Below are 144,179 nucleotides of genomic sequence, written 5' to 3' on the forward strand. Positions count from 1 at the left end.
CAAAATAATTTATTTTGTTATAAAACATATCCAATAAAAAAAAAAAAAATCTAATTTCCTTATAAATTTAGACCAAAATGCATTCTGCTAAATGTCTTTGGTAAAAAAAAAAAAAAATCCCAATGAATGTACATTAATTGGTTTGCGTGAAAGTTATATGGTATATATACTGGACCTTTTATTTATTTATTTTTTATAAATAGTCGCGATCAGCAACTAGTGACAGTGATAGTTTCACAGTCACCGTCTCTCTGCTTAGAGCTGAGGGGGGAGAACTGAGCGATCAGTGTTGCTTGATCGCTCAGTTCTCAGTGCAGCAGGAGGACAGATGCAGCATCAGATCAATGCTGCGCCCACCTAGTTGAGTAATATATATATATTTTTTTTTTTTATGTGGAATCCCCATACTTCTAAGAAATTTTGCACATATCACATGTGTACAGTATTATATTTATATTAGTGTTGCCCTGAAATTTCAGCCGCCAAAAATTATCGGACAAAAATAGGGTTTTTTGCATTGTGCCAAAAGAAAAAAAAAAAAAGTGCTGATAATGTCTGCCGAAAACGGCTGCGATTTTGTCACGATTTTCCCTGGCTTATAGTGCGTTTTTCATGGGTCTTGTGACTCAAAAAACACAACAGAGGTGCATTTTTTGATGCTCCGAAAAAAGCCGAGAACACTCGGGTATGTGTATCTCGGCTCCGACGAGAGCCGAGATACACATACCCGAGTGTTCTCGGCTTTTTTCGGCGCCGCTCACAGTCACGCCCAGTCCAGCCCTGTGATGGAGATAACACAGGTCCAAGGGCGGGACTGGGCGTGACGGCGGCGACAACGAAAAAAGCCGAGAACACTCGGGTATGTGTATCTCGGCTCCGACGAATCCCTGCAGTCTCGGCGCCATATTTGAATCTACCCACGGCTGTGTATGTCGGCGGCGACCGTGGCAATTGCCGCGATCGCTCCGATGACACAAAATCGGCGGGGATCGGCCTATAACACGCACCCACGATTTTCCCCTGGGGAAAAAAGTGCGTGTTATATGCCGATAAATACGGTATGTTTTTTTTTTTTTGTTCTGTTTTTTATAACTACTTGGAGTTCAGCAAACTAATCAGAAAGTCCAACTAAGACTAAGTCAGAAAACAAGTCTCATTTTCTTTAGGTGACCCATAATGCAGCCGGAGACGGCTCCCTGAGAGAGAGAGTGGATAAACTTTTAAATAAGAAAACAGCAAAAAAAAAAAAACCTAAAAAAAAAACTAAATAAATAATAGATCAGTGCATCATATAAATGAAAAATGAAGAGCGCTCAGCCGTAGCTCTGCCTACGCAGCAGAAATTTCTGAAAGTAAGTCTCATAATTCTCCTCGCAGGCACGGACACAGTCTAGGAAGTAGTCCTTCTCGGCGATGGCTCGGAGGAGATCCGTCTGCACCAAGCAGATGTCGTACAGCTCTGACGTGGGGGCATTCCTGGACGCCTTCCTCCCTTTACCGTTGTCCAGAAGTACCTGAGACAGATGGAGAAATGTTACAAAAGTGGAACTAAACTCTTAACCACTCCCAATACCGCGCAAATTCCAGCACTGCAGATGTAAAAAATCATAATTTTTTTGCTAGAAAATTACTAAGAACCCCCAAACATTATATATATATATATATATATATATATATATATATATATATATATATATATATATTTAGCAGAGACCCTAAGGAATAAACAGGTGGTCATTGCAACTTTTTATGTCACAAGGTATTTGCGCAGCAATTTTTCAAATGCATTTTTTGGGGAAAAAAAAAAACTTTCCTGAAAAAAAAAAAAAAAAAAGAACAGTAAAGTTAGCCCAATTTATTTGTATAACGTGACAGAGGATGTTACGCCGAGTAAATAGATACCTAACATGTCACACATTAAAATTGCGCTCACTTGTGGAATAGCGCCAAACTTCGGGACTTAAAAATCTCCATAGGCGACACTTTACATTTTTTTACAGGTTACATATTTAGAGTTATAAATTAAAATTTGTGCGCTAGCAAAATATATCTCCTGCTTCTGATGTGATACACCAAAGTGAACGTCCTTTTCTTCTTTTTTTTTTTTTTTTTTTTTTTCACTCAATTTTAGCTAATCTGTTTTCACGGACTGAATGTGGTGTCTTCTAAAATGATTGAGTGATCAATCGTACCTTCAGGATTTTCACTGTTTTGAAATATTTTTTCACATTCTTTCATTTTTCATTTTTTATTTGAGATATAATTTAATGCACTATTTGTATCTACTGTTTTGGTATTTTCTTGTGTTGGGATTCAAACACATTGTGGCTCCGGTTATTATCCCAAGGAGCGTTCTAATTATACTACTTCAATATATTTTGCTAGCGCACAAATTTTATTTTATATGTTTTTTACTTTATGGATATTTGGAGTATTTTGTTGCAGCTGCATTTCGTGAATTTAAGCAATTTTGACTCACTGTGTTTTGCTCATTAGCGCAAGTTTTTTCCACCATTCCTTACATATTTAGAGTTAGAGGAAATCTTGGGCTAGAATTATTGCTGTCCCTCTAATGTTCGCGGTGATACCTCACGTGTGGTTTAAACGTAATTTACATATGCGGGTGCAACCTACGTATGCATTCGCTTCTGCGTGTGGAGGCGCTTTTTTTTTTTTACTTGGAAAAAAACAACTTTATTAATATAAAACACATTTTACAAGTCAATCGGGTATATTTAGCCACGGATGGTCAGATAAATATTGTAACATCACAATTAAATATGCAGGAATACTACTGGGCATACATTCACATATATTCACATGTGCCGTAAGTTATGCGGTAGATTAATCCAACTTATAAATATACCGTGTTTTTGGTGTAGGGGAACGCTGCACTGGATTTGGACCCATTATATACAGGTCTCCCCATCCCCCAACCATCTGTCCCAGATCTTTGAATATTTTTGTGCGGATCCCCTGTGTGCGTAGATCAGTTTCTTAAATGGCAGGGTGTCATTGACTGCTTTTTTCCACAACTGTAGTGTGGGGGGCATATTCTGCATCCATCTCTGCGCTATTACTTTGCGTGCTAAGAATAATGTTTCAAAAATGAAAATGGAGTGATATTTATCCATCTCTACATCTGGTAATAGTCCCAAAATACATAACTTAGGGTCCAGCACCACAGGGGATCCTATATTATCATGGAGGAAACGGACAACCTGCATCCAATATGTCTGAACATGTGTGCAGCTCCATATAAGATGGTAAAACGAGCCCGAGTCAGCTCTGCACAGGCGACATGTCGGGTCCGGCGTGTGATGGAACTTTGCCAATCTCACCGGGGTCAGATAGGCTTTGTGTACAATATACAGTTGTGTCAGTCGGTCGGACAGCTTAGGGGACACCGTCTTGGTTGCCTCCAAAATCTCGGCCCAGTCAGCGTCATCTATAAGTCCTACGTCCTGTTCCCATACCGTTTTGTGTGAAACAGCAGTGCCGCCTCATTGTCTAATTGTGTAATATAAGTGTGATATAAGCTTAGAGGGGTCATTTCCCATAACTATATTCAGCACAGGGGGAGGTTCCATCTCCACATCCAAGTCCGGCAATTGGGTTCTAAGTGCGTGGCGGAGCTGCAGGTATTTAAACGCTAGTTGGTGTGGAAGGGAAAACTCCTCCCTGAGAACCTGAAACTGCTTGAGCCCAGAGGTGGACAGAACCTGATGGAGATACAATATTCCAAGTCTAGCCCAAACTATAGAGTCTGGAACTGTTTCCAGTTCCGGCATATGACTGTTAAGCCACAGTGGAGTGTGGGAGTGAAACCTGCCCAGATTCTGCTTCTTTAGAGATATTTCCCATACCCTTTGGTGATGTAGCAACGTGCCCGTGTTGTACCGCGCAGAGGGACCTTGTGTTTTTTTCCCACGAAGTATAGCCTGAATGGGTGTATACGCCGGGTGTCCTGGTTTGTTACAAACTAACGATCTATAGCGCTGCATTTCAGACGTGTGGAAATGGTACATGTGGGAAAGCTGCGAGGCTAAATAATAGTCCTGGAGGTCCGGGAGAGATACACCCCCCATGTCTGTGGGATTTTTAAGGGTTTGCCAAGCTAGCTTGTGTCTACTATTACCCCAGACAAACAAATTTAGGATAGCTTCCATCAGCTTAAAGATTTTTAGGGGAATATATAGGGGGGCGTGCCATATCAGATAAAGAATTTTGGGCAGTAAGATCATTTTAGTTAAATTTACGCGCCCCATCACCCCTAATGGTAATCTGGACCATGTCTGCGTTTTATTTTTCAATAAGTTAAACAAAGGGGTTACATTCAGGGGTGTATAGTCTACCAGGTCCCTGGTTACCTCCACCCCCAAGTATTTAATCTTGGATACTCTAGCAAGTGGTAACAGGGGAGTTGTGAAAGGGGGAGGGAATACATCTTTTGGAAGAATCTGAGACTTGTCCCAATTTATACGCAATCCCAAGTATCCCCCCATTTGTTCAAAAAGTCTTAACGCTGCTTGAAGTGATGGTTCCTGGTCTGCTAAGTATAGTATGGTGTCATCAGCATACATTCCTATTTTATCGACCGTAGGGCCCCGGCGCAGACCTTGAATATCGGGGTGTGCTCTGATGGCAATGGCCAGTGGCTCCGCTGCCAGCGCATCCAGTAAGGGAGAGAGGGGACACCCTTGTCAAGTACCCCTCTCAAGTGGGAACTGCTCAGAGAGCCATCCATTCACAAAGATTTTCGCCCTGGGTGTCTGATATAGAATCTGTACCCATTTTATAAAGCGTGCCCCAAAACCATAATTATGCAAACATTCCCACAGAAATGGCCATTCCACGGAGTCAAAGGCTTTGGCTGTATCTAACGCCACCACCACCCTCGTCCCCGAGTTGTCGTGTCGGGCTTGGATATTCATATAAAGTCGATAAATATTCATGGCTGTATTTTTCCCCGGCAGAAAGCCCGTTTGGTCCGTATGAATTAAAGTCAGGATAACAGTGTTTAATCTAGAAGCCAGAATTTTAGCTAAAATTTTTATATCTACCTGCAGGAGTGAGATAGGCCTGTAGGATTCAGGGAGATGCGGGTCTTTTCCTGGCTTGGGGAGAACTATGATTTGGGCTTCCTGCATAGACTCGGGGAGTAAGTTTTGATCAAATATAGACTGGTATAAGACTCTCAGCTTGGGGACCAATATATCCGAGTAAGTGACATAAAATTCCAGAGGCAATCCATCCATCCCTGGAGCTTTAGATTTAGCTAGCTGTGCAACCGCTTCCGTGATGTCGTGGTCGGAAATAGGTGCATCAAGAAGCTCAACTTGTTCTCGATTCAGGCGGGGGAACTGTATGGAAGATAAATATGATTGAATTTCGTTTTGCGTGTACGTGTGTTGGGATTTATATAGATTGCCATAGAATTGTCTAAATTGATCTGCTACCTGTTCTGGGTTTGTTATATTACACCCGTCTGGGCCAACAAGCGACACCACGACTGGGGGCTTATTGTCCATGTGAGCCAAATAGGCCAGCAGCCTCTCCCCGCCCTTTCACCCTGCTCATACACCCTCTGCCTGAAAAAAAAAAAACACGCTGTTTAGCCTTCTCAGTGTGCAATTGCACGACTAGTTGGGTCTGCAGTTTCACTCTATCCAGGTTTTCAAGGGTCGGGTTAGAACTATATGCCTCTTCTAGTTCTTGTAGTTTGTCAGATGTGAGTTGAAGTTCAGTGTTGGACTTTCGTTTTAACCTATTTATTCTGGAGGATAATATTCTGAGGGCATGGATTTTAAAGTCGTCCCAGTGTGTAGTGAGGGCGGGGGGGTCCCTGCATACCCTCCAAAAAGAAGAGCAGCTCCCTGGCAATAGAGTCATGGTCTGTAAGAAGGGATAACCAATGAGGGTTTAGCCGCCAGCTTCTAGTAGAAGAAGCTACTCGCAAGGATGCCGTTAGCCAACACGGAGAGTGGTCTGACAGGGTCCTAGGGGCAAATCCTGACCCCGTGACTTTTGGCAAAAGGGCCCTGGATATGAGTATGTAGTCTATTCTGGACATGGTATTGTGACTTATTGAGTGGCAAGTATATGCTCTAGTCGTGGGATTAGGATGTCTCCACACGTCAACAAGGGCAAACTCGGTCAATGTACGGTACAACCTAGTATGCAGTGGTTCATCAGGTCTGATTTCAGCCCGTGCCGGGCGGTCAAGGGATGGAGTCATCGTGTGATTGAAATCCCCCATCCACACTACTGGTATAGACGAGTACAATGCTATAAATGCAAGACCCTCTGTGATCACGTCTGCCCTATATGGAGGGGGGATATAGCTAGCCAGTATCAACAAGGGGTCTCCCCCCACAATTGCATGTAGAAAGAGGTACCTGCCCTGCCAATCCGACACCATGGAGACCAATTCAACAGGTGTAGATTTTGCAATCAACACTGATACCCCTCTAGACATATTGGTGTGGGTGCTATGGTAAGCCCACCCCACCCAAGGACGCTTCAGGGCCGCCTGTAAATGACCCGTGACATGTGTCTCCACCAATGCAACAATATCCACCCTTTGACTTTTCAAATATTGTAAGACTGCTGTCCTTTTAATCTTATCCCGCATGCCCCGCACATTCCACATCATAAATGTAATGTCTGCCATGGTGTTCACGTGCACATATATCGCATGTGGATCCGCAGGGCGACCTCTCCTCCTCAAACCAAGGCAGCACACCCACCCTGCAAGTAAACCAACACATTGCATATGTAATAAGTGCTTGTTTAAAAACATTCCAAGTAAAGAACGTGTGCACAACGGTGCTAACATTCCCAATGCTGTGATCAAAAGATCCAGCATTTTCCTTCTCTCCCAGCTTCTCGCCGCCCCAACTTGGCGGAAGCATACATTCCCATGCAACCTTTGTATAGATCATCTTCCAGCCAGCAACATTAGCTGGAGGTACAATACTTAGAATATAATAAGCAAAAAGGTACAAAATATAAAGAAAAAGCAAAAGGGGGTTGCAAACATGATGGGGGCGATTATTCACTGAGTGAAGCAAGGTTAGAGCATGAATCATGTCCTTTGTCTCTGTCTCCATCCAAGTGATGCTCTCGCTGCAAGGATATACAGTCATCCTGATGTATCAGAGTTCAGGGGCCTCCACTCCACGGTATCCCCATGTATAAGCTGTGAGGGCAATGAGATGCACAGGGTGATAAGCTCTATGGTCCAAAGAGCTCCAGGCCCGAAGCCGAGTTTCTAGGGTTAACAAGAAGTCAAATTCCTCCCCCCCCAAGGGGAGTACAAGGATCGGGCCCCCTAACTTCAAAAGGGGGGAGGGGGGAATCTCCGTTCTTACATTCAGTAATGCGTGTGCTATAAAGATGGGGGGGAAGGTAGAAAGAGGCAAATGGAGAATCGGGGGTACCCCCCACAACGGAGGGGACATTCAGAAGAAAAAGGGGGCCCGTCAACAAAAAACAATAGTGACATTACTCGCAGTAACATGCCGCAAACCCGTTCATCCGTCCGGACGTCCGCGTCGGTCCAGCCAGTGTACTGCTGCCTTCGGGTCCTCAAAAAATATGGCTCTGCCATCTTCCTCCACTCTCAGTCTGGCCGGGAACAACATGGCATATTTAAGGTGCGCCGCCCTGAGCCGCCTCTTGACATCTTGAAACTATGCTCACTTTCTTTGGACTTCGTTAGAGAAGTCGGGAAACACTGCCCGTTGCCTAGGGTGATGTCCGTTGCCCAGGGTGATGTTACCCTTCTCTCTGGTTAGTCGAAGGATTTTATCTCTATTTCTAAAGTTAAGAAACTTGGCAATAAAAGTTCTGGGAGGGGCTCCCACAGGAGGAGGTTTTGCTGGGACGCGGTGTGCCCGTTCCACTGTGAACATAGTAGGAAAGGCCTCTCTTCCAAAGTGTTGAATCAGGAGGGATTCCAAGTATTCAGTGGGGTTGGTGCCCTCAGCCTTCTTAGGTAAACCAATAAAACGGAGGTTGCAGCGTCTCAGACGATTCTCCATATTATCTTGGTGAGCGTGTAGCTGCTGAATCTGGCGCTGCAGGTCCTCTGTGGTGTGTCTCAGGGGGTGCAGAATGTCCTCCGCCGCTCCGATGCGTGTCTCAGGTCGGTAACCCTGTCCTTTACCTTAGATAGGTCTTGGCGCAGCAGGGAGATGTCAATCTTGACCTCATCTATTTTGGCGGTGAGCGTCCCCTGCATCGTCGCAATGGCATCCAGGACCTTAGCTGTGTCTGCGCCCTGATGGTCTGCCGCTGAGCACGTGCCCTCGCCATTTTTTGCCTGCGGGTCTTGGTCTTGATGGCGATATTTCGCCAACTTATCCACGGCCTTGGAAGTCCTTTTTGGCGGGGACATGTTCCCTCTCTCACTCTCGGAGTGTGGGCAGCCAGGCCGTCCCCAGGTAACGCCAAATCATCGCTGCTCCGGGAATTAGGCCTAATTCTCGTCCCCAAAGCCAAAGCTAGATGTATTTATAACTGGACAGCAGTCACAGGCAGCCCAGAGATCGTTTTAGGAGGGGCGGGGCACAGGACACTTAGTAAAGTCAGGATGTCTCCCCCAGGCCGCCGCTGGGTGTAGCAAGATGGCCGCCGCTCCTGAGCACAGGTCTAAGCCGCGGCCCACTCTAGGGCAATTATTGCATATAAAAAGTACCCCTATAGCGGCCTGAGGTAATCCAGAGGGTCTTACAAGAGATGGGTGAGTTTCCAGCCCTCCGGGAGGTCCGTGGGGTGTAGTTCGGCCTTCGCTGGGTGCAGCAAGATGGCCGCCGCTCCAGGAACTAGGCCGAAGCCGCGGCCTTTCCTAGGGCCAATGCCGATCCGGAGGTCCGTGACACAGCGGCCTGGTGCGGTGCTCCAGCGGGTTGACAGGCTCCCAGATCAACACAGGAGGCAGAGGGATCCCCGGGTGCAAGATAAGGTGTAGGATGAGCAGGATTCGGACAGGATGGTAGCTAGGAGTTTGGGACAGCGAAGCTCACACTATTTGCGACCTACACCATTGCTGTCCAGGCCACGCCCCGTGTGGAGGCACTTTCATTTTTTATTTTATTTTACTTTTTTTATTTTTACACTTTCCTTGTAAAAAAAAAAAAAAAAAAGATTTTTGATCACTTGTATTCCTATTACAAGGGGTGTAACACATCCCTTGTAATAGGAATAGTCTGTGACTGGTCCTCTTTATGGAGAGATGTGGGGTCTAGAAGATAGCGCGTGAACAAGCTCTAAGATTTGCTCAGCTCATTATAATGAAGGCTGACCCTCCCATTCAGAAATCGCTTTGGAAAGGACATGGCGTGGGTTCGTGGCCCTGATGTCAAATTGGGAGCAGCGACTCTCTATGCAGCTGCTGAGACTCAGTTGCCAGCAATTGGAATGCATGCATGGGGATGCATGGGACACCTGTACATCCCCGTGTGGGAAAACACGGCCCTCCACTTAGAGGGGATTGTTTTTCCTCCACAAAAATGGAGATACAATTTTAAAGCTGATCTCCAGGTTAAGTTTCAGTTTAACTTGTTTGTTAGGGCCAAGCTGGCCCAAATGAACGATCACCCTTACTAACACTTGCAGCCGCTGGGTGTGCTGTATAATCTGTATGTACCTGAGGCTACATAAGTATACAGCACTGTGTTCCGGGTAGGAGAGGCAACCTTCCTGTCTCGACCATTCGTAGGCATCTTTGTATTCCATCAATGCGCACAAAGCTTTCTCTGATTCCAAGAGGTGGGCTGATGTCACAATCTCCAACTCAGAATCAGAGGAAACTTTGTGTTCAGTAATAGAATACAAAGCTGCCTGTGAATGGCTGAGTGTAGCTCAGACCGATGACATTTTGTTCCAGGTGGGGGGCAGGAAAGTCTCCTCTCGCACCCTGGAAAACAGCGCTGTATACTTCTGTTGCTTCAGCTAATACAACACACCCAACGGCCAAACATGTTAATGATGGAAATAGTTAGTTTAGGCCAGCTTGGTCCGATCAAACTATACTTTTTTTTTTAAACTGAAGCTAATCCTGAAGATTTAAACAGTTTTCTCAATGCTAGCAAAGTGTTAGCATTGGTAACATTTACTATAATGACTTCCATAGAACTCACCCGGCTATTCACAATCGTATCGGTTTCAGTCAGACGGATATTGTCATCTATGATGATATGCAGATTATCGCAGTCATTGGGATCAATCCATAATGGCTTCCCTCCGGAACTTGTAAAGCTGTTTCTTGCCCACCTATTAAAAGAGAATAGAGTGTAGTATGTTAAAGCGGACCTGTCCTGATATACAGAGGATCACATAGAAAATGCTAGTTTACTGACCGTCGTTCTTACACTCTGACTCAAAGTCACTGACCTGGAGCAATCTAAGGATGCTCATAGACATTAGAGCCAACTATACAGGAATAGGAAGGCCACACCAATGCTTAAAGAGTCCAGAGAAATATTTTATTAAATAATCAAGTGAAAGAAAAAAGGTTTTAGGGGTTCAGACACTCCAACTCAACCTTAAACCCTTAAACTGAGGCAGTGGCAAGTTTTAGCCACAAAATTCATCTTCTAAATGTTTCGTCAAATATGATGACTCCAACCCATCCAGACACACCACCATCCTACTACACATCCTAAATGGGCTCTGACATTTGGATCACCAACAGGTTTTTTTTGGCCTTTTCCAAAACAACAAGCATATCACCACCCCCTGAGGGCCCCTCCGAGGACCGAGGACTGGGATGCCCCAAACATCGAGAGCGACCAACTCTTTCTATCCTGTATGAAGACGGGTATTATCCACTTGTACCCATGAAAGGTTGAGTGCCTTACCCAACAGGGTTACCACAAACTCACTGAATAGAAGTTACTTTGTTCTTTTTTTTTTTTTCCCACATAAACCACTACTTTTTGGCAATGATAATTATATGAACATACTACACTCTACCATCTCTTTTTTTCCCAGTGGACACCCTGGGTCATCATTTGGGTCTTTATCCTACCCTTCCAGCTTTATCCCCCCCCCCAGACTTCTGAGGATCACCAACACATGAATCTACTGCCACTTACAAAAATTCATGCACTATATTAAATAACTATTGTTTCATATCAGTTAAGTCCAGCCACATTTGAGATTATGCATTACATAAGCCCTGAAGAAGGGGGGGGGGGGGGGGGGAGTGTCTGAACCTCTGAAACGTGTTGGCTTTGTATCAGTTATTTGGTAAAACATTGCTTTGGACTCTCTAACTATTGTTGTGGTTCTTCTACTGTTTCCTGTATAGCTGGATTTTAAGACCGCCCTCCTTTTTGGGAGTGCTTTCTGTTAGCAGCCTAAAGCACACAATCAGATTTTCGGAGGAACGTTTGCCTGTTTTTTGTTACATGCTAGTCTTATATCGAAAGTGAAGAGGTTACTCAACATACGAAAATTCTCATATGACAGAATTCAACTTCAGAAGGGATGTAAAGTGTTGAATTGTTTTGTATGTATTCTTTCATTTCCGAGCATGCGTAGTCTTGCTCTTACGATTTTTTTTTTGGATGAAAAACTGTACTAATTAACCACTTCAGCCCCGGAAGGATTTACCACCTTAATGACCAGGCCACTTTTTGCGATTCGGCGCTGCTTCGCTTTAACTGCCAATTGCGCGGTCGTGCTTTTTTTCCCACAAATAGAGATTTCTTTTGGTGGTATTTGATCACCTCTGCAGTTTTTATTTTTTGTGCTTTTAACAATTTTGAAAAAAAAAAAAAAAACAATATTTTTAACTTTTTTGCTATAATAAATATTTAAATGTTTGTTTGGTTTTTTTTAAGAAATTTTATTATCAGTTTAGGCCAATATGTATTCTTCTACATATTTTTTTTTTTTTACTAGTAATGGCAGTGATCAGCGATTTTTAGCGGGACTGCGACATTGCGGCGGACAGATCGGACACTTTTGACACCTTTTTTTTGGGACCAGTGACATTATTACAGTGATCAGTGCTAAAAATAGCCAGTGATTACTGTATAAATGACACTGGCAGGGAAGGGGTTAACACTAGGGGGAGATCAAGGGGTTAAGGGTTCCCTAGGGAGGTGTTTCTAACTAAGGGGGAGGGGACTGACTGGGAGTAGAGATAGATCGCGGTTTCTGATCACTAGGAACAGACGAGCTCTCTCTACTCCCCTGTCAGAACAGGGATCTGTTTGTTTACATTGAGAGATCCTGTTCTGGCTCTCTGTGGAGCCATCGTGCGCAGCCGGCGGACATCGTGGCCGCCGACCACGTGCAATGGCCCCGGCGGCGCGCACGCGCGCCTTCTATAGCTGTTAAAAGGGACCGACGTACAGCTACGGCGATTTGCGCAGCCGAGCCAACCTGCTGCAGTAGAACTGCGGTGGCTGGTCTGCAAGTGGTTAAACGAAAACCGGACGTTGTGTTAACGTACGATTAAAATTTTATAGCATGCACATTCAGTTTTTGTGGTACGAAAATTCGAAGGCACCATGCTAACGATCCGAAAATCGGCAGATTGTTCATCAGAGAAAATTTAACTTCCGATTTTCCTATCGTGTGTCTGGACCTTAAGGAAGCCCATAGATAACTCAATTTTATTTCCTTCCACCATGGGGGGGGGGGGGGGGTAAGAGGGCTTAGTGGGGCTGGGAGCCTTCCTGGCCGTCAGAACACAATGATTGTCCATCAAGCCAATTTGTTTCAGTTAAGCCGGACCCAAACATGGTTTGAAATTTGGCGGTTCAGCAGGGGCCAGCCAACATTCAAACCATCTATGGGCAGGCTGATGGCACCACTGATCAACTTGGGTACAACCAACCTGTTGGATTTTTTTAGCCGCCGCCAGTAATTGCATGTAAAAGATCCAACAGGTTGGTTGTACCCAAGTTGATCAGTGGTGCCATCGGCCTTGCCCATAGATGGATCGAATGTTGGCTGGCCCCTGCTGAACCGCCAAATTTCGAACCATGTATGGGCCGGCTTAACTGAAGCAAATTGGTTTGATGGAGAAGATGGCCTGTGATAACAATGGATACCAGGGATGGAAGATCGACCGCCTCCGTTTGTACTTTAGATGACAGTCTTGGCCCTTGGCCCATAGACCATCCTATGTCTATGGGGCACTGGTGTCAGTGGAGGCTCATCCGGGGGAATAGGAGTCGAATAGATCAGAAAACCTTGTGTATGTCATCACAAACTTTGCCCAAGATAAGCCAGAAAAGTCTGAGTGGGGCCCTCAACCGACCCCGTTCATATCGGCTCCCCCTCCTCCTTACCAGTCAAAATGGTCCTGAAACCCTCCTATTCCAGACATAGCAGTGAAGTAGTCATAAATATTTCTCTCTTTTCCTTTCGTGGACACACGAGTAGTGCCCCGGGTCAGCACCGTCTCCCTTTTATTGCATCGGATTTTCCCTGGAGTGAGCTCCACACTGAGCTAGGGAATGGACCAGACAATGAAAAGTGATAGACATCATCAGATTTAATTCAATGACTTATAGTAAATAATAGGTCCTCTCCCAAATCTTTATGTACTTACCGGCAGTTCTTGCAGCTGAGGGAACTGTGGGTGTTTTCCAGCTAAAGCAGCATGAACAGATTGGAGCACATTTGGAAGGTCAGTGCCGAATGTCCTCAGTATGATGGAGAATGGCCTCCCCTGCTGATGGAGGGTGCTGAGCAGGTGGAAGAAGGACGGCAGGATCCAGTGGTACAACTGTCCATCCTCTCTTTGTGTAAACAGGTCGTCTGCCTTTCCCTGCCACTGTAGCAGGCCCATGTGGCGGGTGAAGACCTCCTTAAAGACCCGTCCTATCTTGGAGTCACTGAAGGAGCCATCACGCCCAAACTGAGTGCAATAGTTGATAGCGTCTTGGGATGGAGGCTTGACGGAGGTTTGATCACTTATCAATTCCCATTCACCTAGAACAAAATCAATTTATTAAAAAAAAAACAATGCCGCTAATCAGGAGTCATACCTGAACTGGCTACGAAGCAAACACCCAATTTCCAATTTACTATGGTGCACCTAAATGAAAAATAAGATCTGACTGGCTATACTATTTTCTTCTACGCTTCAATGTATGGATGATCTTCTACACTAGACCTCAATTATCAATATGTCTAATTTGCACACAAAACCATGGTCTCTCTCGTTTCGTTTTTAAACCGGAACTAAAGGAACAAACAAGGAAAGGTGTCTGATTGAATGATACCAAAGAGTTTATCTAATATTACTTAGAGTGATACTACGCATACAATGTTTAATTTACATTGTCCCTTCTATTTCTGTATGTGGATGATGGCACTGTAATTATTTTAATTTAAAAAAAAAAAATGTACTAAGTACCTTTTTCCTAATTGATATACAGCTGTCATATGACCCAGCTCTCTCCAAGCCTGTCTGCAGGGAAACATAATAAGCAGGAGGAGCTTCTAGTCCTCTGCTGCTGGTCACGTGTTCAAAATAAAATAAAAAACTGCCTTTAGACTACAGAGTAAAAATAAATAATTAATATCAATAAACTGTTTTAAACTGGCCTACAAATATAATTTATTATTTTGTGGTGTGGGCGGATTTCTGCCAGTCACAGGCTGCGTCTCGCCCCCCCCCCCCCCCCAGCCTGTGTCTTAGAACAAGAGGGAGGTGAAGCCTCCATCAATCAAGATGTAAAATCCTACCCTGATTGTGTTTAGATAGTTAGTGGGCATGGAGGGGGGAGGGAGGGAGTGGGCTGTCATTTACCACTGTGTATACGCCCACATGTGTGACTCTATAGTCACATGGGCTGCTCAGATGTGATAGGGCGGAAATGCTCAGCATAGAAACCCACTGAAAACTGAGCATGTGTAGAGTTGCCACCACAGCTGCAAAATCCCTAGCTGAATTGGGGACATGGACAGAAGGTGGAGAAAGAGAGCAGCAAGATCAACCAGGTTTTTTTTGCAGAATACAGTAAACTTATCTCAGTGACTGAGTGAGTATGAACAGCATGGAATACACCATTTATTGATAGTTTTTTATGTGGATTTAATGACACTTTAAAGTGAACGTGGCATGGCCTAAAACATGGCAACAGAAGTGGTGACGTGAAGGAATCTTATGGTGCCTACAAGTACCTGGGTTTGTTTCCATGCTAATACCCGTGGAGCTTTCTGGATCCCAGACCTAGGCTGTATATGATGGCTTGACTTCTGTCCAAGTCAAAATGTAGCCCCACCCCCTTCCCGACATCAAGCTTAACATCTGCCATTTAGGTGTCAAATGCCAGAGTCTCTATTGCCCACTGAAGTTGTGGCATTAAAGTTAATTGACAAGGGACACAGCTAAGTGCTGGAAGAAAGGGGAATTCTTGAAGCCCGACTCTGGGCATCATTTTTAGAAATTAAACAAGACCCCCAGCAGGTGTTAAAAATAAAGTCAGCTCAGGCTCACCTGCAATCCGGAGTTGTCCCTCGCAGTACTTCTGTTTCACCACAAGAGGTCCTAAGTCTTCCAGGCTGAATGACTGGCAGTGTCATTCAACCTGTATGACTGATGAGCTACTGTAAGTCTAGGGCATCATGGGACCGTCCCCTGAAGAGGCATTGCTTCTTTATTCACAGGATACTGGTTCATAGAGTGGTGCCGATGACAGCTATTTGTATCATGCAGGCTGCTGCCAGGAAAAAGTTCAGAAAAAGAGGACCCTGCATTTTGTGACCAACTTGAAGACTTCTGTAAAGAAAGAACATGCTTGCCAACTGTCCTGAATTTGGCAGGATAGTCCCGACTTTTTAATCATCTGTCATGCGACTGCTTTGTCCCCGGCTGTGTTCAGAGACAGCTGCACTTTTCCTGTACTTGCAGCTATATAAATGTGTTGTAAGTGTAAGAAATCAAGGCCCCATGTACAGTGGGGCAAAAAAGTATTTAGTCAGCCACCAATTGTGCAAGTTCTCCCACTTAAAAAGATGAGAGAGGCCTGTAATTGTCATCAAAGGTATACCTCAACTATGAGAGACAAAATGTGGAAACAAATCCAGACAAATCACATTGTCTGATTTTTGAAAGAATTTATTTGCAAATTATGGTGGAAAATAAGTATTTTGTCAATATCAAAAGTTCATCTCAATACTTTGTTATATATCCTTTGTTGGCAATGACAGAGGTCAAACGTTTTCTGTGAGTCTTCACAAGGTTGTCACACACTGTTGCTGGTATGTTGGCCCATTCCTCCATGCAGATCTCCTCTAGAGCAGTGATCTTTTAGGGCTGTCACTGGGCAACACGAACTTTCAACTCCCTCCAAAGTTTTTCTATGGTGTTGAGATCAGGAGACTGGCTAGGCCACTCCAGGACCTTGAAATGCTTCTTACGAAGCCACTCCTTCATTGCCCGGGCGGTGTGTTTGGGATCATTGTCATGTTGAAAGACCCAGCCATGTTTCATCTTCAATGCCCTTGCTGATGGGAGGAGGTTTGCACTCAAAATCACACGATACATGGCTCCATTCATTCTTTCATGTACATGGATCAGTCGTCCTGTTCCCTTTGCAGAGAAACAGCCCCAAAGCATGATGTTGCCACCCCCATGCTTCACAGTAGGTATGGTGTTCTTTGGTTGCAACTCAGCATTCTCTCTCCTCCAAACACGACGAGTTGTGTTTCTACCAAACAGTTCTACTTTGGTTTCATCTGACCATATGACATTCTCCCAATCCTCTTCTGGATCATCCAAATGCTCTCTAGCAAACCTCAGACGGGCCCGGACATGTACTGGCTTAAGCAGTGAGACATGTCTGGCACTGCAGTATCTGAGTCCCTGGCGGCGTAGTGTGTTACTGATGGTAGCCTTTGTTACGTTGGTCCCAGCTCTCTGCAGGTCATTCACTAGGTCCCCCCGTGTGGTTCTGGGATTTTTGCTCACCGTTCTTGTGATCATTTTGACCCCACGGGGTGAGATCTTGCATGGAGCCCCAGATCGAGGGAGATTATCAGTGGTCTTGTATGTCTTCCATTTTCTAATTATTGCTCCCACAGTTGATTTCTTCACACCAAGCTGCTTGCCAATTGCAGATTCAGTCTTCCCAGCCTGGTGCAGGTCTACAATTTTGTTTCTGGTGTCCTTCAACAGCTCTTTGGTCTTCACCATAGTGGAGTTTGGAGTGTGACTGTTTAAGGTTGTAGACAGGTGTCTTTTATACTGATAACAAGTTCAAACAGGTGCCATTAATACAGGTAATGAGTGGAGGACAGAGGAGCCTCTTAAAGAAGAAGATACAGGTCTGTGAGAGCCAGAAATCTTGCTTGTTTGTAGGTAACCAAATACTTATTTTCCACCATAATTTGAAAATAAATTCTTTCAAAATTCAGACAATGTGATTGTCTGGATTTGTTTCCACATTTTGTCTCTCATAGTTGAGGTATACCTATGATGACAATTACAGGCCTCTCTCATCTTTTTAAGTGGGAGAACTTGCACAACTGGTGGCTGACTAAATACTTTTTTGCCCCACTGTACATCCTGGGTCTAGCATCCAATGGGCTCCAGAGGGATTGACCTGAGAACTAACACGGGCACTTGAGAGCACCACAAAAAGGTCTGCATATGCCACCACTGCTACTTTTAAATGTTTAAGGCTAGGTCAACGTCGCTTTAAAGAGAATGACCCTTGGACAGGCACGTTGAAAGCAAAAAATTTTTTTTTAAGACAAATTATAATGAGAGAAATATGGAGGATGCAATGTCTGACTGGCTTTTAAAATGCTAGCTTCCTGGCTTATTTGGTTTAACCCAAACTGGCCCTTGACTATCTAGAGCAACCTTTCTACCCCAGAGGAACCCTTGAATATTCAGGTCTCGGGGAACCCCTGCTAAAAATATTCAGGCAGGGCAAGTGGGAAAAATGGCGCCTACGTTGGTGGTCAGTGGGAAAAAAGCCCCTTATATTGGATGCCAGTAGGAAGCATGGTACTCTTAAGAATGGTGATCAGAATGCCGCCTTAACAGACAGCCAAGAAGATCACTGGTGTCATGCCGCTAGCTCTGACAGGTGGCATTGGAACCAGAACTATGCAGGCACCATAAGATGAGAGGTCAGCCAGAGCTCAAAGGAACCCCTGAGCAACCTCTGGAGTAACCCTAGGGTTCCACAGAATCTGGTTGAGAATAGCTGTACTAGATTATAAGCTTCATCAAAGGCAAGGCTGAAAAACATGGTTCTATGTACAGTAAAACCTTAGGATTGTGAGCATAATTCGTTCCATAAACACGCCTGTAATCCAAAGCATTTGTATATCAAAGCAAATTTCCCCATAAGAAATAATGGAAACTCAAATGATTCGTTCTACAACCATTTATTCATAGGTCCTTCAGTTTATAGTCCATATAAAAAGATTATAGTAATGTGACCAGGTTGTGTAACCATAAAATGTCCATCCACAAATGGAAGCCGCCACAAGGGGATTAGAAGCAAAATCCAGCAGGAGCCACAGAGTATAAAAGAGAAGAGAGGTGCCTCTAAGTGTAGCAATATGCTGTTAAATGTTGTATCTCCATTAAATGCACCCATATTGCTACACTTAGAGGCGCCTCTCTTCTCTTTTATACTCAGTTGTGACATGACGCTACTTGTATATGAAGACATCGCTTGTATATCAGGTCAAAAATTTTTGAAAAATGTTGCTTGTCTTGCAAAACGCTCTCAAACCAAGTTACTCTCAAACCAAGGTTTTACTGTATTCTGTAAAGCACTGCAAATTTTGTTGGCACAATAAAAAATAAAATACACCTACCTGTGTTGCCTATCTGCCCCCAGACAACAGTGCTCAGGTAGGAATTAAGCGCTTCCCTAAGCCCTTGCCCAGTGGCTGTATCAGATACCAGGATGGTGTTATTCAGATCTAGATGAAGAATTAACTTCCTCCTCTTCTGCTGAAGAGCCGGGATTAGCGGCTGTACGGTGTCACCCGCGTCTTTGTCTTCCTCTTCTCTATTGCTAATCTCATAGCCGTTGGCGCCATCCATGACTGAATCTTACCAAAATTTTCTTAAGTCTTTTATTAATTCTCTAATTCAAATATAAACAAAAAACTTCTGCAAAGGAAAAATATTTGTAACCACTTACTTCTTTTTTTTTAAACTTCTCAGCTTAAAAAAAAAAAAAAAAAAAAAAAAAAAAACCTGGAAGGTTTTCCAATAGTAAAAAAAATCCTAAATTTAAAAAAAAATAAAAAAATAAAAAAGGATTCTAAATATTACACCCAAAAGAGCGTTCTGTGTTTTTTTTCCCCGTACACTAGGTATATAAAACGTGCGTGACCTGTTATCTGTCACACCGGGATCTGACACATTCAGAGCTGGACTTTGTAACGCAAAGCCGCGGAGGCTCTTGGACGCTTGTTTTCTGGGTATGGAGACGCCGAGGATTTAACCTGCGTGTTTTTGCGAGTTTTAATCCCGTTCTGGAGAAAAATCGTAGTATTGAAAAGCTAATCTGACACGGAGTGCATTATTACCGCTGGAAGCTGGCAGCGAGCCACCGATGCTATGACTACACGGTGTTTGCTCTGCGCCGAGTGGAATGTAAGCACTGCCTAGGTGATTTTCCTCCTGAACCTCAGAGTCTTTGGATTTCCAAGCTTGGCTTGAACAAACACGTGGCTACAAATTGCTCCGGGTGAAGGAAGGGATGTTTTAATTTTTAATTCTATTGAACACTTGGATGTCGCACTTTAAAGCCGTTTCCGAATCTAATACCCGACCTGAAAAAAAGAGAAGAGGGGGAAAAACAGGATTCAGTTTAAGGTCAGCCTAACAGATGCTCAAGATGGTAGACATTTGCATACATGACAATAGCTTTAACTACGTACATGTTGCTTTCCAGCTAGGGTTGCCACCTTTCCGTCAAGCCAAACCCCGAGCACTTTAGAGGCGCAAAGCAAATGGGAGCGCACAGGAGCCCGGGGGAAGCAGAAGGAAGAAGCTGGACAGGAAGGGCAGCGGAGGCTGCATTTACTAGAACTGATCTCCTGTATTTTACTTCTGCAGCAGCTGAATGCAGGCAGGAGGGAGAGGTGGAGAAGCTGACATTCAGCTGCTGCAGAAGTAAAATACAGGAGATCAGTTCTAGTAAATGTGTGACAGGGATGCGTGACAGGCCCCCTGAAGCTATACCCAGTCCTGACTGAATAATGTGTCCGGGTTTTAGGCCAATACCACCAACATCCTCTGCCAGAGATATGTGAGGATGAAAAGCCAGAAAATAGTGGGGGAGGGGGACCAGGAGAGGAGGGTAACCCAACGATTTTCCTTCCCATCATCCACTAAATCGTACCGAGTACCCCAACACTACAGATCCCTCAACCACAGTCTGGTCTAAATAATGTGTCCGGGTTTCAGGCTAATACCACCAACATCCTCTGCCAGAGATACGTAAGGGTGAAAAGCCAGAAAATGGAGGTGAGGGGAGGGGGACCAGGAGAAGAGGGTAACCCAACGATCTTCCTTCCCATCATCCACTAAATGGTACAGAGTATCCCAACACTACAGATCCCTCAACCACAGTCTGGTCTGAATAATGTGTCTGGGTTTCAGGCCAATACCACCAACATCCTCTGCCAGAGATACGTAAGGGTGAAAAGACAGAAAATGGAGGTGAGGGGAGGGGGACCAGGAGAAGAGGGTAACCCAACGATCTTCCTTCCCATCATCCACTATATGGTACAGAGTATCCCAACACTACAGATCCCTCAACCACAGTCTGGTCTGAATAATGTGTCTGGGTTTCAGGCCAATACCACCAACATCCTCTGCAAGGGATACGCAAGGGTGAAAAGCCAGAAAATGGAGGTGAGGGGATGAGGACCAGGAGAGGAGGGTAACCCAACGATCTTCCTTCCCATCATCAACTAAATGGTACTGAGTACCCCAACACTACCCATCCCTCAACCACAGTCTGGTCTGAATAATGTGTCCGGGTTTCAGGCCAATACCACCAACATCCTCTGCCAGAGATACGCGAGGATGAAAAGCCAGAAAATGGAGGTGAGGGGAGGGGGAGCAGGAGAGGAGGGTAACCCAACGATCTTCCTTCCCATCATCCACTGAATGGTACTGAGTACCCCAACACTACAGATCCCTCAACCACAGTCTGGTCTAAATAATGTGTCCATGTTTCAGGGGGGAATGAAACCCAGACACGTGATTCAAAACCCGGACTGTTCGGATGAATCCTGGACAGGTGGCAACCCTATTTCCAGCTCTTACCTTTTATGTATTGTAAAATATTTTTTTTGAAAATGTTTATGGTTTGGAGGTTTTTTCCCCAGTTGTTAAAGTGGAACTTTACCTATAACAGTTCGGTAACAAATCATGTTCTTTAACAAAAGAAAATAGATTCAACATTAATAATTATTGCTACTAAAATTAGTGTTTGCTGTAAATTGCCTTCAGCAGTGCTCCCGTTTCCTCTTGCTGGAGGCTGCCATTTTGTTGAAGCCCGGAGCAGTCAATCCCCTCTCCTTGGTCTCAAAAACTATAAGTAATTTTGTTTATATAAAATATGTACATTTCCAGCTTTGATTGGCTCAGCTTGAAAGGAAGGCTGAGAGAAGCTTAAGGCTAAGTTCACACTAGCATTAAGAGCAGGCGTTTGAGAGGCATTTGACAGGCGTTAAAAACACCCCTCAAACACCTATGCACAAGATATAATAGACAGCACATTGTGCTGTTCACACTAAGCGTTAGCGTCGCGTTGCTTCGAAAATGAAGCCTGTCAAGTTAGGAGGCATTTGAAGCCTTTCAACGCCTCCCATTCAAGTCTATGGCAACACTCCGCAAATGCTCTGGCAGGCATTTTCGGCCCTGTTTTGGTGTGGTTGCGGCGCGTTAAAATTAGTTTATTTTTGTCACTTTCAATTGTGGAAAAGTTTTAACACCCCCTGACGCTCATCAAACTACTAAATCCAGACATTCCAACCTACAAAAACTCATTTCAGGCAGGTGGCGCCCTGCTCCTGCATCCACCCCCGGCAACAACATTTTTAAATCACTTTTTCAATATTTTTTCACAGTGCTTCTGAGGAAGGGGGGGGGGGGGTATGTGGCAGTGGACGGTGTCAGTCATTTTTTATTTTTACGAACTGATTTGTTTTACAATTTAATTTGTATTTAATCTTTTTCACAATGGTTTTTGGGGGGAGGGGGTTGGGAGAGTGGACAGTGTTGGTAGGGCAGGTGAGAGTGGTGTCAGTAGTTTTTTTTTTTTTACACTTTAATTTTTTTAGAATTCTTTTACAATAAATGTTTTTCTATTTTTTGGGGGCTTCGGTGAGATATCATGGATGTAAACAGGCCCCAGACATCTCCCCTTTGAGACAGAGGACACAGATTCCCCAGTCCCTTTCTCAGCACTGAAGATGAATGAACAGGAGACAGAGGCTCCTATTCATTCATAAACTGAGCAGAGTAACACAGTTTACTCTGCTCAGTTATCACAGGACGCAGGAGAAATCTCGCTCACTGTGTCCAATTCCTGACAGATCTCCCTGCAGCCGGCTAAGGAGAACACAGAGGCCGGAGGAGAACGGGGGTGGGGGGCGGTGAAGGACACGGAGGGGGCTGGTGGAGAACACACAGAACAGCTGTGATCTCCCTGTATAGCTTTTTAGCTGAATTTGGACCTGAAACAGGGCCAAAGACACACAGGACCCTTGTGCAATCTGCTCCGCAGTCGCCCCAGAGAGGTGTGAACCGGTTTTCTGTCAAGAAGTGCCCGGGACGAACTGCGCATGCGCCGTACTGAACAGCACAACAGCTATTTTTAAGATCAGCTGTTGTGACGGCGAGACGGGGCATTCTTCCCACTGACCTCCAATCTAAGGAGGATTCTTCCCACTGACCACCAATGTCGCACTGACCTCCAATCTAAGGAGGATTCTTCCCACTGACCTCCAATGTAAGGGGTATTCTTCCCACTGATCACCAATGTAAGGGGCATTCTGCCCACTGGACCACCAATGTAAGGAGCATTTTTCCCACTGACCAGCAATGTAAGGGGTATTCTTCCTACTGACCTCCAATCTAAGGAGGATTCTTCCCACTGACCTCCAATCTAAGGAGGATTCTTCCCACTGACCTCCAATCTAAGGAGGATTCTTCCCACTGACCTCCAATCTAAGGAGGATTCTTCCCACTGACCTCCAATCTAAGGAGGATTCTTCCCACTGACCTCCAATCTAAGGAGGATTCTTCCCACTGACCTCCAATCTAAGGAGGATTCTTCCCACTGACCTCCAATCTAAGGAGGATTCCTCCCACTGACCACCAATGTAAGGATCATTCTTCCCACTGACCCCCAATGTAAGGGGTATTCTTCCCATTGACCCCCAATATAAGGGGCATTCTGTCCACTGATCACCAATGTAAGGGGCATTCTGTCCACTGACCACCAATGTAAGGGGAATTCTGCCCACTGACCACCAATGTAAGGGGAATTCTGCCCACTGACCACCAATGTAAGGAGCATTATTCCCTCTGACCACCAATGTAAGGAGCATTCTTCCCACTGACCTCAAATATAAGGGGTATTCTTCCCACTGACCTCCAATCTAAGGAGGATTCTTCCCACTGACCTCCAATCTAAGGAGGATTCTTCCCACTCACCTCCAATCTAAGGAGGATTCTTCCCACTCACCTCCAATCTAAGGAGGATTCTTCCCACTCACCTCCAATCTAAGGAGGATTCTTCCCACTCACCTCCAATCTAAGGAGGATTCTTCCCACTCACCTCCAATCTAAGGAGGATTCTTCCCACTCACCTCCAATCTAAGGAGGATTCTTCCCACTCACCTCCAATCTAAGGAGGATTCTTCCCACTCACCTCCAATCTAAGGAGGATTCTTCCCACTCACCTCCAATCTAAGGAGGATTCTTCCCACTCACCTCCAATCTAAGGAGGATTCTTCCCACTCACCTCCAATCTAAGGAGGATTCTTCCCACTCACCTCCAATCTAAGGAGGATTCTTCCCACTCACCTCCAATCTAAGGAGGATTCTTCCCACTCACCTCCAATCTAAGGAGGATTCTTCCCACTCACCTCCAATCTAAGGAGGATTCTTCCCACTCACCTCCAATCTAAGGAGGATTCTTCCCACTCACCTCCAATCTAAGGAGGATTCTTCCCACTCACCTCCAATCTAAGGAGGATTCTTCCCACTCACCTCCAATCTAAGGAGGATTCTTCCCACTCACCTCCAATCTAAGGAGGATTCTTCCCACTCACCTCCAATCTAAGGAGGATTCTTCCCACTCACCTCCAATCTAAGGAGGATTCTTCCCACTCACCTCCAATCTAAGGAGGATTCTTCCCACTCACCTCCAATCTAAGGAGGATTCTTCCCACTCACCTCCAATCTAAGGAGGATTCTTCCCACTCACCTCCAATCTAAGGAGGATTCTTCCCACTCACCTCCAATCTAAGGAGGATTCTTCCCACTCACCTCCAATCTAAGGAGGATTCTTCCCACTCACCTCCAATCTAAGGAGGATTCTTCCCACTCACCTCCAATCTAAGGAGGATTCTTCCCACTCACCTCCAATCTAAGGAGGATTCTTCCCACTCACCTCCAATCTAAGGAGGATTCTTCCCACTCACCTCCAATCTGAGGAGGATTCTTCCCACTCACCTCCAATCTGAGGAGGATTCTTCCCACTCACCTCCAATCTGAGGAGGATTCTTCCCACTCACCTCCAATCTAAGGAGGATTCTTCCCGCTGACCTCCAATCTAAGGAGGATTCTTCCCGCTGACCTCCAATCTAAGGAGGATTCTTCCCGCTGACCTCCAATCTAAGGAGGATTCTTCCCGCTGACCTCCAATCTAAGAAGGATTCTTCCCACTGACCACCAATCTAAGGAGGATTCTTCCCACTATCCACCAATGTAAGGGGTATTCTTCCCACTGACCACAAATGTAAGGGGTATTCTTTCCATTGACCTCCAATCTAAAGGGCATTCTTCCCGCTGACCTCCAATCTAAGGAGGATTCTTCCCACTGACCACCAATGTAAGGAGGATTCTGTCCACTGACCTCCAATCTGTCCACTGACCTCCAATCTGTCCACTGACCTCCAATCTAAGGAGGATTCTTCCCACTGACCTCCAATCTAAGGAGGATTCTTCCCACTGACCTCCAATCTAAGGAGGATTCTGTCCACTGACCTCCAATCTAAGGAGGATTCTTCCCACTGACCTCCAATCTAAGGAGGATTCTTCTCACTGACCATCAATACATTGGTGTTAGCGGTGGTTGCCCAAGACCTGAACTGTTTTAGGGGTTCCTCTGGGGTTAAAAGGTTGATGAGAAAGTCTGGTCTACGGTATCGGCCATCCTTGGGACTTGTAGTTCCAGTGTATCCAGCGTTTGGAACAAACACAGATGTATACTCAGGTATAAACGGTTAACAATACAAAAACAAAGCAAGCAACAAATAAACAAGAGCAGACCACTCAGTCGTTTTCTGCGGTCTCTCCTCTGTTTTCTACGCATTCATGGGATAGGCAGTAAATACGTCACCTGGAGCTCGGAGGGACAAGTCGGAGGGATGGGCTCAGAGGGCATTCATGTGCAAATTACAATCCAAGACACATATTTACTGCCTATAGGATAATGCATACATGCAGCATTAGGCATGCTGACCCTTGTAAGTTCCTCAGGGAAGACACAGACCTGTGTCAGTGGCAGTGGAGGGGTTAATAATCCAGACAATGAGAAGGACTCCTGATCCCTGCACAGACAATCCCTCCCCGCTGCCCCTCACCCACACACCCTGGAGATGACATGTGCAGCCTCCATTTCCGGGATCTCTGCAGGAAGTGCTCACTTCCCTCTCCCTCCTCCCTCCTTCTCACAACCAGCTTTATTGACACATAGAGTAACAGTGTGCTGAGTGTTAGCAGGGGAGGATTTGTGAAAAAAAGACATAATCGCACAGCACAGCGTATTCAAAATCTGCAGGATTGGTTTACATGAGCGTTAGCGACAGGCGTTTATTAAGAGCGCTTGCAAAATTCCTGTACTTAATTGTGCAAATTTAACGAAATGTGGTCAAGAGGAACTTATACTCTCCTTAGCCCCCCTTCACATCGGCGCAATTTGACATGCGATTTGACAGGTCAAGTCGCATGTCACATTGGAGCCTATTGCCGGCAATGGGAGCGTCCCAATCGGTGCGACGCCGGCTTTGCGGCGCCACGCCGATTTCCAGAAACAAACCCGCACCCATTATGCATGCAGCCCTTCTTCAAAAAGAAGATACTAACCAACACAAGCTGAGTGAAAGAAACATTAAAAGAAAAGAGCTCCTCACCCAGAGATGAGCAGTTCACCAAAGGCAGGTCTGATATTCCTCCACGCCCTTTTCCAGACCGCCTGAGGCTCCCTGCCCTTCTCAAGACCCCGAATTTTCCCAACCTCACCCAGAATAATCGTGCACCACCACCTCAACAGAGAGGACTTTCTTCCGCAGGGTAATCTGGCACCGTGCATTCCATGTGAAGTAACGGACAACTATACTAACTAAAAACAGTGTATCCAAATCAAAATCCCAGCGAGTCGGGAATGCCCCGTACACCCACTCCGCATAACTCATGCGATAGAAAAAGGGGATGCCTAGAGCCCTCCCCACCATTTTATACACCTCTATGTTAAAGGGACACTGCAGCAAAAAGTGGTCCATAGACTCTACTTTACCAACACACTCCACTCTAGGACAATCCCAATCATCCACAGGGCGATGCTTCAAGTTCCCTCTGACATAGAGCCTTCCATGGAAAGCAAGCCAGGCTTGATCCCTAAACTTCAAGGGGATTCTTTCTAAATTGATTAAACGCAACCCCTCCCTCATTACAGAGCCTGGGCAATCCCTTAAGGCCAGTGACACACTGAAAGCAGAGCTCAAAATCGTCCTTTCCAGAAGCTTCCTAGGGAGGGACTTGATATCCACCACTGTCACCCGCCACTGCCGAAGTATTTTCAGACATGGGGCAACATAAGCCGGGAGCTTGCCATGTCGGACTCTCAGACTTTTCACTGGCCCGCCATCTTCCCAGCATTGCAGAAAAGGCCTAAAACAAGATTGAAAAATGCCCACCCATCCCGGCGGGTTCTCTGCTAGCATGTTACCAAGATTGTACTTTAAAAAGAGCAGAGAAAAGAAAACTATTGGGTTGACCATTCCTAGGCCACCCTCCCTAGACAGGTAAGTTACATTGCGTTTGATCAGGTTCATCCTATTTCCCCATAACAGTTGGAAAAAACAGCTGTACACCCTTGCATAGAGAGATGCTGGCAAGATACAGACGAAGCTGACATATAAAAAAAATTGGGACCAGGTACGTTTTGATCAAGTCAACCCTCTCCCTCAAGGAAAGCTTCCATTTCTTCCAGCTTGCTACTTTGGCATTGGCACACACCAATCTGCTTTCCCAATTTCGATGACCATAGTCACCAGGACCAAATTTGATGCCCAACACTTTCATTTCCTGCTGGGGCTCTGGGAAGGCATCTGGAAGTTCGAAGCTTTCACCCTCCTCACCCATCCAGAAAACTTCACTCTTTTCATGGTTGACTTTAGAACCAGAAGCCTCCGTGTACTGCTCTATCATAGAGACCACCTCCTGCGCCTCCTCCGTCCCAGAGACAATAACAGACACATCATCGGCATAGGCCACGACCTTCAAAGGCGGCACACCAGCAATGCCCAAAGGCACCCCGCACAAAGATCCACTCTCTAGCCTTCTTATGAAGGGGTTGATTGCGAATACATATAACAGGGGGCTCAGAGGACATCCCTGGCACACACCAGAGCCAACTTCAAAAGGCCGTCCAACCCAACCATTAACCAGTGGGAAGCTCTCAGCCCCTCTATATAATGTCTTCAGCCAATCTATAAACCTCCCCTGCAGGCCGTATCTACCAAGTAGCAAATACAGGTACTCGTGATTGACTCTATCAAAAGCCTTCGCCTGATCCAATGCCAGCAATTACTTTCTCCATCCAGCAGCCCTGCATCGTTCCAAAGCCTCCCGGACAGCTAAAACCGCTGAAAAAGTACTTCTACCTTGGACCGAGCAGTGCTGATGACTGGACAACAAATCGCCTGCTACTGACGACAAGCGCCAAAAAGAATCTTCGCCAGGATCTTTCTATCAACATTGAGAAGACTGATGGGGCGCCAGTTCTTAATCATTGAGGGGTCTTTACCTTTTGACAGAAGAATCACAACGGATTGCTTCATGGAGGGAGGGAGCGAACCCTCTTAGAGACAGCCGTTATAAACCTCTGCTAAAAAGGGAGCCAGAATGGACTTAAAACACTTGTAGAATTCAGCTGTCAACCCATCTGGCCCAGGCAATTTTTTGGTAGCCAGCTTCTCTAAAGCATGAACTACCTCATCCACTGAAATTGGTTCTGTCAAATCCATCAAAAGCAACGCACCGTTTCCCAATCCTGGAGTAGAATCCAGAAAGCTTTCCATCCTGTCCCGACAAAGGTCCTTTCTTCCCAGAAGGTCTGCATAATATGATCTGAAGATCTCCAGGATCCCTGATCTGGACTTCACCAGGGAACCCGTACTATCCCTCAGGCCTATGACCCTCTTAACTGCTATGCCTCGCTTACAGTTCTGGTAAGGATCAGGCGAGTGATATTTTCCATAATCCCTCTCCAGAACCAAGGAGGCATGCCGGTCGTATTGACACTTCCTAAGAAGAAGCTTCACCTCAGAAATCTCTCCTGGATCTCCTCTATACGAGACAAGACGATCAAGCTTCCTCCGCAAATGCTGGTAGGCAATGTACATACCAAGCTGCTTTTTCTTACTTATGGCCTTGAAAAGTCCAATTGCCCTTTGTTTCACAAGCTCCCACCACTCTGACTTACTGCTGCAAAAGTTCAGAATAGAAACCTGTGCCTGAAAAAAATCCTCAAAGGATTGTCTTACCTCTACATCTTCCAGGAGAGCCGAATTCAGTTTCCAGGTACCCCTTCCCCTGGGGGGAGTGTCCGAGGCATTCAGAGTCACAGACAGCATACAGAGGTCAGAGAACTCCACCGCCCTCAACTCAGGAGCCGAGAAAGCAGAGTTCTCCTTAAAAAAAAAACCTATCTATTCTACTCTGACTATTCCCTCTCTGAAATGTGAATCCCGTGCTGCCAGGGCAGTGCTTAATATTCACATCTACCAGGCCTGCTTGTCTCACCATATCTCTAAGAAAAACGCTATCGTAACCCAGCCTGTCTATGGAGCCTCTCCTGTCTTCAGGCCTAATTATGGTGTTAAAATTACCTACAAAGACAGCCTGCTGGGACGTAAAAAAGGAAGGGCTTGATCTCTGTGAGGAGGCATTTCCTGCCCCATTTTGACTGCGGTCCATAGATATTGATCAGGCGCAGGTCCTGCCCCCTAACAGAGACGTCTAAGACCATGCATCTCCCCATTTCTACCTCAATTACCCGCCGGCATGTTACCATATCGGTTTTAAAAAGGACCGCAACTCCGCTGCAGGGCTCAGCCGCAAGAGACCAAAAGGAGGGACCGCATCTCCACTCTCTTTTTGCTAGATGGACATCGGCCAAAGTATTGAGCCAGGTCTCCTGCAAAAATAAAATCTCACCATCAAACTCGCTGAGCAAAAATAAGGCAATATCACGAGCTCTTGCAGATTTAATGCTGGCGACATTAATGGTCGCCACCTTTATCGGAGTGGGAACTGCCATCAGGATGATTGGGATAGTCGTTTCTTAACCTTTACCACACTCTCATCACCAGAAACAGCTCTCTTCAGACTACGCGACTCCCCCTCATCCATGGATGATAAAGAGAAAGATAGATCTGACATCTCATCACCCGACAAAACTGAAAAAGTATTACCAAGAGGAACCCCTCCTGGGTCCGACTCTGAGGAAGAAATTACCACTTTACTTGTCTTCCTCTTCTTCTTCTTCTTCTTCTTCCTCCTAAACTTCTCCCACCCCTCATCATCCGAATCCCCCTCAACAGAGGGTGAGACATGGGATATGGACACCTTTCCCTCAACTCCTCCCCCATCGAACACCCCCACACTCCCCTGACCACGTTTGCGCTGCTGAGGGACAGGGACTGGAGGTAGAGAGGGAAGATCCGCTAAACCTGCCCCCCCAGCAGCTTCTGCTAGTCTGGAGGATCTACGTACAGTAGGATTAGGGACCACCACATGGGGGACAGACTCAAGGACCACATTACTAGGGGAAACAGAATCTGGAACAGATGTAACAGACACAGGAGGGACAGACTCAGGGACCACATCACTAGGGGAAACAGAATCTGAAACAACAGAGGTAACAAACACAAGAGGGACAGACTTGGGGACCACATCATTAGGGGAAACAGAATCTGGAACAGATGTAACAGACACAGGAGGGGCAATAACTGTTTCCGCCCTAACTTTAGCAGCCTCATCCTCTTTATCGAGCCTCTGCAGCTCAGCCATCAATCCTGGCAAGTTATGTAATGCCTCCGGGCACTGACTATAAGCATGACCGAGCTTCTGGCACAAATTGCATCGAGACTCGGTACAATCTTTGGCCAAATGGCCCAAATCCTGGCATAGTGAACACTTCTTGCGAGTACAGGTAGATGCAAAAAGGCCTTTGTCTCCACATTTTTTACAGACCTTAGGCTGACCCTGGTAGAAAATGGTCAGCCTATCCCTCCCCAGAAAAGCTAAACAGGGCAGGTCTTGAACTACATTGCCCAGCAACCCCAATTTTAGTGACACTGTCCAGGCCCCTGTCCATATCCCATGCTGATCAAGGACCTTCCGCAGTGGAGCGAGGACCTCACCATATCGGCGTAGCCATACTATCAAATCAGCCTCTGATATGGATTCGTTGCGCACCAGGATCGTCACCGATTTTATCAGAGGCTGCCTGGAAATCACCTTTGGAACCAAACCACTCCACTGCGGAAGGCCCTTGTACCTACTATACCTCTCCCAAAATAAATCCAAACCCTCAGGCTTTACAAAGGACAAATCATACTCATAACTCCCAACTGGGCAAATCAAAGCAAATATATCCAAGGCTTGAAAACCCATTTCCAAAACCAGCTCAGCCACCCTTCCCCTTACTGGTGGGGTCCCCTCCTCCTCCCACTTCAACTGAACCACATTCCTCCTCCTGTTCCTGCTAACAATCCCACTTACCATCCAACCACCAAGCCTCCCCAAATTATGAGTAACATTTAAAAAATTCCCTCCACCCTCCTTGGTGCGACTCCCCAGAACAGACGCATAACTCCCCATATTCCTCCTTGCAGAAGATCCGTCTGTGTGATTGGAAACATTTAAAACAACTTTGGCAGATAACGATTGCACAGATTCGAGATTGGATTGCACACCTGAAGAATCTTTCCTCTGCTGAGCAGGAGAAATGTCATTTTTACCTATAGCAGCCACATTAACCCCTTCACCACCATCAACACATCCTTTGCTTTACCAGTATCATTGCTGTCATTATTTTTTTGTCACATTCATAGTTCCTGCTGTGTCCTCACTCACTGCTGTCCCCATACACACATCACCTCCAGGCAGACTCTTCTCCTCCATCAGGACAGATTTTTCAGCTGAGCAGAGTGAAGGTTGTTCTAATACAGCAACAGGTGAATCATTGCAGGAGACTTCCATGGCTGTCTCCACTTCACATGCTGCACTGTGCTGATCCCCTCCACCACCTGCATCAATCAGCCCAGGTGAAGGTGAAACAGTCTCTTTGGAGCTGGCAGCCATCTTGCTTGTAGAACTACAGGTCTCAGCAGTAGCAGCAAAATCCATGTCTGGGGTGTATGATGCAGATCCATCCACATTGCTCTGGTGAGCTAATGACACCTCTGCCAGGGGTTTTCCCTCCATGTCTGCAGAGGGTTTCTCCACAGCAGAGACTCCAACAGGCAGCTGCTTGCAGAGCTCCTTCCCTTTCTGTTCCTCAGCCGGGACACCATCCACTACAGCCGGTGTGGCAGACATGTTGGAAGGAGGCAGCATGGTGCACTGGGATTTCTCCACCAGTGCTGGCTCTGCCGGTCTGTAACCCCTCTGCTCATCCTCAGGGACTTCTGCCGGTTCATAAACAGACCTGTCTGCCCTTAGGGGTGACTCCATCTGCTTGATGAACTTTAGGGTGCCATGTTCACTCTCAACCCCCTGGTTGGTTGCCGCTGGCGATTCCCCAGCCTGACATGGGGGGGGAGAGGTGCAGAGACAGATGAAGCCGGGTTGTCTGTTACCTGCGGCTGCTGATCCACAGAACTCACCGATGTCTGGCTGGTAAATCTCCTCTCATTGTTAAACTTTTCTGCAAAAGCTCCACTTCTTTCTTTCAATTTCTCCAATAATAAAGATTGTTTCTTTACCTTCTCCTCCAGCTGCTGTAACTCTGGCTTCAAAGGCTAAATGATTCTTACTCCAGGCCTGGAAATACTTGGCCCTGAAGTTTTTATGTTCAGCTTTTAAACATTTAAGTTTCTCCTCAGCCCTTCCAATTGCCTGAAAACGGTCAATGATCTTCTGTCTGTAGATATCCACATTCTCACCAGGGCCTGGACCCACAGTCAGATCCTCCACCTCCTCCTCCTCCTCCTCCTCACTAGGCCCCGTATCATCAGGGGAATCCCTTCCAGGGCCTCCCCCAGGATCAGGCATTATTCCTGGGCCAAGCTAGCAGGCAAGGCCCGGGCTTGAAAAAAGCTGGTTCTCACAGAGAGCTCTTTGGGTGTGTCCTCCTCCTCCTTTCCAATGATGACCAATGTAAGAAGCATTCTTCCCACTATCCACCAATGTAAGAAGCATTCTTCCCACTATCCACCAATGTAAGGAACATTCTTCCCACTGATCACAATGTAAGGGACATTCTTCTCACTGATCACCAATGTAAGTAACATTCTTCTCACTGATCACCAATGTAAGTAACATTCTTCTCACTGATCACCAATGTAAGGAACATTCTTCTCACTGATCACCAATGTAAGGATCATTCTTCCCACTGACCACCAATGTAAGGAACATTCTTCCCACTGATCACCAATGTAAGGAACATTCTTCCCACTGACCACCAATGTAAGGATCATTCTTCTCACTGATCACCAATGTAAGGAACATTCTTCTCACTGATCACCAATGTAAGGAACATTCTTCTCACTGATCACCAATGTAAGGATCATTCTTCTCACTGATCACCAATGTAAGGAACATTCTTCTCACTGATCACCAATGTAAGGGACATTCTTCCCACTGATCACCAATGTAAGGGGCATTCTTCCCACTGATCACCAATGTAAGGGGCATTCTTCCCATTGATCACCAATGTAAGGGGCATTCGTATTTATATGTGCGTCTAAATCTACCTCTCCTCTGAATCGCAATCCGCGTTCAGATTGTTTTTTAGAGGCGATTGACAGGCGGAGAGGAGGTGATGTGACTCCACCTTGCCGTACCACAACTGCATTCGTTTGCCACGCTTCCCCATTCCCCTGATACTCCTGGAAATGCTTAGTATCGGCACCGGTATCGGTGCAACCTTATTTTTGACCTTTACCTACTGTGCATTTTGTAATATTCTACGCATTCGCTGAATAAAAATAGTATTCAACCATAATATTTCAAAGCACATCTAAATGAGCCTCCAGAGCTTGGGTGCTGGGTGTAATCCTCGGTATCTGTTCTTAGGCTGGCCATACACAAGTCATATACGAGAACACGATGGTTGAATGAAAGAAAATGATTTCCCCATCTGCACACTTGAAGTGGATGGGGGAATTACTCCCACTGATTTATTGTATTATGACAGTGAGGAGACTTCCCCACAGTCAGAACACACTGATCATCATCACCGGCTATAGATGGCGCCACTGATCGAGAGAAAAATTTCCAACAGGCTGGTTGTACACAAGTCGATCGATAAATAAACTTGCGTACAATCAGTCTTCCCATACATGGTTTGAAATTTGGCCTGTCCCTGCTGAACCAGCCAAATTTCGATCAATTTATAGCCAGATTTAGGCCTATTTCACACAGGCTTCAGCTTGTAGAAGAGCAGTGTGAACTGCGAGCTTTGACAAAGCATTTGCAGAGCTTTCAGAGCACTGTGTTGAAGCTTTTAAAGTCCCATTCAGCTTCAGTTTGTAAATGTTGAGCACAGATCCTAATGGGAGTGCTGATTGCCACTTTAACCAATCTGCTAGCAGGCTTCAGCAGGCTTTCAGCAAGTTTCTAGAAATGTTGAAGCCTGGCAATTAGCACTCTTATGCCGCGTACACACGGTCGGACTTGCCAACGGGCTAAACTCCGTCGGCATTTCCGACGGAAAGATTTAGAACATGTTCTATATTTGAGTCCGTCGGAACTGCTGACAGAAAAAGTCCGATGGGGCATACACACGGTCGGAATGTCCGACCGAAAGCACCCATTGGACTTTTTCTGTCGGGAAGTCCGGCCGTGTGTACGCGGCATTAGAATCTGTGTTCAGCATTTACAAACTGGAGCTGAATGGTACTTTAAAAGCTTCAACGAAAGCTCGCTGAAAGCTCTGCAAATGTTTTGTCAAAGCTTGCCATTCACACTGCTCATATACAAGCTGAAGCCCATGTAAAACAGGCATCGGCAAGCCATAGGTGGAGTGATTTTTTTTGTCCTGCAACCACAGGTTGCAGGAAAGAAAAGTGCTCGATTTCCCCATCAACACAGACAGTGTTGATGAGGGAATCGCTCCCACCTTTGTGTTCTGCTGATGGGGAACCTTCCCTGCCTGTGGAACACAATGATTACTGCTGGTGGCTATAGCTGCCGACAGAGATAGCATGCAAAAAATCCAACAGGCTGTTTCTGTCGAAGACGATTAATGGGTCGACTTCAGTACAACCAGCCTGCCCATAGATGGATCGAATCTTGGCCAGTCCCTGCTGGACTGACCAAGATTCGATCCATCCATGATCCAGCATTACCCACATCTTCAATCTTTCCATCTACGCCGGAACCTTTCCCTCTCCTCTCAAACATGCACTGGTTACCCTCATACTTAGAAAACCCTTACTGACCCCCATCTGTTTGATCAACTTAAGACCCTCTGTTACTATTTACCTCCAAATTTCTTGATCGCCTTGTCCACAACCATGAGTTGCTATCTCACTGATACCACCAACCTTCTTGACCCCCTACAGTCTGGCTTCTGCCCCACAACATTCCACTGAAACGGAATCCACACGTCCTACTAAAACTCCCTAACAACCTACTAACTGCTACACCCAACGGCCATTACTGCATACTTATACTCTTGAAAAACAATGATTGATTGCAAACTGCGCTCCCTGTAAAGTGCAAGTGCAGATGACACACTCTAATGTAAACAAAGTAAATGTAGTATAAATATATGGTGTCAATAGTGATACTCATGAGTAAATATCACCTCAGTGAAAGCAACGAATAATCAAACATCAAAGCTTCAAAAATAAAATAAAAAAAAACAAAACAAGTGAAAGCAACAGTCCAAATTCAAAATGAGTTCAAAAATTAATTTCAAAAATTATATTCAAAAAATTAAATTCAAGAAAGTGTTCAAATAATGTTGAAATCAGACTTCTGGATGAATCCTCCTGGGGTTCAGCAAGGCATCAGACAACAGTGATCCACCACCAACACCAGCCACACAGCCTACTCACCAGATTGTGGTGACTCCCATGACAGAAGTCAAAGAACGCTTCAAGAACAGCCAAGGAAGCTCCACACGATCACGGCTTGGTTCAGGTGCTGGAACTCAGGTACCTCAGGTAACACTGTAACTGCTTAGATGCAAACGAACTCCCGGATAGAGATGGGTCATTGAAGACCATTAGTGCCATGTATGGGAAAAAGACGAATGAACTCCCATCGTGAAGTATGCCAAAATTTATTGGTCAGGCTAAAAACAGGCTAAAAAAGCTAAGATGTTTTTAGCCTGTTTTTAGCTTGCTTTTTTAGCCTGACCAATAAATTTTGGCATATTTCACGATGGGAGTTCATTCATCTTTTTCCCATACATGGCACTAATGGTCTTCAATGACCCATCTCTATCCGGGAGTTCGTTGCATCTAAGCATTTAAACAGTGTTACCTGAGTTCCAGCACCTGAACCAAGCCGTGATCGTGTGGAGCTTCCTTGGCTGTTCTTGAAGCGTTCTTTGACTTCTGTCATGGAAGTCACCACAATCTGGTGGTAGGCTGTGTGGCTGGTGTTGGTGGTGGATCACTGTTGTCTGATGCCTTGCTGGACCCCAGCAGGATTCATCTAGAAGTCCGATTTCAACATTATTTGAACACTTTCTTGAATTTAATTTTTTGAATATAATTTTTGAAATTAATTTTTGAACTCATTTTGAATTTGGACTGTTGCTTTCACTTGTTTTGTTTTATTTTTATTTTATTTTTCAATCTTTGATTATTCGTTGCTTTCACTGAGGTGATATTTACTCATGATATCACTATTGACACCATATATTTATACTACATTTACTTTGTTTACATTAGAGTGCGTCATCTGCACTTGCACTTTACAGGGAGCGCGGTTTGCAATCAATTATTGTTTTTCATTTTTCATCAACATTATATTGTGTTGCTCCTTAATCTATATTAGTTTAACCAGCTTCCATTAGCGCAGGTTGGTAGTTTTCACTATCTATTATACTTATACTCTTATGCCCTGTACACACGGTCAGACATTGATCGGACATTCCGACAACAAAATCCATGGATGTTGGCTCGAACTTGTCTTGCATACACACGGTCACACAAAGTTGTCGGAAAATCCGATCGTTCTGAACGTGGTGACGTAAAACACGTACATCGGGACTATAAACGGGGCAGTAGCCAATAGCTTTCGTTTCTTAATTTATTCTGAGCATGCGTGGCACTGTGTGCGTCGGATTTGTGTACACACGATCGGAATTTCCGACAACGGATTTTGTTGTCGGAAAATTTTATAGCAAGCTCCCAAACTTTGTGTGTCGGAAATTCCTATGGAAAATGTGTGATGGAGCCTACACACGATCGGAATTTCCGACAACAAGGTCCTATCACACATTTTCCATCAGAAAATCCTATCGTGTGTACAGGGCATTACTCTGAAAGTGCGATAGGTCGGTGGAGACCCAGGAAAGAGCAGAATCATGGATGCCAAGGGAGTGGAGGTTATTGAGGAAGAGTAGGTAGCCAACTGTATCAAAGGCAGTGGAAAGGTCTAATGCCCCGTACACACGATCGGGACTTTCCAACAACAAAACCGTGGAATTTTGTTCGAAGGTTGTTCGCTCCAACTTGTCTTGCATACACACGGTCACACAAATGTTGGCCAACAATTACGAACGTAGTGACGTACAAGACGTACAGCGAGCCGAGAAAAAGGAAGTTCAATAGTCATGTGATATCTCCGTTACGAACGCTAGTTTTACAAGACCGATCGCTTCCGGCTCATACTTGATTCCGAGCATGCGTGAACTTCTGTGCGACGGACTTGTGTACACACGATCGGAAATTCCGACAACAAAGTTTTGCTGGCGGAGTTTTTAAGAATCTGCTAGCCAACATTTGTTGGCGGAAAGTCCGACAACAAATGTTCGATGGAGCGTACACATGGTCGGACTTTCAGCCAACAAGCTCACATCCAACGTTTCCCGTCGGAAAGTCCGATCGTGGCACACGGATGCCACTCTCTTGGCATCCGTGACTCTGCTCTTTCCTGGGTCTCCTCCTACCTATCGCACTTTCAGAGTCACCTAAAACTATCTCCTCAGCTCCTCTTCCTCTTTCTGTTGGGGTACCCCAAGGCTCCGTCCTTGGGCATCTTCCATTCTCTCTCTACACCTTTTCCCTGGGAAAGTTGATAACCTCCCATGGCTTCCAATACCACCTCTATGCTGACGACACCCAGATCTATCTCTCCACTCCCCAGCTCACCCCTTTGATCTCCTCATGTACCACAAATTTACTGAACTATCAGGATGGATGTCACACCACTTCCTCAAAATCAGCATGTCTAAAATTGAGCTTGTAATATTTCCTCCTCCCCAATCCCCTCCCCATGACTTATAGCACATTTATTGGTCCCTCAACGAATGCCAGGGTGTTTGGTGTAATCCTAGACTCTAACCTCTCTTTCTAGCCTCACAACCAAATCCCTGGCTAAATCTTACCACCTTTATCTCTGTAACATGTCCAGAATTTGCCCCTGTAACCACTTGATCTCCAGAAGGTTTTACCCCCTTCATGACCAGAGCATTTTGTACTACTCGGCACTGCACTATTTTACTCTGACCCCAAAAAAGACAAAATTTAGGTGCCGCTCAGGTAGAGAGGTAAATTCCAACTAGACCGCTGTGAATGAAGGCAGGGACAGGGAGACTTGTTCTAGCTCCAAGCTGCAGCAATGTCAATGATCCCCATAATTAAGCCTCAAGGGTCGAAGCGAAACGCGTTAGTGCGTGGCCTGGCTGGAGTCCGGGCTGAGGCTGCCATTCATCTCACTTCATGCACATGGGTCTACTTCATGATGTTTGGCCTTTGGATCTTTTCCTTTGACATTACTGCGCTACTTTAACTGGCAATTGTGCGGTCATGCAAAAGTGTACGCAAGAGAAATTTATATAATTTTTTTTCACACAAATAGAGCTTTATTTTGGTGGTATTTGATCACCTCTGTGTTTTTTATTTATTATATAAATGAAAAAAGACCCAAAATGTAAAAAAAAAAACAACAATATTTTCTACTTTCTGTTATAAAACATATCTAATAAAATCGAATTTCGTCATAAATTTAGGCCAAAATATATTCTGCTACAAGAGTTTGGTAAAAACGAAACTGCAATTTTGGGGACACTATACTACTAGTAGTTCTGATTGTGATGAAGTTACTGATCCTTTCAGACACTATACTAGTAATTATGTTAATAAGCGACTTATAGTGGGACTGTGATAGGGCGGCGGACAATCTGGCGCTAACAGACACTGGCTGGGAGGGACACTAACTGACAATGACTTTGCTAGTGACACTAATACAGTGATCAGTGATTATACTGTACACTGACCCTGTACTAATGGCACTGGCTGCGTGACAGGAGTGATCAAGAGGGCACTCAAGGGGTTAACTGTGTGCCTAAAGAAGGCCATAGACAGTTCAAAATGGATTCAATTCATTATTTTACTCAAAATTCTACAAACAATACCCCATAATGAAAGAAATTTGTTTGAAATCTTTGCAATTTTATTAAAAATGAAAAAATGAAAAAATCCCATGTACATAAGTATTCACAGCCTTTGCCATGACACTCAAAATTGAGCTCAGGTTCCTCCTCTTTCCACTGATCATCCTTGAGATGTTTCTACAACTTGACTGGAGTCCACCTGCAGTAAATTTGGTTGATTGGACATTTGATTTGGAAAGGCACACACCTGTCTATATAAAGTCCCACAGTTAACAGTGCATGTCAGAGCACAAACCAAGCCATGAAGTCCAAGGAATTGTCTGTGGACCTCCGAGATGGGATTGTATCGAGGCACAGATCTGGGGAAGGGTACAGAAAAATTTCTCAATGAGCACAAGGGCCTCCATCATCTGTAAATGGAAGAAGTTTGGAACCACCAGGACTCTTTCTAGAGCAGACCGCCCGGCCAAAGTGAGTGATCGCGGGAGAGGGGCTTTAGTCAGGGAGGTGACCAAGAACCCGATGGTCACTCTGACAGAGCTCCAGCATTTCTCTCTGGAGAGAGGAGAACCTTCCAGATGAACCACCATCTCTGCAGCACTCCACAAAATAGGCCTGTATGGTAGAGTGGCCAGATGGAAGCCACTTCTCAGTAAAAGGCACATGACAGCCCACCCGGAGTTTGCCAAAGGGCACCTGAAGGACTCTCAAACCATGAGAAACAAAATTCTCTGGTCCAATGAAACAAAGATTTGAACTCTTTGGCCTGAATGGCAAGCGTCATGTCTGGAGGAAACCAGGCACCGCTCATCACCTGGTCAATACCATCCCTACAGTAAAGCATGGTGGTGACAGCATCATGCTCTGGGGATGTTTTTCAGTGGCAGGAACTGGGAGACTAGTCAGGATGAAAGGAAAGATGAATGCAGCAATGTACAGTGACATCCTTGATAAAAACTTCTTCCAGAGCTCTCTCGACCTCAGACCAGGTTGAAGGTTCATCTTCCAACAGGACAACGACCCTAAGCACACAGCCAAGATAACAAAGAAGGGACTACGGGACAACTCTGTGAAAGTCCTTGGATGGCCCAGACTTGAACCCGATCGAATATCTCTGGAGAGATCTGAAAATGGCTGTGCACCGACACTCCCCATCCAACCTGATGGAGCTTGAGAGGTCCTGCAAAGAAGAATGGGAGAAACTGCCCAAATATAGGTGTGCCAAGCTTGTAGCATCATACTCAGAAAGACTTGAGGCTGTAATTGGTGCCAAAGGAGCTTCACCAAAGTATTGAGCAAAGGCTGTGAATACTTATGAACATGGGATTTTTTTGTTTTTTATTTTTAATAAATTTGCAAAGATTTCTAACAAACTTCTTTCACATTGTCATTATGGGGTATTGTTTGTAGAATTTTAAGGAATGTAATGAATTTAATCCATTTTGGAATGAGGCTCTAACTTTACAAAATGTGGAAAAAGTGAAGCGCTGTGAATACTTTCTGGATGCACTGTATTGTAAAGCACTCTGCGAACTGTTGGCGCTATAGAAATCCTGTATACTTATTAAACAGGATTTTTAAAGTGCCAACAGTTTGTCCAGTGCTTTACAAAATGAAGGAAACATTACAGTTACAATACATTTTGGTACAATTTGGTAATAATAATAATAATATTAATATGTATGCACAGTAGTTCTCCATACCTCCCAATTTTTTGAGATGGGAACGAGGGACACCTATTAGCAGAAGTATGTAGGAATAGGACACGCCCCCTGTCATGACCCCCTTAACCACTTAAGGACCAGGCCTATTTTTCAAACTTGTTGTTTACAAGTTAAAATAATTTATTTTTGTTAGAAAATTACTTAGAACCCCCAAACATGATATATTTTTTTCAGACACCATAGAGAATAAAATGGCGGTCGTTGCAATACTTTATGTCACATTATATTTGCGCAGCGGTCTTACAAGCGCAATTTTTGAATAAAAAAATAAGACAACAGTAAAGTTAGCCCAATTTTTTTTTATATTGTGAAAGATAATGTTACGCCAAGTAAATTGATACCCAACATTTCATGCTATAAAATTGCGGCGGTGGCATGGCGACAAACTTTGACCCTTAAAAATCTCCATAGGCGACTATTAAAAATGTCTACAGGTTACTAGTTTAGAGTTACAGAGGAGGTCTAGGGCTAGAATTATTGCTCTCGCTCTAACAATCACGACGATACCTCACATGTGTGGTTTGAACATCGTTTTCACATGCGGGTGCGACTTACATATGCATTGGCTTCTGCGTGAGCTTGACCGGACAGGTCCATTTTAATTTTTGTTTTACTTTTTATTTTTACACTGTCCTACAAAAAAATGTTTAGGTCCCTTTTACTCCTTTTACAAGGAATGTAAACATCCCTTGTAATAGAAAAAAGCATGACAGGGCCACTTTAATGTAAGATCCGGGGTCAATAAGACCTCAGATCTCAAATTTCCACTTAAAGTGGATGTAAACCCAATGTCATCCTTTCTAAACTACTTCCATAGGGGTTATCTATAAGGATAGACATGTCTCCTGCATGTATCTTTACCTGTCAAATGTCTCCCCTCTGTCTGTTATGAGACCCGAAAAACTGCAGATTCTGTGGGCGGGTCTGTTGTCTGGAGCTCGGTGGGTGGAGTCGTGATGTCAGTAGACTCCCCGCCCACCTCTACACTCGCCTTGTCAATATGCATTTTCTCCTGTGTATTTTCTCCATTTTCTCCTGTATATTGAACTTCTGCTATGATCTATAACATCCAGTGAAAAGTCAGGAAAGTAACCAGCAGTTTAAGAAAATGCCGGGGTTATGGCAGCTATCTGCTGCCATAACCCCGGTATTTAATGTCAAAGTACCGACGTATAACAACAGCGGGCGGTCCGGAAGTGGTTAAAGGAGATATTTACGAAAAAAAAAAGATTAGTTAAACCCGCAAGTGCTTTTTTTTTTTTTTACCACTATTATGCCTTCATACCGGCTTTTACATTTATATATGCAGCTATTTAGAAATTGGATGAAAGATTTAGCACTAAAATATCCAACTTTGAGATCATATAGAATCCCTGGGTGACTCACTTTTTGCCTTCCTATCGGTAATCTTGATTTATACTCACATTCTCTGCATTCATGGTATATTTTTATTACCATGTACTACCCTGGGGACCCCGACTACCTCTCATCTCTTTCTTCCCTATCTATTCATTCTCCTGTCTAAGATTGTCTAAGATTACTTTTTCTTTTATCCTCTTTCTCTCTTCTACTTTTCCCCCTATTCTCTCTCTCCTCTTTCAATTTACTCTTTATATAGTTCTGCTCAGGGCTTTTTCTCTCAGAGAATAGGTGCAGGAACTCCTCCCTTCCGAGTCACTCCTTGTCTCCGCCCCCTACCCACCTTCAAGCAACCATTCCTTTGTCCACCCCTTACCCCTTTAACCACTTCCATACCGGGCATTTTCACCCCCTTCCTGCCCAGGCCAATTTTCAGCTTTCAGCGCTGTCGCAATTTGAATAACAATTGCGCGGTCATGCAACACTATACCCAGATGACATTTTTTAGCATTTTTTCCCCACTAATAGAGCTTTCTTTTGGTGGTATTTGATAACCTCTGCGATTTTTATTTCTTGCGCTATAAACAAAACAAGAGTGACAAGTTTGAAAAAAAACACAATATTTTTTACTTTTTGCTATAATAAACATCCCAATTTTTTTTTTTAAACTAATTTTTTCCTTAGTTTAGGCCGATACAAATTCTTCTACATATTTTTGGTAAAAAATATCGCAATAATAAATATATTTATTGGTTTGCGCAAAAGTTATAGCGTCTACAAAATAAGGGGATAGATTTATAGCATTTTTATTATTTTTTTTTTTTTTTACTAGTAATGGCGGCGATCTGCTGACAGCATGAGGAGGAAAAAAAAGCCGATCACCGGCTTATGTTAAAGGGACATCGGTCCGAAGAGGAAGGAGGCACATATGCCTCATCTGTGCCTGCCAGTGCCACCTGCCAGTGCCAGCAGTGCCACCTATTAATGCCCAAAAGTGCCACCTATCAATGCCCACAAGTGCCACCTATCAATGCCCACAAGTGCCACCTATCAATGCCTACAAGTACCACCTATCAATACCCACAAGTGCCACCTATCAATGCCCACAAGTGCCACCTATCAATGCCTACAAGTGCCACCTATCAATACCCACAAGTGCCACCTATCAATGCCCACAAGTGTCACCTATCAATACCCACAAGTGCCAGCTATCAATGCCCACCAGTGGTGCCAATCAGTGCCACCTAGCAGTGCTGCCATCAGTGTAACCGATCAGTGCCCATTACTGCCACCCATCAGTGCCCATCACTGCCACCTATCGCTGCCCATCAGTGCCACCTCATCAGCGTACATCAATGAAAGAGAAAAATTGCCTGTTTGCAAAATTTTATAACAAAATATAAAAAATATATAATTTAAAAAAAAAAAAAAATTCGGTCTTTTTCCATTTTTTTAAATAAAAACTAAAAACCGCAGAGGTGATCAAATCCCACCAAAAGAAATCTCTATTTGTGGGGAAAAAATGATAAAATTTCATTTGGGTACAGTTTCGTATGACCGCGCAATTGTCATTCAAAGTGTGACAGCGCTGAAAGCTGAAAATTGGTCTGGACAGGAGGGGGGTTTAAGTGTCCAGTAAGCAAGTGGTTAAACTACTTTTAGTTTATGTTGGAACTAAAACTCAATATTATTGCAGTATATATATATATATATATATATATATATATATATATATATATATATATACATACCATATCTTTTCTTTTGCTGCCACCATATGTACTTATGTATACTAAATTGTTCAAATCCAATAAACAAATTTGACAAGAAAGATTTAGCACAGGGAAAAGTGCTGAAACTTCGAAGCTTTTTGAAAGCTAAAAAGTACATTTTATATACAGATATATGGATCAAACCAAAATGAGGGACAAATGAGGAGGAAAGAGGGACAGGGGGACTTTGTCCCAAATCAGGGACAGTTGGGAGCTATGCTTCTCTTGTCCTGTATTGCTGGATGTAATTCTCAGTGTAATTATGTCCCAAAGCCCACACTCCCTATTAGAGTGCCCTTGTAGTCAGGCCCACAGTTGGGATCTATAGTATAACCGTATCCTGGTAATAAGACATAAAGGACTGTGATGACGTAGATTGCGGTAACTGAGGTGAGCTGATAAATAGGAGATAAGAGAAAATGAGGTCTGTGATCCCTGGAGGATTATAGGTTTTATCAGTTTACAGTACAGATATGGAAACTGAGTGTATACTGAATGAGAACAGACAGTCCCGCCAGATTAACTCTTTCAGTACAGAAGCAGGCGAGAATTTGTAGCTTTTGTTTTCTGAAGGTAGGAACACGATTTGATGAATAGTTTGGCAAGTGAAAGAGGAAGTGTTGAAATAAAGGAGACTGGAGAATAGAAACAATGTCAAGGAAAAAGAGTAACAAAAGAAACATTGTTAGAATGTTGGGAGATATTTGTTTAAGAACTCTAGGTAAAGTAAATTAACCGCTTTAGCCCCGGACGATTCGGCTGCTGAATGACCGAGTCATTTTTTGCAATTCGGCACTGCGTCGCTTTAATTGACAATTGCGCGGTCGTGCGGCGCTGCACCCAAACAAAATTGACGTCCTTTTTTCCCCACGAATAAAGCTTTCTTTTGGTGGTATTTGATCGCCTCTGGGGTTTTTATTTTTTGCGCTATAAACAAAAAAGTGCCAATATTGAAAAAAAAATCACAATATTTTGTACTTTTTGCTATTATTATTATTCAGGATTTATATAGCGCCAACAGTTTACGCAGCCCTTTACAATATAAAAGGGAGACAGTTATAATACAATACAATACAATAGGATTAAGAGGGCCCTGCTCAGAAGAGCTTACAATCTAATAGGGTGGGGCAGGTGGTACAAAAGGTTGTAACTGTGGGGAATGAGCTGGTGGAAGTGGTAGGAGATTAGTTGGAGACGTGATAGGCTTTCCTGAAGAGATGAGTTTTCAGGGATTGCCTGAAGGTAGCAAGAGTAGGGGATAGCCGGACAGGTGGAGGTAGAGAGCTCCAGAGGATGGGAGAGGCTCTGGAGAAATCCTGGAGACGAGCATGGGAGGAGGAGATGAGAGAGCTTGAAAGCAGGAGGTCTTGAGAAGAGCGGAGAGGAGGATTTGGGTGATATTTGGAGACAAGATTAGTGATGTAGCTCGGGGCAGAGTTGTGAATGGCTTTGTATGTTGTGGTTAGAATTTTGAATTTAATTTGCTGGGTGATTGGGAGCCAGTGTAGGGATTGGAGGAGAGGGTTGGCAGACACTGAGCGCTTGGTAAGGTGGATAAGTCTGGCAGCAGCATTCATGATAGTCTGAAGAGGGGAGGAGCCTATGGAGAGGCAGGCCAATGAGAAGGGAGTTGCAATAGTCAAGGTGAGAGATAACAAGGGAGTGAATGAGGAGCTTGGTGGTTTCATTTGTTAAAAAGGGGCAAATTTTAGAGAAGTTACGGAGGTGAATTCTACAAACTTTTGACAACGATTGGACTTGGGGCTGAAATGACAAGTCAGAGTCTAGGATTACACCGAGTACCCTGGCGTGAGGGGAGGGACTGATGGTTGCATTGTTGATTTTGATGGAAAAGTCATGGAGGGGGGCACGGGCGGGGGGGAATATTAATAGCTATAATAAATACCATTTTTTTTAAATAAAATATTTTTTTTTTCAGTTTAGGCCGATCTGTATTCTTCTACATAAAAATCGCAATAAGCGTATATTGATTGGTTTGCGCAAAAGTTATCGCGTCTACAAAATAGGGGATAGATTTATAGCATTTTTATTTATTTATTATTTTTTTACTAGTAATGGCGTCGATCTGCGATTTTTATCGGGACTGCGGCATTATGGCGGACACATCGGATACTTTTGACACATTTTTGGGACCATTGGCATTTATACAGCGATCAGTGCTATAAAAATGCATTGATTACTGTAAAAATGTCACTGGCAGGGAAGGGGTTACCACTAGGGGGCGATCAAGGGGTTAACTGTGTTCCCTCACTGTGTTCTAACTGAAGGGGGGAGGGGACTGTGTAGGGGAGATGAAAGATCGCTGTTCATACATTGTATGAACACTCGATCAGTCTCTTCTCACCTCAGAGAACCGGGATCTGTGTGTTTACACACTCAGATCCCGGTTCTCGCCCTGTCATGAGCGTTTGCGGGAGCCCGGCGGTCATCACGCCCGCCAGGCACTGGCATCGGCTCGCGGGGCGGAGCGATGTAACATAACGTCATTTCGCCCAGCCGTGCCATTCTGCCACAGTAAAACCGCGGTGGCTGCTCAGCAAGTGGTTAAAGGAGAAGTACAGCCAAAGCTTCCAGCAAAATCCAGTAAAGGAAGCCAGCACTCGAAATCCTTTGAAAACGATTTATTCGTACAACTTAAGACCACAAGGGGGTAACGTGTTTCGGCAAACCGCCTTGGTACAGCAGCTGCTCCTGAGCTGTCAGGGTTTTTTATTTTTTCCTCCAATCCCCCTGGGTTGAATAATAAAAAAAAAACTACTAGTGTGTACGAGACTTTAGTCTGTTGTTTTTCAAAAGAACAAACTCTCCAGCAGAATGCATCAGTTTGCAGAGTTGAGACAAACCGTTTAACTCTGGCAGGGGTGCCTACAATGATCAGCTTTTATTGAATTATGTAAAACCTTTATTCCAAAAGCAACAAAACTGTTTGCTGTGACTGATTATAAAGTGTGAGCTGGAGTTTGGCTTTAATATGTTAGTGTATTTAAATCTGCTAGTACATCTAACACTCCTCCTCCCCCTAGACTGAAAATGCTGCTGTCCAGAGGTGCCCCCCTGTGCTCCTTCATCCAGAGTGTGGGGGGGGGGGGTCCTCTAATACAGGAGGTGTGTTACTGGCCAGATCACCAGGTGAAAACAGAGGGGAATGCTTAAGACAGACTTTCTCAACCTTTTAAACACAAAGGAACCCTTGAAACAGGGGCGGACTGACCATTCGGGCACTCGGCACTGCCCGAGGGCCCCATGCCACTAAGGGGCCCCATCAGGGTTGCCAGCCTCAATAAAACCAGGGACAGTATGTAAAAATCTGTGTTTTTTAAAAAATCCCAATATTATAGCTGCCCCGCCTTTCCAGTATTTTTTTAGTGTGTGTATATGTATTGTGTGTGTATACTGTGTGTGTATACTGTGTGTGTATATTGTGTGTCTGTGTGGATACTGTATGTATGTGTATACTGTGTGGCCCCATAATCTATTGCCTGGGGGCCCCATAATCTCCTATTGCCTGGGGGCCCCATAATCTCCTATTGCCCGGGGGCCACATAATCTTCTCCTATTGCCCGGGGGCCACATAATCTCCTATTGCCCGGGGGCCCCATGAGTTGTCAGTCCGCCCCTGCCTTGAAATATCTTTCCGGTCTCAGGGAACCCCTGCTATCTACAACTCATGATACATTAGTGTGATGGTCAGGGGGGAAGAATTCTCCTTACACTTGTGGTCATTGGGAAGAATTACCCCTCCCCCCCCCCCTTAGGCCTGATTCACACCTATGCAGGTCGCAGTTTGCATATTGCAGGTGCATTTTGCTTTTTTCAATACACAATTTTGATCCATTGAAATCTATTGAACAAAAAAAAGAGAAAAAAAATCCCTGGCCCTTTCCATAAAATGCACAGATGTGAACTACATCCATAGGAAGCCATGTTACATAGACTGTAGTGTATTCCTGCAAAACTGAAAATGCACTAAAAAATGCAAAGGTGTGAACCAGGCCTTACATATACAGTGGAACCTTGGTTAGCGAGTAACGCGGTTAACAAGCGTTTTGAAAGACGAGCAACTTTTTTTTTTAAATTCTGACTTGGTTTGCGAGTGTCGTCTTGCAAGAATTCAAGCTAATGGGGTGTGCAGTGCCGCATTTGGAGGTGCGGGGGGCGCCAGTGACACTCGTAACGGTTCGGAGCCGTTTGGAAATACTCGGAATTACTCGGAAATACTCAGTTCCCGAGTGTTTCCGAGCCTTTCTGAGTTCAGCCGAGCTGTCCCTGAGTATTTCCGAGGCTCTCCGGCACCCCCCCCACCTCTGGCCACATGTGGTACTGCATGCAATAGAAGTCAGTGCGGAACGAATTATCTTTGTTTCCATTGACTTCTATGAGGAAAATCGCTTTGATATGCGATTGCTTTGGTTTACAAGCATTCTCCTGAAACGGATTATGCTCATACTCCAAGGTTCCGCTGTATCTAAAAAGATCAGTGGTGTGTCAGTGGGATCTTATCTGAGAGGCAGAAATTGGTCATTGCTCAAGAAACCCCTAAGAACCTCTGGAGGAACCTGAGTTGAGAAAGCCTAGCCTAAGGGCCAAGCCACACTACATGCAGTCCAGTGCGTTTTTTTTTTCTGCATCAAAAACACATGGAAAGTAGGTTATATTGAATCCAATGGGCATAGTTCACACCATGTGGTCAGTTCTAGGGCGTTCCAGTTCCAGAAATAAAAAAAAAAAAAGTAGAACATGCTGCATTTTTCCTGCACTGGACTGTACTGGAACGCGGTAAAATGCATCAAAAATGCACTGGAATGCGCTGGAACACATCAAAAACACTTTGTACCCCAGTACAGTAAAAAAAAAACAAAAAAAAAAAAAAAAACAAAAGAAGAAAAAAAAGAAGCATAAAAAGCATCTGGAATGCATCCGGAAACATCAAAAACACATCAAAAACACACATGCAGAAACAGGATGGATCTGGAGCAGTGGCGGCTTTTTTGGGAGGGCAGCAAACAAACGCTGTCAAAAACGCACATACATTTGCATACCTCCCAACTTTCTGAGATGGGAATGAGGGACACCTATCAGCAAAAGTATGCAGGCATAGGACACACCCCTTGCCACGCCCCCTTAAAGGAGAATTGTACAAAAAAACAAGATTGGTTAAACCCACGGGTGCTTTTTTTTACTACTACTATTCCTTTATATTGGCTTTTGGGATTTACAAATGCAGAAATTTAGGAATCAGATGAAAGGTTTAGTGCTGGAAAACACTTTTTGGTAGATAAAAAGTGCATTTTATATACAACTATATAGATCGGACCAAAATAAGGGACAAATGAGGGGGAATGAGGGACAGAGGGACATTGCTCCAAATCAGGGACAGTCCCTCGAAATCAGGGACAGTTGGGAGCTATGGGTTTATTTTACATGCCCTTTTGATGGGCTCCCATTGAAGTCTATAGGGCCAAAAACGCCCGCTCTTTAGTTGCCACCACCAACAATGCAAAGCCGGTTCTCTTTGTCGTTAATAAGTTACAAAGGGACAATTCCGATGGTATCACCCAGCTTTGGCTCTCCCTCGGATTACAGGGAAGAAGCCTTGTGGCGTCTTCTATTCACCTGGGTATTCCTGGACCATGCAGCAGCAGCAGAGCTCAGGGAACGCCTCTGTTTGCACAATTTCTCCTCGTCTCCAGTCTGATTTGCATGAAAAGTTACACTACAAATTTGACACCGGTAACTCCCGTGAACTGGAGGACAATTGCTGCGCTCGCTGGGACAGGCAGGACTTGTCCTCCAGAGCGGACACAGGTGTAAGGTGTATAGACAAAGGAGACCATTGAGCTCTCGGATTGTCCATCCCTGGAGGCTGCTGAGACTGAGCCCGTTCTGCTTCCAAGCTGGAGGTAAAAGATTGCAAGGCAGCAACTGAGTAGGATACTAATGGAGCAACACTATTAGAGGTAAGTACTTTTTCTTTATTCTCCTTTTTTTTTTTTTTTTTTTTTAGACAGATAGCTGGGTACAATGGCTCATTGCCCCCTATTCTCTAAAGAGCTTTTAGTTGTTTGTTTTGTGCATTTTTGTATTTCTGGTATTTATATTGCGGCAGCGTTTTACATATTGTACATTCATATCAGTCCCTGCCTTGAGGGAGATTACAATCTAAGGCTGGCCATACAATTGTATACAATTTTCCATTAGATTTACCAAAACCATATAATATGAGGTCACACCGAAACACTTATCAATTCGTCAGGCCAACTCTGACATTTCTCTCCTACATGGAAAAATCTGTATTTTTTAATTTGCCAGAAAACCCCCAAACATTAAATATATATATATATATATATATATATATATATATATATATATAGATATCTATCTATCTATCTATCTATCTATCTATCTATCTATCTATCTATCTATCTATCTATCTATCTATCTATCTATCTAATTTTTTTTTATCAAAGGCCCTAGAGCAGGGATCTCCAAACTTTCTAAGCAAAGGGCCTGTTTACTGTCCTTCAGGCTTTGGGGGGTGGGGGGGGGGGGGGGGTGGGGGGTCGGACTGTAACCACTGGGAGTAAATAATGCATCTTTGGTATTAAGGGGAGAAAAAGCGCCCCACTCTTATGCCCCGTACACACGGTCAGACATTGATCGCACATTCCGACAACAAAATCCATCAGATTTTTTCCGAAGGATGTTGGCTCAAGCTTGTCTTGCATACACACGGTCACACAAAGTTGTTTGGAAATTCCGATCGCCAAGAACGCGGTGATGTACAACACGTATGACGAGCCGAGAAAAAATGAAGTTCAATAGCCAGTGCGGCTCCTTCTTGATTCTGAGCATGCGTGGAACTTTGTGCGTCGGAACTGTCTACACACGATCGGAATTTACGAGAACAGGTTTTGTTGTCAGAAAACTTTTAGAGCCAGATCTCAAACTTTGTGTGTCGGAAATTCCGATGGAAAAAGTCCGATGGAGCCCACACAGGGTCGGAATTTTCGACAACAAGGTCCGATCGCACATTTTCCATCGGAAAGTCCGATCATGTGTACAGGGCATAGTGTCTGCAAGAGGAATAGTGCCCCGTCATTGGTATGAGTGGGAGGAATAGTTCCCTATCATTGGTGTCATTGAGAGGAATAGTGTGCCATCACTGGTGTCAGTGGGGGAAGTAGTGCCCCATCATTGGTGTGAGTGGGTGGAATAGTGCCCCATCATTGGTGTCAGTGGGGGGAATAGTGCCCCATCATTGGTGTCAGTGGGGGGAATAGTGCCCCATCATTGGTGTCAGTGGGGGGAATAGTGCCCCATCATTGGTGTCAGTGGGGGGAATAGTGCCCCATCATTGGTGTCAGTGGGGGGAATAGTGCCCCATCATTGGTGTATGTTGGTGGATTAATGTCCCATCATTGGTGTCAGTGGGAGGAATACTTCCCCATCATTGGTGTTACTGGGGGGAAGAGTGCCCCATCATTGGTATCAGTGGGAGAAATAGTTCCCCATCATTGGTGTCAGTGGGAGGAATAGTGCCCCATCATTGGTGTCAGTGGGAGGAATTGTTCCCCATTATTGGTGTCAGTGGGAGGAATAGTGCCCCATCATTGGTGTCAGTGGGAGGAATAGTGCTCCATCATTGGTGTCAGTGGGAGGAATAGTACCCCATCATTGGTGTCAGTGGGAGGAATAGTGCTCCATCATTGGTGTCAGTGGGAGGAATAGTGCCCCATCATTGGTGTCAGTGGGAGGAATAGTTCCCCATCATTGGTATCAGTGGGAGGAATAGTGCCCCATCATTGGTGTCAGTGGGAGGAATAGTGCCCCATCATTGGTGTCAGTGGGAGGAATAGTTCCCCATCATTGGTGTCAGTGGGAGGAATAGTGCCCCATCATTGGTGTCAGTGGGAGGAATAGTACCCCATCATTGGTGTCAGTGGGAGGAATAGTGCTCCATCATTGGTGTCAGTAGGAGGAATAGTGCTCCATCATTGGTGTCAGTAGGAGGAATAGTGCCCCATCATTGGTGTCAGTAGGAGGAATAGTACCCTAACACTGGTATCGGTGAGGGGAATAATGCGCCATCATTGGTGTCAGTTTGAGGAATAATGCCCCATTGTTGGTGTCAATGGGAGAAATAGTGCCTCATTGCTGATGTCACCACCATCAGTGGAAGGAATAGTGTCTTGTATCAGTGGGAGGAAAAGTACCCCAAGGGCCAGATAAAGGTGAGCAAAAGGCCACATTTGGCCCCCCGGGCCGCAGTTTGGAGACCGCCGTCCTGGAGAATAAAATGTTGCATCTTGTATATTTTTATGTCGCACTATATTTGCACAGTGGTTTTTTTTAAACACAATTTTATTTTGGAACAAATGCATGTGTGGAACAAATTCACTAATGAGTTTTAATGCACAAAAACACAACATAATACCCATTTTTTTTTTTTTTTGGTCAAATATAAAAGATGAGGTTACGCTGAGTAAATAGATACCAAACACGTCATGCTTTAAAATGGCGTACGCCTGTGGAATGGCACCAAACGACGGCACCTAAAAAAAAAAAAAAATCTCCATAGGTGACACTTTAAAAGCCGTTAGAGATTACCAGTTTAGAGTTGCGCAGGAGGTCTGGAGCCAGAATGTTTGCTCTCACTCTGCCGTTCCCAGCGATACCTCAGATGTGTGGTGCGATCGCCGTTTACGTAGGCGTTCAGGACAGACGTGCACGAGAGGATTTGCGCAACAGCATGAGGGGGGCAGGGGTGCTTTCATTTTTTAATTTTTTTTTTTTTTATTTAAAAAAAAAAAAAAATGACACTGTCTCTTTCATTTTTTTTTTATTTTGGGAGTTTATTTATTTCATTGGCCAGAATTTGTATTTATTCTGGCCACTGAAATAAATAAACGCTATAAATAATGCGCATAAATTCTAGGCACGTTTAGCAATTGCACGGAGCAGGTGAGTATAACATGTTTGTTATTTTAATTAAAAAAAAAAAAAAGTGACTTTAGTAACATTTTAAACACATTTTACCATAATGGTGAAGTTTGACCGAAATCCACAGATTTTCGCTAAAACTTCAGAAAAATTTAAAACCCTCCATTTCACGCGTTATATTGATATATATCTACTTTGTATGTCTGTTTTTACACAAAAAAAAAAAAATGGTCTAGCAGTAAACAGCACAGACTGTCCTTGTTGATTTCTTTGCAAGTATTGTACAGTAGATGTAGGTGACCTGAACATGGGAGATGGAGCCCTAAATTGTCAAAAGTATTGGGACGCCCGCTTTTACACGCACATAAACTTTAATGGCCTCCCAGTCTTAGTCCGTAGGGTTCAATTTTGAGTTGGCCAACCTTTTGCATACAGGGTTCTATATTGGAGGGGCATTGATTTTTTTTTTTTTTTTTTTGCCACCTCATCCCAGAATTTGATAAATATATACAGAAAAGTAGGGGATTTTTAGGGTTCACAAAAATTATTACAATTTTAACAAATTTTTATTTCGTATCATTTAAAATCTCTCATTAAAAACCATAGATCTCATTATATTGTAATCAACAGACATGGTTCACAGATTTCGAGTTGACAATAGAGGCTTCAACCTCGACGTGTTTCGCCAAAAGGATTCTAGCTTCTTCAGGAGTATAAAGCATCCATTGAAGTAATGTACAATATTGTCTGTTCAATCAAGAATAAAGATAATCACTATTATTATCAGTATCAACTGGAGCGCAAATATTGGAGATCAGGGAAGACAAATAGATGGCCACAGGAAAGACAAAAAGTCCTGAAGAGAGGCTAATATTATGTTTGCATCATTTGAAGGCGACTTCCAGTTCTATTTGACTGGTGATATGTCCAAATGGAGTGGATTTATATGCAGATAGGGTTGTGTATAGTATTTGCCGTAGTAGCTCCCTCGTGGCTCCAACCCTTTGCAGCTATAACAGCTTCAACTCTTCTGGGAAGGCCGTCCACAAGGTTTAGGAGGGTACCTACGCTATATTGTCAAAAGTATTGTGACGCCTGCCTTTACACACACATGAACTTTAATGGCATCCCAGTCTTAGTCCGTAGGGTTCAATATTGAGTTGGCCCACCCTTTGCAGCTATAACAGCTTCAACTCTTCTGGGAAGGCTGTCCACAAGGTTTAGAAGTGTGTCTATGGGAATGTTTGACCATTCTTCCAGAAGCGCATTTGTGAGGTCAGGCACTGATGTTGGATGAGAAGGCCTGGCTCGCAGTCTCCACTCTAATTCATCCCAAAGGTGTTCTATCAGGTTGAGGTCAGGACTCTGTACAGGCCAGTCAAGTTCCTTCACCCCAAACTCGCTCATCCATGTCTTTATGGACCTTGCTTTGAGCACTGGTCCAAATCATTTGGTGGAGGGGGGATTATGGCGTGGGGTTGTGGCTCCCAGTCTTCGCTCTAATTCATCCCAAAACTGTTCTATTGGGTTGGGGTCAGGACTCGGACACGACTGCGCACCAGTGCAGAAAGGTCCATAAAGACATGGATGTTTGTAGGAAGTTTGGGGTGGAGGAACTTGACGGGCCTGCACAGAGTCCTGACCTCAACCCGGTAGAACATCTTTGGGATGATTTAGAGCGGAGACTGCAAGCCAGGCCTTCTCGTCCAACATCAGTGCCTGACCTCACAAATGCGCTTCTGGAAGAATGGTCAAACATTCCCATAGACACACTCCTAAACCTTGTGGACGGCCTTCCCAGAAGAGTTGAAGCTGTTCTAGCTGCAAAGGGTGGCCAACGCAATATTGAACCCTACGGACTAAGACTGGGATTCCATTAAGGTTCATGTGCGTGTAAAGCCAGGCGTCCCAATACTTTTTACAAGATAGTGTAGGTACCCTGGCCTTGGGTTTATGTGGGGAAAACTAGTAGCGGAAGATCCAAGCTAGCCCATGGATTATTTTTTTTAGTAAGGGTCAGCTAGGGGTGTTTTGAGAAGGTTGGGAAGTGTATATGTCCTTATGGCAGCCATAGAAGGAGCGTTTTTTTTTTTTTTTCCTGCAACCCATGGTTGCAGGAAAGAAAATAGCTTGATTCCCCCATCAACATATTCAGAAACAATTGGGTTCTCCCAGCGGGGGGGAAGCCGTCCTCAGCAGGAGAACCCAGTGTTTGCTACTAGCAGCTATAATAGCCGCTAGCAATAATTGCATGCAAAATCCGACAGGCTGGTTGTCCCCAAGTTGATCGATCCTCAAGGGTACAATCAGCCCGCCCATACATGTTTCGTCTCTCGGCCGGTCGCAGCTGAATCAGCCAAGGTTTGAACCGTCTATAGCCGGCTTTAGGCTGGGCAACCAATCATCTGGTATTTCCGGGAATTTCGGGAAATTTTTATCACTGGTCTATTAGCATAATAAAGGAAACATTTGTTCTTAGATACATGAAGCTCAGTTTGCCTGAAGTACAAAGAAAGATAAGGACTGTTTGTATTTTGATAAGGACTGTAGCCAAGTGTAAGGGATACATCGCTCTGCAAACACGTCACAGATCCAAGGTTTAGGGTTTAACTGGTGCCCAGTAAACTTTAACTTTATGTGGATGTTGAACTTCAGCAAAGTCCACAATTGCAGCTCCGATACTCTGGGCTCAGGGTCACCCCATCTGTGGAGTCTTTGTCTGGTTTAACCACTTCAACTCCGGGGTCCATTCTGACACTTCTCACATATGTAAAAAATTTACATTTTTTTTTTTTGCTAGAAAATGACTTAGAACCCTTACTTAGAGCTGGCAGTTGTAATGAATGTGTGGCTGCGACTGGTGCGATAGGTGCAGCAGCAGATAGTGGTTGAGGTTGTTGAACCGAGGGGTCCTAGTGAGGCCTGAACCTGTTCAAAACGGGATGCCAAATCCTGAAGGAATCGCAGCACCTGGGTCTAATGCGATTCCCGGGCCTCAAGTGTGCGAACTAAGCCCTGCAACGGATCATCTGCGGGTATCGGCACATCAGCCGGGTCCATGGCTGATCAAACTGTCAGGTCACCTGAGGTCAGGTGACAGATGCACACCGTTGGGATCAGGAGTGCACTGCAAGGTAGTGGACCCAGGGCTGGTGCAAGGATTTTTGACACTCTAGGCAAAACCTAATTTTGCCGGCCCCTTGGCTCCACCCCTGACTCCACCCCCTTTGCCCTGCCCATATATACCCCACCTTTTTAATGTAGAGCCCATCAAATTCAGCCTCATCAGTACCCATCAAATGCAGCCTACCTGTGTCCATCAATGCAGCCTACCAGTGCCCATCAATGCAGCCTACCAGCGCCCATCAATGCAGCCTACCAGCGCCCATCAATGCAGCCTACCAGCGCCCATCAATGCAGCCTACCAGCGCCCATCAATGCAGCCTACCAGCGCCCCTCAATGCAGCCTACCAGCGCCCCTCAATGCAGCCTACCAGCGCCCCTCAATGCAGCCTACCAGCGCCCCTCAATGCAGCCTACCAGCACCCCTCAATGCAGCCTACCAGCGCCCATCAATGCAGCCTACCAGCGCCCATCAATGCAGCCTACCAGCGCCCATCAATGCAGCCTACCAGCGCCCCTCAATGCAGCCTACCAGCGCCCCTCAATGCAGCCTACCAGCGCCCATCAATGCAGCCTACCAGCGCCCATCAATGCAGCCTACCAGCGCCCATCAATGCAGCCTACCAGCGCCCATCAATGCAGCCTACCAGCGCCCATCAATGAATGTTTGCTTGCTTCCATTCATTCGGGAGTCGGGAAACAGACACAGTCCTCCACTGCTGCGCCTCTGACACTATGTGAGAATGGAGCAGCGGCTGCCTGCTGATGCTGAGACTTAGTTGCTTGCTGCAGAGAGAGTAGGAACACCAGTGGCCGGGCGCCCTAGGCAGCAGTGCGCCCTAGGCGGCTGCCTAATTTGCCTAGTGGTAGCACCAGCCCTGAGTGGACCCTATGGCTGACTGCTGTGGATGGGAGTCAGGGTGGTAAGGAAGGCAGGGCTGCTGGTACACCAACACAGATCCCACCAGGGTTAGAGGTAAGATTCCCAGGGGGGCGGAGTCTAAGAGCCAGCAGGTGTTCACCAGAGCCTCTAGTGGTGAGGATGGACTGGGCTGCAACTGGCTCCAGGTCACGACCCCCAGGGTCCCCTAGCTCACGCCCACAGTAGGCAACAGGAGGATAGGGATAGTAAGGGAATAAGCCAAGGTCGGGGCCACAAGCAGACCAGGACAACAGAGAGAGTACATGCCAAAGGTTCAGGGTCACAGGCAAACAGGGATTGTCAGGGAGGCGCCAAAAAGTCAGGGTCACGAGCATACAGGAATAGTCGGGAACACGCCAAGGTTGGTAACAGAGACAAACGACGAGCACACGGCAAACAGGAAGCCAAACACACAATGGTTGGTCAGCACCACTGGCTTGCAGTGCACAGGTTAATATAGGGTTCCCTGATAGGGCCTGGGGTGGGGCCATGCGTAGAGGAGAGGTTATAAAAACACACAGGTGAGATTGGCTGGCCTCTTAGTCTGAAAACATGACATGAGGTAAGCTGACAGAGAAAGATTACTGCATAACCATGACATCTATCCCCTATTGCAGTGATGGCGAACCTTGGCACCCCAGATGTTTTGGAACTACAGTGATGCTCCACTACACTGCAGAGTGCATGAGCATCATGGGAAATGTAGTTCCAAAACATCTGGGGTGCCAAGGTTCACCATCACTGCCCTATTGTGTAGACACTATAACTTTTGCACAAAGCAATCAATATACGCTTATTGCAATTTTTTTACCAAAAATATGTAGAAGAATACATATCGGCCTAAACTGAGGAAAAAATGTGTTTTTTTTTCTATATTTTTGGGGGATATTTATTATAGCAAAAAGTAAAAAATATTGCTTTTTTTTTTTCAAAATTGTCGCTTTTTTTTTGTTTATAGCACAAAAAATAAAAACTGCAGGGGTGATCAAATACCACCAAAACAAAGCTCTATTTGTGGGGAAAAAAAGATGTTAATTTTGTTTCGGTGCAACGTCGCACGACTGCGCAATTGTCAGTTAAAGCGACGCAGTGCCGAATCGCAAAAAATGACCCGGTCATTCAGCAGCCAAATCTTCCGGGGCTAAAGCGGTTAATTTACTTTACCTAAAGTTCTTAAACAAATATCGCCCAACATTCTAACAATGTTTCTTTTGTTACTCTTTTTCCTTGACATTGTTTCTATTCTCCAGTCTTATTTTAGTACTTATTAGTACTTTTATTATTAGTATTTTCCAGGAAGGTTTGAATGCAGCCTTAAGGCCCGTACACACGATCGGACTTTTTGACAACAAACATGAAAATGAGCTGTTTTAAGGCAACATCCGATCGTGTGTACGCTCCATCGGACAAACTTTTTCAGTTTTCATCGGACAAATGTTGGCTGCGCGAACAGACAAACTTGGCGGCAACAAAAGTCCTACGTTGGCAAGTCCGATCGTGTTTACACAAAACCATCGGACTTTAGTAAAAAGTACCAAGACGCATGCTCCGAACCAATGCAAAAGATCAAACAACAATACAGAAGTTGACCAAAGGGTGGCGCTGGAAAATTGAACGTCCTCTTTTGAAGTGTCGTCAGTACGTTGAAACGTCACCACGTTCGTGTTTGCTGCCTAAAAAGTCCTGCCGTGTGTATGCTTAACAAGTTCACGGCCAATGCCCTTCGTACAGAAATCCATGGAAAAGTTTGTATAAAGTCCGATCGTGTGTGTGAGGCTTAAGTGTTCCAGAATGATGTCACACTGATAATTAGGGACCCGGAAAATGACACGCTGACACTTGGGCTCCAAGAAAGAGGTCACTCTGACGCTTGAGATCCCAGAGCATAAGACACTGGCTCTTGGGCTCTTAGCATGATGTCATATTAACACATGGGATGCCAGGACACTTGGGCTCCCACTACAATGTAACACTGACACTTGAGGTTCCAAAACAAAGTCACATTGGCACTTGAGCACCAAAACAGTTGAGGTTCCACAACATCCATAGCCTGACACTTGGTCTCAAAGAAAGGTGTGGAACCTTGACTCTCTCTCGCAGTGACACTGGTGGTCAGTAAAGATCCCTCGCAATTCAGACAGCCCAGTTCCAAGTTTCAATCAGACAAAAGGATCTACAAAGCAAGCTTTATTTGTTGTGCTGCTTCTATAGCTAACCCATAGTGCTCAGGGAATCATTTGTCATGTATTCGATTCTTATTTATAGAACACAGATATTATAAATATAAACAAGTTCTATACAACCATTCTTTTCTCCCTTTAAAGTATAACATCCTCTCATGCAATATCATCACAGTGTTGCTTGAGGGGCCATTTAAACATGGCTTAAGTACTATCACAGCTTGATGAATCAGAGCCCTTGTCTCGCTTGGCATCTAATCTGCGTGCTGGCAGGAAAAGTTCATTTACTTTACTCTCCCTAGTGTGTACATTAATATTTGCTTATTTCCTCCTTGCTTGCACATTTGTTGTCTTTCAAGGGCAGGCACGGAGTGTGACGTCAGAGACTACTGTAATTGTGCCCTTTTGTAGGACGGTTGCAAAGTGCTTTATTTCCCTATTCTTATTATACACTGCTCAAAAAAATGAAAGGAACACCTTTTAATCAGTATAGAGTATAGCATCAAGTCAATTAAACTCCTGGGATATTGATCTGGTCAGTTAAGTAGCAGAGGGGGTTGTTATTCAGTTTCAGCTGCTTTGGTGTTAATGAAACTAACAGGTGCACTAGATGGGCAACAATGAGACGACCTCCAAAACAGGAATGGTTTTACAGGTGGAGGCCACTGACATTTTTTTTCCTACTCCTCTTTTCTGACTGTTTTTCACTAGTTTTGCATTTGGCTAAAGCTAGTGTCACTACTGGTAGCATGAGGCGATACCTGGACCCTATAGAAATTGCACAGGCAGTCCAACTCTTCCAGGACGGCGCATCAAGACGTGCCATTGCCAGAAGGTTTGCTGCGTCTCCCAGCACAGTCTCCAGAGCATGGAGGAGATTCCTGGATAAAGGCAGTTACTCTAGGAGAGCTGGACAGGGCCGTAGAAGGTCCTTAACCAATCAGCAGGACTGGTATCCGCTCCTTTTGCAAGGAGGAACAGGATGAGCCTTACCAGAGCCCTACAAAATGACCTCCAGTAGGCCACTGGTGTGAATGTCTCTGACCAAACAATCAGAAACAGACTGAGGGCCCCGACATCCTCTACTGGACCCTGTGCTGACTGACCGGCACTCTGGAGCTCGATTGGCATTTGCCATTGAACACCAGAATTTGCAGGTCCGCCACTGGCGTCCTGTGCTTTTTCACAGATGAGAGCAGGTTCACCCTGAGCACATGTGATAGACGTGAAAGGGTCTGGAGAAGCCATGGAGAACGTTATGCTGCCCGTAACATCGTTCAGCATGACCAGTTTGGTGGTGGGTCAGTGATGGTCTGGGGAGGCATATCCATGGAGGGACACACAGACCTCTACAGGCTAGACAATGGCACCCTGACTGCCATTAGGTATCGGGAAAAAATCCTTGGACCCATTGATAGACCCTACGCTGATGCAGTGGGTCCTGGGCTCCTCCTGTTGTACGACAATGCCCCGGCCTCATGTGGCGAGAGTATGCAGCTAGTTCCTGGAGGATGAAGGAATTGATGCCATTGAATGGCCCCCCACGCTCGCCTGACCTAAATCCAACAGAACACTTCTGGGACATTATGTTTCGGTCCATCCGATGCCGCCAGGTTGCATCTTAGCCTGTTTTAGGAGCTCAGTGATGCCCTGGTCCAGATCTGGGAGAAAATACCCCAGGACACCTTCCATCGACAGTATCCATGTTCTCCATGGATGGCCACAGACACAGCGCCTACAGGTACACTACTGGGCACTTTTTGGAGACACCTCTTATCTCCCACTGTACTGTATTCTTGGCCTCCGAAGGATGCCTGCAGGCTGCAGCTTCCTCACAAGCTTCTGTAACAGGTACTGTCCCATTCCTACAAGAAGGATCTGCTTTGCACACACACCTTTGCTGCCATAGAGCGCTCAGATGTGGACCTACATGGAGTTAAGGAGAACTGTCTTTTCTACACGTTAAATCTCCCCACTAACCACTCCTTCCCATGTGCAAATGTGTTGGTCCATGTGTCTACACAGATTGGCTTCTGTCCAAAATTGGCCCTAGTATATGAATGTGAGTTGGGGACCTTGGATTGTGGGCTCCTTGAGGGTAGGGACCAATGTGAGTGTACGATGTATGTGTGGAGCGCTGCGTAAATTGACGGCACTACACGCTCACTCAGGTTGAACTGGATGGACTGGTGTCTTTATTCAACCTTACTAACTATGTGTACTATGTGGTTTTCACCTTTTAAAGCTCTGATGAAGAGGTCATCCTCGAAACGCATCAGCCAATATATTGGCATTTCCCCCCCTGTTCAGGGATATGTTCTACTTGTAACACTACAAGAGTGTGTGTATATATATATATATATATATATATATATATATATTATGTAACCCTTTCTTACAAAACGTAGTATGTTTATATTTCCTACATGTATGTATTTTATCACTTATGAATAAACTGTAGAATTTGATGCTAGTGTTTGTTCACGCGCCTTCCATCCTTTCTTCCCACACTATCTTCTTCAGACCACCCCGGGTCAGTCTAGGCAGCGGGACACACTTGATCACCTTCTCCAGTTTGGCCATCACAACAGTACTACGTACCCATACCAACTACGCCCTCATGAGCACAGGAGTTTATCTTTTTCTTTGTTTACACTTTACATGCATACAACCACGTGGGGGCGCCACACACTACTGAGGACCATTTTGAGTTGCTGCAATGAAATTTCAGCAGAATAGACGAGCCTGCTGCATCATTTTTTTTCTCTTTGATTTTCGGGGTGTCTTTGACTTCAGCCCCCTGTAGGTTGATCATTTTCTTTTCCATCAAACAATATGGTATCCTTTCGTTCCTAACACATTACCCAGTCCATATCAGTGTAGATATCCAGTATGAGATTTTTCCCAATAGAGATCTGATGTGTGTTTTCAAAGTGTTCCTTTTATTTTTTTCAGCAGTGTACTTCCGTGTCAGTATGACTATGCTTCGTAAATGAAAAAAAAAAAAGTTCCGGATGATGTTTGTTGGTTTATTGTAGTGTGCTATAGGTGAAGTCATGAGTATTAAAGTGTTAGCAAACATCATTTTTTTTTATGGGCGGACATTCCTGTTTAATTACCTCCAGTCCGGTGCCTTTCCTGTCACTTTTTGTTCTCATGTAACAATCTGTATTTTTTGCTAGAAAATTACTTAGAACCCCCAAAACATTATATTTTTTTTAAAGCAGAGGCCCTAGAGATTGTAAGCTCTAACGAGCAGGGCCCTCTGATTCCTCCCGTATTGATTTGTATTGTAAGTGTTCTGTTTGCCCTCACTCAGCGCTGCGCAAACTGTTGGCGCTATAAAAATCCTGTTTAATAATAATAATAATAATAATAATAATAATAATAATAATAGAGAATAAATTTGGTTGGTTTTGTAATTTTTTTTTATGTCACACGGTATTTGTGCAGCGGTTTCTCAAACGCAATTTTGTGGGGAAAAAATAAACTTTTTTGCATTTTAATGCAAAAAAACACAATACATAACCCAATTTTTTTGTAAAATATACAGGATGATGTTACACCAAGTAAATAGATAGCATTTTAAAATTGGCCACGCCCATGCAACGGCGATAAACGACGTGAATTTTACTATCCATAGGCGACGCTTTAAAAACCTTTACAGGTTACCACTTTAATTATACAGAGGAGGTCTAGAATTACTGCCCATGATTTGACGTTCGCAGTGATACCTCACATGTGTGGGACGATCGCCCTTTGCGCGCAAGCATGGGCGGACGAAGGTACTTTACATTTTATTTTTAATTATTCATTTTTCTTTTTTTAACCACTTCAATACAGGGCATTTTCACCCTCTTCCCGCCCAGACCAATTTTTAGTTTTCAGCGCTGTTGCACTTTGAATGACAATTGTGCGGTCGTGCGACATTGTAACCAAACAAAATTGATGTCTTTTTTTTCCCCACAAATAGAAGAGCTTTCTTTTGGTGGTATTTGATCACCTCTGCGGTTTTTATTTTTTGCGCTATAAACAAAAAAAGAGCGACAATTTTGAAAAAAACGCAATATTTTTTACTTTTTGCTATAATAAATATCCCAATTTAAAAAAACAAAAACACATTTTTTCCTCAGTTTAGGCCGATATGTATTCTTCTACATATTTTGGGTAAAAAAAATCGCAATAAGCGTATATTGATTGGTTTGCGCAAAAGTTATAGCGTCTACAAAATACGGGATAGATTTATGGCATTTTTTTTTTTTTTTACTAATGGCGGCGATCAGCGATTTTTTTTTCGTGACTGTGACATTGCGGCGGACACATCAAACACTTTTGACACATTTTTGGGACCATTCACATTTATACAGCGATCAGTGCTATAAAATTGTACTGATTACTGTTTACATGTGTGACAGGCAGGGAAGGTTTTAACACTAGGGGGTGATCGAGGGGTTAAATAGGTTTCCTAGGGAGTGATTCTAACTGTAGGGGGAGGGGACTCACAAGGGGAGGAGACCGATCGCTGTTCCTCTGTACTGGGAACACAGATCGGTCTCCTCTCCCCTGACAGGACGTGGATCTGTGTATTTACACACACAGATCCACGGTCCTGCTGTGTTACCGGGCAATCGCGGGTGCCCGGCGGACATCGCGGCCGGCGGGCACATGCACCGGGTCCCGAGCAACGCGGCGGGGTCACGCGCCCCCTAGATGGCTGGGAAGCCCAGGACGTCATATGACACCCGCCCAGGATGGGAGATCCCATCTGTGGGCGTCATATTACTATGGGCGGGTATTAAAGTGGTTGCTTTTTTTTTTTGATCACTTTTATTGCTGTCACAAGGAGTGTAAACATCCTTGCGACAGCAATAGACAGTGACAGGTCCTCTTTATGGAGAGATCTGGGGTCTATAAGACCCCAAATCCCTCCTCTGCACTTAAAAGCATTAAAAAAAAAACCCAAGATTAGTGTGTCTGAATGTTTTCGATTTTCCAAAAATGGCGCCGATGGTTCTGAGTAAACGGAAGTGATGTCATATCGTCGTTTACGGGTAACTATTACTATTCTACGATTCCAGCTTTGTTCGACTGTCCGGCAAGCCGGTGGGACGGGAGACCCCCAGAGAGCCGAAAAAGGTGTGTGGGGGGGGCATCCCCTTAAAGTGGTTGTAAACTTCAGACATGAACTATGAATGAAGTATATCCCTCTACATTGTGTACTTGTCTCACTTATAAGCACTAAAACAAGCCATATAGATTATAAAATAGATTATACAATTTTCTTTTCTCCCACCACAGGTGAAAATGAGAGAACATCTCTCCATTCCCCCATCAAAACAGTCAGTGTTGATGGGGGAATCCCTCCCGCTGCGCTATTGTGTTCTGCAGGCAGGGAGCCTTAGCAGGGAGTCGAACCAGGGGCGGACTGACCATTTGGCCACTCGGGCACTGCCCGAGGGCCCCCGGACCACTAAATTCAAATATAAAATCACTCAGACATAATATTGAATTATTCAAAAATTTTAAACTCAAAAAATCCTCAAACCAAACAAAAAATACGATGATAAAAATATTGAAAACGTTCAAAATTCAAAGGTGAAAAAAAGTCTAAATAAGCAAAATCTGAAAATAGTGTTCAAATAAACAAATCTAAAAAAAATCTAAAAAAACTTGTGGACAAAATCATCCCAAATTTGGCGATCACACAAGAGGTTTATCTTCCACCACCATCACCGGCCACACAGTCTACTCACCAGAAGTCGGTGACCCCCCATTACAGGACTCAAAAACCCTTCCATTGAAGCGTTTTTGAATGGGGGTCACCGACTTCTGGTGAGTAGACTGTGTGGCCGGTGATGGTGGTGGAAGATAAACCTCTTGTATGATCGCCAAATTTGGGATGATTTTGTCCAGAAGTTTTTTAGATTTTTATTTTAGATTTGTTTACTTGAACACTATTTTCAGATTTTGCTTATTTGGACTTTTTTTCACCTTTGAATTTTGAACATTTTCAGTATTTTTATTATCACATTTTTTGTTTGGTTTGAGGATTTTTTGAGTTTAAATTTTTTGAATGTTTCAATATTATGTCCGGGTGATTTTAGATTTGAATTTAGTTTAGTGTATATATATGTCTATATACATTGGACACTAGCAACTTTTTCACACCCAACTAAGTTTGCACAATTAATATTTGCACTTATACACCCACTATTTGATGTGACTTGGAGGGTGTGTGTAGGGGGAGGGGTTTTGTGGGGTCGTGGTTAAGTTCCAGCTCCTATTGTTTGAGAAAAAAAGCCCTGGGCAGGGCTTTTTTTCTCAGAGAATAGGTGCAGGAACTCCCCCCTTATAAGTCACCCTTCGTCTCTGCCCCCCTACCCACCTCCGAGCACTGTCTCTGGGCTCCACCCCCTACCCACCTCCCAGTACCGCTCCTTTTAGAGAGTACAGAACCCAGTATCATTTTGTACTACTAACTTGTATGGGATTTGATAGACCACACCCAAGCAGCAACAGACCCCACCACAGCAACAATAGACCCCCCCCCCAAACACAACGACAGACCTCCCCCCAGCAACAATGGACCCCCCCGCAACAAAATACCACCCCAGCAACAACAGACCCCTACAAAAAAATAGATCCCCAGTGACAATAGATCCCCCAGCAGACCTTGCCATAGAAAAAATTCAGTGCTGGGGGTGTCGGAACTGCGTTCCCCCGCGTTCCCGTTGAAAAAAAGCCCTGGCCCTGGGTATATGGAAGGGTTTACAACCACTTTCATTACAGATGTTTAGATGAGAACGTATTGCTAAGGCCACATTACCGATTCTTCATATGAGACGGATTTACCGGGGCCTCAAAGATAATTAACCCTGTGATTTCCTCCTCCTGAGGCCGAACCTGCACATGGCTATCGGGATATCGTACATTCAGACTATTGGGATGAAAAGGCCATTTAACTGCCTTGTAAAGGTCAGCCAAGAGCAGAGAGAAGGGAGTTTGGCTAAGGAAACCTATCCAGTGTTTGTACTGTGATCGCTCAGGTCCTGGGAAATAACTCTGCGTCTATATTACGTCTTTGCTGTCATTGTGAGCCTTTGTAGAAGAGTCACCTGTGAATAAGCTATTGTTTGTGCGCTATCACAATAGCCCACTGTATCTCTGATTGCCTGGAACCTCTGGCATTGTACTGCTGGAAATGACCCAATTGCTAGGTTAGCTGTACACAAAGATTAAAGGAACCTTGTGAGGCACCGGCCAACATTCCGTACTGAATACGAGTGATAACAGGGTAATACCACCCGATTTAATAAAAGTATACCTAAGCCAAAACGATTTTTGGTTAAAACCCCTGACAGTTTTTTTTTTTTGCTATCTGTAGTGTCCCATTGGGAAGATTTTCCCTTTGCTTACTGTCTCCAGTGGTGTATTTTGGCTTTGTGCTGCCCTAGGCAAGACTAAAAACGGACCCCCCCCTCCATCTAAATTTGTCCCACCCCCGCTGCTTTAAAATTGCACACGCAACAAATGACATACGTTTTAATATCCATAGGTGACGCTTTAAGACCCCTTTCACACTGGGGCAGTTTGCAGGCGCTATTGCGCTAAAAATAGCGCCCGCAAACTGACCTGAAACAGCCGCTGCTGTGTCTCCAGTGTGAAAGCCCCGAGGACTTTCACATTGGAGCGATGCGCTGGCAGGACGGGAAAAAAAATCCTGCTAGCAGCATCTTTGGAGCGAAGAAGGAGCGGTGTGTATACCGCTCCTTCACCACTCCTGCCCATTGAAATCAGTGGGGCAGCGCGGCTATACCGCCAGCAAAGCGCCTCAGTAGAGGCGCTTTGCGGTGGTTTTTAACCCTTTCTCGGCCACTAGCGGGGGTAACGCGGGGCGCTTTACCGCTGAAGCTCCTCCCGCCCCAGTGTGAAAGTGGCCTAAAAGCCTTTACAGGTTACCACTTTAGATTTACAGAGGAGGTCTGGTGCTGGAATTACTGCCCATGATCTGAGGTTTGCGGTGATACCTCACATGTGTGGGGTCGATCGCTATTTGCGTGCGTGCGTGACCGACGTGCATGTTCGCCTTCGCATGTGACCATTGGAGGATAGGGGGCACTTTAATTTTTTTATTCAAATTATTGCATTCATTATACCTAAGTGAATATTAGTTGTTTATTTACAACCACATTACTTATATGTAAAAATAAAAATTACAAAATGTATTGCCATATTTAATTTACCTGATTACTGTTATACACCTATGTTTTAATATTTCATTTCCTGTTAAATGTTAACACCTGGGGTATTTGCAATACCCACCTTATTTTGTATGTCATTACCTCTTTTTTATTCTCCTGATACTTACAATAAACTTTATTGTAAAAAAAAAAAATTATTTTATTTTTTAATTTTTACATTGTTGCGTTCATTTATTTATTTTTTTTCATCACTTTTATTGCTGTCACAGTTATCTTTCTTCACTCTTCCACTCCAGCGCATGGAGTTGACTGCCCCGTACACACGATCGCACATTCCGACAACAAAATCCATGTTTTTTTTTTTCCTGACGGATGTTGGCTCAAACTTGTCTTGCATACACCCGGTCACACAAATGTTGTCGGAAATTCCGAACGTCAAGAACGCGGTGACGTACGAAGTATACGACGAGCCAAGAAAAATGAAGTTCAATAGCCAGTGCGGCTCTTCTGCTTGATTCCGAGCACGCGTGGAACTTTGTGCGTCGGAATTGTCTACACAAGATCGGAATTTACGCAAACTGATTTTGTTGTCGGGAAAAATTTGAGAACCAGATCTCAAATTTTGTGCGATGGAAATTCCGATGGAAACTGTCTGATGGGGCCTACACACGGTCGGAATTTCCGACAAAAGGCCATCGAACACTTTCCCTTCGGAAAATCCGACCGTGTGTACGAGGAGTGAAGAAAAATACCTGTTCCTTCTACGTATGGCTTGGCCCAGCACGATCACATGGGAGCAATAAAAGGAAAGTTGAAGGAGATCTTTTTATGACTTACACCGCAAACACGGAAACAACCAGCTGAAGTAGGACCAGGTCTTTCTGTTTGCTACACAGTGGCAGATACTGTAAAGGCGCAATACCTCCGTGTGGGGTGAAGGGTTCTGGTGAGTGTATTTCTTATGGGGCACCTCTGATTCCGCGTGCACACGATCGGAAATTCGGCCAGCAAAAGACCGATGAGAGCTTTTGGTCGGAAAATGCGACCGTGTGTATGCTCCGTCTGACTTTTGCTGGCCGAATTCCAGCCAGCAAAAGATTGAGGGCAGGTTCTCTATTTTTCGGTCAGAAAAAGTTCCTATCCGAAAATGCGATCGTCTGTGGCAATTCCGACGTGCAAAATTCCTACGCATGCTCGGAAACAATTTGACGCATGCTCGGAAGCATTGAACTTCATTTTCTCGGCTCGTCGTAGTGTTGTACGTCACCGCGTTCTTGACGGTTCGAAAGTTCAGAGAACTTTTGTGTGACCGTGTGTATGCAAGGCCAAGCTTGAGCGGAATTCCGTCGGAAAAACCATCAAAGATTTTTCTGACGAAAAATCCGCTCGTGTGTGTACGGGGCATAAGAAGCACTGAATACAGCTTATGAAGAGCACCTGTCATTTTCTATTTTTATTAATTTTATTATGATATATGGACTTTTAGTCCACCAGTACTTTTTTCAGTATAATCCATCAGGGGGAATCACTAGAAAGATATTAGTGTTTTACGTTTTCACTATGTTTTATACGCAGGCACTGTTGTTTACCTATGTATGATATTTTATAGCATCACACCAGTTTGTTGCATTGGAACTCAGATCATTTGCACATTAGGATTGCACGGTTGTCTGTTTATTTGGATCACAGCAGTCTCGCATCAGACTGTTGTATCGGATCCTAGATCATTTGTATATTAGGATTGCACAATTTATGTGATCATTTGAATCACTTTGAGGTTATTTGTACCTTAACACTTTAGACTGTTGTATTAGGACACAGGGATATATTCAACAGATTTATTCCTTTTTGTCACGTCTGGTCCCAATAGGGATACTTCTCAGGCTGGAGGTGTGACACATTCCACCCTAGAACAGCGCCATTTCTACCCTCCTATACTTTTTACTCAATCTATATTTCCGCATAGGTGGATATATTGGTAGAGGCAGCAGTTCTTTCTTACCTTTTATTTCCACAAGCGCGGGATTTCATATATATTTTATATATTTTTTTTTACATTCTGGAAAACCAGCATCCGATCAGAATCCGATGGCTGCCAGTGCTGGCCGATGTGTTCTGGCGAGATTGTTCAAGCATAGCTGGCCAGTGTCTAATTTCTTTTGGGCCTTTAATGCCCTGTACACAGGATAGGATTTTCCGACAACAAATGTTGGATGTGAGCTTGTCCGAAAAGTCCGACCGTGTGTAGGCTCCATAGAACATTTGTTGTCGAAATTTCTGCCAACAAATGTTTGAGAGCAGGTTCTCAAATTTTCCGACAACAAAACTTGTTGTCGGAAATTCCGATCGTGTGTACATAAGTCCGACGCACAAAATTCCACGCATGGTCGGGATCAAGCAGAAGAGCCGCACTGGCTATTGAACTTCATTTTTCTCGGCTCGTCGTACGTGCTGTACGTCACCGCGTTCTTGACGTTCGGAATTTCCGACACCATTTGTGTGACTGTGTGTATGCAAGACAAGTTTGAGCTAACATCCTTTGGAAAAAAATCCACGGTTTTGTTGTCGGAAAATCCTATCGTGTGTACAGGGCATTAGACTCCACCAATATGTCTGAACAATGTAAAGATTAGGAATAAATCTAATGGAGGACCATTGGGAGGCACAACGGGCGTCCAATAACTCTACAGATACAGCAGTGCCACGTCCCAGAGTCAATAGATATACATATCTTTTTTGATGTATATCTAATGTCTGAACAATGGACAGTTTCCCGGATTCCCATTTTAATAAAGAGCGATCAAACAAAGCATGCATTCAGCATGAAAAACTGTAGGAAGGGTCCTCAGGAGACCAACATCACTCTTCCAAAAGATTGGGGAGGCGTGGGAACGGCTTCTATTTTAGTCGTATTTATGAAGTACTTGTTGCAGTCTTGCTATGGTTCAGAATAACGCTACTGTGTTTACTGTCAGCCATATACTGTAAATTAATTACAGCTGAGACCAAACGTAGCAGAAGCAGATGGCTGTAAAAAGTTTAACATTTTAAATGCCTCCCAATATCTATTGCATGGACACCATACAGTCTAATTTAGAACAAAACTTCAAAAAAACCTTACAAAAATACAATGCATCCAGAGAGATTGGGCCAGTACCAGTATACTTCTGTTGTGCTGTGTCAGAGAACTAATACAGGCTGTCAACTACTGGTATTGCCCAACTGAAGGCTATAGACCAGGGTAGACAACCCTGGCCCTCCAGCTGTGGCGAAACTACAAATCCCATCATGCCTCTAGGAGTCATGCCTGTGATTGTTAGGGTCTTGCAATGTCTCATAGGACTTGTAGCTTCAAAACAGCTGGAGGGCTGAGGTTGACTACCCCTGCTATAGAATGTACAGTTCACTATTGTCCATGAATAGGGTAGAGATTGTTGGCCTAGTGTATTAGTTCTTCTTTTGGACTTGTGGCTATTTAAGGAGGTGCTAAGATTAGTGTTGGCCACTGGTAAAGGATGAGAGTTGATGGCTTAATTTGTCATTTTGGCCAACTCCTTAGCTATCCAATAGGTGATGCTCATCCATGTCTTTATGGACCTTGCTTTGTGCACTGGTCCAAATCATTTGGTGGAGGGGGGATTATGGTGTGGGGTTGTTTTTCAGGGGTTGGGCTTGGCCCCTTAGTTCCAGTGAAGGGAACTATTAAGGCGTCAGTATACCAAGACATTTTGGACAATTTCATGTTCCCAACTTTGTGGGAACGGTTTGGGGATGGCCCCTTCCTGTTCCAACATGACTCCGCACCAGTGCACAAAGCAAGGTCCATAAAGACATGGATGAGCGAGTTTTGGGGTGGAGGAACTTGGCTGAGCTCAACCCGATAGAGCACCTTTGGGATAAATTAGAGCAAAGACTGCAAGCCTGGCCTACTTATCCAACATCAGTGACTGACCTCACAAATGCGCTTCTAGAAGAATGGTCAAACATAGACACACTCCTAAACCTTGTGGACACCCTTCCCAGAAGAGTTGAAGCTGTTCTAGCTGCAAAGGGTGGGCCAACTCAATATTGAACCCTACGGACCAAGACTGGGATGCCATTAAAGTTCATGCGCGTGTAAAGGCAGGTGTCCCAATACTTTTGGTAATATGGTGTATGTTTTGCTAAAATCATTGGAGTCAGATAAGAAGTCTACCGTGACAATAGACAACACACACAAGAGACTCCATGCAGGGTGCTGGTTCAGGTTGTGTGTACAGAGCAGAGAATGACGTATCCACAATAAACAAGGGCAGTGTTATGAAGCAAAACAGCAATAAAGGTAATTTGAATCTGCCATTGTCCTCTGCTCAGTAACCTCCTCTGAGAAGTGCGTGTAATAATGCTAATAAAATAAAGATTTTTTTGTCTAAGCGCCGCTTTGTATGTTGCAGGTGTGCCAGCTGCACAGTGACGGAACAGAGGGAGTCCGGGCCGGTCAAGCCTCTGAAGTCTTCTCACGGAAAGGTTCCATGATGGATGGAGGAGAGGAGAAGGCACTGGAAGATGACACCAGCCTAGAGGTGACTGGCTTTAAAAAGAAATCTGTAGGGTTTTTTGTTCTAGATGGGGTGATGACCGTCTGCAAACTGCCCTCCTGAGTTGTCACCTTATCACATGCTCCCCTGGTAGAGGGTACAAGAGCCCGTCTTGAAACACATTTCTCAGGCATGATCCACCATTGCCGCAGCAATAAGGTACCACTGTTTGCCGGAATGAGTTAGGCTGAGAGCGGAACGTCACCCAAAAGGAGAAGTTCCGCTTGTTTGCCTTTTCCTTCCCCTCCACTGCTACATTTGGCACTTTTTGGAGGGGGGAGCAGGTACCGGTACCTGCTCCCACTTTCGGTCAGATGCGTTGCAATTCGGCCTCTCTCCTTCCCCCCCACAGCCTTCTGGTATACATCACAGGTCCCAGAAGAGTACGGGACCATTCACAAAGGTGTTTCCCTTACTTACGATGCCGGCATCCGAAGCCAATTGAGGAATCGGCTCGGGTGAGGAGATCTCTGGATCCCTGGACAGGTAAGTGCCCTTATATTAAAAGTCAGCAGCTACAGTATTTTTTTGGGGGGGGGAGACTGAAGGTCCTCTTTAGTTTACATGGGTGCTAAGGCCTGTACAGTGTGAATGAGACTATTGTATATGCGTTTGGAGCCACCTGGAGCTTTGTGCAGGCAGCCTATGTAAGAGAATTGAGGTGCAGTGGGTGTAAGGACACAGCCGTACATCCAAGTTTGACAGGTGTACAGGGGTAGGTGTGCCGCCGTGAATGCAGACAGTTTGTGTTCAGGGCTGTGCACCTGGCTCTGCACTGGCCCGACTCCGGGAACTACCCTCAATAACTCTAGGGAAGGAGGAATAAGCTGGAATACTTACCGTACTCCTTGCTTCAGCGCTCTTGACCACTCCTGCTTGTGGGCAGTCCCTAGTTTTCTCAAGTACAATGCAGGGCCACTGGCCCTGCGCTTTACTTACTGACGCCATTATGCTACAGAGGTCTGGAAGGTCTTATAGAAGAGGTTTCAGGGGACTAGCTGCATAGATGGGGGAAGTTTGCTGGAGATTTCCACAACTCCATTGCCGAACCAGATTTCCACACCTCCACCAAGGACAGGACAAGCAACACAAACTGCTTACAAAATGACTATGACCCCCAAGGACTGAGTGGTCAAATGGAGCTCTATGTAAACAATTACCAGGCAATATTGCTTCTCTGCTCCTAGGTAAGTATCCAGCTCATTGGGAATACTGAAGAAACAAAAAAACAGCCTCATAGTGTAAAAGGATCAGTTTTTATTAAAATGTAAAATTGCACATTCATGTGGCTAATATGCATATCAAAACTCAGTAAAAACAACTCTGGAGATTTAGCCGGGGCTGCTTCCATGATTCCGCCACATGTCATGACTGGCTCCGCCCTATGCGTTTCATCATAGGATGCCCCTGACAACGTGATAAAAAGCATAGGGTGAAGCCTGGCGTGACGTCATCATGTAAGCAACCACGGCTCAATCTCTGGAGCTGTTATTACTGAGTTTTTATATGCATATCAAATCCATGTCTCCCCTTCAGACTTGCTCCTTTCAATCCAACCAGAGGACTCAGATGCTGGCTACCACAGCCCTGCTTCACTCTGTCAAAAGTAAATATAAGCTGCACTCCAAAACTCTTCCTTCTATATTTATTTCCTCAAAGGATGAAAATTGCATACCTTACAGTGGTTGTAAAGGCTGAAGGTTTTTTCACAGAAGGTAAAAAAAACCTTCTGTGTGCTGCTCCCCCCTCAGCCCCCCCTCTCCTCATTAGCTATTGGCTCCCACTGCTGTCAATCACAACCAGTGAGCCAATGAGGAGAGAGCGGGGGTGCGAGCTATGGCTCTATGTGTCCTATGGATGCATAGAGCAGGGCTCGGGAGCGAGCACGTACCAGTGCCCCCATAGCAAGCGGCTTGCTATTGGGGGCACTAGTCAAGGTGAAGGAGCCAGGAGCACCGGTAGGGGACCCGAGAAGAGAAGAATTGGTACTGCTCTGTGCAAAACCATTGTACAGATCAGGTAAGTATAACATGTTTGTTGTTTTTTTTAAAAAAAGCTCCACCCAGAATCACCTGCCTTGACGCGTTTCACCACTGCTGGTTTGCTCACAAAGACAAATTTTGCTAGCAGCTTTTCTATTGTTTGATTAATAGTCTAAACACAGGGAATATTTGGGTTTTATCTTATACAGTGGAACTTTGGTTTACGGGTAACGCGGTTAACAAGCGTTTTGAAAGACGAGCAGCTTTTTTTTTTTTTTAAATTCTGTCTTGGTTTGCGAGTGTTGTCTCGCAAAAATAGCAGAATTGAATCTAATGGGCGGTGCAGTAACGCATTTGGCCAGAGGTGCGGGGGCGCTGGGGACACTCGGAAATACTCAGTTCCCGAGTGTTTCCGAGCCTTTCCGAGTTCAGCAAAGCTGTCCCCGAGTATTTCCGAGGCTCTCCGGCGCCCCCCACCTCTGGCCACATGCGGTATTGCATGTAATAGAAGTCAATGCCGAACAAATTATCTTCATTTCCACTGACTTCTATGGGGGGAAACTTGCTTTGATATGCGAGTGCTTTGGATTACAAGCATTCTCCTGGAACGGATTATGCCCGTAATCCAAGGTTCCACTGTATATATAATTAACATTATAGTACCCTCTAACGTTGGTATTGCCGTCTAACAGTTTGATCTCCCTGTTTATAAGGGGGAAGACTTCCTGTCTCGCCTCACAGATGAAGAAAAAGAGTGCCTGCAGTATTTACTAGAAACCATTGATTCACTGGACCAGGACGAGGATGAAAATGCAAACAGTGACCACGGTAAGACCCTACTACATAGGCAGAACACATAACAGTAAATGCAATTCAACACAAAGCTGTCCAAGGACCAAGCCTTTCCTGGCACTTTTTGTTTACAAGTAAAAATCTGTATTTTTTCTTGAAAATTACTTAAAACCCCCAAAACATTTTATATATATATATATATATATATATATATATATATATATACACACATATATACACACACACACACACACACACACACACACACACACACATACACACACATATATATATATTAGCAGAGACCGTAGAGAATAAAATGGCGATCGCAATTTTTTATCTCACACAGTATTTGGTGAAAATACACTTTAATGCATTTTAATGCAAAAAAAACACAATATATAACCCAATTTTTGTTAAGATATAAAAGATGATGTTACGCTGAGTAAATAGATAGCCAACATGTCTCGCTTTCGAACCGCGCACACTTGTGGAATGACAACAAACTCTAAGAGGCGATGCTTCAAAATTTTTTTCAGGTTACCTGTTTAGAGTTACAGAAGAGGTCTAACACTAGAATTGTTGCTCTCGCTCTAACGTTCGGGGCGACACCTCACGTGTGTGGTACGAGCACTGCTTTCATATGCACGTGCGACTTATGAATGCGTTTGCTTTTGTGCGTGAGTACGGAGGGATGGGGGATGTTAAATTTATTTTTTTCTTATTTATTTTTACATTTTTTCACTGTGCCTTTATTCTTTTTTTGATCACTTTTATTCCTATTACAAGGAATGTAAACATCCCTTGTAATATAAGGGATGACAGGTCCTCTTTATGGAGAGATCTATAAGGCCCCACATTTCTACTCTACTTTTGAAACCCAAAGATAGAAAAATAAAAAAAAAATGTTCACTTTCGCCCTAGCCTGGATTTGACGTAATGACGTCGCTCCGGTCCTCCTAGATCATAGAGGTGATTAGAGACGATCTGGTAATATAAGGGATGACAGGTCCCCTTTATGGAGAGATTTGGGATCTATAAGGCCCCACATTTCTCCTCTACTTTTGAAAGCCAAAGATACAACAAATAAAAAAAAATGTTCACTTCAGCCCTAGCCTGGATTTGACCTAATGACGTCGCTCCGGTCCTCCTAGATCATAGAGGTGATTAGAGACGATCTGGTAATACAAGGGATGACAGGTCTCCTTTATGGAGAGATCTGGGGTCTATAAGGCCCCACATTTCTCCTCTACTTTTGAAACCCAATGATAAAAAATGTAAAAAATTGTTCACTTTCGCCCTAGCCTGGATTTGACGTAATGACAATGCTCCGGTCCTCCTAGATCATAGAGGTGATTAGAGACGATCTGGTCTCTGACCTTAATGGCCAGCCGCGTGAACCATCGGATTGTTTCCTGGGCTCGCCGTTAAGCCAGAAAAACACCGGCGAGTGGCGGCAGGGGGAGAGACGTCCCCTCCCGCTGCTTCTAAAAGCGATCCAGCGACTAATCAGTCGCTTGGATAGCTTTTATGAGCAACAGAATTGCCAGCTGAAGAAAAAAATAAAAAATAAATAGCTGATAGCTTCAGACATAACCCCGGGAAACCACTTCAAAGCCGCAATGTGTATATACGTATTGCAGACAGCAAGTGGTTAAAAAGCAACAGTATGGCTTTACCGTGGCTGAACCACTTGCTTTGAAATGGAGAATAATCTATTTAATAAGCAGACTTTGCATTTTGGTGCAAGCCACCCTTTAACAGAACAGATGAGGATCTTGGGCTTGGCTCACACAAATGTTCCTCCAGGTTTATTCCTCTCCATGCGCTTCCGTTCTCTAGTAATACGAGACAATCATCTCTTAGCAGCAGATGTCCTATGTATTACCTGACAATTTGAATACTCCGGTGGAATATTTTTAGGGCAGTCGCTAATTAACCCAACACTCCAATCTACTATCTCAGCAGAAGCTGTATAATGCATCTCATGTACCCTTTTTTTTTTAATCAGAGGCTTAGACATATCTATGACTGCTAATGTGCAGCACAAGATTTATCAAAGCCAAACCTAACCGTATCAGGACACCACAAACTGGAAATGCTATTTAATTCATTTGTAGGATTCAAAGCAAACTGACCCATCCATTCATGTCTCCATGCTTTATTTTGTTGCAAAATTACTTTGGACCCCCCCCCCCCCCCCCAGCAGAGGCATAACTAGAACCTTCAGGGCCTCGGTGCATGAAACAATGAAGGGCCCCCCTGACCTCTGGTCCCAGGGTCCTTCCCACTGTTTCCGGGGTCCTTTACTCCTATCGAAGGGCCCTTTATTACGGTCCCGCAGTAAGACCCTTTCACATGTTCTGCTGCAGGCCCCCTTCCTGACATCTTGGGTAGGGTTGCCACATTTTCTTTAAGCCAAACCTATATATACTATATGTATACATTATACATATATTTTATGATTAAATAACATGTCTAATCCATATAAATATGAATTTAATCACAAGATTTCCCCCTTATATCAGAGTCCACAGAGTTCCCCTTTACATCTAAATACGCAGAGTTCCCCCTTTACATCTGAATATGCAGAGCTTCCCTTTACCTCTGAACTTGCAAAGTTCCCCTTTACATCTGAACTTGCAGAATTCCCCTTTACATCTGAACTCGCAGAATTCCCCTTTACATCTGAACTCGCAGAATTCCCCTTTACATCAAAACTCGCAGAATTCCCCTTTACATCTGAACTTGCAAAGTTCCCCTTTACATCTGAATTGGCAGAATTCCCCTTTACATCTGAACTCACAGAGTTCCCCTTACATCAGTGTTCCTCTTTACCTTTGAACTCGCAGAGTTCCCATACAATGTAAGGGAGAACTCTGGGGACTCAGATTTAAGGAAGAAAACTGAGAACTCTGATGTTAAAGCGGAGTTCCACCCTAAAGTGGAACTTTCGCTCATCGGATTCCTCCCCCCCTCCGGTGCCACAATGGCACCTTTCAGGGGGGAGGGGGGTGCAGATACCTGTCTAATACAAATATCTGCACACACTTCCGGGCATAGATAGCCGCAGATACCCGCCCCCCCCCCCCCCCCCTGTGTTCTGGGAAACACACAGTTCCCAGAACACAATGGGGACCAGTGAAGATGCGCAGTGAGACTCGCGCATGCGCAGTAGGGAACCGGGCAGTAAAGCCGCAACGCTTTACTTCCTGATTCCCTGACCGAGGAAGGAGGCGGGGGCAGCCGAGAGACGAGAGATCGATCGGCTTCGGCTGCCGACATCGCTGGACCCTGGGACAGGTAAGTGTCCATTAATTAAAAGTCAGCAGCTGCAGTATTTGTAGCTGCTGGCTTTTAATAATTTTTTTTAAAGGTGGAGCTCCGCTTTAAGGGGAACACTGCAGACTCTGATTTTAAAGGGTAACACTGATAGAAGGGGGTCCCTGGTAAACAAAGCCCCCACTTACATTATAGTTTTCAGCATACTCCTTTAATCAGGGTTCCCAGAGCCCCCCTCCATTACATCAGAGTCTGCAGAATTTACACTGAAAGGAGGAGCTCTGGGGAGTGTAATGTAAGGGGAAACTCTGATGTAAGGGGTGCTTTGGGAACCCTAAATAAAGGGGGGGCTCTGATGTAAGGGGGAACGCTGTTCACTCTGATGTAAAGGGGAAATCTGATGTAAGGGGTGTTCTGGGAGCCCTGATTAAAGAGGGGGCTGTGATGTAAAGGGTCATGCTATTCACTCTGGTGTAAAGGGGAACTCTGATGTAAGGGGGTCTCTGCTCACCAAAGCCCACCTTTGCACAGTGCTGCCGGGGATTGGAATGTGGGCGGGGCAGCGGGCACGCACAGCAGGAGAGGAGCGGGGGGGGTGAGGAACTCATCCAGCTCTCTCTTCTCTCCCGTTCGTGCGAGGGTGGGAGAGGGGGTGGGCTGTCAGTGCTGGGTTTGGCAGTGTGAGAGAGAGAGTGTAATAAACATAACTGCAGCCAGCAACCCTGGAGCCACAGTCTGGGCTCTTTGGGCCCCCTCACAGTGGCGGAACTTCGGGGCCCGGTTGCTAGTGCGACCTTTGTGACCTGGTAGTGCCGCCACTGCCCCCTAGCATTTCTAGCCATGACCATATTAAGTAAGGGCAGATGATTCCTGGAATCCAACTGCCCTTAGCTCAGGTATACAGGCAAGAGAGTGTGCTTAGCTGAGCAAACCCCTCCTCCTCTCCTTCAGATAAAAGGAAAAAAAAAATGCCCATGAACACTCCTGGGATGTAAGACCTTTTTTTGGCCTAGGCCAGAAATTAGGAAGCAACTAAAGAAATGTATAAAAAATAAATATAAAATAATAATAAAAAATCTAAAAAACAATAAATAATAGAAATAAGTTTAACCACTTGTTCTCCGGAAGGTTTAACCCCCCCCTTCATGACTAGGCCATTTTTTGCGATAAGGCACTGCGTTACTGTAACTTACAATTGCACGGTCGTGAGACGCTGTACCTAAATAAAATGTATGCCTTTTTTCCCACAAATAGATCTTTTTTTGGTGGTATTTGATCTCCTCTGCAGTATTTATTTTTTGCGCTATAAACAAAAAACAACAGACAAGTTAAAAAAAAAAAAAACAATATTTATTACTTTCTGCGATAGAAAAAAAAAATCAAATTTCTTAATCAATTTAGGCCAATATGTATGCTGCTACATGTTTTTGGTAAAAAAAGAAATCCCAATAAGCATATACTAATTGGTTTGCGCAAAAGTTTTAGCGTCTACAAACTATGGGATAGATTTATGGTATTTTTATTTATTTTACTATTAATGGCGGTGATCAGCGACCTATTTTATGTCTGAGGTTTACAACCACTTCAACCAACCTATAGGAAAATGACAGCTGGGCAGGACTTTCATTGACATCGGTGGATGTCATATGACGGCTCGATCCATCACCGGTTGTGGCCATCGGACGCAGCTGTGACTGATCAGTTTACCATCCCGCTACCGGTACCATGTGATCCCTGTGACCAATCACAGTAGATCAAATGACAATTGTAAACAATGGGTGGCTTCCTTTTATGCCATCCATTGTGTACAATTGTGTTGCTAGCTGTGATTGGTCACAGTGATCACATGGTACAGAAAGGGCCCATCGCAGTCCATCTGCACCGTGTGATTAGCTGTGGCCAATCACAGCTAATCACAACAAAAACACACTGAATGAATCAGTTTCATTCAGTAAAAATGATCACTTATACCAGTGAAATTCACTGGTATAAACAATCATAATGTGTAAAAAAACAAAAACAAACCTGATCACTTCACCAGAGTAGTACAATGTTACTATGGTAACACTGTATTGCTCTGGTCACAGTGTGTTAAAAAAGATTTGTAAAAAAAATAATAAAGAAAAAAAAAGTTTTACATTTTTTTTTTCTACACACTGTCACCAGTCAGTGTCTCTGATCACTGCCACACCCGTTATATGATAACGCTGTACTGCACCGGTAACAGTATGTAAAAAAAAATATTTTTAAAATTTCTTAATTTTCCAACAAATCGTGACAAAAAAAATTACAACTTCAGAAAACTCGCCATGCCTCTTACTAAATACCTTGGACTGTCTACTTTCCAAAAAGAGGTCATTTGGGAGGTATTTCGGGGGCTCAAGAAATGAGATCAGATGTCAGTACATCAGGATTGAATGATCTTCAGATGCTGTATATCCCATAGATTATGGATTCCTACAGAATAAATAATATACACTGATTTGGGTTATTTTCACACACAAAATGTAGCAGAATACATTTTGGCGTAAATTTATTAGGAAAGATTTTTTGCAAAATGTTATAACAGAAATTAAAATAAAACGCCTTTTTGTTTTTTTCTAATTTTTCTTTTTTCATTTACTTAGCAAAATATAACAAAACCCAGCAGTGATTAACCGCTTGCCGACCAGCCTCCGTCATTATACTGCAGCTGGTCGGCACTATCCCGCGAACCATCGTAGCTATAAGTCGGCTCGCGGGATTGGGATAGCAGCACAGCGGGGGTGCCGATGCTCGTGGCCGACGGTCGCGATGACCGCCGGCCACGAGCGATCGCGGGCACGAGTGGCAGAACAGGGACGAGTGCATGTAAACACACTTCCCTGTTCTGTTCTGAGAGGAGTGACAGATCGTATGTTCCTATTAGCTAGGAACCACGATCCGTCACTTCCTCTAGGTCAGTCCCCTCCCCCTTCAGTTAGAAACACACACTAGGGAACACGGTTAACCCCTTGATCGCCCCCTAGTGTTAACCCCTTACCTGCCAGTGACATTTTTACAGTAAGCCATGCATTTTTTATAGCACTGATCGCTGTATAAATGCCAATGGTCCCAAAAATGTGTCAAAAGTGTCTGATGTGTCCACCATAATGTCGCAGTCCCGATAAAAATCGCAGATCGCTGCCATTACTGGTAACAAAAAAGATAATAATAAAAATGCCATAAATCTATCCCCTATTTTGTAGACGCTATAACTTTAGTGCAAACTAATCAATATACGCTTATTGCGATTTTTTTTTACCAAAAATATGTAGAAGAATACATATCGGCCTAAACAAAGAAAAAGTTAGCTTTTTTTTAAAAAAAAAAGGGGGATGTTTATTTTAGCAAAAAGTACAAATAAAGGAAAATCCACTTTGCACTGCAAGTGCACTTGGAAGTGCAGTCGCTGTAAATCCGAGGGGGACATGCAAGAAAAATAAAAAACAGCATTTTAGCTTGCACGTGATTGGATGATAAAATCAGCAGAGCTTCCCCTCATTTCAGCTCTACCCCTTAGATTTAGAACGACTGCACTTCCAAGTGCACTTGCAGTGCAAAGTGGATTTGCCTTTCGTAAATAACCCCCATTGTGTTTTTTTCAAAATTGTCGCTCTTTTTTTGTTTATAGCGCAAAAAATAAAAACCGCAGAGGCGATCAAATACCACCAAAAGAAAGCTCTATTTGTGGGAAAAAAAGGATGTCAATTTTGTTTGGGTGCAGCGTCGCACGACCGCGCAATTGTCAGTTAAAGCGACGCAGCGCCGTATCGCAAAAAATGGCCTGGTCATTCAGCAGCCAAATCTTCCCGGGCTAAAGTGGTTAAATACCACCAAAAGAAAGCTCTATTTGTGTGACAAAAAAATGATATAAATTTGTCATTCAAAGTGCGATGGCGCTGAAAGCTGAAAATTGGCCTGGTCAGAAAAGGGGGTGAAAGTGCCCGGTATTGAAGTGGGTAAGTTTAATTGTGTCTGAATCTAGGTTCAGAATTACAACCTCAGGCGTAGGTTTATTGCGGGTAGTGTACTATTATTTTTACTGTTGATACACAAACATGTTTTATTACAAGAAAAATAGAGAACGGGACAAAGAAGCCACATAAGAAAATTATTATTTATTTATTTTTTCTTGAGTATTTGGGTGCCTCAATGTCTACACGATTGTTAAAAAAAAATGATTCCTATTCCTTATGACTTTGCTGCATTGCACGTTTAGGAAATATATAAAAACTGCACTGGGAAAAAAGGTAGTTGGAATAATGATGCCCCAGACTTGTAACTGCAATTGTTTCTTTTCTGACACTCTTATTTACAAAACATGTACAAGTACGGTGAAACCGAAACATGACCCCGTAGCAATTAAAAGTATTTTTTTGTGGAGAAAAATTCACTAGAGGTCACTCTCCAAGCTGATAAAATCCATGTTGATGAATTATTACTGGCTGAAAATAAATTTTTTATATTGTGTTCTCCAGATACCGGTGAGCACTTGAGGAATTCAACAGCAAGCCTTCAAGATCGAAATACAAAGTTGAAAAGTTTGAGTGAAAGCGTCAAGTTGTCAGAGAAAGCAGAACATGTCCACACGCCATCCAAGATGAAGATTGTAAAGTCTTATTCTGAGGACTCTACGGGATTCTCCATCACTGTTTCTCCAGACACAGGACAAAGGTCCACCAGCTCACACCCAAGCCATCTTCGGAAGTTTGACACCATAATGAGGTCAGGTGTAAACGTCCAGGAGCTACGAGCTCGATTCGTCCGACAGCCAGGCACTTCTTTGTTCGAAGAGTCTTCCAAAGAAACATCAATGTCTTCTAAGCAACTACCACAGGCAGCTCATAATCAGGTATCTCCTAGGCAGGAGGCCTTGCAAAAACTGGGTTTGCTAAAACTGAACCAAAGCAATTCAAACACAGGTCAAAGTTCCGAAGAAGACCAACATGGCATGGACCAACATCCACCCGGGAAGAACTTTGAGTTAAACCAAAATAATCTCAAACCGGGAGCGAACTTTCCACGCTCTGTTGAGAGAAAACCAGGTGGTTTCGACAAAATCTGGCCTCCTTAACCTTCCCAATGATTGATTTATTTTTCAGTTGAAGACTTTAAATATCTGCTATGCCATATATTGTACAGGGGAGCTCATAAACAAGAATGCTGGGTTTAGCACTAATTCATTATATCTGTTTGCATCATTGTATCGGTGGTAATAGCACATTCCAAATCGAGATGATATTCAGACCAAAGTTCAATGAAACTGAATTGTATTCCTGAAATCAAAAAAATTGTATCTTGCCACAACAAATTTGAAAACAAATTATTTGTCCAATAATTGAAATTTGTACATAGGAAACTTGACAGTAAAATATGTTTTTTGGGTCACCTTGGTAGTCCTTTGTATGTCTCTTATGAGGTATTACCACCCCTCTCTTTCGTCAGAGCTGAAGCATCTCCCACAATTTTAAGACCTATTAGGAACTGATACAGGTGAAGAACTCAGGAGTGCATTTAGGTAGGTCAATGGGACAGTATTAATATGGACCACCACTACTCAGATGTCAACATAAAGTTATAAAAATAGTCTCGATGGATTAGTAGTATAGGAATTGCTGAATATACAGCAGTTCTTTTCCTGGAAAATGCTGCTCCAGATTTCCTTCAGTTGTGCTGGTTAGATTGTGTGTTCATATCTAACTGCCCCGTTGTACCTATAGCTTTACAGATAACCTGATGAGGGGAGTAGAAGATTTGGTTATTAGCTGGAGGCAGGATAGGCCACCCTGAAGAGATGAGTTTTCAGGGATCGCCTAAAAGTGGACAGAGTAGGAGATAGCCAGACAGAATGGGGTAGCGAGTTCCAGAGGATGGGAGAGGCTCTGGAGAAGTCCTGGAGACGAGAATAAGAGGAGGAGACATAGGAGCTAGAGAGCAGAAGGTCTTGGGAGGAGTGGAGAGGACAGTTTGGGTGATATTTGGAGATAAGATTGGTGATGTAGCTCGTTATTGTTAGTGTTTTGAATTTTATTCATTGGGCAATGGGAAGCCAGTGGAGGGATTGGCAGAGAGGAGTGGTGGACACTGAAGGTGGATGAGTCTGGCAGCGGCATTCATGATAGACTGAAGAGGGGATAGCGTGCGGAGAGGTAGGCCAATGAGGAGGAAGTTACAATAGTCAAGGCGAGAGATAACGAGGGAGTGAATAATGCCGCGAACACACGGTCGGACTTTTCGACCGGACTTGTCCGATGGACGCCGACGGACCAAATCCGGCGGACAATCCGACCGTGTGTGGGATTCACCAGACCTTCAGCAGACTTTTCCAGTCGCAGATCTGATGGACTTTAGATTTGGAACATGCTTCAAATCTTTACGTCGTAACTCCGCCGGACCCAGAAATCCGCTCGTCTGCATGCTAGTCCGACGGACAAAAACCCACGCTAGGACAGCTATTGGCTACTGGCTATCAACTTCCTTATTTTAGTCCGGTGTACGTCATCACTTACGAATCCGTTGGACTTTGGTGTGATCGTGTGTAGGCAAGTACAGTCGTTAGAAAGTCTGTTGAAAGTCTGCCAAAAGTCCGTCGAAAGTCTGTCGAAAGTCTGTCGGATGGGCTGTCGGACTTTTGTAGCTGAAAAGTCCGAACGTGTGTATGCGGCATAAGTTGCTTATGGTCTCAACGGTTAGAAAGGGAGGGGCGTATTTCAGCACAGAAAGGAACCTGAAGCAGAATGAAGCAGAATTTCGGTTGATCTGGTACTCCTTTTTTATTCATCCCACCCCCATCAAATCATTCCCCGCATCTATTACCTTATGTACCACCACCCCTTCCCTTTAGAATGTAATCTCTACCAGCAGAGCCCTCCTGTCCCTTCTGTATTGAACTGTACTGTAATTGTGCTGTCCCCCCTCTGCATTGTAAAGCGCTGCGTAAACTACTGGCGCTATATAAATTGTGTATAATAATCATAATAATAATAATAATCCCAACAAGACTAAATATAGCTTTTTTTATTGACATTTGTGTAGAACTCCACTGCAATTTACCAACCCAAAATTTCTGCAGGGTAAGGGCCTGTGTCAATGGCAGTGGCGGCTGGTGCTGTACATTTTGGGGGGGGAACAACAAGACATCCCGTCGTCATCCCCCCCCCCCCCCCCAGTCGGCTCCACACTTACCCCATCTAGGTCACAGGCAACTTCCTATGTCTCCTCCTCCTCGACGGTAACTTCACCCTGCGTCTCAGGCTTCATGGCAGCTTCCTCGGCGGCTTCCCTCCTCCTTCCCTGGGCGCGACGTTCATTACGAGCAATACGATTGCTTCTCCTCTAGGCCAATCGGGTCTTAGGACCCGCTTCTTGATTGCCCGGGAGGAGAATCAGGAAGACAATAATGAATATTAATTAGCTATTGTCACACAACTGGGTGGGCTCAGGGCGCAGTCCTTTTATGAAGCCAATTAGAACCTCAGGCTCTAATCTCGTGCTTCAAAAAAAAAAAACCCCATTGAAATCAATTCCGCCTGCATGTAGATTAGGGGCAGGGTGCATGGATTAGGGGGGCGGCGCCCCTGTGTCCTTGATGGACGAGCTGCCACTGGTCAACGGGCTTTGGACTTGTGTCAATTGGTACATGCAGTTTGCTTTTGACACCTGTTTGAGACACTTCTGAGGTCATTTAGGGTTCACTGACAGGTGCAGTTGACCTCCTTCTGACCTGCATTTGATTGGATTAAGACATCTATGCCGCTGAAGCAGGTCACAGCTCATGGGGGGGGGGGCACTTTGGCCTTTTTCACTTTGACTGCTAATGGACCTCCTCCAGGCACTGCTTGCATGCGGAGTTAAGCAGTTCTGAAGCAAACAGAACAGAAGACAATCAACCTAGGCCCTAAATCTGCTGATTGCACTACTACAGGAAAGAAGTTTATCAAAATATGAATAGAGCATGTCAAGAAGGCTTTCTTTAGCTAGTGGTCATAAACAACAGCCTTCATAGCCTTATGCCGCGTACACACGGTCGGACTTTTCGGGTACAAGTTCGACAGCCCATCCCACAGACTTTCGATGGACTTTTGGCGGACTTGCGGCAGACTTTCTAACGAACGGACTTGCCTATATACGATCACACAAAAGTACGACGCATTCGTATGTGATGTCGTACACTGGACTAAAATAAGGAAGTTGATAGCCAGTAGCCAATAGCTGCCCTAGCGTGGGTTTTTGTCCGTCGGACTAGCACACAGACGAGCGGATTTCTGGGTCTGGTGTAGTTACGACGTAAAGATTTGAAGCCTGTTCCAAATCTAAATTCCGTCAGATTTGCGGCTGCAAAAGTCCGCTGAAAGTCCGGGGAAGCCCACACACGATCGGATTGTCAGCCCTATTTTGTCCGTCGGCGTCCGTCGGACTTTTGTAGAGGAAAAGTCGGACCGTGTGTACACGGCATTACCTTTGGTCTGGTCATGTCACATACCTGTTTCTGATGGCAATCTAATCCAGTGTTTTTCAACCTTTTTTCAGTCAAGGCACCCTTTAGAACTGTGCACAGTCCCGGGGCACACCAGTCTGGGGGCTCGTTCACACCAGGAGGTGCGTCGGAGCAAGTGCTTTTTTGCGTGTTTACGCATGTCGTATTTTTTTTGTTAATGAGTGCAAACATACACACATTTGCTGGATGCGATGCGTTGGGGTGTCATTAAGAAATAATGGCTCCCACGTGCAACTACAAAAGTCAAATTTGCACGTTACCTGAAAAAGCCCTAAAATATAGTCTGTGCGGTAGAGTTCAGTGATCTTAGATTGTAACGCTCCTCTCTCCAAATTCCCCTTTCTAGCACAAACCCCCCCCCTCCTAGTGCCCCCCAAATACCCCCTTCTAGCACAAATCCCCCTACCAACACTGCCCCCCCCCCAATTCCTTCTTCTAACACAAATCCCGACTCCTAGCACAACCCCCCCCAAATCCCCCTTCCTAGCACAAACCTCTCCAAATTCCCCCTACTAGCACACATCTCCACTTCTAGCACAACCCTCATCCCCACTCCTACATAGCACATACCACCTCTGCTCCCAAATCCCCACTTCTAGTACAGACCCCGCTCCAACCCCCCCCCCCATCCAGTCTCCCAGCACAATTCCCTCAAACCCCGCCCCCATCCCCCCTCTTAGCACAAGACCCCTCCCCCCAAATCCCCCCCTCCTAGCACAAATGTGGGCTGTCCTCCCTCCTCAACACACTCCTCTCCTCCCCCCCCCCCCCCCCCCACAATTTCTGCTACCAGTACAATAGCAGTCTGGGGAGGAGATAGGGGCAGAAGTCAAATCCTGCACATTGGGAGGCGAGCACTACTTCGTGTTAAAGTGATCGTAAAGTCTCGTTATTTTTTTGAGACTTAATACAAGACATAAAAATAACAAATATGTTATACTTACCTGCCCTCTTGCAGTAGATTTGCACAGAGCAGCCACGATCCTCCTCTTCTCGGGTCCCTCTTCTGTGATCCTGGCCCCTCCCTCCTGTTCAGTGCCCCCCACAGCAAGCAGCTTGCTATGGGGGGCACCCGAGCTGAGTCAGAGCTCCCTGTGTCCATTCAGACACAGAGCCCCGGCCCTGCCCCCTCTCTCCCCTGATTGGCTAGCTGACTTTGATTGACAGAAACAACAGCCAATGGCGCTGCTGCTGTGTCTCAGCCAATCAGGAAGGAGAATATCGGACAGCTGAGACACTCATGGACATCGCTGGACAGAAAGGGACCTCAGGTAAGTATTGGGGGGCTGAGGGGGGCTGCTGCAAACAGGAGGATTTTTATCTCAATGCATAGAATGCATTATTATTAAAAAACCTTCTGACTTTACAACCCCTTTAACTCCTGGCTGTGCTGTGCACTGTGAGGAGAGAGAGAGCACAACATGCACGACTCTCTCCTCCTCCCTACAGCTATGTGAACAGCTATGTGAACTATTGCCCGCAAAGCAGAAAGCTGTAGTGCCACCCGACTTGTCTTCAACAACTGATGATGCTACCGGTTGGTAGGATGCGGCCGGCCGGCCCGCACAGCTTTCTCCTTTTCCGGCAATAGTTCACATATCTGCAGGGAGGAGGAGGAGAGAGCCGTGTGGACTATGCTCTCTTTCCTCACAGAGTCACTGAGCACAGGAGCTAACACAAAGTAGCGCTCAGACCAGGACGTGGTCAAAACCCGCGGCACCCCTAAGGACTCTTGGCGGAACCCCAGGGTGCTGCGGCACTCCGGTTAAAAAAACCTGATCTAAGGCATCAGGAGGGGCCTGCCAGCTGACTGCTCCCTGCCAGCTTTTCTGGTCCCTATTCCATACCTCCCAACATTTTGAGATGGGAATGAGGGACACCTACTAGCAAATGTATGCAGGCATAGGACACACCCCCTGCCACACCCCCTTAAAGGAGAATTAACAAAAAAAAAAAAGGTTAATTAAATCCACAAGGGCTTTTTTTTACCACTACTATTCCTTTATATTGGCTTTTAAAATTTACATTTTAATATTTGGATGAAAGGTTTAGCATTGGGAAACACTTTTTGAAAGATAAAAAGTGCATTTTATATACAACTATATAGATCAGACCAAAATGAGGGGGAAAGAGGGACAGAGGGACATTGCTCCAAATCAGGGACAGTCCCTCGAAATCAGGGACAGTTGGGAGCTATGCTTATTCTTTCCAATGAAAAGCCAGCGCTGGGATACGTCATCCCTCCCTCCCTCCCTTCTTCCACCTCTTCCTTCCCTTCCTCCTTCCCTTCCACCTACCTCCTTACCCCTTTGCTCCTTCTACCTCTTCTCCTCCCTCCCTTCTACTGCCCTTCTTCCTATTTCTTCCCTTCTCTTTTCTTCCCCCCCTCCTTTCTCCCCTTCTCCATTCTCCCTTCGATCTTCTTATCCCTTCCTTCCCTCCTCCCTTCTCCCCACCTCTGTGCAACAGCAGACATGCTCCATACTCTGCCTACCCATCTAACTGCCCTTATAAACTCGCGGCCCTTTACATATGATCTTTGAATATTTACTACTTACTCCTATTTCTGCAATCTGCATTTTCCGTTTATCTACAGTAATGTAAAGATAGTTACAGCCCGCTAAGTACATATTTTCTCAGGAGTAACTTAAACGCACTTGACTCTAATCACCGGCAACAGTCACATTAGTTTAAGATCCAGCGGCGTGCATTGACCTACAGCAAACAGATGATGGCTTTCAGCGGCCGCGGCCTTTGTATTGTATTTAGCGGAGCGTTTTGCTGAAAACTACCTGGCAGATTAAGGTCACACTACCTTTCACACTACATTATTAAAGAGAGAAAAAGACATTTGTAATACGAAAGTTTTGCTTGACGGGACAATTAAATGCGGCGGATCGCTTGTTACAATGAATGCGTTTTCTGAAAACATTTCTACAAGAATACTAGGACCAGGAGAATCAGATTTAAATAGCGTATTTATCGGTGTATAACACGCATCAGGCGTATAACCATTTTTAGGAGAGAAATTTAAGGAAAAAAACGTACATTTTAGATAAAGAACTTTGAAGCAAAATTGGGATCACAGCTCATCAATGCACCCTGCTCAGTGCCCATTTACAGCCTCTAAATTGACCATCAATACACTCTGCTCAGTGCCCATCTGCAGCCTATAAATTGACCGACAATGCAGCCCGTTCAGTGCCCATCTACAGCCTCTAAATTGCCCATCAATGCACCCTGCTCAGTGCCCGTCTGCAGCCTACGAATTGCCCATCAATGCACCCTGCTCAGCAACCATCTTCAGCCTACGAATTGCCCATCAATGCACCCTGCTCAGTGCCCATCTACAGCCTCTAAATTGCCCATCAATGCACCCTGCTCAGTGCCCATCTACAGCCTCTAAATTGCCCAACAATGCACCCTGCTCAGTGCCCGTCTGCAGCCTACGAATTGCCCATCAATGCACCCTGCTCAGCGCCCATCTTCAGCCTACGAATTGCCCATCAATGCACCCTGCTCAGTGCCCATCTACAGCCTCTAAATTGCCCATCAATGCACCCTGCTCAGCACCCATCTTCAGCCTACAAATTGCCCATCAATGCACCCTGCTCAGTGCCCATCTACAGCCTCTAAATTGCCCATCAATGCACCCGGCTCAGTGCCCATCTACAGCCTCTAAATTGCCCATCAATGCACCTTGCTCAGGGCCCATCTGCAGCCTATGAATTGCCCATCAATGCACCCTGCTCAATGCCCATCTGCAGCCTATAAATTGACCAACAATGCAGCCCGTTCAGTGCCCATCTACAGCCTCTAAATTGCCCATCAATGCACCCTGCTCAGTGCCCATCTGCAGCCTACGAATTGCCCATCAATGCACCCTGCTCAGCGCCCATCTGCAGCCTATAAATTGCCCAGTAATGCACCCTGCTCAGTGCCCATCTACAGCCTATGAATTTCCCATCAATGCACCCTGCTCAGTGCCCATCTGCAGCCTACGAATTGCCCATCAATGAACCCTGCTCAGCGCCCATCTGCAGCCTACAAATTGCCAATCAATGCACCCTGCTCAGTGCCCATCTACAGCCTATGAATTGCCCATCAATGCACCCTGCTCAGTGCCCATCTGCAGCCTCTGAATTGCCCATCAATGCACCCTGCTCAGTGCCCATCTGCAGCCTATAAATTGCCCATCAATGCACCCTGCCCAGTGTCCATCTGCAGCCTATAAATTGCCCATCAATGCACCCTGCTCAGTGCCCATCTACAGCCTATGAATTGCCCATCAATGCACCCTGCTCAGTGCCCATCTGCAGCCTCTGAATTGCCCATCAATACACCCTGCTCAGTGCCCATCTGCAGCCTATAAATTGCCCATCAATGCACCCTGCTCAGTGCCCATCTACAGCCTATGAATTGCCCATCAATGCACCCTGCTCAGTGCCCATCTGCAGCCTCTGAATTGCCCATCAATACACCCTGCTCAGTGCCCATCTGCAGCCTATAAATTGCCCATCAATGCACCCTGCTCAGTGCCCATCTACAGCCTCTAAATTGCCCATCAATGCACCCGGCTCAGTGCCCATCTACAGCCTCCAAATTGCCCATCAATGCACCTTGCTCAGGGCCCATCTGCAGCCTATGAATTGCCCATCAATGCACCCTGCTCAATGCCCATCTGCAGCCTATAAATTGACCAACAATGCAGCCCGTTCAGTGCCCATCTACAGCCTCTAAATTGTCCATCAATGCACCCTGCTCAGTGCCCATCTGCAGCCTATAAATTGGCCATCAATGCACCCTGCTTAGTGCCCATCTGCAGCCTATAAATTGCCCATCAATGCACCCTGCTCAGTGCCCATCTGCAGCCTCTGAATTGCCCATCAATGCACCCTGCTCAGTGCCCATCTGCAGCCTATAAATTGCCCATCAATGCACCCTGCTCAGTGCCCATCTGCAGCCTATAAATTGACCAACAATGCACCCTGCTCAGTGCCCATCTGCAGCCTATAAATTGACCAACAATGCAGCCTGTTCAGTGCCCATCTGCAGCCTATAAATTGCCCATCAATGCACCCTGTTCAGTGCCCATCTGCAGCCTCACCTTTCCCATCATTGCAGCCTCGCCAGTGTTGGATTATCCCTGCTGTCTCAGAGGGAAGAGGAGGAGCGAGCGCCACTGAATTACACAGAGCCGCAATCTCCTGTGTACCCGGCGCTACGTCACTCACAGCCACGCCTCCTGGCCCTGCTCATATGATAGACAGAACAGTGGCCCAAAGCAGGGACAGGAGGCGTGGCTGTGAGTGACGGAGCGCCGGGTACACAGGAGATTGCGGCTCTGTGTAATTCAGCGGCGCTCGCTCCTCCTCTTCCCTCAGAGACAGCAGAGATCAGTTTATGACACGCATTCACGATTTCCCCCTGATTTAAGGGGGAAAAAATTACGTGTTATACGCCGATAAATACGGTAAATCAATTAAAAATGTGAATGTGCGTGGAGGATGATGGAAAATTATACTAATTAAGAAATAAACAAGATGATTTATTTTTCTTGCATTCTGGGATACTGTTTCTGATTATTTTTTTAATCAAATCCTTTTTATTATTTTATATGAAAACGACATTGACACAATACAGACAAAACCACAAAAATACAAATAAAAAAAATTAAAAAATAAATAAAATGTTAACCCCAAACCTCTTCCCTTCAACAAGCCCCGCCAACCCCCCGCCCCCCTCACTCGGAGTATATATGACACACAAAAATAAAGGAATAACAATATCCAGCATTACAAAGTACACAGTACACATTGGTTGACATGATACCTAAGTCATAGATTGAAGCCATCTAGACCAGATAACATCAAACTTATTCAGGGAGTTCCTTCTTAGGGAATATGTATGCTTTTCAAAAAGAATGATCATATTGAGATCTACAATCCAATCGGACACAGTCGGTGGATGTGGAGAGGCAGGCCCGGATTTACTCCCTTTGCCGCCCCAAGGCCGGGTCCTTCAATGCCGCCCCCCCCCCACACACACCACCATTCTCGTCCTTTATCGATGACGTCTACAATAGATCAATTAAAAACATATCTCCATACACGAGAACACTGAAAATAACTGGCTTTAATTGTACAGACTAAAAATACTTCAGGGTAAGCGCGCGAGGGGTAAGGATTTTTCGCGGGCAATTTTTCAGGGCAATGGCTGGTGTTAGTGCCTCAATCATCCCCGGCACCATGGTTGTTATGGTGTCAGGATGATTGAAACACATTATTTCTATCATTACATTGTAATATAAACTGAAATAGCTCAACTCACCATAATGCAGAATCATTGGGAGCCCCGAGCGTGTCACTTGCCACCATCTCTTGTCACTTGACACTATGCCTGCCACCAGATGGGGATGTCACTTGCCATGATGCCACCACATGGGGATGTCACTTGCCACACTGCCACCAGATGGGGATGTCACTTGCCACGCTGCCACCAGATGGGGATGTCACTTGCCACGCTGCCACCAGATGGAGATGTCACTTGCCACGCTGCCACCAGATGGAGATGTCACTTGCCACGCTGCCACCAGATGGAGATGTCACTTGCCACGCTGCCACCAGATGGGGATGTCACTTGCCACGCTGCCACCAGATGGGGATGTCACTTGCCACGCTGCCACCAGATGGGGATGTCACTTGCCACGCTGCCACCAGATGGAGATGTCACTTGCCACACTGCCTGGCTGCCACAAGATGGAGATGTCACTTGCCACGCTGCCACCAGATGGGGATGTCACTTGCCACGCTGCCACCAGATGGGGATGTCACTTGCCACGCTGCCACCAGATGGGGGTGTCACTTGCCACGCTGCCACCAGATGGGGATGTCACTTGCCACGCTGCCACCAGATGGGGATGTCACTTGCCACGCTGCCACCAGATGAGGATGTCACGTGCCACGCTGCCACCAGATGAGGATGTCACTTGCCACGCTGCCACCAGATGGGGATGTCACTTGCCACGCTGCCACCAGATGGGGATGTCACTTGCCACGCTGCCACCAGATGAGGATGTCACTTGCCACCGGATGAGGATGTCACTTGCCACCAGATGAGGATGTCACTTGCCACGCTGCCACCAGATGAGGATGTCACTTGCCACCAGATGAGGATGTCACTTGCCACGCTGCCACCAGATGAGGATGTCACTTGCCACGCTGCCACCAGATGAGGATGTCACTTGCCACGCTGCCACCAGATGGGGATGTCACTTGCCACGCTGCCACCAGATGAGGATGTCACTTGCCACGCTGCCACCAGATGGGGATGTCACTTGCCACGCTGCCACCAGATGGGGATGTCACTTGCCACGCTGCCACCAGATGGGGATGTCACTTGCCACGCTGCCACCAGATGGGGATGTCACTTGCCACGCTGCCACCAGATGGAGACGTCACTTGCTATGGTGCCACCAGATGTTGATGTCACTTGCCACGCTGCCTGTCTGCCACCAGATGAAGGAGGGCGGAACAGCGGTGCTGGCAATGAGAGATGTCATCTCTCTCCCCTCGCCGCCGCACCGCTGTCATTACTTCTTAATGTTTTCAAAAATGGCGCCGGGCGGCGCAATCACGCTACTGCGCATGCGCCGCCCGCCCGAGCGCGTACGACCTTTCCCGAGCCCGGCCGCTTCAGGACTGCGCATGCGCAGTAGTGGGCGGCTCGCGGCCATCTTATCTAAGGGCACCAGTGCCCTTAATCAACTTTAACGGGCAGCCTGAAAGGGGGGGGCGGCCGCGAAGTCGCCGCAGGAGCGGCGCCCCCCCTGCACCGCTGCCGCCCCGAGGCCTGGCCTCGGTGGCCTTATGGCAAATCCGGCCCTGTGGAGAGGTCCACTTAAGAGCAATCTGTCTATGGGCAACAAAAAGTGCACGCCTTATAGTATTACCAGTAGGGGAGGTGTAGATAGAGGTGTCACAGTAACCCAATATACATATAAGCGGTTCAAACGGAATATTAATATCCAATACCCTGTTTCTGATTATTAGGAAAAAATCCAATATTTTTACATCTGCCTGGAGCCCTTCCTTAAGACCCCTTTCACACTGGAGGCGCTTTTCAGGCGCTTTTGGGCTAAAAATAGCTGCTGTAAAGCGCATTAAAAAACGCCTCCCCAGCAGCCCCAGTGTGAGAGCCTGAGTGCTTTCACACTGGAGCGGTGCGCTTGCAGGACGTTAGAAAAAGTCCTGCAAGAAGCATCTTTCGGGCAGTGGAGGAGGAGTGAATACACCCCTTCTCCACCGCCCCTGCCATTGGAATCAATGGGCACCGCTGCCGAAGCGCCTGCAAAGTGCTTCGGTGCTTTGCGGCGTCTATTATAATAGCGGCACTTTTCGGCCACTTTTAACCCCCGCTAGTGGCCGAAAAGCACCGCTATAACAGCGGTAAAGTGCCACTAACATTAGCGGTGCTTTACCTCTAATGCGCCCGCCCCCCCCCCCCCCGCACCAGTGTGAAAGTAGCGTCGATTTACCGTAGTTTTAGCAAGGCTTTTTGGCCTCTTTTAACCCCCCGCTAGCGGCCGAAAAAGTGTTAAAAGCGCCCGCAGGGCAGCTGCCAAAGCGCTTTGCAGGCGCTTCGGCAGCGCTGGCTATTGATTTCAATGGCAGGGGCGGTTTAGGAGCGCTAAATACATCGCTCCCGCACCGCCCCCAAAGATGCTGCTTGCAGGACTTTTTTTTGTCGTCCTGCAAGAGCACCGCCCCAGTGTGAAAGCACTCGGGCTCTCACACTGGGGCTGCAGGGGGTGGTTTTCAGGCACTTTTCAGGCACTATTTTTAGCCCAAAAGCTGAAAAACGCCCCAGTGTGAAAGTGGCCTAAGTGTTAGCTCACCTTAAGGACCCTTTCACATGAGGCGGGCTCCGTTTCTACGGAGCCCGCCTCGGTCCGCTGGCTCAGTGGGAGATCTGTCCGTTGATTTCCGCTGAGCCGGCGGATGACAGGTCCCTCTCTGCTCACTGAGCGGGGAGGGGCTTGTCAGGTGCCGCTGCTGCCTATGGAGGGATCGGACGAAAACGGACAGCGTGTCCGTTTTCGTCAGATCTCCTCCGATCCGATCCACCAGCGACGGACCTGGACGTAGGGCCATCCGTCTGCTCTTCAGCGGATCGGCCCGGGTCGGATGTCAGCGGACATGTCTCCGCTGACATCCGACGCTCCACAGACTAACATGGAGCGCCCATTCAGGTCCGCCGTCAAAACTGACAGGCGGACCTGAACAGTCCGATCGTGTGAAAGGGGCCTTACAGGAAAAAATTAGAAGGTGAACTAACACTGTACATCCTCCCCACCCCCTGGTACCCCCATTGTACTTATGTTAAAGTGTCACTAAACCCACATCATAAAAAAACAATCAATAAATGATGTGTCCCATGCTGTTCATACTTTGATATTCATTTTCTGTATTCTGCAGAAAAACCTGGCTGATCCTGCTGCTCTCTATCTCCCCCTTCTGTTCATATCCCCAGCTCAGCTAGGGATTTTGCTGCTGTGCCGACAACTCTGCACATGCTCAGTTTTCAGTGAGCTTCTATGCTGAGCATTTCCTCCCTATCACATCTGAGCAGCCCATGTGACTACAGAGTCACACATGTGGGCGTATACACAGTGGTAAATGACAGCCCACTCCCTCCCTCCTCCTCCATGCCCACTAACCAGCTAAACACAATGGAGGTGGGAAATTACATCTTGATTGATGGAGGCTTCACCTCCTTCTTATTCTAATGCTGTGTACACACGGGTGGACTTTTCAGCATCAAAGGTCCGACGGTCTTTCCGACGGACTTTTGACGGACTTCCAACGGACTTTCGAACGAACGGACTTGCCTACACACGATCACACCAAAGTCCGACAGATTCGTACGTGATGACGCACGACCGGACTAAAACAAGGAAGTTGATAGGCAGTAGCCAATAGCTGCCCTAGCGTCGGTTTTCGTTCGTCGGACTAGCATACAGACGAGCGGATTTTTCGACCGGAACTCGAGTTCGTCGGAAAGATTTGAAACATGTTCCACATCTAAAGTCCGTCTGATTTTCGACCGAAAAAGTCCGCCGCAGGTCCGATGAAGCCCACACACGGTCGGATTGTCCGCCGGATTCGTCCCGTCGGACCAGTCCGGTCGAAGAGTCCGCCCCGTGTGTACGCGGCGTAAGACACAGGCTGGAGGGGCTAGTGACTGGCAGAAATCCACCCACACTATGTTGTTGCCAAAAAAAATTATAAAAATTTGATTTCAAATATATCTATCTATATATATCTATATATCTATAGATATATATAGATATATATATATATATATATATATATATATATGACAAATTAAAACAGTTTATTGATATTACTTATTTATTTTAACTCTGTATTCCAAGGCTGTTCTTTTTATTTTATTTTGAGCATGTGACAAGCAGCAGAGGACTAGACGCTCCTCCTGCTTATGTTTCCCTGCAGACAGGCTGGGAGGGATCTGGGTCATGTGACAGCTGTATATCAATTAGAAAAAAGGTACTTTTCATGTTTTTTTTGTTTTTTTATTAAAATGATTACAGTGCCATCATCTACATACAGAAATAGATAGAAGAATGGAAATTAAACAGTGTGTGTGTTTAGTATCACGTTAACAAATTCCCTAGTTAGGACTTTTAAGGTACAAATTTTTTTTTTGCACATTCTATATAAAACATCAACAGTTTATTATTGTTCCCCTCTCTTTTTATCCATCTTTCGCAATGTCTTCTCTGTTCTTTTAAATGGTGGTATATGATGGATGCATACATGCATTGTGTGACATTTGCGCCGTCGTGAAACGTTGCACCTAAACAAAATTGACGTCCTTTTTTTCCCCACAAATAGAACTTTCTTTTGGTGGTATTTGATCACCTCTGCGGTTTTTATTTTTTGCGCTATAAACAAAAAAGGAGCGACAATTTTGAAAAAAAAAACAATATTTTTTACTTTTTGCTAATAAATATCCCCCAAAAATATATAAAAAAACAAATGTTTTCATCAGTTTAGGCCGATATGTATTCTTCAACATATTTTTCTTAAAAAAAAAAAATCGCAATAAGCGTATATTGATTGGTTTGCGCAAAAGTTATAGCGTCTACAAAATAGAGGATAGATTTATGGCATTTTTGTTATTATTTTTTTTTTATTAGTAATGGCGGCGATCTGCGTTTTTTATTGTGACTGTGACACTATGGCGGACACATGGGACACTTTTGACACTATTTTGGGACCATTGTCATTTATACAGCGATCAGTGCTATAAAAATGCACTGATTACTGTGTAAATGACACTGGCAGAGAAGGGGTTAACACTAGGGGGCGATTCAAGGGGTTTAGTGTGTCCTAGGGAGTGATTCTAACTGTGGGGGGGATGGGCTACCTAGGACATGACAGCGATCACTGCTCCCCATAACAGGCAGCAGTAGATCTCTGTCTTGTCACTAGGCAGAACGGGGAAATGCTTTGTTTACATAGGCATCTCCCCGTTCTGCTGCTCCGTGACACGATCGCGGGACACCAGCGGACATCGAGTCCACTGGTCCCACAGGCAAGGATTACGCCGCGGGCACACGTGTGCCCACAATGCCGCTTCTTAAAGGGGAACGTACCTGTACACCCATTTGCGCAGCCATGCCATTGTGCCGACGTATATCGTCGTGCGCTGGTCGGCAAGCAGTTAATGTTGGGTTTTAATTGTTCCAACAAAAAACTTTTGATGTTTTATATACACACTATATTATCAAAAGTATTACAAATGCTCTTCTGGAAGAATGGTCAAACATTCCCATAGACACCCTCCTAAACCTTGTGGACGGCCTTCCCAGAAGAGTTGAAGCTGTTATAGTTGCAATGGGCGGGCCAACTCAATATTGAACCCTATGGAGTAAGACTGGGATACCATTAAAGTTCATGTGTGTGTAAAGGCAGGCGTCCCAATACTTTTGGTAATATAGTGTATATTGTGAAAAATGTGTGGTACCCTAAAAGTCCTTTTTTCTGAAAGGAATTTGTTAATGCTTAGTTAACCACTTCAGCCCTTTAATGACCAGGCCAATTTTTGCGAGACGGCACGGCGTTACTTTAACTGACAACTGCGCGGTCCTGCTACGCTGTACCCAAATAAAGACAATATTTATTACTTTCTGCTATAATACATATCCTAAATTTTAAAAAAAATCTAATTTCTTCATCAATTTAGGCCAATATGTATTCTTCTACATATTTTTTGGTCAATATATAAGTGTATATTCATTGGTTTGCGCAAAAGTTATAGCGTCTACAAACTATGGCATAGATTTATAGACTTTTAATTTTTTTTTTTTATTGTTTTTACTAGTAATGGCGGCGATCAGCGATTTTTAGCAGAACTGCGACATTGCGGGTGGACAAATCTGACACTAAGTGACACTTTTTGGGGACGAGTGACACCAATACAGTGATCAGTGCTAAAAAACAAAAAAATGCACTTACACTGTATAAATGACACTGGCAGGGAAGGGGTTAACGCCAGAGGCGATCAAAGGGTTAAGTGCGTTCCCTGGGAGTGTTTTCTAATGCCCCGTACACTTGATCGGACTTTCTGACAACAAAACGGTGGAATTTTGTTCAAAGGTTGTTGGCTCCAACTTGTCTTGCATACACACGGTCACACAAATGTTGGCCAACAATTACGAACGTAGTGACGTACAAGACGTACAGCGAGCCGAGAAAAAGGAAGTTCAATAGTCATGTGATATCTCCATTACAAACACTAATTTTACAAGACCGAGCGCTTCCGGCTCGTACTTGATTCCCGAGCGTGCGTGAACTTTTGTGCAACGGGCTTGTGTACACACGATCGGAAAGTCCGACAGCAAAGTTTTGTTGGCGGAGAATTTGAGAACCTGCTAGCCAACATTTGTTGGCGGAAAGTCCGCCAACAAATGTTCGATGGAGCGTACACACGGTCGGACTTTCAGCCAACAAGCTCACATCCAACGTTTCCCGTCGGAAAGTCCGATCGTGTGTACGGGGCATAACTGTGTGGGGGATGGACTGACAGGAAGAACACAGAGATCCGTGTTCCTGCTTACAAGGAAAAGAAGATCTCTGTGTACTTCCCTGTCAGAACGGGGATCTTCCTTGTTTACATAGGCAGATCCCCGTTCTGCCTCTCTGTGAAGCGATCACGGGCGGTCGTTGGACATTTTTTTCCGGGAAAGTGGATTTACCCTTTAAAGTCTTTCATTTTTTTATTTTATTTTTTTCACACCTATGCGAGTGCATAGGAAAACATACAGATCTGTATGAACTACCATCGTGAACAAATAGATCGGCATACTTGTAAAGATGTAACTTCTGGTCAAATATTTGCAATATGACGTAGAATACTAAGTTCAACCCTGGCAAAGGAAAACATCATAAAATGGGAATTGCTGGGTTGAGCCCAGTTTGTGTCATGCTGTGTAAACTTTGCAAGTTTAAATGTTTTAACTACTGACGTTTCAGTTACGATGACACAAAAATTGTCCATTCTGTCTTCTGGGGTGATGCATAGGCTGACCATATACATGTATGCCATACCAGGCCATATGCATTCCATAGGGAATTTTACAGCCCAGCTGGGTCTGGGCCCACCTTCACACCGCCCAAAAACAAAAACTTCCCTATGCACTAAAGAGATCTTATTCTTTAGGCCCCCTTCAGACCTATGAGTTGTTGCAATGCATGTATCGCGGTGCATTATGGTGCCCTTCATTTTGAATAGCACCCAATACATTAAATCAGCGAACATCTGGTGCACCTGCATTGCAGCACAGTAACACACTACCATGCATTTTTGGTGCATTGAGTTGGTAAAAATGGTGCATGGTCACTTTTAGGTTCATATTTATAGGCTGCCCTAATGCAATGCACTGTACGTTAACATGCATGCAATAGTGCGCTTGTCAGAAACCATGAAATCAGACTGAGACAGAAGTACAGTTAAATCACACTTGTTTAATAATAAAAGTAAATAGAACAAACGTAGCCAAAACATAGCCAAAGTTCAGGAACTGGAACGGATAGTCAGGCAAGCCAAAATGAAGGCCTCTTGAGCCCCCTAGGGAAAGAGAGCCTTGACTGATGGGGGCATGGCTAGGTGTGTGACAAGGGGAACAATTGGTTGGGACATGGGTATGGGATGGGCCTGAGCTCAGGAAATCGTGTGCCCCAGGGAATTCTGGGTCTTTCGGAAGAGTCATTGGAAGAGCTGCCCACCCTCCCGCCCCATTTTTTCCTATGTTTGGTATGTCACAGCTTGCTGCGGTTTTCTTGACCTTGCCAGCAGTTAAAGTTGCTGTAATGGGCTATGCCCTTGATGGAAAATTGGAAATAGGCTGTCTGTCCAGCACTTATGGTAAGGACAGGCCCCACTTCCCTCTTTTGGTTAAGTGCTCACAGTACGACTGTGACTGGTACTGGTTAAATATGTTCACATGTTATGTGTTGGAATTTAATAAAGCTGTGGCCTTGCCCTTTCCAACCTGATGGTTGTAAGTGTCTTATTTAATGGAGTGAAGGGCAAGGGTGGTGGGGAATTTTATCCCTTGGTGTTACATTAAGTGGGACCTAAGCCCATTGCGCCTCAGCAGTCACGTCAGGGATCCGGAGATGAGCGTAATAAAACGGCAAGCAGGATCGGGAGCCAGAAGGGAAGTCAGCCAAGCAAATCTTTTAACAGGAATGCAGGAGAGCGTCTCTAGAGATGTTGACTAAGGCGAAGGAAGAGATCCTCTGGGCTGAATGGCTTAAGTAGGCAGGACTGATGAGCAGGATATCATCAACAGCTGAGTCACTGTGGAGAGATAGGAGCTGGCAATTAGCTGAGCGGCCAGCTCAGAGAAGGAAGGGCTGAGCCCAGCCCTGACAGCGCTGCATGGACTACACATAGGGTCACCACCTTTTCTTCAATCCAAACCCGAACACTTTAGCGGCGCACAGCAATTTATTTTAGGGAACGTTGTGGACTCTGGTGTAAAGAGGAGCTCTGATGTAAGGGGGTTTCTGCTCACCAAAGCTCTCACTTACTTTAGAGTTCCCAGCATTTCCCCTAAATCAGGGTTCCCAAAGCCCCCACCTTACATCAGAGTCCACAGAGCACCCCTTACATCAGAGTCCCCCTTATCTTAGTGTACACACTCGCTCAAAGGCAGGAGAGAGAAGGAAGGAAGGGGGGGAGACTTCAGGCATTGGATGTTGAGCTCACTCACCTGAGGATGGAGGCTCCAGCATTGACACCTTTCATCTATGATGTATCTGCCGGCTGCTGAGCTTCAAATTTCCAGCCCAAGCATCCTTTTCCCCGAGCACTGAACGCCGGGGAATGGAGTGTTGGTGGGCAGACAGAGGGGTAAGGGCAGAAGGGGCAAGAGTAAACCAAGCCCTCTCTCATCTCCTGTCCATGTATGGGGGTGGGGCCCGTGAGCAGCCCCGATTGAGGTACTCAGTTACTTGGGGAACTGCAGTTCATTCTCAATAATGTGTCCGGGTTTCAGGAGGTCTGAAACGGGGACACACGATTCCAAACCCGGACTGTCCGGGCGAATCCCAGACAGGTGGCAACCCTAACTACACATAGGGGAAGGGGCCTTAACTGGTTACTATTAAAGCAGGTTTAATTAAAATAATACCTGTTAATTTGCCTGGAGTTTGCATGTTCACCCTGTGCCTGTGTGGGTTTCCTCCGGGTACTCCAGTTTCCTTAGTACAAACAAATGGCCACTGCCCTCAAAGGTATCCAGTGTGTCCCCTCACTAGTATTTCAACAGTACAAACAAATGGCCACTGCCCTCACCTATAACTGGCCTTTGCAGCAAGAAGAACATGGAAGGGAACGCCTGCAAAAAAAAATAAAAATCCTAGCTCAACTTACCGACCAGCCTGCAACTAACTGAATAATTATCCTGTCTAACAGTATGCATTAAAAACAGGGGTTTAATCTGCACACATCTGCAAATACCATAGCTGCCAACTGTCCCGGATTTCCCGGGACATTCCCGGGACTTGGACTTCATTCCCGGATTTGTGGTGTCCCGGGAAATGTCCCAAAAAATCCGGTTCCCGTTTTTGAAACCGCTGCCGCCGCCGCTAGAGGTCGGCGGGCGGCGGAGACATTGTCTCCGCCGGCCGCCATTTTGTGGAAGTTCAGGAAGACGGCTGGGGGGGGCTAGACGAAGCTTCTGCGTCGCCGCCCACCCCCTGCCCCGCCTCGGCCCGCCCCGCTCCGCCTCGGCCCGCCTACCCCATGCCCCGCTGCCAGTCTGATATGGAAAGGGGCGGGGGTTCTAGGTGGGGGGGAGCGCGCGCACCGCTGTGGGACACCTGATGTGAGTGGGGGGGGCACTGGGGACACCTGATGTGAGTGGGGGGGGCACTGGGGACACCTGATGTGAGTGGGGGGGGCACTGGGGACACCTGATGTGAGTGGGGGGGGCACTGGGGACACCTGATGTGAGTGGGGGGGGCACTGGGGACTCCTGATGTGAGTGGGTGGAGGGGCACTGGGGACACCTGATGTGAGGGGGGGGGCACTGGGGACACCTGATGTGAGGGGGGGCACTGGGGACACCTGATGTGAGTGGGGGGGGCACTGGGGACACCTGATGTAAGTGGGGGGGGGCACTGGGGACTCCTGATGTGAGTGGGGGGGCACTGGGGACACCTGATGTGAGGGGGGGCACTGGGGACACCTGATGTGAGGGGGGGCACTGGGGACACCTGATGTGAGGGGGGGCACTGGGGACTCCTAATGTGAGGGGGGGCTCCGCCGGGGACACCTGATGTGAGGGGGAGCTCCGCCGGGGACACCTGATGTGAGGGGGGGCTCCGCCGGGGACACCTGATGTGAGGGGGGGCTCCGCCGGGGACTCCTGATGTGAGGGGGGGCTCCGCCGGGGACTCCTGGTGTGAGGGGGGGCTCCGCCGGGGACTCCTGGTGTGAGGGGGGCTCCGCCGGGGACTCCTGGTGTGAGGGGGGGCTCCGCTGGGGACATCTGATGCAAGGACGGACTCTGCTCGGACGGACGGCTGGTGGCAGGCGACGTGGCTGGTGACACGCTCAGGGATTCCACTGATTCTGCATTATGGTGAGTTGAATGATTTCATTTTATATTACAATATAATAATAGAAATAATGCGCTTCAATCATCCTGACACCATAACAACCATGGTGCCAGGATGATTGAAGTGCTAACACCAGGTGTTTGGAGTATCTTTATCTGCTGATTGTTAAACTTTCTAGAATACACATATTTCTATTGTGTAGGATCTGGGGCTACTGTCCCGTCATTTCCCTCTCTCTCCCCCTCTCTCCCCCTCTCCATCCCTCATTCATTTCAGACTCTAACCACACCCTCTAGGGCCACGCCCATTTAAGCCACGCCCATAATTTCGCGTAAACCACGCCCTTGTCTATTTTTGCTAGGCCACGCCTGCTGACGAATGCCCCGCCCCCTAATTATTGGACAGCTCCGCCTATAGCCACAAAAGTGTCCCACATTTTTTTTTACAATGTTGGCAACTATGAAATACATGTGTAAGCTACAGAGCCCCGTCAAGGCACCCCAGTGTTTTCTGTAGTCCGAACTAAATTTTGTGAGTCTCCACAATGGACATTGCACATTGCACATGAATTATAATGGATAGGCAGAGGGCAGGTGAGCCTGGCCCCACCCCTCCTTAAAGGCACAGGGGCGCACTGGACACCTAGCATATAGCACCTTGGCAGGAAAGGAGTCCAGTGTGTCCTCTCACCAGTATTTCAACAGTACAAACAAATGGCCACTGCCCTCACCTATAACTGGCCTTTGCAGCAAGGAGCACATGGAGGGGCAACGCATGCAGAACAAAACCAAAGAAATTCCCAGCTCAATATACCGACCAGCCTGCTAACCAACTGAATTATCATGTCTAACAGTATGCTTTAAAAACAGGGGTTTAGTCTGCCCACATTTGCAAATACATGCGTATTTGCCTATCCATTATAATGCATGTGCTTCCACCGTGGAGGCTCTCAAAATTTAGAGTTAGGACTACAGATACTGGGTACCTTGACGGGGCTCTGTAACTTACGCAGGTATTTGCAAATGTTTGCAAACTAAACTCCTGTTTTTAATGCATACTGTTAGACAGAATAATTTGGCTGGTTGCAGGCTGGTCGGTAAGTTGAGCTGGGAATTTCTGTGGTTTTGTGCTGCACTTCAAAGACACGGACGTTTAGGAGAAAACCACACCCGGATTTTGCTGCAGTATTACTATCATGCTTGTGTTTATGCTCCCTTTGCGAGTAGTTTCACTTTTGACTTATCACTAAATGGTTTACCAATACTGCACTTAGAGGCGCTGTGTTTCTTTTCCTTTAAAAATTAGCCATGTCATCCCAAAAACTTCCATTGCATTGCCATGGCGAGCAACTCTCTTCCTTACAAATCCCCACACTAAGGGCCCTTTCACACTGGGGCGGGGGCGTTGTTGGCGCTAAAGCACCGCTATTGTAAGCGGTGCTTTACCGTCGGTATTCGGCCGCTAGCGGGGCGGTTTTACCCCCCTGCTATCGGTTGAGAAAGGATTAAAACCACCGCAAAGCGCCTCTGCAGAGGCGCTTTGCCGGCGGTACAGCCGCGCCGTCCCATTGATTTCAATGGGCAGGGGTGGTGAAGGAGCGGTATACACTCCAATTCTTCACCGCTCCGAAGATGCTGCTAGCAGGACTTTTTTTTCCCATCCTGCCAGCGCATCGCTCCAGTGTGAAAGCCCTCGGAGCTTTCACACTGGAATGAAAGCAGCGGCACTTTCGGGTCGGTTTGCAGGCGCTATTATTAGCGCAATAGCGCCTGCAAACCGCCCCAATGTGAAAGGACCCTAAAATCAAGGGAATATCGATGTTCTATAATCTCCTGAACAATAAAACTGCATTCATAAAAGCCAATAACATTAAAACACATGGGAGAGAGACACGGGTGCAACGTATACCGAAGAACAATGGCAAAATGCTCTGCGCAATACATTTACTGCGACCAAGAGCGTCAATCTTTGGGAAGTAACCCACAAAATATTGCTGAGATGGTATTTGACACCATATAGAATATCTAAATTTGACCCGCAAACTTCGCCTCTGTGTTGGAGGAATTGTGGAGAATCCGGCACGTTGCTCCATGTCTTGTGGAAATGGTCCAAAGTGTTCAATCTAATCTCCAAGATCTCAGGATCACAAATATCGCCCGAGGCGGCTGGGGCGGTACTATCACTAGGTGTGGAGCAAATACCAATTGCCGCTAGAACTATAGTTACCCACATCCTCCTTAGTACCAGATTGGCGATACTGCGCCACTGGAAAGATTCCAAGCCTCCCACGTTTAAGGAAATAGTGGTGACAACCAATATTCACGCCACTTACGAACTAATGTTCGCAGCAACCCATGGTAACTACCTAAAAATTAAAATCAGATGGGCTAGATGATATACCTGGTATTCAGCCAACCATATAGACTGAGTTTAATAACGACTAAACATTTCACCTGATATTGATCTTCGTTTCAACCGAACTGTGCAACCTTACATTTTTTCTTATTTTCCCCCCTTATCTCAAGTTAGTGTCAGCCAAAGACACAACACTTTTTTTTTTTTCCTTTGCAGTTGATCTAGTTCAAACTCAAGTAATTCCAAGTTATGAATGATCTCTGGCAAGTATGTAACTTGCCCAGAAGTTGCCCAGCCCATTGTACCTGTATATTGAAACTATTGTAATTAAAACTATTGTTATTAAAACAAATAAATAAAGTAAAGGTTGGCCGTGTTGCCTCCCAGCTTGCTCCCAGATGGGGTGTCTGGGTGGGGGTCAATGCCCCCGCCGATCGAGTTTGAATGTTAACGATATTATACTTACTGCCCGAGTTTAAAATGCGACTTCTGTAGCTTCATTGTAACCACTCAAACAACTTTATATATGTTCTAATGCATAACTGGAATCGATACTGTCTTCCTAACTTTCTGTACTTCTTTTCTATGGAAACTTAATAAAACCTATTGAATTAAAAAAATTAGCCATGTCAATGCTTATTGCACAGGCAAGTCCCATTGTTGTGACCATCAGGGAGCCCTCCCTGGGAAAAAAACATATATCCACTGTCAGAACAGATTCATGTAGGAAAGAAGTGGCTTTAAGGAGCATGGTGGGAGATCAAAGGGTGAAAAAAGGTTAAAAACAATAGTAAAAAAACAGCAATTGTTAATGAGCATAGTAAATGTGAGCACAGTAAATGTTATCCAATCTAGATTCTGTAAACCGATGCAATACATAAGAACAAAGTCAGGCTGGTACAGGAAGTATTGTGATTGGTTGACAGGGTTATCTTATCGGCACTAAAGAAGTAGAATTCTTTAAGGCATAAAGCTCAAAACTAATGATGATGTCCCCTTTATAGCCACACTCTGAAACAAACCAATAGAAATAACAGCTGTCCACTAAGTTCCAATAGGTGAAATAGACGGGATCAGTTAGTAGGAGATGAATGCACGACCCTTTAATAAAAACATTTCCAAGTAACAAAGAATAGAGACTTGGATGATTTTAGTAAGAATCATCGCTCTGACCAATGCACAGGTTAGATACATACAAATCCAGATGGGACTATAAACACACCTTAAACAAGAATCATTCTGTGTCACGAAGTAATGAAAAATATAATAGGTTTTTTTATCACAACGATAAAGGCATTACCATAAAGTCTAAAAACATTTTCCAAGGACAAGAAGAGGAAAAAGAGAAATGTGACTTCACCGTAAATGTATGACGGGGTCACAAATGATAATAATACTTATTTCTAAAATTCAATTTGATCTTAAAGACGTCATGTCAAGGACATAATACATACTGTATGTTAGGAATCGTTGAGGGTCTACACATACCAACATTGTTGGTGACGGCTCATATGGAGGCCCTTCACTCCTGGAATCCTTATCATAAAGGCCCTGACCATACTGAACAAGGATAGGAGACCTGGGTATATAACAACTTCATCGTATATCTTTTGGAATGCATTTTGACACATATTGTCTTCACAACTCATCATTCCCAACTACCTTTAGATGAGGGTGTAGCAATGTGTTCTGTGTATGCCCCATTCTATGTCAATCTTTACCTAGAGGGGTGGGAGCGGGACTTAATCTGTAATGGTATCTTGTTGATGTGCCACATATAGGCATGGCATAGGTACATCGATGATATCTTTATACTTTGTACAGGAACTTGCAATGAATTGGGTGAGGTCAGGGTACATATGAACTGGAATGATTTCAGTTCAAAATTCAGTGTGTCATGTTACATACAAAAGTTATGATTTTTAGACAATCATGTTTTACAGGGCGATAAAACGTTGGGTACAACAAAGAAAAACTGTAGCAGACAATACAATACCTGATCCGTACTATTCTGATAGTTTAATATCTGGTCTCAGAAGGAATTGTTCTGATTCCCACCATTTTGAGATAGAGGCCAAAAAAAAGTTGCCTTCTAAAATCAGACTATAGTAAAACCTGACTCAAGAAAGCTTATTATAGGCACATAACTAGCAAATAGGAACACATTTGCTATTTACCAATAAATCTAAACAGAACATGTTTGATAGGGTCAGGATAACAACAAGATTTATTCGTCAATTCCATTTGTTAATTGGATTTTTACTAAACTTTGTCACTTTCATTCTAAAAAGACAAACTTAGAAAAAATATATTGTTAACACTACAAAAATCATGTATATTATAAAGGCTACCAATACCATTCTTTGGGCTCATAGAGGGTGGACAAATGTGATAAAAGACCAAAAGAGACTTTTAAATATTATCCACAATGTAAGTACATATGACCAGATATCTTGACCTCCTTAATGGCCAACCCCATTTGCCTAAACATTTAATCCTGACACGCTGGACATTGTACATCTGCTAGGTTATCCACATGGGTCTTTATGTGTAGGAAAAACCATTAGACCCTTTAAGACAAGCTTCGCTCTGAGGAAGAGGGGGTGTTCCCCTCGAAACGCGTCAACTGGCAGTGACCCCTGCGAGTTCCTATGTGACCTCTGGTGGGTCGGCTTACTTTAGACTGCATGCTGCTATGTGAGGATTGTTTCTACTAAGGGATCTTCCAATACTGTTTGTAAGTAGCTCCTTTTTATCATTTGTTTTAATAAAATTACACACAAAAGATAATGCACATGGCTGGTGCGCCCTCTCTTTTCTTTTTTCTCTCTAAAGTGTGGCCCTGGGGCCGGATGCGGCCCTTTGTTTGACTTTATCAGGCTCTTGGGGCACTATTCCATCTACTGACACCAACAATGGAGCATCATTCCTGTCGATAACACCAGCAATTGGGTATCATTGTTCCCACTGACATCAAAGATGGGGCACTATTCCGCCAAATGACACCAACAATGGGCCACTATTCCGCCAAATGACACCAACAATGGGCCACTATTCCACCAAATGACACCAACAATGGGCCACTATTCCACCAAATGACACCAACGATGGGGCACTATTCCACCAACTGACATCAACGAGGAGGCACTAGCCCTCCCACTGACATCAAAGGTGGGGCATTGTTTACTACCACTCAACACCAGGACATTTTCTACTCCCTCTGGCCTCAATCCGGCCCCCTAAAGTCTGAAGGGCAGTAAACCGGCCCTTTGTTTAGAAGGTTTGGAGAGCCCTGATTTAAGAGATACATTTTTTTTACATGTATCTACATGAGCTACCTGTGATCCACCTAGATTACATCACTGCCACATATTGTACCATTGGCCACCATCTGGTGGCCGATAAAGAATATTTCCCAAGTGAAGCTCACTACCCGCTAATACTAGACACCAATTTTGTCACCTTGAACTGAGGAAGTGACAATTTAAAGCCACAAAATTCATTTCATTTGGTGAAATAAAGTAATTGGATGTTTTACTAAAGCAGACGACTCGTGTCTATTCTTTGAACAATCAAATCGTGCTCCTCTGCCAAAATAACTACCTAAGGGCCCTTTTTGTGTTGACTCTTAGTTTCCACCACTTTGTTCACCTGAGAGCCTGCACAGAGCACCCAGGATTGGAATGCCCGCAGCATAGAGAGCAACCACAAAAGAGGGGGAAGGGACAGACAACACCACTGCTCTGGTATAGTATGTGTAAGCTTTTTACTAAAACAATGTAAAAAGATCCTACTCACAAAAGGTAGATGCATCGGGAGCAATTAGGAGCAAAACTGTGCGCCTCCGTCAGTGTACTGTCCCGAGCCACACAGGGGATCAGAGTGTAACCCAGTGTTTAGTTCGCTGAGGGTGTGCCGGCTCTTCCTAGGTACTGAGTCACCACCGCCTAATGTCCCAGTGCCGAAAAGGTCCACCACTCCACCAGAAGAGCAAATGTTCCTCTTCTTCAGTGACCACACTGACCCTGCATGGAGACATTTTCACACCCGCACTAGGAAGGCTACTTGTACCCCCCTATATGGGTGACCAGAGCCCCAACAGTTGTAAGTCCATTTTTGACCTTTTTTCCTTTTATTGTGGAAGCACTGTATCCTTGTTTTTGAATGAATCTACTACACTATAAGGGCTCCCCCTCTCTTTTCTTTTGCGGTGGAAAATATAAGCTTTACCAGAAACCCCTGGCCAACTCCTCAGGATCCTCCGGTTCGTGATCTACCACAAGACCCAAGTGAAGAAATATCATCAGCACACCAAGGATTCCTTGAAAAGGGTCCAAAGCTTTATTTGGTCACATGGTAAACATTGTATGCGGTGCTTTACCGTCGGTATTCGGCCGCTAGCGGGGCGGTTTTACCCCCCTGCTAGCGGTTGAGAAAGGATTAAAACCACCGCAATGGGCAGGGGCGGTGAAGGAGCGTTATACACTCCAATTCTTCACCGCTCCGAAGATGCTGCTAGCAGGACTTTTTTTTCCCATCCTGCCAGCGCATCGCTCCAGTGTGAAAGCCCTCGGAGCTTTCACACTGGAATGAAAGCAGCGGCACTTTCGGGTCGGTTTGCAGGCGCTATTATTAGCGCAATAGCGCCTGAAAACCGCCCCAATGTGAAAGGACCCTAAGATCAAGGGAATATCGATGTTCTATAATCTCCTGAACAATAAAACTGCATTCATAAAAGCCAATAACATTAAAACACATGGGAGAGAGACATGGGTGCAACGTATACCGAAGAACAATGGCAAAATGCTCTGCGCAATACATTTACTGCGACCAAGAGCGTCAATCTTTGGGAAGTAACCCACAAAATATTGCTGAGATGGTATTTGACACCATATAGAATATCTAAATTTGACCCGCAAACTTCGCCTCTGTGTTGGAGGAATTGTGGAGAATCCGGCACGTTGCTCCATGTCTTGTGGAAATGGTCCAAAGTGTTCAATCTAATCTCTAAGATCTCAGGATCACAAATATCTCCCGAGGCGGCTGGGGCGGTACTATCACTAGGTGTGGAACAAATACCAATTGCCGCTAGAACTATAGTTACCCTCCTTAGTACCAGATTGGCGATACTGCGCCACTGGAAAGATTCCAAGCCTCCCACGTTTAAGGAAATAGTGGTGACAACCAATATTCACGCCACTTACGAACTAATGTTCGCAGCAACCCATGGTAACTACCTAAAAATTAAAATCAGATGGGCTAGATGATATACCTGGTATTCAGCCAACCATATAGACTGCGTTTAATAACGACTAAACATTTCACCTGATATTGATCTTCGTTTCAACCGAACTGTGCAACCTTACATTTTTCCTTATTTTCCCCCCTTATCTCAAGTTAGTGTCAGCCAAAGACACAACACTTTTTTTTTTTTTCCTTTGCAGTTGATCTAGTTCAAACTCAAGTAATTCCAAGTTATGAATGATCTCTGGCAAGTATGTAACTTGCCCAGAAGTTGCCCAGCCCATTGTACCTGTATATTGAAACTATTGTAATTAAAACTATTGTTATTAAAACAAATAAATAAAGTAAAGGTTGGCCTTGTTGCCTCCCAGCTTGCTCCCAGATGGGGTGTCTGGGTGGGGGTCAATGCCCCTGCCGATCGAGTTTGAATGTTAACGATATTATACTTACTGCCCGAGTTTAAAATGCGACTTCTGTAGCTTCATTGTAACCACTCAAACAACTTTATATATGTTCTAATGCATAACTGGAATCGATACTGTCTTCCTAACTTTCTGTACTTCTTTTCTATGGAAACTTAATAAAACCTATTGAATTTAAAAAATTAGCCATGTCAATGCTTATTGCACAGGCAAGTCCCATTGTTGTGACCATCAGGGAGCCCTCCCTGGGAAAAAAACATATATCCACTGTCAGAACAGATTCATGTAGGAAAGAAGTGGCTTTAAGGAGCATGGTGGGAGATCAAAGGGTGAAAAAAGGTTAAAAACAATAGTAAAAAAACAGCAATTGCTAATGAGCATAGTAAATGTGAGCACAGTAAATGTTATCCAATCTAGATTCTGTAAACCGATGCAATACATAAGAACAAAGTCAGGCTGGTACAGGAAGTATTGTGATTGGTTGACAGGGTTATCTTATCGGCACTAAAGAAGTAGAATTCTTTAAGGCATAAAGCTCAAAACTAATGATGATGTCCCCTTTATAGCCACACTCTGAAACAAACCAATAGAAATAACAGCCGTCCACAAAGTTCCAATAGGTGAAATAGACGGGATCAGCTAGTAGCAGATGAATGCACGAACTTTTAATAAAAACATTTCCAAGTAACAAAGAATCGAGACTTGGATGATTTTAGTAAGAGTTTGCTTACATTAAAAAAAAAAGATATCATCGCTCTGACTAATGCACAGGTTAGATACATACAAATCCAGATGGGACTATAAACACACCTTAAACAAGAATCATTCTGTGTCACGAAGTAATGAAAAATATAATAGGTTTTTTTATCACAACGATAAAAGCATTACCATAAAGTCTAAAAACATTTTCCAAGGACAAGAAGAGGAAAAAGAGAAATGTGACTTCACCGTAAATGTATGACGGGGTCACAAATGATAATAATACTTATTTCTAAAATTCAATTTGATCTTAAAGACGTCATGTCAAGGACATAATACATACTGTATGTTAGGAATCGTTGAGGGTCTACACATACCAACATTGTTGGTGACGGCTCATATGGAGGCCCTTCACTCCTGGAATCCTTATCATAAAGGCCCTGACCATACTGAACAAGGATAGGAGACCTGGGTATATAACAACTTCATCGTATATCTTTTGGAATGCATTTTGACACATATTGTCTTCACAACTCATCATTCCCACTACCTTTAGATGAGGGTGTAGCAATGTGTTCTGTGTATGCCCCATTCTATGTTGAACTTTACCTAGAGGGGTGGGAGCGGGACTTAATCTGTAATGGTAACTTGTTGATGTGCCACATATAGGCATGGCATAGGTACATCGATGATATCTTTATACTTTGTACAGGAACTTGCAATGAATTGGGTGAGGTCAGGGTACATATGAACTGGAATGATTTCAGTTCAAAATTCAGTGTGTCATGTTACATACAAAAGTTATGATTTTTAGACAATCATGTTTTACAGGGCAATAAAACGTTGGGTACAACAAAGAAAAACTATAGCAGACAATACAATACCTGATCCGTACTATTCTGATAGTTTAATATCTGGTCTCAGAAGGAATTGTTCTGATTCCCACCATTTTGAGATAGAGGCCAAAAAAAAGTTGCCTTCTAAAATCAGACTATAGTAAAACCTGACTCAAGAAAGCTTATTATAGGCACATAACTAGCAAATAGGAACACATTTGCTATTTACCAATAAATCTAAACAGAACATGTTTGATAGGGTCAGGATAACAACAAGATTTATTCGTCAATTCCATTTGTTAATTGGATTTTTACTAAACTTTGTCACTTTCATTCTAACAAGACAAACTTAGAAAAAATATATTGTTAACACTACAAAAATCATGTATATTATAAAGGCTACCAATACCATTCTTTGGGCTCATAGAGGGTGGACAAATGTGATAAAAGACCAAAAGAGACTTTTAAATATTATCCACAATGTAAGTACATATGACCAGATATCTTGACCTCCTTAATGGCCAACCCCATTTGCCTAAACATTTAATCCTGACACGCTGGACATTGTACATCTGCTAGGTTATCCACATGGGTCTTTATGTGTAGGAAAAACCATTAGACCCTTTAAGACAAGCTTCGCTCTGAGGAAGAGGGGGTGTTCCCCTCGAAACGCGTCAGCTGGCAGTGACCCCTGCGAGTTCCTATGTGACCTCTGGTGGGTCGGCTTACTTTAGACTGCATGCTGCTATGTGAGGATTGTTTCTACTAAGGGATCTTCCAATACTGTTTGTAAGTAGCTCCTTTTTATCATTTGTTTTAATAAAATTACACACAAAAGATAATGCACATGGCTGGTGCGCCCTCTCTTTTCTTTTTTCTCTCTAAAGTGTGGCCCTGGGGCCGGATGCGGCCCTTTGTTTGACTTTATCAGGCTCTTGGGGCACTATTCCATCTACTGACACCAACAATGGAGCATCATTCCTGTCGATAACACCAGCAATTGGGTATCATTGTTCCCACTGACATCAAAGATGGGGCACTATTCCGCCAAATGACACCAACAATGGGCCACTATTCCGCCAAATGACACCAACAATGGGCCACTATTCCACCAAATGACACCAACAATGGGCCACTATTCCACCAAATGACACCAACGATGGGGCACTATTCCACCAACTGACATCAACGAGGAGGCACTAGCCCTCCCACTGACATCAAAGGTGGGGCATTGTTTACTACCACTCAACACCAGGACATTTTCTACTCCCTCTGGCCTCAATCCGGCCCCCTAAAGTCTGAAGGGCAGTAAACCGGCCCTTTGTTTAGAAGGTTTGGAGAGCCCTGATTTAAGAGATACATTTTTTTACATGTATCTACATGAGCTACCTGTGATCCACCTAGATTACATCACTGCCACATATTGTACCATTGGCCACCATTTGGTGGCCGATAAAGAATATTTCCCAAGTGAAGCTCACTACCCGCTAATACTAGACACCAATTTTGTCACCTTGAACTGAGGAAGTGACAATTTAAAGCCACAAAATTCATTTCATTTGGTGAAATAAAGTAATTGGATGTTTTACTAAAGCAGACGACTCGTGTCTATTCTTTGAACAATCAAATCGTGCTCCTCTGCCAAAATAACTACCTAAGGGCCCTTTTTGTGTTGACTCTTAGTTTCCACCACTTTGTTCACCTGAGAGCCTGCACAGAGCACCCAGGATTGGAATGCCCGCAGCATAGAGAGCAACCACAAAAGAGGGGGAAGGGACAGACAACACCACTGCTCTGGTATAGTATGTGTAAGCTTTTTACTAAAACAATGTAAAAAGATCCTACTCACAAAAGGTAGATGCATCGGGAGCAATTAGGAGCAAAACTGTGCGCCTCCGTCAGTGTACTGTCCCGAGCCACACAGGGGATCAGAGTGTAACCCAGTGTTTAGTTCGCTGAGGGTGTGCCGGCTCTTCCTAGGTACTGAGTCACCACCGCCTAATGTCCCAGTGCCGAAAAGGTCCACCACTCCACCAGAAGAGCAAATGTTCCTCTTCTTCAGTGACCACACTGACCCTGCATGGAGACATTTTCACACCCGCACTAGGAAGGCTACTTGTACCCCCCTATATGGGTGACCAGAGCCCCAACAGTTGTAAGTCCATTTTTGACCTTTTTTCCTTTTATTGTGGAAGCACTGTATCCTTGTTTTTGAATGAATCTACTACACTATAAGGGCTCCCCCTCTCTTTTCTTTTGCGGTGGAAAATATAAGCTTTACCAGAAACCCCTGGCCAACTCCTCAGGATCCTCCGGTTCGCGATCTACCACAAGACCCAAGTGAAGAAATATCATCAGCACACCAAGGATTCCTTGAAAAGGGTCCAAAGCTTTATTTGGTCACATGGTAAACATAAGGCAACATTTCGGAGCCACGCAGGACCCCTTCATCAGGCAAGTGTCTTCGCAATAATAGGTCCATATGTTCAGGTGAGAGCATATTATGAATGGTGGTGGGACTCACTAATGATGTTTATGAATGTGAAAGATTGAGGAAGATTTGTATATTATTTATTACAGGTAATTATAGAGCGCCGTCAATTTACGTAGTGCTGTACAGATATATTGTACATTCACATTAGTCCCTGCCCTTAAGGAGCTTATGATCTTAGGTCCCTAACTCACATTCATACACATACTAGGGCCAATATAGACAGGAGCCAATTAACCTCCCAGCATGTCTTTGGGGTGTGGGAGGAAACGGGAGTACCCCAAGGAAACCTACGCAGACACAGGGAGAACATGCAAACTCCAGGCAGGTAGTGCTATGGTTGGGATTCCAACCAAAAACCACAGTGCTGCTAGGCAGACGTGCTAACCACAATTGCAGTGACCCATTTGATGGGCATTTCGGTGTGATTTGCACAATAAATTTATGATTTTGAGGATAAGTGTTATTGCTAGTTATCACAAAAAAGTGTGCGGTTATTCGTGTAACAGCGAGATTTTCTGTTTGATTGTTTTTTTGCGTTAAAAGAGAAGTATAGGGTTTGGGGTTTTTGCAGATTTATACTTACCTAGGAAAGAAGAAAGAGATGGCTGCACATCCAGAACTTTCGATTGCCTTTTATTTTGTCACACCAAAAACACCAAACTGTGGTCATGTAGACGCGTTTCACACATACATCTTGTGCTTAATCATTGCAATAACTGAAAAAAACTGATAGATCTTAAATTTATATTTTATATTTATACTTACCTAGGTGGATGCAGCATCGGTCCTTTAAAACTGAGAACCGAGTGATCAAACACCGCCGACCGCTGTCAGTCACTGGCTCTCTGCTCTGTCCCCCCCCCCCCCTCGGTCACTGAGGTGCTGGGTTGTGGAGGGGGCGGGAGCGGCCGGCTCAGCCTCTCAGCGGCTCGCTAAGAGGCTGAGTCGGGTGCCGGCCCAAGCATGTGTGCGGATCCCAACTCCAGTGTCACGATCTTGCCCGAGCCTGGACCAGCTCTGTGACGTCAGCAGACAGCGGACTTCAACCCGCTGTCTGCTGAAAATGGGTCACAGGAGTGCAAAATGAACTGCGCTGAGAAGTACAGCCAAACAAGCTTTGGTTGTACTTCTATAATTGTAGTGATATCTAATTAAGAATTAAACTTTGTATAATTGCATTGAAATATTGAGGTTGAACAATAATCTATCACTTAATAAAATACACTTAAGAGACACAGTGGAGTTGTGCCGCTTTTTTCATTTTTTATTTAACTGATACCAAGACTTTTAAGATCACATGGAATTGAGGAAAAAAGAATTGGAGGTATTACTATTGTATGTGACCAGTAAACATTTATAGTGAAATCACGTGTTTCCCTTTGTCCTCTTCTTTTCCTTGTAAAATTTGTTTTTAGACATCATGGTGATGCTTAATCTCTGTGCTAATAAAATATATAGTTTTTTTTTATGACTTTGTGAAACCGGATAATTCTTGTTTAACGTCCCTTTAAAGTCCTATATAGATGTATTTATCTAACTTTCACAATTGCAAGAAACATGTAAAACAATCAGTGAACTAACAACACCATCCAATAGACACCACAGCTGTTGTTTGAAGCCCAACTCCAGCCAAAACTTTTTTTTTTTTTTTTAATACTGGATTGAGCTAGGTTGAGTTGGACCCTTTGTTGGGTTTTTTATTACTATCTGTGTCTCTGTTGGGCAGATTTTCACTCACTTCTTGTCAAGACGGGAAGTCAATGGGAATCTGTCCAATGGGAAGAGGGACAAAAGGAAAAAAAAAAACCTATTTAAGGAGCGTGAGAAGGGTTAGAACTTCTGACAATGTTTCTATTTCTGTGCCTTCCTGTCCCGGTGACAACTACATCCTTAATTTCTTGTCACTGAGACAGGGAAGGGGAAATTTCCTTGATTGGGTCACAGATAAAAATAAAAACTTGGAAGAAATCAAAAAATTTTTGCGCTCTGTCCAAAAAAAAAAAAAAAGTTTGGCCAAAACGAGTCTGTTCATTAGAATGTCGATCTGTGACATCCACTGTGCCTTGTGCCCTAAAGGGTAACTTGTCACCTCCAATTTCCTTTTACTGCTGTCTATACAAAGGTTCAACCAATGAAAAAAAAGGACATTTTCCTACATTGATAGTAATCCAAAGGTAACCTGCACCTGTTATCTGGTAACACAAGATGAAGCCATTGTGTCCCCTAAGGTCCCACAAAAGCACATCTGCCGCTTTATTATTATTATTATACAGGATTTATATAGCGCCAACAGTTTACGCAGCGCTTTACAATATAAAAGGGAGGCAATGCAGTTATAATACAATAAAATACAAGAGGATTAGGAGGGCCCCGCTCAGAAGAGCTTACAATCTAATAGGGTGGGGCAGGTGGTACAAAAGGTTGTAACTGTGGGGAATGAGCTGATGGAAGTGGTAAAAGATTAGTTGGAGACGTTATAGGCTTTGCTGAAGAGATGAGTTTTCAGGGATCGCCTGAAGGTAGCAAGAGTAGGGGATAGCCGGACAGGTGGAGGTAGCGAGTTCCAGAGGATGGGAGAGGCTCTGGAGAAATCCTGTAGACGAGCATGGGAGGAGGAGACGAGAGAGCTTGAGAGTAGGAGGTGATGAGAAGAGCGGAGAGGACGGTCTGGGTGATATTTGGAGACAAGATTAGTGATGTAGCTCGGGGCAGAGTTGTGAATGGCTTTGTATGTTGTGGTTAGTATTTTGAATTTAATTTGCTGGGTGATTGGGAACCAGTGTAGGGATTAGAGGAGAGCCTCTTGTCTTTACACTCTGTTTCCGTTTATTGGGAATCCAGCTCACATCACCAAATCCCAGGCTCCACTGGGTGAAGAGGACGGGTACACATTAAAGGTAGTCTATAATGGGAATAAGTCAATTTCATTTCACCTGTATTTGTTTCTTCAGTTTATAGGCCTTTAACCTCTTTCTGCTCGTAACCTATATATACATCATCAGTGTGTGTGGACTTTAACCACCGCACAAATGTACCTGTGGAGATCGGATGTTTTTTGCTGTGAGCGTCCTCATTGCACGCTCCCAGCACACTGACCCAGCTGCTATTGATCTCTTGGTCCCCGTTTGCGTTACACAACCAACAGGATGGACTTTCAATCTCGTGATTACTGTGAGAGCCAATCACGGCGATCATTTGATCAGGACACCACCTTCACCTCCTTGTGTTAGGCCTTATGTACAGTATATACCAGAGTTTCTCAACCAGGGTTCCATGGAACTCTAGGGTTCCTCCAGAGGTTTCTCAGGGTTCCTTGAGCAATGAGCAATTTCTCAGATAAGTTCCCACTGACATCATTGATCTTTTTAGCTATCTAGCTAGGTTTGTTTTACAAATAGACACCTAAGACATGACACTTGAAGGACTTCTAAAGCACTTGAGCTAAAGGCATACAATATAAGGGGTGATTAACATCAATGATTCATCCCCCTATGTATTGCCCTACCGAAGACTGTGGGCAACATAGACTTTACCCTGCTGTCCGTGTTTCCACAGATGTGTCACAATATGTCACTTAAAGTTACATTATCAGTTGCTCCACCACAACATGAGAACTGAACACAAACTGCATTTGCTCCTGGGACAGCCAAGCAACTAACCATTTCAGAAGAAGGTTATGATTGACACCCCTGGCATGTGACATGGGCTCACCCAAGGTGTGGCGTCACAAGTGAAAACTTGGTCTTCTCCAATGCACCTCGCAATGATTGATGAGTCGGTGCCCCTAGTGGCCCCTGGACTACTTTGATGCACATGGGCACCAGGTCATGGCCCTCAGGATCTCCCCACCAAAGAGGCCAAAGTAGCAGGGCGACTACACTGTGGAGACAGGTTAACTATAGAGCAGAAGGCTCAGAACCCAAGCAGAGGCCAAGGCAGATAACAGGCAAGAGAGTGTCTAGACCAAGGGTTCCAAGCTTTTTATACAAGGAGCCAGTTCACTGTCCTTTGGACTTTAAGGTGGGGGGGAGCGGATTGTGGTCAGCGGGGGAGGAAAATGTTCCGGCATCAGTGGGAGTAAAACAATGCCTCAGGTTTAGTAGTCAGTAGGAGTAAAAAAAATTACATAGCACCTGTTGTCAATAGGAGGAGGGATAGTGCCCCTGTCATTGCTATTAGCTGGAGGAATAGTGTTCCATCATTGATATCAGTGGTAGGAATAGTGCCCCATCATTGGTATCAATGGTAGGAATAGTGACCCCTGGACTGCAAAGCTGGGGGGTCGTCCTGTTTTAGTGAGTGGGGATGCAAAAGGGGGCGTCACTGTACTCCTGCAAGTTTGTGAAGCATTTTTTGCACCTACTTCATTGTGGACTAACACTTCAGTTGCATTATTTGGATTTTTATTTGGACTTTTTTGTTGATTTCACTTATATTGTGTGTTGCGAGCGCTGTATTTTTTTTTTTTATCCACAGTGCCTGATTGTTGGTATTAGTGGAAGAAATAGTGCCCCATGGTTGGTATTAGTGGGAGGAATAGTGCCCCATCATTGATATCAGTGGGAGGAATTGTGCTCCAACATTGGTAACAGTGGGAAGAATAATGTCCCATCATTGGTGTCAGTGGGAGGAATAGTGGCCCATCATTGATACCTGTAAGAGTAATAATGCCCTATTGTTGGTATTAGTAATAGGAATAGTGCCCCATCATTGATATCAGTGGGAAGAATAGTGACCCATTGTTGGTATTAGTGGGAGCAATAGAGCCCAATCATTGGTATCAGTGGGAGGAATAGTGCCCCATCATTGGTATCAGTGGAAGGAAAAGTGCCCCATTGTTGGTATTAGTGGAAAGAATAGTGCCTCATCATTAGTGTCAGTAGAAGGAATAGTGTTTTATCATTGGGATCAGTGGGAGGAATAGTGCCCCATCATTGGTATTAGTGAGAGGAATAGTGAACCCATGGTTGGTGTCAGTAACAGGAAATATGCCCCACTGTTGGTGTCAGTGAGAGGAACAGTGCCTTGTATTAATGGGAATAATAGTGCCCCCAAGAGTCAGATAAAGGCTAGCAAAGGGCCGCATCCAGCTGTGGGCCGCAGTTTGGAGACCACTGGTCAAGGCAGAAGTTGAGGCAGATGGCAGGCAAGAGCACATTAGGAATGGGCAGAGTCAGCAATGGGGGCAGCCAGGAGAAAGACAGAACAGTAATATTACACACACTAGATAGCTGGCAAAAAGAGCAGAGCACTGGCCACCATATGGGAAATATTCTCTGAGGCCCGTGTGCACGCTTATCTTCAGGGACGCACGCCAAAGAGTGCTAGTGCACACGTGCCAACATGCACACACACCTGTGTTTACCATAGCGAAAACACCACAGATACACCACACAGGGACAGGACAGACCAGGCCCCAGAATGAGCAGACACGGACCCCGGGGGTAATGTAAATGTCGCAGTGGCAGCCACTGGGGTTGAGTTACCAATACTGGAGAGTGCAAAATCTGGTGCAGCTGTGCATGGTAGCCAATCAGCTTCTAACTTCAGCTTGTTCAATTAAACTTTGACAAAAAAAACCCGGAAGCTGATTAGTTTCTTTGCACAGGTGCACCTGATTTCGCACTCTCCGGGTTTAATAAATCAACCCCTGTATGTCTTTACCAGCACAGTACAGACTGATGTTCTTATTTACAAATGCGCTGATCTCACTCACATGCACCGCTAAAAGAATGACATTTTCCCATATAAATCCAATCCCTGCCATTTAATCCTCTGACAGTGCAGAAGCTCAGATCTTCCCCAGACAGGACAGACCCCATATTACTTGTCATCTCGGATGGTAGGAAGGTGATAATTAATCCTCAGAAGCAACTGGGAAAAGAACAGCTTGGGGTGGCTCAAAGCCATTAAATTATACAGTCACTGGCATTGTTGATTAGTTATTTCCTGTGCCTTGCCCGCTGGGAACTCCTCGAGATTATTAACCCTCTGCTACTCCATTACCGAGTCCGCCGCCGTCTCTCTCTCGCACACGTTTAATAGGCCATACAGGAGCAACCAGGGGAATTAAACTATGCCCCCAACCCACAGCATGCATGCTTTGTTGAGAGACCATCAGAGGACAAGCAAGCCGATTAAACGGAATAAGCTTTTTATTTTTTTTTTTTTTATTGTCAGTCTAGGAAACTGTACGCCGCTTTCTCAGCGACTTCTTGTTTGCTGCGCGATCCCTGAGCTGCTGGAAGCCCCGCCGATGCTTTATTATAGGAACAAATCTAATTGATACGGGGCAGTTACATTTTATTGCATCGTCACCATGAAAGGAGTAAAGATGTCCCGGGCCCGGGATGAAAATGAATTACTTTTGTAATTCTTCTGCTTGAGATTTAAAAGGGAACTATAATCGCTTTTATGTCTCTTTTTTTTTTTTTTTTTTTTTACAAAACGCGAGATCGGCTTAATGCAAAGAAAATGTCATCATTGTGTGTTAACACCAAAGCCAGAAAAATGTTTTAATCTTCCCCGACTGCCCAAAACAAAAAAAAAAAGGTTGTGGGCCTAAAACTGACCTCCAGCTTCCCTTCAGTCTTGCAGGTGTAGCCATGGCCCGACCTCTAGAGACCCAATGGTGACCTCCAATATCAGGGGGAGCTGACATCCTTCTTCACAGTGTGGGTTACTAGGCATAGTGGGTGCCAGGGGCGTCCCTAGGGGGTGGCTATTGGGGCTATAGCCCCGAATCTGGGGCCCATAGCCCTGAGTCTCTTGCCGCAGGGTCCCTGCCTAACCAGCGGGTTGCGGCCGCGGCTGCTGCGGCTGGCGGGCTGGTTGCATGAGGCAGGCGGAGGAGAGGAGAGAAGTGAGTGGGCGGACAAGCAGAGATGACATCTCTCTCCATCCGCTCCACATCAGCGCTTTTCACAGCCGGGCCTCTTCAATGGGGGAGCAAGGTGCGGCGGGGAGCAGAGAGATGACATCATCTCTCACTGCCCGCCACACATCAGCGCTCTTCCGCCCTCACAGCGCGGTGGAGTGGTGGTCACGTGCTTCCTGTCATCGGTGGAGCTCCACTTTGTAGCCAGACCCCCTTGCTTCACTGTCGGAGGTGCGACGGGGAGCAGCAAGATGACATCATCTCTCACTACCCGCCACACTTCAGCGCTCTTCACAGCCGGGCCTCTTCAATGGGGGAGCAAGGTGCAGCGGGGAGCAGAGAGATGACATCATCTCTCACTTCCCGCCACACTTCAGTGCTCTTCCGCCCTCACAGCGCGGTGGAGTGGTGGTCACGTGCTTCCTGTCATCGGTGGAGCTCCACTTTGTAGCCAGACCCCCTTGCTTCACTGTCGGAGGTGCGACGGGGAGCAGCGAGATGACATCATCTCTCAGTGCCCGCCCCGCATCACCGCTCTCCTGCCCTCACTAAATGGACCAGTGCTGCCAGCCTGCCGTCAATGCAGCGTCAATGCACATTTGGTGGCACTGGCTGGCATGGCAAGTGACAATCCACATCAGTTGGCAAGTGACAACCCACATCTAGTAGCGGGTGACGTGGAAAGTGACAATCTGCAAATGGTGGCAGAGGATGTGGCAAGTGACAATCTGTAAATGGTGGCAGGTGATCTGGCAATCTGCAAATGGTGGTGTGTGACGTAGCAAGTGACAATCCACATCTGCTGCCAGGTGAAAGTGGCAAGAGACAATCAACATCTGGTGGCAGGAGATGTGGCAAGTGACACGCCCAGGGCTCCCACTGATTCTGCATTAGGGTGAGTTGAACCACTTCATTATATATTAGAATGTAACAATAGAAACAATGCGCTTCAATCACCCTGACACCATATCAACCATGGTGCCATGATGATTGAAGCGCCAACACCAGCCATTGTCAGCGAAATATGGCTTACCACCGGCGGGGCTGCTTGCTTCCAACCTGGATAGGCCTCAGACAACCTAGCAGCCAGGTACTCCCAGATAGGCCTCAGGCTTCTGGCCTAGCAGCCGGGAGCTTTTCAACACACGTCCACCTAGACAGCCGTCCAGGTGGCACAGAACCCTGATCACCTGACCCCTCCCGAATAAATAGGCTCTCCCAGCAGGCCAAGGGCAAAGAAACCCTTGCAAATTGGCTGAGACACCACATCCACTCAAATTAAATTTATTAGTAACCCTTCCTAACACCAGGGTGCTACACACAGTTGTATCGGCTCCTCTCCTAGACTGAAATGGCTTCCTCTGATTTCACTGCACACTGTGAGCTTCTCATAATGTGCAATAGAAGCTGCAGCAAGTCAGACAAGCCATCCAGCATCATCTGTGCCTGGGCACACCCTAATCACTATGTGCATTTCCCGATTCCCCCTACTTCCTGGGCTCCCCTCCCCCTTGTTGGCCCCCCACCCTGCAGTGCTGCTGGCTTCCCTCCTCTCCTCTCTCCCCAGTTGCTGAGGGGTAAGGATGAGCTCCGGCGTGTTCGCATGCTGCACGTGCCGATCCCGCCAGGAAGTCGGCACGGCGCAGCGCTAATCACAGGCAGTGAGACATTTCCCGATGTGTGGCTGCAGAGCTCGGGAAATGTCTCACTGCCTGTGATTAGCGCTGCGCCGTGCCGACTTCCTGGCGGGATCGGCACGTGCAGCATGCGAACACGCCGGAGCTCATCCTTACTGAGGGGGATGTTTCAGGATGAAGAGCGGGGAAGGGACTAGTAAATAGTTCCTTTTCTTAACCGCTTCCCGACCACTGCACGATGATATACGTCAGCAGAATGGCACGGGTGGGCAAAAGGGCGTACAGGTACGTCCCCTTTAAGAAGTGGCACCGTGGGTGGTGACTCGATGTACACCGGATGCCCATGATCGTGTCACGAAGCGGAAGAATGGGGAGAGGCCTTTCTAAACAAGGCATTTCCCCGTTCTGCCTAGTGACATGACAGGGATCTACTGCTCTCTGTCATCGGGAGCGGTGATCGCTGTCATGTGAGTCGAAGCCCATCCCCCCCACAGTTAGAATCACTCCCTTGGACACACATAACCCCTTGATCGCTCCCTAGTGGTTAACCCCTTCCCTGCCAGTGTCATCTACACAGTAATCAGTGCATTTTTATAGCACTGATCGCTGTATAAATGACAATGGTCCCAAAATAGTGTCAAAAGTGTCCGATGTGTCCGCCATAATGTCGCAGTCACGATAAAAATCGCAGATCGCCGCCATTACTGAAAAAAAAAAAAAAAATGCTATAAACTATCCCCTGTTTTGTAGAGACTATACATTTTGCACAAACCAATCTATATACGCTTCTTGCGTTTTTTTTTACCAAAAATATGTAGAAGAATACATATCGGCCTAAACTGAGGGAAAAAATACAATTGTCGCTCTTTTTTTGTTTATAGCGCAAAAAATAAAAACCCGCAGAGGTGATCAAATACCACCAAAAGAAAGCTCTATTTGTGGGGATAAATGGACATCGATTCTGTTTGGGTACAACGTCGCACGACCGCGCAATTGTCAGTTAAAGCGACGCAGTGCCGAATCGCAAAAAGTGCTCTGGTCAGGAAGGGGGTAAATCCTTCCGGGGCTGAAGTGGTTAATGAACACAGAGAACACAGTCGCTCACTGTGTCCATTCATAACTGAAACGTAGTAAACTGTGTTTACTATGCTTCACTTTGTGAATGAGCAAAAAGCCACTCAGCACAGAGCACTTCCCATTCATTCACTGTCCAGTGTAGTTGAGGATGCAGAGAAAGGGGTGTGTGTTTGAGCTTTGGGGTGCACACCCTAAAGGAATAGGCTGTCCACACCTATGGCCATCCCCTAGTGAAAAGCACCTCCCACACTGTTAGAAAACACCCACTAGGCACACAGTTGATCACACTTTAATCGCTCCTGATGTTTAACCCCCTTCCCAGCCAGTGTCATTAGTACAGTGACAGTGCATATTTTTTTTTAGCACTGATCACTGTATTGGTGTCACCGGTCCCCAAAAAGTGTCAGTTAGTGCCTTGACTGTCCACTACAATATCGCAGTCCCGCTATAAGTCGCTGATCGCCGCCATTACTAGTAAAAAAAATAAAATAAATAAAAACATCCGATAGTTTGTAGACGCGATAACTTTTGTGAAAACCATTCAATATACGCTTATTGGGATTTTTTTTTTACCAAAAATATGTAGCAGAATAGAATACATATTGGCCTAAATTGATGAAGAAATTAGATTTGTTTTTCATTTTTAAAAATTTTTTAATTATTGGATGTGTTTTATAGCACAAAGTAAAAAATATATATTTTCTTTTTCAAATTTGTCGGTCTTTTTTTTGTTTATAGAGCAAAAATTAAAAAGCACAGAGGTGATCAAATACCACCAAAAGAAAGCTCTATTTGGGGGGGGGGGGGGGAGTACATACATTTTATTTGGGTACAGCGTCGCACGACCGCGCAATTGTCAGTTAATGTAACGCAGTGCCGTATCGCAAAAAATGGCCTGGTCATGAAGGGGGGTAAATCTTCCAGAGGGCAAGTGGTTACATTCATCAGATTTCAGTTATTGAGAGGCTCAGCATCACATGTGGGTGTCAGAGCCAGATTTAGAGGGGGGGGGGGGACTTCAGGTTCTGTGGGGGGGGGCTCCTTACACACAGAGTTGGTTTACACTTTCAATGACAGTCTCGCATTTTTTAAAATGCATGACACAAGGTCATTCTGAGATCACACAGATACAGTTATTGCGCTGTATGTGTGTATGTTTGCTTGAGCTGGCAAAATTCATTTTTGAAAAATGGTACAACTGGTATGATGGTCAGTAAAATATTACTTTCCAAGATACAATTAATAAAAGAAAATATGTATATATATATATATATATATATATATATATATATATATATATATATATATATAATTTTATATATATAATTATATATATAATTTTTTATTTTATATATATATATATATATATATATATATATATATATATATATATATATATATATATATATATATATATATAATTTTTTATTTTATAATTTTATATATATAATTGTTTATTTTATAATTTTATATATATAATTTTTTTATATTGTTTCATATAATTTTAATATAGGGGGCCCTTCTGTCAGGGGGGCCCTGGGCAATTTCCCCTTTGGCCCCCCCCCCCCCCCTTATAAATCCGTCTCTGGTGGGTGTTAGCTATGCAAATACAGCCTGCCTAGGAATGAGCCATTGAAGCCTAAGGCTGACGTCACTGCTCCAGACTTTACTAGCCATTGTTGGAATGCTCTCTCCCCTGCAGCTGCCACTGGCTAACATAGCCGGGATCATGTGATCGGACCTGAGCAAGCTGAGAATAGGTAAGTATATACATCGTCTTACACAGGTTAGTAGGTATAGGTGTTGGGTGGGGCATTGTTAAGAACAGGCTAATTCTGATATTCTACTTTAAAGTGTTACTAAACCCAGGAGCCTGCATTCACTATACGGTGGAACCTTGGATTACGAGCAGAATCCGTTCCAGGAGAATGCTTGTAATCCAAGGCACTCGCATATCAAAGCCAGTTTCCCCATAGAAGTCAATGGAAACAAAGATAATTCCTTTCCGCATTGACTTCTATTGCATGCATTACCGCATGTGGCCAGAGGTGGGGGGGGCACCGGAGAGCCTCGGAAATAGTCAGGGACAGCTCTGCTTAACTCGGAAAGCCTCGGAAAGGCTCAGAAACACTCGGGAATGGAGTGTTTCTGACTGTTACCGAGTGGTTCAGAGTATTTCCGAACGGCTCTGAACAGCTCCGAACCATTCTGAGTGTCACCGGCGCCCCCGCCCCTCTGGCCAAATGCGGTACTGCACGCCCCATTAGCTTGAATTCTGCTCGTTTTGCGAGACAACACTCGCAAACCGAGTCAGAATTTAAAAAAAAAATGTGCTCGTCTTTCAAAACGATCGTTAACCGCGTTACTCGTTAACCAAGGTTCCACAGTATCTGGATCTCCCACAGTACACAGAACATGGAAATTCAATACTTTTAGTAAATATAAACTGCTAAATACCTTTTCTCATCAGCAGTATGGAGCAGTCTTGTGACTTCCATCAGTGTCTGGTTAAAGCTTGTAGGAGGAGTTTTCAGTCTCCCCTGACTGTCCTATGAGGATGCATGACCCCTGACCCTCTGTCTGGACAGTGCTGATTGGCCCTGTGCTGATCACATGCACCCTTCCAAGAAAAAAAAAAAACCTCTCTAGCAATACACACCAAACTGAGCATGTGCAGAGTGCCCCCAAGACTCTGTTCTATCTGGAGATGGATTGGGGACAGTGGAAGAAGGGGAGGATCAGAGAAGACAGGATCAAACAGCCTTTTTACACAATGCAGAGGATTAACCCCTTAGGTTCCACAGTGAGTATAACCAGCAATGCTTTACTGTATATACAGACTGATTTTACTGTAGTGGGTTTGGGATCACGCTGTACAACCTTTCAAGTCAGGAGCGGCCAGTTTCTGGATGCCATCGCAGGGTGTTGTGTTTGGAAAATGGGTTTGGGCATATTTAGCGATCTCTGCCCTGATCCCTTAAAGAGGCACCACCCTGCCCTGTAACATCCTATTAAATTCCATTTCCACTGGAACGCCCGCTGACCTATGACATCGCACGCCAGCGATTGCTTTGACGGATCAGTGTATTTATGTCCGCCTGTGCAAATACATTAAAGGGAACGGGTCCAAATAATGGCTCTGAGTCACCTGGGTGTGCAAACAATGAATGAATACATGTCTATTAGCGTGTGTACAGAGCTTTTTACTTAAAAAGGAACTGCAGTCTGCTCACATAATTTGTAATAAAAACATCTTTTGCAATTCTGAAGCTTCCCTCCAACCACTTTGCATATTATTTTATATATACTGTGATTCTGTACTTGCCAAGTATGCTGCAGAAATCTCCCTCCACTGGCTGCAGACATTTTAACTGTGGGCAGCTGAAGCTGCTGCCTGTTCACTTCCTGGATTTACACAGACACACGCCTCCAGCTCTGCAGCTCTCATTGGCCCTCTTATGACTCATCCCCCCTCACTTCCTGGCAAACTCTCCCCAGAGTGAGAGAGAGAGCTGTGCATGATGTCATAAGCCTAGGCTAATGACCAGACAGGAAACAGGAAGTGGGCTGTATAAGGGATTTACTGGCAGAAAAAAAAGGTTTTAGTATCCAAAGTTAAAACAACAACAAGAGCAGAAGATTTAATAGACGGAAAGATGAAAAAAAAATGACTAAAGTTCCGCTTTAAAGTATAACTAAAGGCAACATTTTTTTTTTAGTTTTGGATGGAGTGGAGAGGGATTAGACCCCCCTGTCAGGTTTTTATTGCTATCTGTGCCCCCCGTTAAGGAGATTCATCCACTCTATTTGTCCTGTTTACCGTTATCATTGAAAGTAAAAGGAAATCCCAAATGTTGGGTTGTCCCCAGAAAAGTAATAGAGGGGAAATCTTCCAATGGGGACAATAGTTCTGGTGACCTGGGGTGGTCCCCCAAGGAATTCCCCAGGGATTTCTTCTCACTTCCTGTTTGGCTATGGGACAGGAAGTGAAGGGAAATCTCCGCATTGGGACACAGATGGCAAAAAAAAAAAATCTGACAGGGGTTATAACCCTCCCTTACTCTATCCAAAATGAAGAAAAAAAAAGTTTTGCCTGTAGCTCTACTTTAACACAGCACAGTGATCTGATCCCGCAGATTCCATGAGAAGACCCGAAAACAATACACTGAAAAAAAACGCAGGTTGGGAAGGCAGGAGCTGCGTTTTTTAAAAGGGTATAACTACCTCAGCTCCGGAAGGTTTTACCCCCTTCATGACCAGGCCATTTTTTGCTATTCAGCACTGCGCTACTTTAACTGGTAATTGCGCAGTCATGCAACACTGTACCAAAACAGAATTGATATCAGTTTAGATTTTTTTACACAAAAACGAGCTTTTTCTTGGTGGTATTTGATCACCTCTGGGTTTTGTATTATATAAATGAAAAAAGAATGAACATTTTGAAAAAAAAACCCCAATATTTTTAATGTTCTGCCATAAAACATATCCGACAAAAACAAAAATTGAATTTCTTTATACATTTCGGTCATGTATTCTGCTACATGCCTTTGGTAAAAAAAAAAAAAATCCCAATAAGTGTATATTGATTGGTTTGTGTCAAAGTTACAGCGTCTACAAACTATGATGTATATCAGTGGTCTCCCAATTGTGGCCCTTTGCTTGCTTTTATCTGGACCCCTGATGACGTCAGTTGTTGACGAAACGATCGTTGGGTAGTCATGTCCACACGCTCTGCACATATGCGATCGCTTTTTAAATGTCTGTATACAGGACTTTTTTACTTGCTAGCAACCCTTTGTTTTAAACCTGTTTTTATGCTAATTGGAGACTCGTGGAAGCTTCCAAACTCCAATAAACCTTCTTGATGAGACAATATCACACTATTTGGAGTATTATATCTTTTTTGCAAGATTTGCACAATCTTTTGAACACTTGGGATACTTACCGCCTGGGACACAGAGGTTATTGAGAAGAGACGCCCGGGAGATCAAGTTTTGCTTGATTTATGCAGATTTATTTATTGGCAGTATTTAGCATTTTCTTGTTTTATATGCGATTTTATATGCGACTTATGCAAGTTTTTGGCATTATTTAGTATTTTTTTGTTTTTTTATGCGATTTATGATAACACTGTTTACACTATATGGTCACCAATTTGCACTTTCTTGTAAGTTGTGCCCAACAACTTTCTTCATATATTTTAGCGCTGCACTTTTTTTTCTACAAATGTATTTTTTACCTTATATCTGGGTTATAGTGTTCAGCTGCTGCATGCTGTTTTTTTACCAAGGGCGGATATTACCCCCCTTTTTTTTAATTGCTTTTATCTGGCCCTTGAGGCAATATTTTATTTACTGACATCAATAAAGGGCACAATTCCTCCCAATGACACCAACAATGGGGCCCAATGACACCAATGATGGGACATTTTGTACTCCTGATGGCAACAGTTCAGCCCCCCCTGAAGTCTGAAGGACATTTAGGCTCGATTCATCTATGCATGTTGCTTTTGAGCATTTCTGCGGTGCATTTTTCTGTGCTTTCTATGTTATTGTAACCGCGTTTTTGGCGTGTGGTCCCCCCCAAAATCCATACCCATGTGAATGGGTATCGGGTACATCGTACCCCTACTCATTCACCAAAAAAGAAGTGAAATGTAAAGAAAAACAAGAGTCGGTTTTTGACAAGTCTTTTATTAAAAAAATAGCTCTGCACCGTCTTTTCCCGCCACCCCCTCTCCTGGTGCCATCTTCTTCCCAAGCCGTCTTCTCCCACCGCCGTCTTCTCCCCGAGCCGTCTTCTCCCCCCGCCGTCTTCTCCCCGAGCCATCTTCTCCCCGAGCCGCCCTCTCCCACCGCCGTCTTCTCCCTGAGCCACCTTCTCCCACTGCCGTCTTCTCCCACCGCCGTCTTATCCCACCGCCGTCTTATCCCCGAGGCTGTCTTCTCCCCGAGCTGTCCTCTCCCCGAGCTGTCCTCTCCCCGAGCCGTCTTCTCCCCGAGCCATCTTCTCCCACCGCCGTCTTCTCCCACCACCGTCTTCTCCCCGAGCCGTCTTCTCCCCGAGCTGTCTTCTCCCACCACCGTCTTCTTCCACCGCCGTCTTCTCCCCAAGCTGTCTTCTCACACCACCGTCTTCTTCCACCACCGTCTTCTCCCACCACCGTCTTCTCCCCAAGCCATCTTCTCCCCGAGCCGTCGTCTTCTCCCTGAGCTGTTTTCTCCCACCACTGTCTTCTCCCTGAGCCTTGCGACTTCACTGCCAGTTTCCTACTGCGCACGCGCGAGCAGCGCTCTGTGAATGGCCCTGTGGTTTTCTGGGAACACACACAGTTCCCAGAAGGCAACGGGGCCGCTCACCGAGGAGCAGGACACACCGCTGAATAGGAAGAGGCAGATTAGGAAGACTGCCTAGCAACAAGGGTTTCAGGTAAGTAATTTTTTTTTTCTCATGTTTTTTTTTTTAATTTTTTAAGATTTTTGATGCAATTTTTTTTTTAGGGTGGCCCTCCACTTTAAGAAATGTTTTTTTAAAAAAAAAATATTACATGTTGTTGGAATTCCGCTTTAACCTTAAAGCGGAAGTAAACCCATCCATAAAACTGTTTCATTTCCGGCACGTGCCGGAAATGTAACACTCCCATTGGTTGTGCTCTCAACCAAACTGTCAAGTCATCCAATGGCTGGTGTCATAACTGATCACATGTGCAGCATCATGGCAGTTGTAGATTAAACAGAGGCAAAGATGGCAGCTTCCTTGGCTGAAAACGATAGGGGGGTTTACTTACACTTTAAACTATGTAGAGGGTTCTTTACTGTAATGCTCCGTACACACAATCGGACATTCCAACAACAAATGCTCGATGGGAGCTTGTTGTCGGAAATTCCGACCATGTGTAGGCTCCTTTGGACATTTTTTGTCGGAATTTCTGACAACAAAAATTTGAGAGCTGGTTCTCAAATTTTCCCGACAACAAAATCCGTTGTCGAAAATTCCAATCGTGTGTACACAATTCCAACGCACAAAATTCTAACGCATGCTCGGAATCAAGCAGAAGAGCCGCACTGGCTATTGAACTTAATTTTACTCGGCTCGTCGTAACGTGTTGTACGTCACCGCGTTCTTGATGTTCTGAATTTCCGACAACATTTGTGTGACCGTGTGTATGCAAGACAAGTTTGAGCCAACATCCATCGGAAATAAATCACAGGACTTCGTTGTCGGAATGTCCGATCGTGTGTACGCAGCATTAGAGCGGCAAGGATGTGGATTTCCCTTCCCCAGGCGGTGGTCTCAGCGGGGAGCATCGATAGTTTCAAGAAACTATTAGATACGCGCCTGAACGACCGCAACATACAGGGATATACAATGTAATACTGACATATAATCACACATAGGTTGGACTTGAGTGTCTTTTCAACCTCACCTACTATGTAACATGTAACTACATGTTTTACCAGAAACGTGTATTTCTTTAAAAGGCCAAAGGAACAGAACACAACTGAACAGTAAATAATATCAATAATTAATGGTATTATTGAATAAATGCGGCTGCAATCATTTCTTCCTCACCTCAATGTTCTTTCTCCCCGTCTACAATGCTCCGATGCGGTGTGCGCTCTGCTCCGCGTGCCGCGCTGTCTTATTAGCGCTCTGATTAACGTATCTCTCTGTAACAAATGCCGTATTCTCTAGAGATCAGATTTTAATGCTTCCCAGTTCCCCGCTTGCTGTCTAATGCCTTCTGTCTTCTTGATTAAGACTTAACTCGATTGCGGAAAATGGCTATTAAACGCCATCATCAAGTCGCGCAAAATTACCCCCGTACACATGAAGATGAGAGGCCATATAATTGGCTACATTCATAATGACTGCGCGGCGTTTGTAGATGGTACTTCTGGGATGAAGTGTAGGAGAAAAATAATACCTGTCGCTGTGGTAGGCAGCCAGAGACCGCCAAGCCTGGTAAGGCCCCCTTGAGGGCAGCTTTCTTAACCACTTCAATACCGGGCACATTCACCCTCTTCCTGCCCAGGCCAATTTTTAGCTTTCAACGCTGTCATACTTTGAATGACAATTGCGTAGTCATGCAACGCTGTACCCATATGACATTTTTATCATTTTTTTTCACACAAATAGAGCTTTTCTTTGGTGGCATTTAACCGCTTGCTGACTGCCTCACGCACATTTACGTCGGCAGAATGGCACGGGCAGGCAAAGCAACATGTATATATACGTTGCTTTGAACCTGCCCCCTAACTCGCTCGCGCGCCCCTGCCGCCGTCTTTGTGGCCCTGCACGTGGGACCCGCAGACCCGATGTCCGCCGGTGTCCCGCGATCGGGTCTCAGAACGGCAGGACAGGGGGATGCCTTTGTAAACAAGGCATCTCCCCATTCTGCCTAGTGACACAACACTGATCATCTGCCCCCTCTCATCGGGAGCAGCGATCAGTGACGTGTCACAGTAAGCCACGCCCCCTAACAGTTAGACAGGACACACTTAACCCCTTCCCCGCCCCCTAGTGGTTAACCCCTTCACTGCCAGTGTCATTTACACACGCATTTTTATAGCATCGATCGCTGTATAAATGGCAATGGTCTCCAAATAGTGTCAAAAATGTCCGATGTGTCCGCCATAATGTCGCAGTCACGATAAAAATCGCAGATCGCCGCCATAACTAGTAAAAAAAAAAATTAATAATAAAAATGTCATAAAACTATCCCCTATTTTGTAGACGCTATAACTTTTGCGCAAACTAATCAATATACGCTTATTGCGATTTTTTTTTTTTACCAAAAATATGTAGAAGAATACGTATCAGCCTAAACTGAGAAAAAAATTTGCTTTTTTTAAAAAAAAAATGGGGATATTTATTATAGCAAAAAGTACAAAACATTGCTTTTTTTTAAAATTGTCGCTTTTTGTTTATAGCGCAAAAAATATAAAACGCAGAGGTGATCAAATACCACCAAAAGAAAGTTCTATTTGTGGGAAAAAAAGGACGTCAATTTTGTTTGGGAGCCACGTCGCACGACTGCGTAATTGTCAGTTAAAGCGACGCATTGCCCGAAACGCAAAAAGTGGCCCGGGCATTTGGCAGCCAAATGGTCCGGGGCTGAAGTCGTTAATCACCACTGGGATTTTATTTTTTGCTAAATTAAAAAAAGAAGACAGAAAATGTAAAAAAAAAAAAAAAATTTTGTCCTTCAAAAATTTAGGCCAAAGTGTATTCTGCTACTTTTCTTTGGTGAAAATAACTCAAATCAGTGTATATTATTTAGTATGTAGGAAAGTTATAGAGCCCACAAACTATATTGCTTAAAATCTATCAATCCCGATGTATTGATGGCTCTTTTCCCCGAGGCCCAAAAATTCCAGAACAGTGCAAAATATCCCCCAAATGACCCCCTTTTTGGAAAGTAGCCAGTACAAGGCATTTAGTAAGAGGCATGGCGAGTGTTTTGACGTTGTAATTTTTTTGTCACAATTTTTTTTTTAAAAATAAAGACATTTTATAAAAAATGTTTTTTTTTTTTTTTTTGTGCAGCACAGCATCATCATATAACTGGTGTGGCGGGGATCAGGGAAACTGACTGGTGACAGGTGATAGTATGTTTAAAAAAAAAGAATTTTATATACAGTATCTCACACAAGTGAGTACACCCCTCACATTTTTGTAAGTATTTTATTCTATCTTTTTATGTGACAACACTGAAGAAATGACACTTTGCTACAATGTAAAGTAGTGAGTGTACAGCTTGTATAACAGTGTAAATTTGCTGTCCCCTCAAAATAACTCAACACACAGCCATTAATGTCTAAACCGCTGGCAACAAAAGTGAGTACACCCCTAAGTGAAAATGTCCAAATTGGGCCCAATTAACCATTTTCCCTTTCTGGGAAAAGGAAAAATGGACATACTACCCACATACTACCCATCTCCATACACTCTGCACTCCTCTCCTGCACACACTACCCACCTCCATACCCCTCTCCCTGCACATACTACCCACCTCCATACACTCCGCACTCCTTTCCTGCACATGCTACCCACCTCCATAAACGCCGCACTCCTCTCCTGCACATACTACCCATCTCCATACACTATGCACTCCTCACCTGCACATACTACCCACCTTCATAAACGCTGCACTCCTCTCCTGCACATACTACCCACCTCCATACACTCTGCACTCCTCTCCTGCACATACTACCCACCTCCATACACTCTGCACTCCTCTCCTGCACATACTACCCACCTCCATACACTCTGCACTCCTCTCCTGCACATACTACCCACCTCCATACACTCTGCACTCCTCTCCTGCACATACTACGCACCTCCATACACTCCGCACTCCTCTCCTGCACATACTACCCACCTCCATACACTCCGCACTCCTCTCCTGTACATACTACGCACCTCCATACACTCCGCACTCCTCTCCTGTACATACTACCCACCGCCATACACTCTGCACTGTACATTCCTTGTTTAACATTACTGCATTCTGTATTCTGATGTAAGTAATCTCAGGCTCTATTAAACCACACCCCATTTAGCCACGCCCCAATTTTTGGTGAAATTTAAGTCACACCCACATGTCGCCGCAGAGCACTACACGCGCTGCATTTTTTTTCCGTGCCTAGGGCCCACTTTTTATCTTGCACACGGGCTCGCTGATTTCATGATACGCCCCCTGCTTTCATCAAATGCAAAGGGGGCAAATTAATTTTGAATGTTGCAGCGTCTAATCAGACAGCTGGTTCATCTGAGACAAAGGTGTTGATTTACTAAAAACAGGAGAGTGCAAAATCTGGAGCAGCTGTGTACAGAAACCAATCAGATTCTAACTTCAGCTTGTTCAGTTAAGCTTTGACAATAAAGCCTGGAAGCTGATTGGCTTCTATGCAGAGCTGCACCAGATTTTGCACTCTCCAGTTTTAGTAAATCAAACCCATTGATGGAGTCCATGGAGGGGACAATTCTCTGAAAGACTCCACTCCATCTGTATAATGGTAAGGTGCCACCTGCTGGACAGAGGGGAAACCTGCACCGCTCACAGGCAGGCTACGTTAGCCCCTTTGGTGGATACTCCAACACTCTCCTTGCCAGAATGTACAAACAAAGGAGGGTGGAAAAACCCAACAATCACAAAAGGGAGGGAACAGAGATGCTTTGGGACATTTATAAGCTCTTTGTCATAACTGGCATCTCAGTTTCCACCCTCTTTGAAGTTTTGGTTGTTTTCACACCCACCGTCGTGTGCCTCCTTTACTCCTTCAAGCTCCATAGAGTTCTGCTTTAAAGCGGTATTAAACCCAAAAGCAAACCTTTATTATATTGCAGCTTACCAATTCTTAGATGTGATGGCTGCATTAGTTTTCCTTTTTTTAACCTCTTGCTTAAAGAGGAAGTAAAAAAAAAAATACACCCTGCAAGGCAAAGGCATAATGAGCTAGTATGCATAGCATACTAGCTCATTATGAATTACTTACCTGAGATCGAAGCCCCGGCATCGGTCCTCGTTCGCCTCCTCCGACGCCACCATCTATCCCGGAGTTACTTCCAGTCACAGCGCCGGAGCCGCGATGACGTCACTCCCGCGCATGCGCGCTGTTGCCGCCACTAACGGCATGATCGCCGTTAGAAACGGCACGCCCAGTGCGCCTGCGCCCGATGTCTATGGCGACGTAGACATCGGTGCCGCTGTTCCTGCAAATATCTCCGGAACCTTTTAGGTTTGGGAGATATTTCTTGCACCTACAGGTAAGCCTTAATCCAGGCTTACCTGCAGGTTAAAGTGGTTGTAATGGGTTTATAACCACTCTAATGGGCACTTAAACCCCCTTCCTGCCCAGACCAATTTTTTCAGCTTTGAGCATTGTCACACTTTGAATGACAATTGTGCGGTCATACTACACTGTATCCAAATTAAATTTTTATCATTTTTTTCACACAAATGGAGCTTTCTTTTGGTGGTATTTAATCACCACTGGGGTTTTTTATTTTTTGCTAAACAAACAAAAAAAAAGACAGAAATTTTTGAAAAAAAAAAACATGTTTTTTATTATTATTATTATTATTATTATTATACAGGATTTATATAGCGTGAACAGTTTTACAACATGAGGGCAGACAGTACAGTTACATTACAATTTGGTACAAGAGGAATCAGAGGGCCCTGCTCCATGGGCGTCCGCAGAATTTTTTTCAGGGGGGGCATCGTTTTAGGGTCACCCATGTGCCACCCCTTTTCGACACTGTCATTATCACATTGTTATGGCCAGAGACAGCAGGTGTAGTACAGTTCCTAGGATAAGTAATGGATAATGGCCGACAGGCCCTCTTACCAGACCCAGCGAAACTACAGCAGTGATCCCTCCAGCTGGACGATCGCTCACTCTGGGTTCCCCGGGGGCGATTCTGGTCAGTAGTGTAGCATGTCTGTACCCTGGCATTGGCTCAGTCTTTCTCTTTCTGGTGGCGCTGGCAGCGTGGCCCTCTCTAGTGGCTCTGGGTAGTGTGGCTCTCTCCGGTGGTGCTGGGCAGCGTGGCTCTCTCTCTGGCGCTGGGTAGCGTGGCTTCCTCTGGTGGCACTGGGTAGCGTGGCTCTCTGGTGGCACTGGGCAGCGTGGGTCTCTCTCTGGTGACACTGGCCTGCGGACGCCCATGCCCTGCTCGTTAGAGCTTACAATCTAAAAAGGGAGGGTCAATTGATACAAAAGGTAATAGCTGTGGGGGGGATGAGCTGATGGAGGAAGTAAAACAGTGTTAGTTAGAAGCAGGATAGACTTCTTTGAAGAGAAGGGTTCATAGTTTGTTATAAAATTTTGCAACCAGGTAATTTTTCTCCTTCATTGATATTTTCTGATGAGGCTGCACTGATGGGCACTGATAAGGCGACACTGATAGGCACTGATGGGCTACACTGATAGGCATGGATAAGGCGACACTGATAGGCACTGATGGGCTACACTGATAGGCATGGATAAGGCGACACTGATAGGCACTGATAAGATGGCACTGATGGCCACCAGAGGCGTATCTAGTGAAAATGGCGCCTATGGCAAGCACTGAAACTGCGTCCCTGTCAAAACATTTGCGGCCTTACCAGCACCCATAAATGCAGTAACATCAGCACCCATAAATGCGGCCTCACCAGCACCCAAAAATGCACCCATAAATGCGGCCTCACTTGCACCCAAAAATGCTGCACCATCGCCTCTGACACTACAGAGGTAGAGAGGGAGTAGGATCACCAGCTGTCAGGTGCCCTAGGCTGCCTAGTTTGCCTAGTGGTAGCGCCGGCCCTGTCTGTTTGGTACACACGCAGAATCGCACATGATGACTTTAAGACCCCCTTCACACTGGAGGTGTTTTTCAGGCGCTACAGCGCTAAAAATAGCGCCAGCATAGCTCTTGAAAAAAGCCCCAGCTTCAAACCGAGTGTGAAAAGCCCGAGTGCTCTCACACTGGGGCGCTGCGCTGGCAGGGCGTCACAAAAAGTCCTTCCGGCAGCTTCTTTGCAGCGGTGGAGGAGTGGGGAATACACGGCTCCTCCGCCATTCCTGCCCATTAAAAACAATGCGGCAGCACCGCCATACCGCTGGCAAAACGCTGCTGCAGAGGCATTTTGCCGGTGGATTGAACCCTCTTTTCGGCCTCTAGCAAGAGGTTAAAACCGCCCCCGCTAGCGGCCGAATAGCACTGCTAAAGCGACGGTAAAGCGGCGCTACAATAGCGTCGCTTTACCGCTGACGCCTGGGGCGGCGCAGTGTGAAGGGGGTCTAAGTCATCATCATGTGCGATTGTGTGTGTGTGTGCCAGGCCCAAGCAGAAGCAAGTAGCCAATCAAATATAGTGCTCAATATGGATTAAATAAATATGCTTAGCCATAGATATCATAAATAAAGTGTAATAAAGGGATTTGTGCAACAGCAGGTACTACTAACGCAAATCACTTTTTTACACTTTATGATATTTATGGCTAAGCATATTTATTTAATCCAAATTGTTTGAGCACTATATTTGATTGCTTGCTTTGCAGTGGGCGCTGGTTACTGGTACACTGTACACATGATGATCACGAGCGTGGTGACAAGTGCTGTACTAGTACCTGCTGCTGCTGCCTGGGGGGGTTCCAATTGTTTTTCTTCTCTCTGACGTCTCTCTCTTCTCCTGGTCTCCAGTCTCCATGTTCCACTTCAGAGTCCTCACCGGCGTCACCGACCCACGTCACAGCACCAAGCGTCAGCACATCACACAGACCCGGGAGACCCCCCGAGAAGAGAAGCTGAAGCAGCTGCGCAGAGGAGGGTAGGCGGAGCATTAGGCTCCGCCTCCGACAGTTACTCTACGTCAGGGATATGCAATTAGTGGACTTCCAGCTGTTGCAGAACTACAAGTCCCATGAGGCATAGCAAGACTCTGACAGCCACAAGCATGACAGCCAGAGGCAGAGGCATGATGGGACTTGTAGCTTTGCAACAGCTGGAGGTCCGCTAATTGCATACCCCTGCTCTATCGGTACGTAGACGACCAGACCAACTCATCGGCCGTCATGGGGGGCGCCTGTCGCTTCCCTTCTAATTTGCTAATGTGCTGTCCGGCGTTGCACTCCAGCAGGCCGGTCGTGGTGCCGGGGACTAGATTAGAGCGGGAGGCGGCCGCGAGAAGACGGGTGGGAATTTATTTTCTGTGCGTGGGTGGCTTTTTTGCCACCCCCCCCCCCCCTTATGGCGCCCATGGCACTTGCCATGGCTGCCATACACTAGATACACCTCTGATGGGCACTGATAAAAAGGCACTGATGGCTGACACTGATGAGTGTCACCGATGGGTGGCACTGATAGATGTCACTGATGGGCACTGGTAGGTGGCACTGATGGGCACTGGTAGGTGGCATTGATAGGCAGCACTGGTGATGAGGCAATGATTGGTGACATTTATAGGTGGCACTGTGGGCACTGATAGGTGGCACTGTGGGCACTGATAGCTGACATTGTGGGCACTGAAAGGTGGCACTGTGGGCACTGATAGCTGACATTGTGGGCACTGATGGGTGGTACTGTGGGCACTGATAGGTGGCGTTGGTGGGCACTGGTAGGTGGCACTGTTGTGCACTGTTTGTGCACTGGTAGGTGGCACAGAAGCCTCTGCAGAGGCTCTCCACAATCGGGACTGATGTCCCTCTCACAGCCACCGCTACCAGCGCAAGGAGAAAAAATTGCCGATTACTGGCTCTGTTTACATTACATGATCAGCTGTCATTGGCTGACAGCTGATCACGTGGAAAGGGGTCGGGATTGATTTGCTGATCACAGATCGCGCCGCGCACGCCCTGCAGGGGCCCTGCAGGGGGCGCGCAGGTCGCTCGAGCACGGGAGGACGTCTATTGACGCCCTCCCGGCAAAGTAGGTCCGCGCTGCAGACGTCATTCGGCTATAGCGCGGACGGGAAGAGGTTTAGCCCCGGTTCACACAGGGGCGGCACGACTTGCAGGTCGCCTCAGCGAGGCGACCTGCAAACTACTTCCGAGGCGACTTGCAAAACGACTTCTGCATAGAAGTCTATGCAAGTCGCCCCCAAAGTAGTACAGGAACCTTTTTCTAAGTCGGAGCGACTTGCGTCGCTCCTATTAGAACGGTTCCGTAGCACAGAACGGGAGGCGACTTGTCAGGCGACTAGGTCGCCTGACAAGTCGCCCCTATGTGAACCGAGCCTAAAGTATCACTAAAGGCAAAACTTTTTTTTTTTAGTTTTAGAACCCCTGTCAGTCTCTATTGCTGTCTGTGCCCCCCATTAAGGAGATTCACTCTCCCTATTTGTCTTGTTTACCGTTATCATTGAAAGTGAAAGTAAAAGAAAACCCCAAATTTTTGGGTTGTCCTCAGAAAAGTAAGAGGGGAAATCTTCCAATGGAGACACTAGTTCTGATGATCTGGGGGGTCCCCAAGAAATTCTTTTAAGTTGCAGGGATTTCCTATCACTTCCTGTTTGGCTATGGAACAGGAAGTGAAGGGAAATCTCTGCAATGAGACACAGATGGAAAAAAAAAATCTGACAGGGGTTATAACCCTCCCTTACTCTATACAAAATTATTATTTTTGCCTATATTTCTATTTTAAGCTTTCTTTCTTTTATTTTAACCTGGTGATCCCGTTAGCAAGTCTGTTGTTTTTCAAACAGAACAAGCTGCTCTGCAGATTTAGCAGTTAGAGTAGACATGTGCGGTTCGTTTTGTTCCGAATTAAAATTCCCAATTCCCCAATTTCCGAATTAGAATAGTACCGAATTTGAACGAATCCGAAATAACGAATTTCTAATTTGGGCAAAATTCGAATCGTTTTCGAATACTTTTCAAATTCGAATTTGAAAAGTTTTCAAGTTTGAAAACTTTTCGAATTAAAATAGTTTTCCAAATTTCCAAAGAGAATACAATAGAATAGAAAAAAAAATATATTTTTTTCTATTTTATTCCTTTATTCTCTATTCTATTTTATTAGTTTTGGAAATTGGAAAACTATTTGAATTCGCAAAGTTCTCTGTTCTCTAGAATTCTCTATTCTATTTTATTAGTTTTGATTCGAATTTGAAAACTTTTCAAATTCGAAAACTATTCGAAATTGATTTGAAACATTTTTGAATTCGAAAAACTTCGAAAACTGATTCGAAAACCTTTCGAATCATTTTGAAAACGAATAAACGAAACAAATTCCCAAAAACGAATTAAACAAATTTAACTAAACGAATTTATGTAAATAACGAATCGAAACAAAACAAAACGAAACAGATTTTTTTTTCGTTCCGCACATGTCTAAGTTAGAGAGCTCAGACAAACCATTTAACCCTGGAAGGGGTGCTTACAATGATCAGCTTTTATTTATTTATGTAAAACCTTTATCCCAAAAAAGAGCAAAACTGTTTGCTGCTGGAGTTTGGTTTCATTTTAATAAAGAAAACCAGACTTGGGCCTCATCCAAACAATATGAACAAAACTAATAGAAATAACCGGGGGGAACCCCCCCCAGTATCCTACAATGACGGACTATATCGGCCACAGAGAGGAGACTTATTAGATAAAAAATACTTTTATTAGAAAAAAAAAAACATTAAAAAGTTTGAGTGAAACCCCAACAGGGGAAAAAGTTTAAAAAAAAACATACAAATAAAATAAGATATACAAATTAAAAAAATATAGTCCATACAGCGATATGATATGCTGTGCACTGAAACTTTTTAATGTTTTTTTCTAATAAAAAATACTTTTTGTCTAATATGTCTCCTCTCTGTGGCTGATATAGTCCGTCATTGTCGGATACTGGGGGGTTCCCCCAGTTATTTCTATTAGTTTTGTTTGGTTTCAATTTGTTAGTGTATCTAAATCTGCTAGTACATATATCCCCCCTTCTACCGACTGACAATGACGCTGTCCAAAGGCGTCTCTGTTTCTCCTTCATCCATAGTGGGGGGCGCTCTAATACTAGGAGGTGTGTTACTGGCCAGATCACCAGGTGCAAAAAACAGGGAAAAAAGCCTAAAAAAAGAAAACGAATGCAGCCACCACATCTAATGATTGTAAGCTGCACTATATGACATTTTAGGTTTTTGGTTTAATACCAAATTAATTAGAGTGACTTTTATTTTGACTTTTTAAAATTTTATTTTATTGAATTAACCACTTTCTGACCGCCCGCCGAGTATGGCACTCCTGCGCGAATTGCCGTAGCTGTACGGCGGGCACTTTAAGAAGTATAGGGGGCGCACGCGTGTCCGCTGCATGACGCAATGCGCGTAGCCAACGGCCGCGACGGCTGCCATCTACCCGCAATTGCTCCTGGGAAGGACAGAACGGATATCTGTCAATGTAAACAGACAGATCTCCATTCTGTCCTGGTACTTAGGAACAACGATCAGTCTCCTCCACCAGTCAGTCCCCCCCCCCCCCACAGTTAGAAACACACAGTGAGGGAACACATTTAACCCCTTGATCGCCCCCTAGTGTTAACCCCTTCCCTACCAATGGCATTTATACAGTAATCAGTGGCTATTTTTTTAGCACTGATCGCTGTATAAATGTCAAGTGTCAAAATTGTCCGACGTGTCCGCCACAATGTCGCAGTCCCGATAAAAATCGCAGAACACCCCCTTTACTAGTAAAAAAAAAAAAAAAAAAAAAAATGTAATAAAAATTCCATAAATCTATTCCCTATTTTGTAGACGCTATAACTTTTGCGCAAACCGATCAATATACGCTTATTGTGACTTTTTTTTTACCAAAAATATGTAGAAAAATACATATCGGCCTAAACTGATGAAGAAATTAGTTTTATATATATTTTTTGGGGATATTTATTATAGCAAAAAGTAAAAAATATTGCTTATTTTTCAAAATTGTCAGTATTTTGTTGTTTATAGCGCAAAAAAATAAAAACCGCAGAGGTGATCAAATACCACCAAAAAAAAGCTCTATTTGTGGGGGGAAAAGGACGTCAGTTTTGTTTGGGTACAGTGTCGCACGACCGCGCAATTGTCAGTTAAAACGACGCAGTGCCGAATCGCAAAAAAATGGCCTGGGCAATAAGGGGGCAAACCCTTCCGGGGCTGAAGTGGTTAAATTGCTTTTTTGTGGATCTTTTCTTTGATTAGTTACAATTGAGATGTTGCTGAGTTGTTGTGCTAGTAGGGAAGAAGGGACAGAGT

At 45.0% G+C, this 144,179-nt stretch overlaps 2 protein-coding genes across 6 annotated transcripts; one reads left to right on the forward strand and one right to left on the reverse strand.

Annotated features, from left to right (window-relative positions):
- Positions 1 to 368: 368 nt before the first annotated feature.
- LOC141102791 (uncharacterized) lies at positions 369 to 25,920 on the reverse strand. 3 transcript variants are annotated; one of them, XM_073591793.1, is made up of 6 exons: positions 25,848 to 25,920; positions 18,814 to 19,782; positions 13,577 to 13,959; positions 13,314 to 13,474; positions 10,146 to 10,278; positions 369 to 1,514 (listed from the first exon to the last, which is right to left on the reverse strand). In XM_073591793.1, the coding sequence occupies exons 2-6, from the start codon at positions 19,043 to 19,045 to the stop codon at positions 1,314 to 1,316; spliced, it is 1,110 nt and encodes a 369-aa protein (XP_073447894.1). In that variant the 5' UTR covers positions 19,046 to 19,782; positions 25,848 to 25,920; the 3' UTR covers positions 369 to 1,313. The 3 variants fall into 3 exon arrangements, with proteins under 3 accessions (XP_073447894.1, XP_073447893.1, XP_073447895.1); XM_073591792.1 differs by having other exon boundaries at positions 25,749 to 25,876; XM_073591794.1 differs by lacking the exon at positions 25,848 to 25,920 and adding an exon at positions 25,596 to 25,742.
- On the forward strand, positions 19,377 to 83,565 carry LOC141102792 (uncharacterized). 3 transcript variants are annotated; one of them, XM_073591797.1, is made up of 4 exons: positions 19,377 to 19,825; positions 71,957 to 72,085; positions 74,796 to 74,910; positions 82,656 to 83,565. In XM_073591797.1, exons 2-4 carry the CDS (start codon positions 72,035 to 72,037, stop codon positions 83,249 to 83,251), a joined length of 762 nt encoding a protein of 253 aa, XP_073447898.1. In that variant the 5' UTR covers positions 19,377 to 19,825; positions 71,957 to 72,034; the 3' UTR covers positions 83,252 to 83,565. The 3 variants fall into 3 exon arrangements, with proteins under 3 accessions (XP_073447898.1, XP_073447896.1, XP_073447897.1); XM_073591795.1 differs by lacking the exon at positions 19,377 to 19,825 and adding an exon at positions 49,739 to 50,114; XM_073591796.1 differs by lacking the exon at positions 19,377 to 19,825 and adding an exon at positions 68,339 to 68,469.
- The last annotated feature ends 60,614 nt before the right edge of the window (positions 83,566 to 144,179 follow it).

Source organism: Aquarana catesbeiana, linkage group LG07, assembly GCF_042186555.1.
Source record: "Aquarana catesbeiana isolate 2022-GZ linkage group LG07, ASM4218655v1, whole genome shotgun sequence".
NCBI classification, from domain to species: domain Eukaryota; kingdom Metazoa; phylum Chordata; class Amphibia; order Anura; family Ranidae; genus Aquarana; species Aquarana catesbeiana.

Excerpts from the sequence above, each read along its gene's own strand:
- LOC141102791 (XM_073591793.1), bottom strand. The coding sequence starts at position 19,045 with ATGGATGGCGCCAACGGCTATGAGATTAGCAATAGAGAAGAGGAAGAC. Across the intron at positions 13,960-18,813 it reads GGGGCAGATAGGCAACACAG|GTGAATGGGAATTGATAAGT; the intron begins GTAGGTGTATTT and ends ATTTTGTTCTAG. Across the intron at positions 13,475-13,576 it reads CTCAGCTGCAAGAACTGCCG|CTCAGTGTGGAGCTCACTCC; the intron begins GTAAGTACATAA and ends TCCATTCCCTAG.
- LOC141102792 (XM_073591797.1), top strand. The coding sequence starts at position 72,035 with ATGATGGATGGAGGAGAGGAGAAGGCACTGGAAGATGACACCAGCCTA. Across the intron at positions 72,086-74,795 it reads AAGATGACACCAGCCTAGAG|GGGGAAGACTTCCTGTCTCG; the intron begins GTGACTGGCTTT and ends CCTGTTTATAAG. Across the intron at positions 74,911-82,655 it reads AAATGCAAACAGTGACCACG|ATACCGGTGAGCACTTGAGG; the intron begins GTAAGACCCTAC and ends TGTGTTCTCCAG.